General features: G+C 43.5%; 1 protein-coding gene across 3 annotated transcripts; it reads right to left on the reverse strand.

Annotated features, from left to right (window-relative positions):
• Positions 1-22,112: 22,112 nt before the first annotated feature.
• Positions 22,113-86,245, reverse strand: Npnt (nephronectin). 3 transcript variants are annotated; one of them, XM_038311418.1, is made up of 14 exons: positions 86,175-86,245; positions 84,163-84,263; positions 68,938-68,988; positions 56,545-56,637; positions 53,537-53,629; positions 49,375-49,494; positions 47,861-47,980; positions 46,310-46,444; positions 45,917-46,039; positions 44,341-44,739; positions 31,878-31,964; positions 31,274-31,372; positions 26,062-26,318; positions 22,113-24,672 (listed from the first exon to the last, which is right to left on the reverse strand). In XM_038311418.1, exons 1-14 carry the CDS (start codon positions 86,243-86,245, stop codon positions 24,589-24,591), a joined length of 1,833 nt encoding a protein of 610 aa, XP_038167346.1. In that variant the 3' UTR covers positions 22,113-24,588. The 3 variants fall into 3 exon arrangements, with proteins under 3 accessions (XP_038167346.1, XP_038167347.1, XP_038167348.1); XM_038311419.1 differs by lacking the exon at positions 68,938-68,988; XM_038311420.1 differs by lacking the exon at positions 53,537-53,629.
• Positions 86,246-106,950: the final 20,705 nt, after the last annotated feature.

Below are 106,950 nucleotides of genomic sequence, written 5' to 3' on the forward strand. Positions count from 1 at the left end.
CCTGGCCTCTGGGCCTCATTTTGCAATCAGGTGTGACAATGGTATGTCTGTGTGGGGTTGTGTGAGGACTGGGTGAGGAAACATGCCCAGAGTGGCAGGCTCTGGTGCACATGTAAGCTCATTAAATGTGGGTGGATTCCCCATGATGCTTTTGTTGCCAGCAGTGGAAAATCGTGATTCAACGCTAACGCACTTCACTGCCGCAAGTCCTCTGTGGGTCAGGGAGATGGTGCTCAGGGACTCCACAGGGAATTCAGCATTAGAGGAACTTCGGCTCCACTTTGACACCTCCCACATCCAAGATCTCCCCCACGGTCCCCCAGTAGTTTCCTCCTGACATCCTCTGAATGTTCACAGACTTTAATCCAAAATCTGATGCCACCAGAAGCCAGAAAAGATGTTTTTACCTACCCTAGCCACTGCCATTCACAGTGGAACACTCGGAGCTGATCTCAGAGTGGCTAAGGCTCCACAAGACCCTTTGAAGCCACCATTCTGCCTGTCTAGTTTCCTCCATCCAGGCACTCGGAGACAGAAACCCTCTGCTGAGCCTGCCTGCTTTTGCCTGCTCCTCAGCTCTCCTTGCTCTCAGATCTCACCTGGGACAACCTGTCCCGGCCAGCTCCGCATGTAGTCTCAACCAACTTCTGGCTCGATAACATTCTGTGGTCTTGAGGTAGGAGCCAGATAGTCTGAGCTTCTAAGCTACAGGGATGTGGGTTAACATCTTCTAAAGTAGTTTTCTCATGAAAAGTTGATAATGGTAGAAATTTTGGTCAGTGAGACAACTCAGGGAGATTAATTAGCAACATTTTACCAAAAATAACTGTTTTGGTAAAGTTTTTTTTTCTCTTGTATATCTTTGTTTTTTCTCTAAGCTCTTCAAACACAAAATCTCAAATGGGAAAAAAATGGAAGACCCCCCCCCCAAGTCTAATAAAAACAGGAAAGTAAAAAAACAGCCTTCAAGGCTGGGTGTGGTGGCGCACGCCTTTGATCCCAGCACTGGAGAGGCAGAGGCAGGAGGATCTCTGTGAGTTTGAGGTTAGCCTGGTCTACAAAGTGAGTTTCAGGACAGCCAGGACCAAATTCTGTCTTGAAAAATAATTCAAAACAAGCAAACGAAAAACCAAACCCAACCAACCAAAAACAGCTTCCATCCTAAGGAATACAACATGAATTTCTTATGTCCACAGATACATTTCCTCATAGATTCTAATCTTATAGATCATTCCATTCTGTGGCTTCCCATGATGTACTTCAGAAAGCCCCAGGCACAGGAAGCATTTAGTCACGACAAAACAGTGTCTGGCTGATGGCTATGTGTGCTCAGGTCTGTTCTTTCGTCTCACTGAGTGGATAGGGATGTGTACATTCACCTGTATGACTGAATAAAGAACATTGCTCCTAACATTGGTTTTGTGCATCTTTAAAGGAAACAGGGCACACACACACACACACACACACACACACACACACACACACACACACACCCAGTACCACAGACTTGATATCCATGAGGCAATGTGACTAACCACTAAGCATCCTAGAAATGGAGTTGGCTTATGAGGATTGCTTGTTAGAGCAGTTACCCAGAATGCAAATTAAAACAGGGATTCGTCTGTGATCTCCCACTCCCCATGTTCACAGCAGACCAAGATGGGTTGAGTCCCACTTCATCTTGGTGAGCAGGTTGCTGGGACTTCCAAGCATCTTTCTAGTTTCTGCTCTAAGAGTCCTTCCAGGGACTCAGGCTGTCTACAGCCCATGCTCATGGCTGGTGCCCTTTCCTGTAGACATTCCAACGAGCAAGCTAACTGGGTACGCTTGGATAATTTTTAACCTTGCAGTACAAGCCATAAGTTTTTGTCAGAGGCCGGACGGATTGATCTGGAATGTAAGGGTTTATTTATTTACGAGTTCCCTAATGGACAGGGTTATGTTACCAGTGGTGACGATGTCTGGCCATGCAGGAAATGCACACTTTCTTCAAGCTGAGGCTTAAGTTGGGGCTTTAAGCCTGTGATTGTATTGAGTGGTGATTTTCCATAGCAGCAAAAGGCTTTGAATATACAACGTTGGCAGGAGCCCTAATGTTCTGCCATCAGGGGAGGCAGGGCGAAGCCTCCAACGCAAGGGTTCACCTTCTCTACCCTTTCAAACAAGCTTTCCTAAAGCCACCTTTTAAAAGCTACCTCATGTCCTCCATCTTTTCAAATCTCCCTTGTCTGTGGGGAGTAGCTGAAGTACTGAGTGAATGTGCATAACATGAGGACAGTCTTGTTAAGGGCCCAATGCCTCAGACCCATGGGAATGACAAAGACTTCCTCGGGGTACAGATGCTAACACTGTGTGAGAGAGGTATCAGTCACAGCCTTCTCCCTGATGACTACAGCCTGAGACTGTCCCCTACAAAGACCTCCCACCAATTAGCTAGCCTGCCTCCTAGTTCTGTTGTCTACCATAGACCCACCCCCTCAGCCAGCTGTAGAGAATAAATGTGACAAGATTTCTGGGCTTCTGCTGTGTTGTTCATCAGAGTACACAGCCCACTTAACCCCCGATTTTCTGTACATTTGCTTGGCATTGCTTCATTTCCCTGTCGCCCCAGTCAGAGCAGTTGCAAAGGGAAATCATGGCGTTTGACCTCTTTTCCCATCTCCATGTCAGATTGTCGTAGCAGAAACGTTGACACTTAGCTGTAGCCTGCTTTGTCTGCTGCCTTCTTGTGTGCGTGTGGTTAGCAGCTCTGTAGATGTGAAGCTATCTGAGGTAAGGGCATGCACACCTCTGCCTCCAGAAAATTCAGTTCAAGTATCGATCAACTGGATCTCTGGGGAAATTCAAAACAGGACTGAAATGCCCCTTCTCATGCTCCATGCTGCAGACAAGTCACTCTCTGGGTGCAATTATGTTGGGTCACCTCTGAGGCCACTGAATGAGGAATGGTATACCACATATGCCGTGTGTTACTCTGACATCCTTGTCATCTCCCCAGGTGCTTAGTAGTGCCCTCCCACAGAATAGATGTAAAATACCACATGAAGCATAATTGATAGAAGATGGGGCTGGAGAACTCGGGCTTGAGCACTTGTGAAAGTTGCCCAGCACAGCGGGTTGTTTGTGGTGAGATAAAAAAGAAGGAAATGGTTGTTGTTATGGTACAGTTGAGTAGACATGACTCATCTAGGCCTTGATGTACATATGCTGGTCACTGTGACTGCAGGTACCAACCTGGCTGTTGGGTCTACTGTGTGGTGCCCAGGAGGAAGGGCTATTGTCTTCCCATCCAGTCTATGTCCAGCTTCCCAAACACTGTACACTATTCACCCACCAGGTAGAAAAGAAAGAAAAGAAATGGATCTTGATAGTAGTGTTAAATCTGCCCTCTGTAGTATATTTCTTGACTACACAGTCACAGATGCTGATCCCTGGATTCGTGGCAGGCGCCTCTGTGAACACTGACTGAATGGATACGCAAAGGAAGCTGCTCCGGACGACAATGAAGATGCTAACATTAGAGCTCTTGCCTTCTGTATTCTTTGAGTGCTTCTCCGTGAATGCCACAAATTACAAGTACCAAAAATTTCAGGCTAAGACTAGATTCACATCAGAATCTTCAAAATATCAATGATTATGTAGAAGACTGTTAGGGGGCTTTTGGGGGGACTAACTATCGTCTTAGAGAAGTTCTGGCCCAGAAACACTGTGTGCTGTTCAAGGTGAATGCATCCAAGTTTCAGCCCTTTATAGAGAAAGCTACAAGTATTCCTCAGTGACAGATCCCACACAAACTGCACTGTTCAGTAAAGTCAGATGTCAAGACTCATCACAGCACTAGACTGTAAGCATCTAATTCATCAAATTATATGGAAAACCTTAAGAATGTCCCAGGGGTTCTTTTTCATGAGACAACACCCAAAAAGGAAAAGAATCCACAAGCTAAAATTTTAAAACCATATAATACCTTCTTCTGAATGGTATTCTCTGAAGTGCTTTCTGGGAGAACCACAATAGTTCCTTTTGGGGACAACATGATGCAGGTAGCGAATCTCCTGTATATGGTGCAGCCTCTACCTGCTGCATTTAATGCACACCAGAAAACGGCAAGCATCCCAGCTTCAGACTGGCAGGCTACCGTCATGTGCCTAGGCACGAAAACATTTTTGTGCACCAAGGGAATTATATGAGTAATATCAACACAGGATGGTTTCACAGCTGCGCTGAGTTAATTAAATATTATTTCTTTATTTTGCAGAGTGTGTTAGGGTTATTCATTCAAAACACATTCACGGAGCCTTGGTGAGAGCAAAGCACAGGATTGGCGGATGTGGAAGCGCCCTGCAAGCTGAGGCTCTCAGTCTTGCAGGGAAGAAAAATGGGCTCAGAATTCAAACACAACTGACTGGCCGTGTGTGATATTTTGCATTCTGGTAATAAAGTTTGTTTAGAATAAAGTGGCAGAGCTAGCCACTAGCTGACCAAAATTAACCTTAGTGATTTTGGAGGACAGACAGGGAGAGATGGGAAGCAGTAAGGCGGGGCTTAGAGAGGATCTCGGCCTTTTTGGATGGAGGCACGGAAGAGGCAGATCACTGGGGCTTTTCCACAGCTTCTCTGATCATTCAGGTTCTTACCCTGATACCTGACTTCTATTTTTTATTGATAAAGAATAATTAACTAAATGCTTCAGATTGGTATAAGGAAAAGGAAAGGGAAGTCAGACTGTAAGTGAGGCTTGATCTAAAGGTCAGCCACATTACCAAATTCCCTCTCTCTCCAATAGATCCAAGCATTTTCCCTTCAGATGCTGCCACCCATGCAAGAGTCACCTTCATCCCACACAGTCCAGGAAAGGGGAGTCACTGCATTGTCTCAGTAAGTGGGAACTTTACTTGGTTGGAAGCAGCATGAGTAAATGCTCGCATCTCCACCAGAGAGCTGGGGTCCCCTAAGCCAAGTAAAATGGGGAAAGCTCCGCCCAAAGCACCAGAGAGAAAAGGGTTTCTCACGAGGTAATCCTGGCTGACATCATCTAGAGGACAGAAATGGAACATAAGGAAGCAGCCAGCAAATGTCCCTATAGCAACAAGGGCCAAAAGGGAAGCTTCTTTGAGGATGATCTTTTGACCGGACAGCCTGTAATAGCAGGTGGCACAGTGCAGGCATTGTCTTTGACAGAACCCTAGTGTCCAGTTGGAGCACTCATTCTGCAGGGGGGTGATTGTGTGACTCAGGTCATGTTTCATTCTAAGCCAATGGTTCTCAGCCTTCCTAATGTTGGGACCCTTTAATATAGTTAATATAGTTGTGGTGACCTCAACCATAAAATTACTTCATTGCTACTTCATAACTGTAATTTTGCTACTGTTACAAAGTGTAATGCAAATATCTGATATGCAGAATGTCTGATATGTGACCCCAAAGGGGTCGCGATCCATAGACTGAAAAGGGCTGCTCTAAGAAAACGGATAGAATCAAAGAACTGAGAAGCAAGCTGGCTCTGTGAAATCCAGGAAAATCAAATTTGGAAGCTGTAGCCTCACCCAGAATCCATCAATGGCATTCCTGGAGCACCTGCACTGGCTCCAGGCCCTTCTGTACACACTGTGGTGTATCTGCAGTGTTAGCACTGAGATCTATTAGGAGGTGAGGCAAGGTCTCTAGAGGGAAGGACCGCTGTAACTGCAGCATGGCTGGAGGTGGGAGTCGTATTCTAATCCTCTTAGATGTTATTGTAAGTGATGCTAACATCCAGGTGTTTCCCACATTGCTAACCCAGTGAACTTGGGTGACCTGGGCTAACACCTATGGCCTCAGTTTCTCTTCTCTGTAACACAATCATAGCACTCCTTATTGTTAATGTGTAGGGAAGAATCAGAAGCCACTCCACCCCCAACTAACTCCCTTTACACATGACCTCGTGGCTCTGTTCCCTAGAGGCTGGCTGGCCACCATCCAGGACTGGCAATAGTATGCTGATGGTATCTACTATGGTTTACTGGTTTCCTGCTTCCTGGATAGCCCCTGGTTCTAAAGTGTAAAAGGCAGAAGCCTTTGTGCAGAGCAAAAGCAGTTAGGAAATTTTCAAACAATGAGCAGGAGAAATCTCCCGGACCTCCAGGCCTGCTTCTCTCACAGGGGTCCTTGCTCCCAGATATGAGTGCACCTGCCACCGGCACACAGTCCTTTCGTGTGCCAGGGCTGTATGACCTCTGGGTTGAATTTGACCTGTTTCCAAACACACACCCCTATGCAATTTCATACCAGTTACCTTCTTTACTCATGGGAGATATGAGGGTAATGATAGGATGCCAGGTGAGCACAGGACTATGTTTAATGATAAGCATGTTATTCTTAGCGAGTCAGACTAGTGGATGATAACTTCATTTGCTGGCGCCATCTTCATTACTCTATTTTGAAGGTTTGGCCTGAAAAAATGATACTCTCTTTTAAAACATGAAATGTCAAATAAAATGAAAAATATTTATAGTGCCAATGCTTTTCAAAGTCAGCTAGTTGAGGGCTTGCTTTGAGATACGGGTGATGGGTCGCTGGTTCAATTGCAGGATTTCCTGCGGGCAAGACTTGTCAGGAGAATCTGTCCACAGGCCTCCTTGCAACCCCGCCTCTGGCTGCTAAGCTTTTGCATGGAGATGCCCACACTGCTCAGAGCCATCCAGAAGTGGGTAGGAGGAAGAAGCAGCCAGCATGTGCTGCTCTGGAAAGAGTGGACGCCGGAGCCCATCTGTGTGGTTTGGTCAGATGCTTTAGGGCTCCATTCCCTCACCCATAGAATATGGGAAACAATGGTTCATCCTAAAAATGAGACATTTGAAAGAAATAATATGGGCCAGCAGTTTGGCTCATTGTGACCTCTCAGTGAGTACTCATACTTTCTGAACCTGTGTGGCTCTTAGCAAGTGGTAGGTACATTGGCTTTGTGCCATGTCACCCTTTCTAGGATTAAGTAAAAGAAATATCTAACTCATTTTGAAAACTGGGCCTTGCCCTGTTGGTTAGCCAACCATTTACCTAGTTTAGATGCCAAAGGTTTGTGCTCTTCAGAAATCTGAGTGCCATAACCCAGATGGGCCTTGGGTCCCCCATGCCTTTTGACTAGCAGCTATTCCAAGGTCCTCTTAGTTCAAAGGTGAGGGAGCAGTTGATTTCCTTGCCACGTATCTGTTTCCTAAGTTTGCGTCTTTGCCACAGATGTGCCATACAATGCTATTTCCATTCAACATTCTGTCCCCTGCCCGGGAGACTCTCCAAAGTCCTACCGGATGAATCTATAGCCTGGTGAGGAATGGCAGAATGGTCCCATTCATCTTACTCCTCATACAGCTGTACTATGGAAGCAAATGATTTATCCACAGGCATAGGGGCCAATAGTCAATTGTATAAGGACCTTGCTGTGAAAGTGACAGGCACAGCCTAGTCATCTTGTAGGTGGGTACTCTTCGCTTCCCGGTGTCAGTCATTTAAAGATCTAGGTGTTTGGAGTCAGAAACTGAACTGTAAATGTAGAGACATATACATGTGTACTTACTACAAATACATTAACATTTGGACAATCTAAATAATATTTAATAATAATCTTTAATAATAAGAGGAATGACTTCCTAGTACTGTGCTAAGTGCCACACACACACACTAATTCTCAATATGATCTGCATGTAAACCCTGCAGAGAAGTACAGCAAGTAGGGAGCTAAGCACAGAGGGGCCAAATCAGCTGCCCAGGTCCTACGGCTGAGGATTCCTGGGCTGTAAAGACTGGTGAGAACAGACCTCCTGGGTTCCTGATCTAGTAGGACAGGTTTGACAAGAGAAATGAAGCACCAGATGTGCTTCCCAGACACTACCCCTTCAGCATACAGACGTACAAGAGAAGGGGCAGGACCCAGAGGGAGCCACAATGGAGGTTCAGCTCATTTACAGCTGTTACGGTGTTGACATTACTATGGCCACATACTCTACCATTGCTGAGAACCCGTAGAGGCTTCCCTGAAGCCTTGTTCCCCCTAGCCTGAGAGGAACAATGAACACTTGCTTTCTCCCCTTCTGAATGCCCTCAAACCTTAACTGTACTAGTCTAACCCACCACTGAATGGAACTAGAGATTAGAGGGACACTCTTCTGTTGGAGGGGGGCTGTTTGTTCATCCCAGCTGCCCAGAACCGAAATAATCACACAGAAACCATATTAATTAAATCACTGGTTGGCCCATTAGCTCTAGCTTCTTATTGGCTCTTATATATTAATTTAACCCATTTCTATTAATATGTGTACCGCCACGTGGCTGTGGCTTACTGGCTAAAGTTCCGTCTGGCTCCTGTGGGGCTACACGGCTTCTCTCTGACTCTCCCTTCTTTCTCCCACCATTCAGTCTAATTTTCCCAGCCTAGCTCTGTTCCCCTATAGCTCTGCTATAGGCCCAAAGCAGTTGCTTTATTAACCAACGATATTCACAGCATACAGAGGGGAATCCCACATCACTCTTCCGCTCATTTTGGGTGGCACATGATGCTTCAGACTCTATAGGGATGCCAGGTCTCAATATTACCCCATTACCCACATCACTCTCCTCATCAAACAGGCTACTCCTTTCCCTTTAGGAGATTATCCGAGCTCTAGTGTAGAAGAATGAGGTTACCTCAAAGGAGTCTATTGGTTAGAGTAGTGATTTTTTTTCTTTTCTTTTTCTTTTTCTTTTTTTTTTTTTTAAGACAGAGTCTCACTATGTAGCTCTGTTTCTCCTGGAACTAAACCTGTAGACCAGCCTCTCTTTGAACTCACAGAGTTCTGCCTGCTTCTGTCTCCGGAGTGCTGGGATTAAAGGTGTGCACCAATGTTCCCAGCTCAAAGTTGTGATTCTTGACTTCACTTCCAGGGACCAAGGTTCTCTCCTTGGATCCTCCACCAAGACCCTGGAGCCCACAGCACTGTGGCTGAGTCAGCTCAGCTTCTCTCGGGTTGACCTTTTCTTGTCAGCATGAGTCACTGAAAGTGTCAGCCTTAGGTCATTTTCTATGCCCTGGGCACTCACCAGCCATGGTTTTAGTCGACTTCTCAGGCTTGGCTTTATGCCCAAAGCTCCTTTGGTCTGGGTTTTATGCAATTTGGCTGGAAGCAGGAAGAACTAATCTTGGCTTGGTGGCCCACATCCCAAGTGCCCTCATTTCACAGGACATCCGGCTTTTTGTCTGTCTTCCTGACCAGGTCCTATGAAGTCACAAGTGCTGCTGCCCTGCAAAACTCCTAATCCATTTCATCAGGTCCCCGTGGAGGGAAAGAAGATGGTAGAACCGGCTACACAGCACTAATGGACATTCAGGGAACTCAGCTAATAGGTACTCTATTTCTTCTTTATAAGGAATAAACTGAAAAAGACCAAATCAGAGCCCAACTCACTAGTTACATCAGTGATTTAAGAATGCAACTTGGATCTGCAACCACAATGGCTTACTCCTCAGAGATCTTTTTGGCCAGAACAGCTAGGCAATTATAGACACCAAGACTGTCCTCTTCCCTGGGTAGTCTTCACTGGGGCCTTAAGAGTTTGGAAAAAAAAAACAAAACCAAGTGGAGACTTCAGGGAGGCACAGGGAGAAAGAAGAGGCTTCATTTGTCTCACTCAACAGGGAATGAGGGACCATGACTGTGGGCAGAGACATTAACATTCTCTAGTCTGTCCTTATAGGGGCAAAGGGAAGGAGGACGTGAATGCAGACAGATCCCTAGAAAAGACAGAACTTGCTAAATTCACAGGCTGATGGAAAGCCAGGCAAGGGGAATAACCAATCACAACCTTACTGCCATTTCTACACATGTAAAGACTCACATGAAAAGGAAGCGTCTAGCCGGGCGGTGGTGGCGCACGCCTTTAATCCCAGCACTCGGGAGGCAGAGGCAGGCGGATCTCTGTGAGTTCGAGGCCAGCCTGGTCTACAAGAGCTAGGTCCAGGACAGGCTCTCAAAAAGCTGCAGAGAAACCCTGTCTCGAAAAAAAAAAAAAAAAAAAAAAAAAAAAAGAAAAAAAAAAGAAAGAAAAAAAAGAAAAGGAAGCTTCTAGAAGCAAGTGAGAATGGGTAGGGAGAGAAGGTGGTAGTAGTGGGGTACGGGTGAAGGATAGTAGGAAACACTATGTTTCCTGCTATGGCGACATATGCTTATAATCCCAGAGGTTCTCAGGCCAGCCATCCTAGCCCACTTTGTGAGTTCTAGGTCACTGAGATAACCTGGTTCAAGGGCAAGGTGGACAGTGCCTGAGGAGGGAACGCCTGAGATTGTCTTCTGGCTTCCACACATGCGCACTCAAGGACACCGCGGCACCACAAACAGGCTTCAAGAAATACTAACAGACGGAAGGACAATTTAAGAACCAAGTGCGCACTGTCTCGTCAGGTTTTTAAATGAACAAACATAGGCACTGGAACCAAAACATACTGAGTCTGAAAGGGAAGAAGCAGGAGAAGAGTGGCTGGTATTCCTAAACAAGAAAGGGTTGCTCAAAACATCTTTCAGAAGCGCTGTTGAAATGGTAACGTTGAAAGAAATCGCTAATACTGTTTATTGAAGCAGCGAAGAGCCACATGGGCTATAAACTAAGAGCTGTGTCTGCATTATTTACTTATGTCTGAGTTTTAAATATTACTAGATTGACCCCGGTTTCAACAGGGAAACTTTTATTCTCCCTTGAGTATGCTGGAGTTCGGAATGGCATTGCTGGGTCGAAGGGAAGTCTTATACTTGGAACAAAATAGCCACTGACCTCACATCGGGAGCTGCCAACCACTCCCTTCAATGTGAGGATATCCTTCATGCCCAGGAAACCACGGGGTTTCTATACTAGGTAAACAGAAGGGTGGGATCAAGCCAGGACTCAGCACTGTGTCCTCCTCCCAAGGGGAGTTCTGATGAGGTCACCCAAACTGGGAAGCAAAAATGGAACTTGTTTAGAACAGCTGGCTAATCTTCCTGGATTAGTTGGGATGGAGTCAATGTGACAAGACACAGTCTTGTTGAGAAGAGCAGGCCACCGTGGACAGAATTCACAATTAATAGCAGTTTAAAAAAAATCCAGAGATTTAATTTTTTTTTTTGAAGAAAAATAACTTGGTACTCCTTGCATACAAGTGTGACCCATTTAAGGAGACATTTATGGAATTAAGCGCTTTCCCTTAGTGATTTCATCAAAGCATGAATGAGAGACAGTCGCCTTTGAAAGTAAGTGAAAGCTAGCCTATCAAAGTGGAGCCAGTCTCTTGCAGTTTTCCTCCCAAGACTACCAGCGCCCTTTGAAAATTCACTGCACACATGGTTTCCCCTGATCTTGAAGGGAATGGCGAAGTCACAGTGGAGGGACTGATCCCCTTGAGCTTGTTTAGGGCAGAACGGGGGGCGGTCTTTGTGTTGCAAATCAGGCCTATTTAAAGACCTATTGGATGCTTATAGATGTGCAGAGGTGCACCGAAAGATTTTAATGCCCATCTTCCTGGGTCTTTTCTTCTTTGACTAAGGAAGCAAACAGGGAACCCCGTGGCAGCAATTTGTGAGGCTTTGAGTTAAGGCAGCTTCCAACCAGAAAAAGAAATTGCAGGCAAAGCGAGAACTGAATCCTGTCAACCCTGTGAGCTTAGGAGTGATTCTTTGGCACAACTGAGTCTTCTGTGAGGCCACATCCCTGTCTGGGCCTATTGATGGCCTTGTAGGATCTTACAAAGATAACAAAATAGACCCTGAATTGGAGAAACCAACTACACCATGCTTTGGAAAACAAAGATAATAAACATATGTGTGAAGCTGACATCTGTAGAAATATTGTTCATCTTTAATCCCAGCACTCAGGAGGTGAAGGCAGGTGGATCTCTGAGTTTGAAGCTATCCTGGTCTACATAGTGAGTTTAAGGGCAAGGTTTCATAGTGAGACTGTCTCAAAAAAACAAAAACAAAATAATGCTAAAAAGTATTTACTTTATGCTGAGTATGGTGGTGTCTGCCTTTCACACTGGTACCCAGGAGGCAAAGGCAAATGGGTCTCCCTGAGTTTGAGGCCAGAGTGCTCTACATACTGAGATCCAGGTGAGCCAGGGATACAGAGTGAGACTTTGTCTCAAAACAAACAAACAATTAATCATGATGCTCGTTTCCACCGCAGCGTCGGCCTGCCTCTGCTGCCAAATTAGTCATCATCTGTTGCCAGGTGCCTTTTCAAGGTCAGCTATGCATGCCACCCCTAAAAGTGTCTGCCAGAGCACAGCTCGCTCCCCTGTCCCTTGTTTTCCTTACCTTTTACTCCTCTTTCTTTTCTCTTTTGCCTCTTCTCTCCTCTCTTGCCTCTCTCAAGTCCCCACTCCCACATGGCCTTTCCGCTCGTCCGCTCTCTCCTTCCCCCAATAAACCTCTTGTACTAACTCGGTTGTGTGTAGCGTGTTTGCTAGTGGCATACCTTGGCAGGGCCTGCCAAAATGTACCTGTTATAGTTTAAATAAAATTCTGCGGATCTCCGAGTGGCTGGAGCAAACAGTGGGTCCTGAGAGCAGCCAGTCCCAGGCAGTTCCCCAAGTGGCTGCAGTGGGCCATGAGGGGCATCGTGGCGAGTGACCTCAACAGGGCAGCCAGTTCCACGAGGAGAGACAGGTGAATGGGCATGCCATGAGACCATGCTGTAGGTCTCCGAAGGCAGCTGGTCCCAGGCAAGGAGCCACGAGGCAGGTGCGACACAGATTAGGCACACCATGCAGAGTGAGGTTGAATATTTTTTTAGTGAGTTATGGAGAAAAAGAGGAGAAGGGGGGGAAGAGCAGAGAGAGGCAGAGAGAGGGAGAAATACACACACACACACACATATGTGTGTGTGTGTGTGTATATATATATATATATATATATAGAGAGAGAGAGAGAGAGAGAGAGAGAGAGAGAAACAGAAGGGGGAAGGGGATAAGTGGGGAGAAGGGAGAGACAGAAGCTGCCTCTTCAAGAGGGAGAAGGGAAAAAAGGGACTCAGGTTGGAAGCTGAAGATCAGCTTGCCTTGGCCGACTGGGGGAGGGAGTGGGCATGGCTTGTCTCCTAAAGGGACAGAGCAGACCATTACAGTTCCACATCAACTTTTTTTTATCCTTTCATATGGGGCCTGTGAGATAGTTCAGTGGGTAGAGGCATCTGCTGACAAGCCAAAAGACCCGAGCTCAATCCCAGGAACTCACATTGCAGAAAGAGAACAAACTCCAGCAAGCTGTTCTCAGACTTTTACATGCTGGCTATGGCACATTGGCCCAAACACGTGTGCGCGTGCGCGCGCGCACACACACACACACGACCTGTGTCAAAAAATATGAAGCATAAAACGGACACAAAAGCAGTATCTATATGGTTCTCATTTCCTAAAACAGAACACATGCTTCTTTCCGCCAGTGTTCAAAAGCCATTACCTTTCTTCCTTTGCAGCAGCTTATCTGATTAATTAATTACACACGATCTGCTTTCTCTCTCCCTGGTGTGCCTTCTCTGGGGTAGATTCACCCAGTGGCAATGCTACAGAGCACAGAGCACTCTGCCTGGCCCCGAAAAGTGAAAGAGGCATGCAGAGGAATGAGATCTGTTGTCCAGAGACCCAGTGCTCTCATTCCTCTGTGGAGAAGATAGCCAAGCTATTTCCCCCAACCTCTGAGAAAGCTGATAGAGTTCACCCAACCATGTAGAGCAGTGGTTCTCAACTGTGGGTCGCGACCCCTGTAGCAACCCTCTATCTCAAAAAATACTTATGGTATGATTCAGAACAGTAGTAAAGTTAGTTATAAAGCAGCAATGAAAATAATTTATGGCTGGGGTAGTCATCACACCACGAGGAATGCATGTTTTAACACATTAAAGGATCTCAACATTCGCAAGTCTGAGACCCACTGCTTTAGAGCATTGTATAGAGGCTAAAGTACCAACTCCTGCCTTTATGGCTATGAGTGTCAATCCTGCTGGTGTGCTTCCTGCAGACTGCACAGACGCACCTTGGGAAGGGGCCCAACTGCCTCCGAGACCCTCTGACTCCCAGTGCAAACCTCTTCAGCTTGGAACCAGTCCATGTCTAGGAAAAAGACAAGGATTTGTTTGTCTTTGCTATTTTGTTTTCAGATATATCCCTGAAACTGCTGTCCATTATCCTGATGCTTTTGTTTTTAAAAGAATTCTCTCAGCATCTGACTTTTTTTTTTTTTTGTCTTTTTGATATCCAGTAACTTAAGCCCTTGTTGGAATACAATGCTATTTTCAAGCAAATTTAGTCTACTGTATTTTGGCTGTGGGAAGGTGCCAGGGCAGCTGAGACACAAGCAGGAGTCATTTTCTAAGACTGAGATGGGTCACCAACACAGCTGATTTCCTGCCTCACAGGTATCCTGCCTTCAGTCTTCCAGAACAAAGCTTTGTTAAGAGCAAGGGCATCTAAACATTGACTTTAGCTCAATGCTGGGATGTGTTAATTAGCACCAGTTTAGAGAATAGGGCAGGGAGCTTACCCTGGAGCCAGGAAACCCACTCCCTAGCTGCCCTTTACTAACTCTCCTCTATGGATCACTGAGCAGATGGGAGGCAGTGCCCCAGGGTGTGTGGGGGAGGGGCAAGGTGGGGTGGTAATGAAATGCTTTTGGATGGAAAATGGGAAATTGTCATTAGACAGCTGTCCCTTCTCAGTTCTGTTCCTAAAGGACAACAGTCTGTTCAGGTCCAGCTTCCCCGAGTCTGACCTACTGTGCTACAACCCAGGGCCTCCAGGGAATGTCTCCATGGGTCACTGGGGCCAGACTAGGAAAGAAAAGAGGCCAGCAATTACAAAGAGGCTATGAACCATGTCCCAAAGCATCATTAGGTTTCTGGAATTCAACAGGGCTTGTCTACAGAGACAGGCCAAAGTCCCCGAGAAAAGACATCATGTTATGCTGTGTCCTTTCCAAAGATTTCTATGCTTCCATTAACATGAAGTAGTAGTATACCCAGGTTTGACGTCAAGGAGATGATTCCTGTGAGTGTAGCATGTGGGCTTAGCCGGCATAGGAACTAAGAGAAGAAAAATTCTCAGATGGGTGTGCACCCAGGTGCCAGCCAACATTTCCAGGCTGGGGTATAAGTTCCCCTTCTTCCTTCTTCCTGAATTGTTCATCGTTCCATAATAAATATTTATCAATTTTGTGCATTTGCTAAGATAGATACTAAGTTTCCCGAGTATAAACATGTGGATATTCAGCCCCCCGGGCCTCTTTCTGCCTCTGCTCCACATTCCCAGGGCTCTGAGGACTTGCCTCGCTGGCCCTGAAACAGGGAAGAAACTGAAGAACCGGGTCTCGATTTAAATCATGGTTTACCAGTCCTCACTACCCACTTGACCTTTGTGGATTTGGGTAGCAACATGACACTGATTTCTCGTCTATGATGTAAGGGGCTTACGACTATCTACATCCAAGCACTGCAGTCAAACGAGGAAATATGTGTAGTTTTAATGAGGTCAGATAAGGTGTTACTGAAAAGCATTCACAAACTCTGAAATAATCTCATACTGCTAGCTCCCACTTTCCTTGTAATCCTCACAAGACAAGTCAAGGGCTGAAGCTCAGCATGGAGGAACAGCATCTGACAAGCGGGCTAGGGGCATGTGGGGCAGAATCGTTCATTCTTGACTGAGATGCTAGCTAGTGTCCAAATTGGACTTCCCGAGTGGCCTCATGAATGTTCTTTCTAGCTCTCCCCCACCACACACTGTTTAACCAAAGCATTAGCGATGAAATATGAGGAAAGTGGTATACAAGATGAAGGAACAGTTTACAAAATGCCGAGCTGTAGCCAAATGTGGTCACTGGTCACAGTGCTTGAGAATTACAGCTGAGTGCAGTCGCAAATGAAAGCCAGACTCTCTGCAAGCCCCGGGGTTGCTCTGTAAGATGGTGGTACAAGGGCTTGTTAAATAAAAACAGAAACTCACAGCTGCGCTTCTGACCACGAACTTTGTGAGGAACATTACCATAAAAGATGTCAAGGCCAAAGGGGTGCGTGCGTGTGCGTGCATGTTTGTTACATTGCAGGTGTAGGTGGTTCTTTTAAATTTGCAAATTGCTGCCTGACAGTGGTGGCACACACCTTTAATCCCAGCACTCAGGAGGCAGAGGCAGGCAGATCTCTGTGAGTTCAAAGCCAGCTTGAGCTACAAAGAGTTCCAGGACTGGTTCCAAAGCTACTGAGAGACACTGTCTTGAAAAACAAAAATTAAAAAAACAAAAAAAGTTTACAAGTTGCTACACCAAAGACTTAAAATCACACAGGAAGTACAGAAAAGGCATAGTATCTAATCTAATCTCCTTGGGGACACAGATAAATGCTGATAATTTGTTAGATTTTTGTTTTTCAAAGTAAAGTTGTTGGCATTGTGCAATGAAACTCCTAAATACTTGTGACTGTTCCCCTCGTTGGTGTTAACACGGAGGCCACAAAGTGGTGGATTATAATTTTCTTGAGTACTAATATGTCTCCAATTAATTCACCCAAAGATCTGAAAACAACCTGCTGTCAGAAACATCGGTTTATACTTACTTTTGAAACATCTAGCAGAACGTGGAATGACCGTCAGAGGTGGCCCCGACACAGTGATGAACTTCACGCCTTCAGATGATTCACACGGGCGCAGCGCTGGCTGGCGGAGGTGATCCACAAACCGAGACAGGTCATAGAGTGCACTTGCATCTCCGTTATCTAGAGCGGCCTCTTCAAAGTGCGGTTCTCAAGCTTTAGGCGATGTGGTCACCAGGCTCAGCATCACCAATGGGCTGTTCAAGCCAGAATGTTGCTCTGCCCCACGGTTTGACTCCGTAGGTTTGGGCTGAGCTTGAGGATCTTCTAACACATTCCCAGGTGCTGCTGAGGTTCCAGAAACAGCCTTCAGCTTGGAAAGCATGGCTGTGTTTGTTCCATGGGGGCCTTCCATGTGGGAGAGAAAGGGCAGAGCTCTGTCCAAAAGCCTTAAATGCTAATGAGAGTCTTTCAAAGACCTCCATGGGTATGGGCATCATCTGGGGAGGCCTCGTTATGGGAATTTCAATTAGCCCGTGGTGGGCTGCACAGCACAGGTGGGGCTTGTGCTGCTGACTGCAGTAACAGGGGAGGGAGAAGCACACCATTGTTCCTGACACCTGTGAAACCCCAAGCTTCCTAAGTCCTCACAGTCCCTTCTCCAGCTCGTTAAATGATTCAGCAACTTCAACTCCACAAGAACTAAGGTGTCTAAAACGCCCCCAAACTATCTTATTTAACAACAGGTTTGAAACCTTGTACCCAAATACACGCCTTACAGAAGATAACAGAAAAAACTCTGGTCTGTAAGAACGTGAGGGACGGCTCTTGCTCCTTTGTGTAAAATAGCTTATTAATTAAAATTAATTAAATCATGGAAGAGTTCATTTTTTTTTCAACTCCAAAAGGAAAATCATGTCAAACACAATATTATGCATTTTCATTCAGGGGGGAGGCAACACTTGCAGGAAGACTCAAGCAGATAAAAATTTAAAAAGTAGAAAATAGCCAGATTTTAAGGATCAATGAAATTAATAAAATAGCCTTTTCATCCAGAGAAGGAAGGAGTCAGGAGAAGAGAGGAGGCTTGGGAAAGACGACTAATAACTGACTGACCAATACAGCTGGAGTTACATTGACTTCACAACCAGTTACTGGGCCTGTGGAAACCTGGCTCATCGAGGCCATGGGAGAAGAGGCTTCAAGGATTATGAAGTGAGTGATCGTAACTACCAATGCCCCTGTGGTCCTACTAGGTGTGGGCGGGAGACTGTATTTACAGTCATGCTGTAGTAGGCCAGGGGTTAGGGGTAGGGGTAATGCTGCCATGGGCGTCACCTCCACGGGCGGTAGAAATAGGGATGGCAGTAAACGTAATCTCAAGCTAGCCTGTGTCAGGAGTACCTACAGAATTTAGTGCTGGGCCCACCTCAAGCTCTGCCTCCTGTAGACCTAATATGGGGCTGAGAAATGACATTTCTAACAGTTTCCTGTACTGGTGTTGGTAAGAGACTACACTATCTGTGCCAATCAGTACTTCAGACAACCAACTTAATTCACCTAAAATGTGAAAACATATCTGGGCTCAAATTTCAGGCCATGGTTCTGTCAGTGGGTTTGCCTGGAGCCTGCAAAGGGCCAGGGGGCCAGCTGTGAGGAAAGGCTAACACTTCATGACAGAGGGGATGCTGAAGGAGGGAGACAAGCAGGGCTAGGATTCCCATCATCCCCCTTGAAGACATACCCCAAATGACCTTTTTCTGGCCCTACCTCTTAGTTTCTCCAACACATACAAGCACCAAGGAGAACCAAGCCCCTAACACCCCAGTCGCTGGGTCTAAATTCAAACCCTAGTGCTTTGTAAAGCAGTGCTTTAGATTAGGTTTGCTCAACTTTCACTGTTGCTGTTCGAGGCCAGATAATCTGTTACTGTGTGGGACTGTCCTTCCCTTTGTAGGATGTTTATAACAGGCCGGATTTCTATCCACTAGACACCAGCAGTCCCCAAGGATGTGATAACCACAAATGTTCTCCAGCATCACCGAATGCCTCTTAAGGGTCAGTGTGACACACTGCTGTAGGTTAGTATAATAGACGAGGGGAAACGCTGCAAGACGCTGTAGGGGTGTGATCTGGAAATGTGGGAGAAGGTGAACTGCAGCCTACAAGGTAGGAATCTATATGCTTAAAACTCAAATGACCTATTCATGCTATGGCTTCATGTTTTTAGTGGACTGACTGTGGTGGAATAGTTAACTATATAAAGGTGTGCTACACTTGTTTATGTGGTGGGATATTACTCTAACTGTGTAAAGGTGTGTTACATTTGTTTATGCTGTGGGATATTTAACTATGTAAAGGTGTGCTACACTTGTTTATGCTGTGGGATATTACTTTAACTGTGTAAAGGTGTGTTATTTTTGTTTATGCTGTGGGATATTTAACTGTGTAAAGGTGTGTTACATTTGTTTATGCTGTGGGATATTTAACTGTGTAAAGGTGTGTTACATTTGTTTATGCTGTGGGATATTTAACTGTGTAAAGGTGTGTTACATTTGTTTATGCTGTGGGATATTTAACTGTGTAAAGGTGTGTTACATTTGTTTATGCTGTGGGATATTTAACTGTAAAGGTGTGTTACATTTGTTTATGCTGTGGGATATTTAACTGTGTAAAGGTGTGTTACATTTGTTTATGCTGTGGGATATTTAACTGTGTAAAGGTGTGTTACATTTGTTTATGCTGTGGGATATTTAACTGTGTAAAGGTGTGTTACATTTGTTTATGCTGTGGGATATTTAACTGTGTAAAGGTGTGTTACATTTGTTTATGCTGTGGGATATTTAACTGTGTAAAGGTGTGTTACATTTGTTTATGCTGTGGGATATTTAACTGTGTAAAGGTGTGTTACATTTGTTTATGCTGTGGGATATTTAACTGTGTAAAGGTGTGTTACATTTGTTTATGCTGTGGGATATTTAACTGTGTAAAGGTGTGTTACATTTGTTTATGCTGTGGGATATTTAACTGTGTAAAGGTATGTTATATTTGTTTATGCTGAATTTGTTGCTGTTTCACCTTGCCTGTCTAAGGCACCTGATTGGTCTAATAAAAAGCTGAATGGCCAATAGCTAGGCAGAGGAGGAATGAGCAGGGTTGGTGGGCAGAGAGTGTACGTAGGAGAAGAAATCCAGGCTCAAGAGGAGAGGAGAATGATGGAGAGGGGCACAGCTGGGGCTAGAAGCCAGCCAGCTGCTGCCCAGCCAGACACAGGGAGAACAGGAAAGTAGGATATATAGAAGGAAAGGAAAGAAAGCAAGCTAAAAAGCCCTCAGGCCAAAACATAAAGAGAAACATATTAAGGATAAGGTCAAGGATTCCTAACTAATAAGTCTCTATGTTATGATTTGGGAGCTGGTTGGTGGCCCAAAAGAAAAAACTTGGAATAACTGACACCAGAAAAATCAAGTCGGAACTGCAATTTCCAGTTTCTTTCAGATTTCTGCATTCTGGAATTCTGAAACACGGTTAAGGGTTCTCTCCTGCATATTTCCAGATCATCTCTCTAGAATGTACAGTTTCTGGATCACTTTGTATCTTTCTATCTCTGGGGTGTGTGTGTGTATACAGGTTGTTTTTAAGTTTTTGAGATGGGGTCTTTCATCATGTGATCAGTGGCCTTGAACTCATCCTCCTGCCTTAGCACACCCCTCTCCCCCATAATGGTCTCACAGATCTGCAACGCCAGCCTGGCTCATTTACATTTCTGTGTTTTCAATTATGATTTCCATAGTCTGAAGTCCTGCTGTCAGGGCAATGTTCTGTACCACGTAGGCACGTTTAAATATTCTATGCTCAAGAATACTTTTTCAGAAAAATAGTACTATTACTATAACTTAGTAAAGTTTTATTAATGTAGATCTTGCAACCATTTGACCTTCAGCCTGTCCAACACCAACCACTAACAATAAAGGCCCTGTCCAGTTCACTATCACAATCTAAAGCCTTAGCCTCAACAGTGAAGATATCTCTTGGAGACTGGTTAGAAATGGACACTCTTGAGACACTCCCCTCATCCTTGCCAGGTGGAACTGAGAGTTCAAACACACCTACAGGTGGTTCCCAGGTGGTGAGGCTCAGAAAGTCACATGAAGACCCCGAAGTTCCCTCAGCCTTAGAACCCCCAATATACATGCTCCTCAGAATACCAATTCTACATTTGTAATTTTGATAAATGTCCCTTCCCTCTAGACTGAGACGTCTCATGGGCAAGTCTGCTCAGGATTGGTCCCCAGAGCCACACACACATTGCTGAAAAATCTGCTACACAAATCAATAAAGCACGCCCTGGACCCCTCTCATCATATATGCTTCCCCAACCTCTGCGTGCTCAGTAGTTTCAACTGGGTTTTCTCAGATCTCCAAGGGATTAGAAAGAATCCCGAGGCAGGAAAGCATACTTGAATTATGGAGGATTTGTGTCTCCAGCAGTTGAGTTCTCTGTGTACTGGGAGGAAAGAAGGCATTCAGTTCTGTCCAAATGGAGTTGTGTGAGGAGAATCCTGAGTGCTTGTGAGAACGCTCCAAGGAAACAAGTCTTGTAACCTCAGCTTCTTCGAAGCACAGACTGTTCTTGGAATGTGCTTTTGTTCTTCTCCCAGGTGAGGCGGAAAGGAGTGAGTTTACTTCAGATTATTCATGATTGCTCGTTGTTGCTCAATTAAATGTGTATATGCCTCTATGGAAAAACCCTGTTTCTGCCATGTGTGACTTGTCCTTGTGACTGCATATATCTTGAATTCATGAGAACTTTACTCATGTGACCCTCCCTAGCCCTCAGAGGGTAAATTGTCTGGGGTTCTGAGTCAAGCTGGCTATTCCATGAGACCTTAGTTGCCTTATTTATTGGCTTAATTCTCCCAGGTCCCGTGGTCTCTGGAGCAGGAATAAGTGTGTTCTCCCTAATTCCATGCAAGGACCTTTATTCTTATAACGTTTTCAGTGTGTTCCTTCACCGTTGTTTTTCTTTCCACTAGGAAAAGTTATTGGAGTGAGAAATGTTATAAATCAACATGATTTCTAATACATATATACTTGACTATTTCCATATATACTTACAGCTTACTGTGGTACAAAGAGCAATGTTTTCCGTAAATTATAAAAGGTAGCTAATTGACTGAGGCAGGCTTGTATCCCAGTGGCTCATCCGCTCCTGTCTGTGAATGTGACGAAACGGGCTCCATGTCTATAACCCCAGAAAGTATAACAACATCTGCGTTTCCACTCTCCCAGGCAGTAAAGAAAATTTGAACATGGCTGTAATAGACCAGTGTATTGTTCTGGGATCCCAGGCACAAAAATCAGAAGCCAAAAAGCAAGCAAGAGACAATCAGCATTATTAACAGTGTTTTTTTATTTACAAAGATTGCTTTCATTTGGCCAAAAAAAAAAAAAAAACCACAAACATTTTTCACTTTAGAAAACATTAAATAATAAACAAGATGTTATACAGTACTTTGGATAACTTCTTCAGTGTAGTGCAATGTCTTATTGGCACCTCAAAGTGAAACTCTCCTTTCCCCTTTCATCTTCAGCCGTGTGTAGTTACATGGCCAAAAAGGAACTGAATCATGAAAAATGGAACTAAGAACATATTATCAGACTTTACGGACTCGGGTCAGAAGCCCCAACTCTGCCTCTGTCAGCTAAATGACAGTCATTTGGACCTGTTCAAAAACATAATACCGGCTTGTGGGATTGAAAGGCTCCTACTGCGTGTGTGAACCATGAGAGGAGGGGAGGGCAAGGGCTAACAGTGCTGTGGTTGACATGTTCAGTAGCCATGTTAACTTGTTACATCCAAAGCAGGGGCAATGCACCAGACAAAAGTCTCTTGGACCTGTGTTTGATAGGGTCTCTCTGAAAAACAAGTCTAAACAAGCAATTGCCGAACAACCAACGGGGTCATACCCTTACCCAGGGTATAAAACATTAAAATTGCCACATTAGGACATTATTAAGCTGTAGAAAAATTTGTTTGTTATAACCTCTCCAAAGATAAATAGTTTGGGGGAATTTACTGTTTAGATGCTGCTGCTGGTTGCTAAATGAGAGGCATTTTAGGGAATTCAACATCTCCTTCTGTGCTCTTTCCAACAGGTCAAGAGAAGGCTGTCTGGCTCAGAGCTTACTCCAAATCACTTATTTCCGCCGGACTCATTGGTATATACTAGTGTGCAGATCAGGGTACCTTCTAGCGTTCATAACCTGGTACTTCACCTTGAAGTAAGGGCACCTTAAATAGGTAAAAAATTTAATGTAGTATTTTTTTTAAGTGGTGGGGAGCAAAAAAGGAGATAGAGAGGAAGGGAGGAGCTGAACAGGAAAGGGGGAGAGAGGTGGAGGTAGAGGGAGAAGGAAGAAGGAGAGAGAGATTATGATTTTCGCACTTCTTTTTTTGTAAAGGATTTGGCTTAGAAACTGTCCCTGCCAGGAAGTGCCCCCTCACACTCTAGCCTAAGCCTGCTTCCTCTTGTTCTATTCTCAGTGCACATGGAGAACAGCTGGTCCCCAAGCTCTTGGTGCCAACCCTTCACATACTGGAAAACCAGCAATGGTTTGCCCCTCAGTCTTCTCTTCTCCGGGCTGAATAATCCCAGTGCCTTTACTTTTTCATCATAGATCTTTTTTTCCAACCCTTTAATCCTCTCTGTGTTTCCTGGCAAAAACAGCAGAAAATATTTTGATTACTTAGTCAGAAGTGATGGAGAGGTAAGGAGAAAGTTGACTTTTTAAAGTTATGAGTTTTTAGTTTAGACCGGATGATAGGGAGATGCTAGGGGTGGGGCTTCACGGATATGAGAATTCCAATCCCGTGCTCCTGTATTGAGCGAGTCTCATTACATTGCTTGCAGCTCCTCAGTGCACACGCCTGCTTCCCATCCCAGCCCTGGGTGACATGGAAGCCATGAGCTACACTCGTGGGCACCCCACCCTGTCAACTTAAAGCTCACCGTGAATGCCTGTCCCATGGGCCCACCCTACAGCCCCACTCCCCACACATCTTTACCAAGTTCCTCACAGGTGGAGCCACGTTACAATGGTGAAAGCTGTTGGCTGAAGGTATAACTCAAAACCTAAGGGTTTATATATTAACTGCGGGTCCTCGCTTCCCTTAATGGCTTACTTTCTTCTGTAAAGACCAAACTCAAAGACATTGAAATAAAGTCATTCCACTACCCCAGCAGGACACCTCTGCCAGCTGTCTTGCTGCCAGGATAAGGTCATGGCACGGGTGACATTTCGCCATGTATTTTTTTTTTAACTCAAGCTATCATAAGCTGCCTTTGACCTTGCAACTAGAGTCTGTGAATATTCGGGACACGTAAATTACTTATATTAATAGCACATTTACACAAACACAGTACAACTAACAAGGAATTCCATGCCCACCCTACATAACTCTCTTTAAAAGAAAAACACAGTTTACAAGAGTAAATGCATCTTAATACATTATACACCCTTCCGTTATAAAGTGTACGGCAGTAAAAGTCAGAGTGAGGTCAGGCCAGAACAAGTGAAAAGGATCAACTAGCTTCACAAGCACGCTGTACATCATACTGTAAGCAAAGTCAACACTACTCATGGCACAACACTGGACAGATCACAGAATACCTTTTGCACAGAATGGAAACTCCTCCCATAATTGGCTATTGGGCCCACTCCGTAACCAGGATGAAGGATGGCATGGGTCACATATGCCAAAGACCTTCATAAAAGAGATACAGGGTAGAAGGTGCCACCCCAGAAGGGCCTGGATATGTCTCCAGATGCTCCTGTACTTCAAGGAGGGGGTCACTCACTGTTCATTGTGATTGCACAAAAGCAGGCCACCAAGACCCGAGTCACCAACCAGCCTTCCTCCTGACCCACTCTTGCCCTAGGCCTGATAAGGGGGAGATGAGAAGGCAAGGATTGGAGAAAGAGGAAGAACGACACAGTTCACTGCTAGCTCTGGAGCTGCTAGTGTTCTTCTTAGCAGCGACCCTTTTTCAAGCTCACATCATCCAATCCAATCTCCCCTGTGTGACCACGCCTTTTTTCACCTTTGAAGATGACCTAGGGAGAGAATGCACACACTGGTCAGGCCTCCTCTGCCCCTTCCCAGCGCTCACTCATGGAGCATAAGAGGGCAACCCTTCCCCCAAACCAAACATTAGACTTCTACAGCAAATGGAAACACCAGGATGCAGGTGCCGGTGTCATTCCAGGCCCCGTGCCTTTTGGTACACATGGATCAGTAAGCTGGTCACCAGACGGCAGTACTCAGAAGCAGCAACTCTTCAAACTGGAATTCTCCCTGCACACTAGTTTCCTGCAGGCATGCTTGCAGAGTGGACACTGGTCAAAGACTAGCATGGTTTAGAAGGAAGAAGAGCGTGACGGGACATAAAGCTAAGAAAGCAGGGGCTGGAGAGCTGCAAGATTCAGGTCTTGCAGCCTGCCTTGGTTTTCCCTTGATAGCATCCCCTCACCACCCACACTGGGACAGAAGCATACACCACAGTCCAAGCACACTGTTGCTTTGGCTGTGCAATGCCCAACATCTGCTCTCTCACGTTTTACCCTCTGTAGGGTATAGCCCTTCTCCCCTAAAACAGGACAAAACTTTCAGTACTATGACTTGATGCAATGCATTTTCCTCTTTTACTTCTCTAATATAAACATTAAGAAAACAGAGGCAAAAGGTACATAAAATCTCAGAACCCCCCATAAAAAACTGTAATGGGGTCCGTGGTTCTGACATGGTTTCAAGAGACTGCAAGAAACAGAAGTAGAGTCTTCATGGCAAAGTGATGGAAGAATCTACATAACAATGAAATTTTCCAAAATTCACCCATTATTTTGGTAGGATGTGACAAATCATTTTATTACTATCCACGACTTGGTTATTTTTAAATAAAATTTAAAATCGAAATACAGTTTGCATCACCACTTAAAGCCTCCCCTTAACCCATCCTGAACAGCAGCTTTCTGAGAGCCCATCTGGAATTGCTTAACTCTGATCTCTGGGTCAAAGGGGAGAACGAATTTCAGAGGAGCACTTAAGAATAGAAAGAAGAACCACCTCTACAGAGGTTATCGTAGGAAGAGCTGGATGCTTAAGGAATTGAAGGTAAAGGAAAAGAAGGCACTATTAATCACAACACCCCAAACCCTGGATGTTTCTATCAACTTATTTTTTTTTAAAAAAAAATTCTTTTTCAACTGCCAATTTTCTCTCTTTGAAAACCATTTGTCATCACGAGGGCGTGAGGGTGTGGTGGTCAAGGTTGCAGCAAAGAAGGATGAAGAAGCAGAAAAGAATTTCAGAAAGAAGCAACGGATGGGGCTCTTGTGCCCAGGAAAAGCCACAACGCAACGGACCTGAATCAGAGCAAGGTTTCTTCGAGGCCTATTCCCGGGCTCTCCTCTGAAGGCAGAGCCTCCGTTTGGGGATCTACTTACGCTCTTGACGTCAGCCCCTCGCAAGGTGATCTGGGTTTGCCTCCAGCCATGGCCACCATTTCTTCCCCACAGGGCTGCTCCATGGGCACCGTGTTTTCTCACAAACACCTGCAGTGTGCCGGAGTGCAGCCCAGTCACCTTGTGCCTGAAGGACAGGCACAGGTCCCCTGAATGCATGAGGTGGCCGAGAGGTAGCACCAAGCGAGCAGCTTTTCCCCCTGGGGCTTTGGCTGCAGACACTGTGAGATACTGTCCACCTGCAATGGGAAAAGCAGGGCCTCTTTCCAGCACAAAACTGCACGGACAGGAGGTTCTTAACAAACTTCCGACTGTAACATTCATCAATAAAGAATCCCAGATCTTTTTGAAGAAGAAAAATATAGCTTATTTCTGCGCCTGTTACAATGCTATGCCTTAACAAATAACACCCACATATTTGCCCACAGAGAACAAAGTCAACACATTAGATTAGCCCAAACACTGACTGCCTCCTTGGATATGACCAGACATCCCTTAGGCACCTGGAAGCGCTACCTTCCGATCCCCATCAGCTCACTGCTTCCAGGCAACCTACACTGGTTGAGCAGAAATGACTCAAGATTTCCCCGGTAAAATTTATGTGTAGACAATTAATGTCTGAACGATAAAACACAAAGTAATCGAAACTGCATTATTTCTGCTTATTCTCTCCTCCCTCCACGTACAAAAATAGTCCCGAAGAGCAGAAGGATGTTTTAAAACAGTTTGTTATCTTTCTCACAAGGGCACAGCAAACCCCAGGAAGACAAACAGGTAGCCAGGACACTCTCCAGATCTTTCCAGGGTATCAATTTCATTTGGAGGTTAGTAGTTTAAAAGACTTATATACAGTAAAGCAAATCTATAACTGTGTATTTCTGTCTGTCTGTTTATGCGTCTATCTGTCTTGTTATAGCTAAACAAACACAAAGCTTAATAAAGGCCTCTGCTTTTGACACGTCACCTTGGCTGTCCTCAGACTACTGTGTCTATAGATTTCCCACCTTTTTTTGGTTAAAAAATTGCAATTAGGAAAATAAAAAGAGCAAGCCCTTGTAACGAGGGTCTGTTGCTTCTCAAGAGAAAGCTGTGAGCGGAAGGCCAGGGCGTGCACAGATGACAATCCCTGCGGGCGCTTTTGTCGCAGCCAACTGCAAACAGACTGAGGGTTTTGACACTGATCTGCCCGCAGGAAGAATGTGGTTGGAACGCTGAACATATGTATCTGTTGTGGGAGAAACCTCATTTCCCTTTCAGTTCAAAGGCAGACCATCGTCATCGTCTTACACTTTATTTATACAAGACACGGCAAGAGACTTGGGATGTTTCTTATTCAAGTGTGGTTTTCTCTACCAAGTTCAGGTTGGTATACTGCTAGGTAACAAGTGGCTTTTGAGTAACCGTGACATATCCATGATCCGGGCTAAGTGCTCCCTGCAGGCTGCCAACAACCGAAGCCAGTCCCACCTGCACCTCAAACCTCCGGGCTAAGGGCTCCCTGCAGGCTGCCAACAACCGAAGCCAGTCCCACCTGCACCTTGAACCTCCCCACTAACAAGGAAAGACAGGACACTTCGGTTATTTGTTAGATAAACGACAGATGTTCCCAAAACACTGCAAAAACCTGCCAGAAGATTGGTTGTTGACTCAATGTATCCAACTCAATAAAAACACTGACATGCTGGCTTCTTCCCTCCCTATTTTGGCTCTGTTCCTTCAGATATTGACACCCCCAAAATACTGGGCCAAAAATTTTATGTGCACATTAAATGTCTGTCTCCAAGGTAAGATTATTACAGTGAACCTGCAGGTTTTAAGACAACGAGGATTATCTTAAATCTCTGTGGAATGCATGCTAATACATTCTGCGAGACACTGCACGCAAACAGAGCGCCTAAGATTCAAACAGCCCTTTCTACACATACTCAAAACTCTAAGATTGTGATAATGATGTAAACAGTTGCTACTATTCCTCCTCCATACAGCTGCCCTGACTTGGGTTTAATTTTTTTTTAACTTTATTTATTGATTGACTAACTGTTCAAAGTGGTGGGGATGCCCACATGCCACAGCACACATGTAGAGGTCAGGCGTGTATGGTCAGAATCCTCCGCATACTCTGTGGGACGGTTCGGAACGGCATCCTGACATGCTGTGCACGCCTCCCATCCTCCAACTCTCTGCCATCCTCTTGTCTTCCCACCCTTTTCTCTAAGCTGAAAACGTGCTTGCTGGTTCTTGGGGAATTCTCCCAAGAATCTCCTGAGACATCTTCCACATGAACACAGACCCTTACAGATGGATTAAGAGGTCAACTCATGCGAAGCTTTAGCCGTTTAACAACATCTTGCCAGAGGACACCCCACCCAGTGTGTTTATTAGAAGCTCATATTCTCCACACCAGCCTGCTCTGTCCCAGAGCTTCACTGAAAGCTTTTTTTCAGAGGAAACTAAAACCCACCTAGGTTGTTTTTTTGCCATGGGTCCTGCTCCCCATCCCTTTTAAATCACAAAGACCGATTCTAACCTTAGGTCAACTGGCTCAAAGCAGTATAATTCTAACCTTGGGTCTATTGCTGCTGCAGGTTAAATATTCTGGCCTTCACCCATTCTTCACAGGTAAAGGATGATATACCTCCCCATCCCGGTCACTCTCTTCTCAGTGATGTGTAACTAAGGCTCAGATGACGAAAGCTCCTCAGAAGTGGAACAAGCACTTCACCAGATGATGTTTTTGCCTTCTAGAAAAGGACCCGATCTATACAAATAGCCTCCTTCTGAAACAAGTGTCATGCGATTCACTCGTAATGACTTTATTACACACTAACTCAGAAGTCCTTTACATTTAATTCTTGATTACGTCTTTCCATAGCTGTGATTGGTTTCTAGACCCTAAGACATACTCAGCACGAGTTCTTCCCTGCAGAATGGCCCACTAACCTAACTAGCCTCTTGGATGATGGTTTTGTGGGCCCACAATCACTTTTCTCTCCAGCTTGAAGTCACGGTTAAGCTGAGCTTTCTTCCATATCTAAATTTGATGTTCATTTAATCCAAGTGTTTGGTAAAAACTAGAAAAGCATCCTAGAGGAGCCAGGTCTAATCGCCAGGGGTTAGTGCATCCGCTAAGCTGCTGCCACATCCTCTCCATTGTTCTATTCTAACGCAGTCCAATGACCACGTAAAACACCCACCCACCCACCCCCATTCCAAATTTCATGTATCTTCTACCACAGGACAAGAAGGGTTTGTCCCAATCAAAATGTCTACAAATGAGGTAACAATGAACAGTGCTGAAGAGTACTTGGCTCTGAAAAACTGTTCTAAAAACCAATTCGACTTTTTACAGGACCTATGGCAAACAGCCTCTTTCTACAAAGCCAATGAGTTCTTTCAAACTTAGAATGAATTCTTCTTCATGGTGTGGCCATGACCACTACTGACAGGCTCATCACCATTGCCTGTAGAAGATCTTTCTGTTGCAAACAGGGCAGCAGTCTGACCCAGTCCCACTTAGAGGCCTGATGTACTAACTACATCGGGTACAGAATCACATGGGCTAAAGCTGCAGGCACTGAGCTGAGTCTACAACACACTAAGTTTCATCTCTTGAGCTTTGCAGCCTGAGCAGGCTTCCATTGCCTCTCTGGACAGCAATGATTCTCCTATGAAAGGATCGCCCGATTCGCTGGGTGGATATGAGGGTTAAATCAAATTAATGAGGCGAGGAATGTGCTGGGGTGGCAGCAGATGTTAACATCTGCTGAGTCTGTTATTTACATATATGACACTCCTGACGATATCAGTATTATGCTCAGAGTTTCCCTTACATGAGTACGAGTAACTCAAGACGGAGAGGAGCACGACCGAACTATATGAAGTATTACATGTGTTTCCTTTTTATAACAAAAACAAATTTTGTTATGTTTTGTTTTTGTTTTTTTCAAAACAGGATTTCTCTGTGTAGCCCTGGCTATTCTGGAACTCACCCTATAGACCAGGCTGGCCCTGAACTCAGAGCCGCCTGCCTCTGCCCCTGAGTGCTTGGATTAAATAAAGGCACAAGCTACTACCACCCGGCTACAAAAACAAATCCTAAAAACTCGATCTATTTACTGAATATTCATAGTTTTTAAGATTTACCTTAATATTGATTCTAAAGTATCTTTTTCAATTCAATATTCTTTCACTTGCATTTAATTCAATTTCAGAAGTTCTGATGAAAGCAGTATGGAACGATGATTTGAAGCCTTATTGCCAAGACTGCACACTGAAGAAGAACCCTGTAAGCACTGTTGGTCTCCCCAGGGGGCCACGATGCCCCACCGACCTGTGTACCACAGCTGCTATATCAGAGTGTGCACGCTCACAAGCTAGCTTCTCTGTGCTGCCTTCTAAAGACAGGAAGGCATTTGAAAACTGGGCTTCAGAAGGACAAAACACAGCATGTTTTCCCTTCATATTTTGTGTTTTATTCTTAGAAGCTAGAATCAAAACCAAAAGGAAAAAAGAAACTAGGTTTCTCACCTTTCCATTAAGCTGGCTTCATTCAAAAGCAACAACAACAAAACAAAATTTCAAAAAAAAAATCCATTTAATTACTGAGGGGAGAAAAAAACTCCAATGTGCAGCTTTACTTCTTGGAACAGAGCAAAATACAAAGCCCTGAATGTTTACATCAGTGAGCATTGTACATTTACACTTGGACTAATTTCCCAAGAACCCACGTCAAAGTCAAGCTTCTGAACAAGCTTCCCTCCAGAGCAGCGGTGGCGATGAGTCCTCTGTCCTCCAGGACCTGACTTATAGTCAGTCATTCAGAGGCACTGTGTGGTGTGATTCCAACTGTCTCGGTTCATCTACTGCTCAAATCATCACTAACCAATCAAACTGGCAAAAATACCCAGGACTGTTACCACAGGGCACAACACTGTGTCACCGTTTTTACTCACAGGAATCAGGTGCTATAAGTACCTTGAAAACTTATGCTAGGATGACTCTAAATGCTCATTTACCCAGCCTTTTCTACCTGTGTCCCATAATATGAGTCTAACAGACTGCTACCAAGTCTACTCCCCTAAAGAAGATGGAATACACACTATAGGGATGGACTGTGTTTTTGTTTTTGTTTTGTTTTGTTTGATGGTCAAAAGGATCAAACAGTGCCAGAAGGTATTAGATGACGTGCCGTTACCTGCTGGGTCCCTGATGGGCTCCCAGTGCAAGTCGCTGTCTTTTTCTCTGATCCATCCGCAGAGTCCATGGTCAAAGTTACAGCTGTGTATGAGAACACCTGAAAGGAGGTGGCCAGAAAGATAAGAACACAAACTCCACAGACAGCGGCCAGTGATTTGTAAACCAGAAGTAGCACATAGCAGGAGTTTTCTCTGATACACACTGAATGTCCCATCAGAACACCTTGCCCTGAGCTCGAAAGGAAATGGCATGCATCCTTTGGGTAGATGCTCAGCTGCAAAAACAGAACCAAGGGTGTTCCCAATTCACGGCCCCACTGGGTTGCCACTGTTAAAATATGACTTCCATCTCATGATCCAAACACCACTTTAATGTGATGTCAAAAGAAAATGGTGACTCATAATTATTTTTGCGCAAGTGATTGAACCAACTGAGTTGCATAAAAAGAACAGAAGAGAAGAAATCACCTAACTTGCCCGAATGTGGTCTACAATTTTATCTCCTCCTATTAACGAAACCCACTGTTTTGTATCCCAACTGAAAAGAAAATTCAAGATCTTTTCTTGGGATGGAGGGCAAGACTGGAATAGAAGAGCTGCTACCTGGGTCGTCCTTTGCTTCGTCGTCCGCGCTGACTCCTCTTTCGATTTCAAATATTTCAAACAGGTCGTTTGAAGGCTGCCGTGGAACTGTAAGAGAGAAGCCGATGGTTTGTTCCCCTCCTTTAAACGACACCCTGAGAAGACACCGGTCTTTAAGAAGAACAATGGAAAGCCTATGCATTTCTGTTCACCTTACATAAGGAGCGATATAATCCATTGTGCAGGGATCTGTACTCTCACATTTACCCAGATAAAAATTAAAACACAATTTTCAAAGTTTCTATAATTCTAAATAAGAATAACTTTTTAAAATTATTTATTCATATATGTTTTATTTGCATTGTCTATGTGAGGGTGTCAGATCTTGCAGTTACAGACAGTTGTGAGCTACTATGTAGCTGTTGGGAATTGAACCCGGGTCCTCTGCAAGAACAGTCAATGCTCTTAACCACTGAGCCGGGGAGATTGCTTGGGTGCTAAAGTACCTGCTGTATATGGTTAGTCCCGAGTTTTGGATCCCCAGACCCCACATGAAAAACTGGTGTAGCAGTACACATCTCTAACTCCAATTCTGTGGGGTCAGAGATAGGAGGATCCCTGAAATTATGTGGCCAGCCCACCTAGCCAAAGGGATGCTTCTGGTTTGGTGAGAGGCGCTGACCCTACCTAAAAGACAAAGCAGGAGGCCGTGGCTTGCAGATCTTCACTGCTCAGGCCACCTGGTGTGGGAGGTCTAACCCAGGGGTGTAACTCTGCCTTCCGTCTTTTTCAGATCTAACCTCCATTCCTGACTTAGAAGGCATAGCAGCTTCATCTTCTCCTCCCTGCTCCCTCCTCCCAGCAGGTGTAGAAATGTACAGCCTGCTACGAATAAAATTCTTCCTGAGCTTCAAAAATAATGAATGAATGAATCAAAACAAGGTGGAGAATAACAAAAAACATATCGGAGGTTGACCTCTGGTCTTTGACACACATACACATGTGCTCACATATATGCACACACATAAACATATACATATACCACACACATGCGGGGAGGGGGGAGGAAGAGCTCACTATGGTATAAAACAACTTCTGATTTCTAGCAAAAATATTGTCAAATTCATCTCTGTGTGAGATGCAGTCTGAACTTTAAGTGAAAATTCCTCAACAGTAGTAACGATCTGTTTCTACTCACAGCACCCCTCTCCCTCAGCAGAGCTCTGCACACTGCTGTACACTGGTACACGCCTATTAGCACAGTGTTCCCTATCTAAGCAGGTTCCTCAATCCTATAAGATCAAGTACGGGAGGCTTCCTGGTACGGCATTAGCAATTCACCCCAACAAAACACACAACACTGTCTAAGCATGCCATTTGTTTCCACATCCCTGACACTGGGGCTCTTTTTCCTACTAATTAACCTGAACAAACATCCCCTCTTCCTTTCATAACAGCATAAACATCAGAGAAAGCTCTGAAAACTTTCACACCCGTAGCAGAATTAAACTCCTCCCTGTGCGTCAATAGCCCCGTATGCCTGTTACTTTCATACGCTTTTGTACGGAACTGTAGTTATTCACACACACACACACACACACACACACACACACACACACACACACACACACACACACGTCTGTCTCTCTGCTAGTCCCTGAGGTCCTCGATGGCATCAATCACATTCTACTCATATGGCATCTCCAGGGCTTGACCTGGTGACAGGCACTTGGAGATCACTGAGCAAACGCAAAGATCCTGTCTTGAAACCATGTTCTTGTCAACACCCCGAATCAGCTGTCACAAGTGGGACAGAGCCTAAGAATACACTTCAAGAGAACTGATTCATTTAAGTCCGTATTTATGCATTCATTCCATCTATATTTGATTTCCAAACAAACGCCAAGCCTGGGGTGGGCACTGAGGAGACGGTGTGAAGAGAGGGAACAAGACCAACAAGGGCACAGATCCTACGAAGCTTGAATTCTAATGGCAGACACCAACATCAAACATGGAGATAAATGGACATCTTAAGGTTTGAAAAGGGGTAGGGAGAAAAAACACTGCCTGAAGATGAAGAATAGCTGGGTCAGAGAGTAGGGAAAATTATGGGAAAGTTGTTGATGGAATTCTTGACCAGAGGCCAGGGAATACTCCCTTCTCTTTGTCAGAAATTTAATTAATACTTTATTTTTATAAGACAGGGCATGAGAGACACAGACTACTGTAAAACTGGTGACATTCCCAAGGTTCTCTTTCTCTATGTTACTATTGTTAGCAAGGACTTTTAAATGCACAGTCTTATCCTATTTGCAGCTGGTTTCAATCTACTACTCCATCTGGATTCTTCCCCCACTTTTATTTCAAAAGTCAAAATGGGAAGCGCCTTCCTCTTTCACAGAATGTGCGCACACACACACATCCATACACACCACGTGCACACAAATATACAAACACAATACACACACACAAACATGCACACACACCATGTGCACACACATATACAAACACAATACACACACAAACATGCACACACACCATGTGTACACAAATATACAAACACAATATACTCACAAACATGCATACACACCATGTGCACACACATATACAAACACAATACACACACAAACATGCACACACATACACCATGTACATACGCACAAACACAAGATACACATACACGAGCCGGGCGGTGGTGGCGCACTCCTTTAATCCCAGCACTCGGGAGGCAGAGGCAGGCGGATCTCTGTGAGTTCGAGACCAGCCTGGTGTACAAGAGCTAGATCCAGGACAGGCTCTAGAAACTACAGGGAAACCCTGTCTCGAAAAACCAAAAAAAAAAAAAAAGATACACATACACATAAATACATACATGCACACACATGCACACACACACACACAGATGGACAGGGATGACAAAGTCTGAGCTAAGACAGATGAGCCCTGTGGGTAGGCTGCTCATTGGTCCCTGGGAGTACCGAATGACTGTCAGCAATGACATCCAATGACAGCTTTCCTCTCCTCATTTTTAGATTCTTAGAGAAAACCTTTCTTATTTATTAGGAGTACAAAGTTATAGGTAAATTGGCTTCACTTCTCATGGCACACGTTATAAAAACATTTGCACACAATTGTGCTTTTGTTCCATTCTCTAGTAGCAGAATAGAACAAAAACCTCGGAAACGGAGAAGCTTAACTCTTGCAGTGTAGAGATTACGGGTGTTATGACGAAGGATGCCCGTTGGCATTTGTCTCCTGTCGATGGGTCCGGGTACTCTGTACTTGGCTCTGTGTTATCAAGGAAGATTGGAAGGTTTCCTCTGGAAAGAACAATTTAAACTGAACGGGAAAGAGGCAGAACCTTCCACGCACAAAGCGCAAAGCTGGGGTGAGGAGGACGGTGCCCTGGGCAGCAAGTGTAAAGGCTGCACAGATCAGCCACGTGCAGAGTACACAGTGGTGGCGAGAGCCCCCACGACGTGGTAAAGAGAAAGGAAGGGACGAGTCACTGTCTTAGACTGAGAATGGCATAGTGATGAAGATGAAAAAGCATAAAGCTAGCGGACTAACACGTTCTTGTTCATTTATTTTCTTTCCTTCACCATCCTCCACTCACTACGGGATCAAAGTACAGAGCACCAGTGTGACGCCCAGCGGATGCTGGGTTTCACCCAGGGAAAGGGACACACGTCACCCTCACCTTCCTTTGACCTACATTCTTTGAGGTGGAGATGGACGTCGTGGGCGCTTTAACCGAAAAGCAGAAGATGCTGCTTAAGTGTGGCCGTGCCGGGTGGAACCCGGCAAAGCTCACCCAGGAAGGGTGATGCTGAAACTCTCTGAGAAGTGATGTTTGCGCTACTCTAATGTGAGTACTCTAATGTGAGGTGGAAAAAAAATCTAGACATTTTAAGAGACTACAGCATGGAGGATCACAATAAGTAATGAGGGCTTTGTGGGGTTGTATCATCTCTCTCCTCTCTCTCCCCCTCCCCCCTCCAAATGCAGAACACACTCAGCAGAGAGAAGAAAATAAAGCGATTGGAAATGCCGCTGCAATTTCCTTACCCCCATTCAAGAAATGTTTTAGCCAAGTGTTGGCTTCTTGAAACAAGAAAAGGGTTGCTGAGCCCCCACAGAAATATGATCTTGCTTCCAACACTGCATCCTATAGGAAGGACCAACAGAGGTCAGAGGACAGAGCCTCAGAGCAATGAACAGAGCTGGGAAGCAGTAAGTCCCTGGCGAGAAGAGAGGGCAAGTCTAGGTGCTCAGTAACAAGCCTGTGGGGGTAGCAGACCCCACCACCCTCCTCTGTATCCTCTACGTTCCTTTTATAAACTTTCAGAACACCTCAGAGGAATTACCCAGGGAGCTCCTGCGAGGACTGAGACTCCCAATCATGGTTCTTCACTAAGCATGACTGTAAGCAAGTGGATATCCCAGAGGCTTAGTTCTCCCACCCTCTTCTACGTCAAAGCAACCTGGGAGGGTGAGACTCCCGCAGGCCAGAGTGTGCACCTCCACACAGGTGTGAATCCCCCACGACGGTTACTTGAACTAGGGGCAGCACACCTGAGCACAGAGTCCACCCACTCGTCCAAATCATCTATTAAAAGCAGAAGGGAAGCTTCTGGTTTTGCTACTCACAAGATGTTCCATGAAAGCTTGCCGCCTGGACAGATTCATGGATGGGAGACAACTGTCATCAGGTTCACAGTGAAGACGCTGAGGTGACAGTGTCTCTATTTTAATATCCATTTAACTCTGTACATGCTATGAGCGCCTGGTCTAAACACAAACTCTATGGTGATAAACAAAGGCTTCCCCAAAGTAGCTCATTTCTGTCCTCGGTTTCTCTGCTCGCACTTGCAAATCAATTTGTTTTGGAAAGACAACATTAGCCAAAAACGGCATTAAAACTGTAGCCAACCATAATAAAAAAGCATCAGAAAAAAGTCATCACTAGAGTATTGGCTTCTTTTATGAATTAATTAGGAAACCCTGTTATTACTTTAAGAACCAATTCAGCATCCGTGGGTGTAGAAACAGCTGATGTTCTTACGTGGCAATCGTGGTGGTAAGTGCTCTACACGGACTGTCCCAACGAACTGACCCAGCCGCCCAGTGAGGGATAAACTGAAACTACCTCAACGTTCAGATGAGGAACCAGAGACACAAGAATCTGGTAATGTGCCCCAAACACAGTCTTTTTCATTATAACTCCATAGGCAAATGTGCACAGAGCTTTAAAAAAAATTCTGATCTCTAACCCAGGCCATGTTCACTCGGAACTCAATTTATACTTTCTGAAAAGAGCCATATTTTTTTCTTTCCAGTCACCACAGAATCCCATTAAAATACAAATAAAAAATAATCTTAAAAACTGTCAGAATTCACAGCACCAGGCCCTGACCTATGAACAGCAGCTACTTGCCTCTCCAACAGTATTGGCAGAGACTTAATCTCTGGGCAGATGACAACATCACTTGGGGGCTCTGCAGGCCTTACTGATTACTCGAGAACACACCGGTTGGAAGACCTTTTCACCCCTCAGTTGAAACAATCTGTTTACTCATCACCACACGGAATTAGAAAAGAGACTATGTCTGTGACTGAAAATGCTGGCATCTACAGACTATGAAAACCCGCGAAGAGAAATAAAAACCACCCCAAGGACAGTATTGCTGCAGAGCCACAGTCCTGAAAGGAACCAACTACCTTCTCACTATTCGATGCGGGGACTTTCAGCTCATTCTCATGTTCTCCAACAACAGCAACAGCAAGGCCGGTCCTCAGCCACTTGTAAATAATGTGACAGAGATTAATTACATTATATTCTATAATCCTGAGTCTATAACACCTTCACCTTTGTTTTACATGGTGCAGGCGGTAAATTTCCATTATGCAATTATTGTATTTTGAATTGGCCTACATCTGGCCAAATCTCTTTCTATGCAAGACACGGTTTTCCTGGATGGAGGCTGCCGCTGAGGCCGAGAGAACCCTGCCACACAATCTGGCCTGCACAGCAACGGCATACTTGTGAGTGTGCTGAAAATGCAATCTGAGATCCATTCCCGGCCCCACGGAAGCAGAGTGCTCACTTTAATAAGACCTGCTTGTAATTTGTACACATACTGATTCATTGAGGCAGTCTGCATGAATGAGTATGATCCAGAAAAGAGGAACCTTAGATAAACACCCTGAATTATTCTAGTTGAATGTGGATTCTGAAAACAGGAAAAACATTGTGTGGGGAGGGGGTGGGGGGGTGAGGATATGTCCATTGCTTCAAGCGATACTATATTCCTTGTAATAATTGGGGTCCTTTGGCTGAAATTGTCCATTTACGGCACATTCTATTCTGGAGAAATTTCTGAACAGTTAGAAGTTGATGAAACATTCTAAATGCTAAAAGCTAGAAATGCTTCAAATGAAACTGGCATGATTCAGAACCAGAACTCCCTGGGTCCTTTCTCAGAACGTACGCTGCCACCCTTCACTCTTCCAGGGGGAGACTGAGAGTCCATTCCCACTGCCCACTCCTAGAGAGTCATCGTCACAATAAATCGTGGTTATCCTTGGCGATGACAATCAAGAACTGAAAAACCACTGCATAAGGATAACAAGCAAGCAATGGAAATCGCTGAAAGCACCATGCATGGCATATGCCCATGGTCATTTCTGACTTTTTTTTTCTTCCAGGCTTTCATATACATCTGAACATATGGATTCATATATTTTACATCTAATTGGGATAGGATGGTATATATTGTTTTATATTAAAATTTTCAGTTAACACATAGAAAATATAGCTATTTTTTCCAAGCAACTTTTAAAATTGTGGAGAGTCACTTTTTTTTCCCATTTATCATACTGCTATATCGGGATGCATTCTCCCCCAATTTCCTCCTCTGAGACCTTTATTTCCTTTGCTCTTATATAGATCTTACCTATTACCTTTACCTCTGTGGACAGCAGAGTCTTGTTTTTTTTTGTGTGTAGTCCCCCGATTTCCAGTGATCCCTTGTATTCAGATAGACATGCCACCATTTAAATCTGATTTTTCCGCTTGTCTGCCCGGCACCTTTCTTCCCTACCTGAACCACAATGATGTCCACCCAACCATATCAGAACAGTCTCATTCATCTCTGCATGGCATAGGATGCCAGCTGTAATCAGGACCCTTGGTGATTGTGGTGAGAAGTCTCCATACTTCCTAGTTCAGCCAAGAACTGACCAGACACCAGTTGCGGAGACTTCTAATCCAGTGAATTAAACAATCCCATGGTTAAATCTATCTGTAGATACACACACTGTACTATGCTTCTAGAGACTGACAGTGACCATTAGCACATTATACTTTTGAGAAGCCTTAGAGCTATCACACCTAGTTAACCTGGCTAAACCTTGGACTTCTTAATGTATTTGACCCCAGAACTTACGTAACATTTCTGGGAGCTAACGGCCTATGAAACACACTTGAAGAAATACTACTTTGTCCCAGTAATGAAAGAACAATGCCATACTTTGTCAGGGGAATTAGTACAGTTCAAACTAGCCTATTGAGCTGGTTTACAGTTGGCTCTGAAAAACGCATCTGGTTAGTTTCTAGTCCCATTCACAAAAAATCCTTAGAGCCCTTAGAGCAGTGGTTTCAGCCTGTGGGTTGTGACCCCTTTCACCAACCTCTATTCCCTCCCCCCAAAAAGATTTAAATCTTTTTTTGCAAAAATATAGCTATGAGCCGGGCGGTGGTGGCGCACGCCTTTAATCCCAGCACTCGGGAGGCAGAGGCAGGCGGATCTCTGTGAGTTCGAGGCCAACCTGGTCTACAAGAGCTAGTTCCAGGACAGGCTCTAAAAAAGCTGCAGAGAAACCGTGTCTCGAAAAACAAACAAACAAAACAAAAAAATATATAGCTATGAAATGGCAATTAAAGTGATTTTATGGCTGGGGTCAGCACAACATAAGGAACTGTGTGAACAGTTGCAGCATGAGGAGGGTTGAGGACCACTACATCAGAGTATTCTTATTTTGAAAAAGATGTTGAATATTTCATATCCTACATGGAAGGTGACTTTTTAATATATTTATTCTTCCCAGTATGGCTACAGTGAATTAATATAGTAAGTAATCTTTCCCATTTCATAGCAGCTCATTATTCATATAATTTTTACTTGAATTCTCTCTGACCTTGAACCCACTCAGTGGAAAGGAAGGCCTGGGTAATTGAGCAAAGTTGCAAACTCCTAAATATTAGAGGGATGAAGCAAACCCAGGCTTCCTGACTCAGTGCATTGTAAGAAGAGTCCTGGAGGGAATCCATGTCATATGCTTCACCTATTTCCATACCCCCTTCCCACGGTTTATACTAGCTCTCAACATCAGGCTTAAATTTTAAAAGTATACTGGACATAAAATCTTCTAGAGAATGTTTACCGTTGGCGGCTATGTTATCCTTGGTCAGGGCAAGAGTAAAACTGTAATCTGAAATAGCTGATCATTTATTTGAAAAGCCATCGGAATCAAGAAGGGGAATTTAGCTTCAATAAGAAATGCAATTCAAACTACTTAACTAAGGAAGAGTAGATTCATTTTCTGAAATACTTCTGAAGTTCATGGGAAGTGAACCTGAACACAATGACCAAGAGTCATTGCCGTGGAGTAGGATAACATTATGGCTTCTTAAATTTAGGTTAAACAAGGATGTCTCCGCTGTGATCTGGGCTATGGGGAAGGGTGCTGACCTAAGAGTGACCTAAGAGTCCTCATAAAGTCATGGGATATAAGAATAAGACTCTAGGATACTTAAGTAATGCTGCTTTAGTAATGCCCCTAGACCCCAAATTAATATGCCCAGAGACTATGGCAATTATCACAGGGACCACTTATTTGCTGTTTAAAATGGAAGTTTGCAATTCTGCATCCTTTTCTTTTGTAGCAGTATCAAAGGAACAAAACGCTGCAGTCAACAGCACTCTTTGCAAACCTATATTGTGTTGCAGGATTGTTTCATAAATCTTTATGGTATTAAAATATTTGTGAGTCTTTAAACAAACTTTTTCATAATAGAATCATAAAGTAAACTGTATTTTAACTATCTTGAGGAGCTCGGAAGCAGACACGCTGAGATGACCATTCTCCATGGTTGACGGGCCTCTTTTTGTTAATCAATACATCTCACCATGCAGAGTCCTTCAGCGTGTCTCATACAGCACTGGCACCTGATTATATTTCTAAAAATCTGACAAAAATACTGTATTTCACAATCATTTAGATTATGGACATATGGTAAATTTTGAAGCTATAAACTGAGAGAGAGAGAGAGAGAGAGAAGACTTGGTCGAAAGGCACACAAGTTCTTGGCAAGAAATGGTGACACTTTAGGTATAATCTTTTTTAGAATAAAAAAATTAGGTGAACTAAAAATATGTTAAGGTTCCTTACTATTTTCACAGAAAATAAATAATGTTTTCTTTTTCTGAATAAAAACCTTGGTAACCTTTCGTTTTTCAGAATATATGCTATAACCACAAGAAACCAAGTTTAGAAGTCTCCACAATATTCTCCTACACGCTAAACTTAGGAGTAGCTATTGCTGAAGATGAAGGGAGAGTGGAGTTTTAATTCCTGGCAGCGTGCCTGAGTGGCAAGGTTATCTGTGGCATGTGATAGTCCTGGCACACGATCAAAGTGATCGCCAAGAGAATGTCCCAGGAATCACAATCTCCTACAGATTTTGGAGAATCTCTGCAGCTGGGCACCTCCCCAGTCTTACACTGCAGCTGGGACCTCCCCAGTCTTTCACTGCAGCTAGGAACTAGCTCTTGTAGACCAGGCTGGTCTCGAACTCACAGAGATCCGCCTGCCTCTGCCTCCAGAGTGCTGGGATTAAAGGCGTGCGCCACCGCCGCCCGGCTCCCCAGTCTGTCTTACACTGCAGCTAGGCACCTCCCCAGTCTGTCTTACACTGCAGCTAGGACCTCCCCAGTCTTACACTGCAGCTGGGACCTCCCCAGTCTGTCTTACACTGCAGCTAGGACCTCCCCAGTCTTACACTGCAGCTGGGACCTCCCCAGTCTTACACTGTAGCTAGGGCCTCCCCAGTCTGTCTTACACTGCAGCTGGGACCTCCCCAGTCTGTCTTACACTGTAGCTGGGCACCTCCCCAGTCTTACACTACTAGGTTCACCTGGTAAACTTCCACACTATTTTTAATTCCTTGATATGTATCCATGTGTGAAGAGGAGAACATTCATGGGAGCTCTTTAACAAGAGAAACTATAACAAGGAATGCCTAGAAAGATGTTCTCTCTATCAGTGTGTGTGTTTATGTTATGCTGCCAACTTTTCATGATCAGTAAAGGCAGAAAAATAACATACATAGTATACTTGGCTGAGATATGAGCAAAAATCACATTATGTGGTGATCACAAAAAGATAAGAAAATACAAAGGAGAGACAACACACACAGCAATCAATCTCAAAACCAAACAGATATGCACAGATGAGATGGATATTTTGGGATCTACCATCGAATTCTCCTAGAACTTATGCAGAATGCCTAAACCATGCGCAACCACAATAGAACGAATCTCAGTCTCCCTTCAAATAAACAGTAGCACCAAAGGAAAAGGAAACTGATAATCTCATGTGTTTTCTCTTGTGAAGAACTACAGTCATTGTGGGGGCTGGGGAGATGGTTCTGTTAGTACAGAGCTTGTGTTCGACCCCCGGAAACCAGGTTAAAAGTGTAGATCTGGGCCTGGTGCACTTCTAACCAGCATGCTGGAGATCCCAGAGTGATGGATCCCTGTGCCTCACCAGCTAGCCAGACTAGCCTGGGGGCAATTCCAGATCAATGAGAGACCCTGTCCCAAAAGAAAAAAACATTGACTCCACCTGAGAAACAACACCCAGAGTTGTTCTGTGGTCTCCACATGTGCACACACACAAGCATATACATACCCGCACACATGTGTGCACACATGCAAGTATATACATACCCGCACACATGTATGCACATACGTGCACACAAATAAATATATACACATCCACACATGTGTATACACACACCCGCACACATACAAGCATATACATACCCACACACGTGTATATACACACTCACACACATGTGTATGCACACACATACAAATAAATACACACCCATATACTGTATACACACACATACACAAGAATTACAAGCATCAGTATTCTATTTAGCTCATAAAACATTAGTGACACTTAATTTAAATGGCACACGTTGGCTCCATCATGGAAAAAAAGCATGGATTGGTAATGACATAAAGGCACAGGATTGGTAGACATTATGAATGTACAAGAAGCTAAACATATGTGAAACAGGCAAGTGAGAATACACAAATGAAGAGCGCCAATACGCCAAGTTTAGTCTGGGAACAAGAGAGCAGCCTTTTCCCCTCACCCTTCCTTTTCTTCCCATAGTCTGTCTCCACTGGTGGCTTTCCCCTCTGCTCAATACCTGCGAAGGGCTAGGACTCTTACCTGGGGCCTATCTCCAAGCTACACCAGCTAACAGCCAGCATGAGGGGCAAACGCTCAGCCTCATCTCTCTCCCTGATGGAACCCTCCAGCCGGCAGGCTATACTGCTTCCCGCTCCTGTGCCCCCCCCGTTGTTTTGCCTCCTCTTTATCTGTGAGGTCTCTCTTCCCTCATTCCCTCTGTCCAGCTCCACTCAGCAATCTGTAAATGTCCCATATAAAAAAATCTGACCCCTTTCCTCCATTCCCAGAACAGTCTCCACAAATCCCATTCTGTTCACTGACATGGTACAGCAAACTACGAGGTCTCTCCTTCCCACCAGACTGTACCCTTTCCTGTCTTATCGTTGTGAGTCCAATATCACCCCAAAGGATGCTCAAACTTACTCACTGAATGAAGGCTAAAAGTTAAATAGCATTAGGCACATTAAGTTTCCCACTTTTGAACATCACCAAGTAAAGCCGACTATGTTAAGAGAATTCCCACGGTGGATAAGATCTGTGATTTGCTGCCTGGCTTTTATGGGAGACAGGAGGCTGTCTCCACACATTCCTTCCTACTTGCCCAATCACAGTGACTCTTCACATGGCTTTCTATACTGTGCGGCAATCACCATGGATGGACCTGAATCAGCTAACTCTTTTTATCAGTTGGATTTCCTAAAAAGATGGCCCAGGGTGGTTGAATGTCATCTTGAAAGATAACAATTGAAGCTGGAAAGATGGCTCAGGGCTGGTACCAATTGCTATTGCGGAGGACCCAGGCTTGAGTCCCAGTACAGACACGGTGACTCCCAACCAACTGCAATACCAGTTCTAGGGACTCCAGTGCTCTTTTCTGACCCAAGTGAGCAGGGACACAGAATATATTACACTCAAATGCAAAACATGCATGCACACAAAATAAATAAATAAATAAATAAATCTTTAAAGAGATATAATAATTCATGTGACTTACTGAACACATCTCCCCTGGGTTTCTGAGGATCTGTCTGTATCCCACTGTCAGCCGTAGTCACTTGAGGAGTTGTCCTGGGGTCAGGAGCGACAGTTGTCAGTGTGGTGGATGGCCTTTCTGGGGTTGGTGGTGGCGGAGGAGTGGTTCTGAGCTCTGTTGGCAGTGGGGGTGGGGGTGGTGGAGTAGGCTGTGGTGTTGGGTTTGGTGTAGGTCTTGTTGTTGGCTTATGAGTGGGCCAACTGGTGATGACAGGAGGAATATATGGTGTCCTCAGGGGCCACCTAGTACTCCCAGCATCAGGAATCCTATTAGCATGTCCGCCGTCACCCTTTAAGATTGTACCGTTTCTCTCCGGCCCGTGAACTGGACCTGAAGGCTCAATCATGACTTTGGGGATATCTGAAAAAAAAAAATCCAAAGATTAAATCAGTATGAAAATATTTCTCTCTTAAAAAAAGTGCAACAGGAAACTGCAAACAAAACACATGCACAGAAACACCTCATGCTAACGAGTCCTATTTTTCCATTCACGTTATTCTTGGCTATAAGAAGCCACAGGATTTTCTGATAACAAATGTGTGTGCCTTAGGACACACGAAAAAATATATTGGTGTTTCTGTAATGAATATGCATTACTGAAGCACAAAAATGTTTCCAACATTTATAAAGCAGTAGCAACAGAATGTTTCTCCCCAAATGTGGAAAGATTACATTTTTGTGAGAAACACCGTCTGTGCTGTGTTCCCCTCCTGCATGTGTGTTATGCAACTGTGTTTCAAACTACAAACTAGGCAGATACTGCCTCACTTACGCCTTAGATGTATTCAGCTTGCGCAAAAAAAATTAGTTTTATAACTGGCTTTTCCTCACATTTGCTAATTTATATTTGTTTTCTAAAAATAGATTTTCAAAATTAAAAAATCATCTGTATATTTCCCGTTGATAATCTTCACCAAAAAGGATCAATATTTAATCTGCCTGGAATGATAATATTCCAGAGTAGGAATGACTTCACAACACTTCAAAAGCCCTTTAATCCACAGAATTTTATGCCCTGTGGTTTTTCAGTAAATGTTCTACTCGGGAAATTTTTTAAAAGTTATCTAGTGTTACATGAAAAGTGCTGTAAATTGCGGCCTCCGGTTTTAGGACTTTCATCTTCGGGAGCTTGCATTTCTCTGTTTGTCTAGTAACCTACGGCTCCAGAGACAACTTAAGAGCCCGGCGGTTTTAAATGTAGGGAAAATAAATACTGGAATTATTTCCAGGAGAAAACAAACACGCAGACTACATCCCAATTATTATAATGCAATGCAAACAGTGGATGTTTATTGCAGATTCAACAAACTCCAGTGCCTAGGGAGGAGCCCATCCTTTCTTTCTATAGCTGAAAGGAAGCAACTCCCAGACGGTACTCGGGACATTCTGAGGCTTTGAATGCTAGTTATAGGATAGGTTGCTATTACTAGGTATGAAACCATGTCTTCAATGACTATTATCTCCCTCTTCTTCTTTAGCAGTAGCCTTCACCAACCCCATACTTCCTGAAGACGTGGGCAGGGCGGGATTTACTCACACACACAGTGCCGACCGTCACCTTCGTAGCCATCTTTGCATTTACACTTGTAGGACCCGTGGACGTTGTAACACCGGGCAGAGCTGCTGCACTGGTGCTGCCCCAGGGCACACTCGTCGATGTCTGCATGGGGCCAGAAAAGCAAGTGGAGGGACACGTGACAACACGGAATGCACACCACGTGGGACAGAGGTCCACGTAAAACAGCAATGATGAACAGAAGAGACACAGTACGCATGGCTCCAGAATGGCGGGTGGGTGAGGCAGACACTGCTCACTTAATGCTGTAACCCCGACCCCCTCCCCCATCCCAGCAGTCCAGTTATCACCACAGCCGGGGGCTTCTCCAGCTACCAGCAGAAAGCTTACGCAGGAACGGGACAGTTCCATTACCGTGACACTGGTATTTGCCTCCAATGTACATGAGGTCGAAACCAGCATGGCACTTGCAGATGTAACTCCCAAATGTGTTGGCGCACTGCCTAAATCGAGGGCAGGAGACTCTTCCAGTAGCGCATTCATCAATATCTAGAAACGTAAGTCAGTTGCATCTTAGGAAGGGCAAAGACAGGCGTGTCATCTTAACGGTATCCCCCAGCTACCGCAGGAACAGACAGGAATGCCGCATCTCCAGCTTTCAGCTCATCCCCCCACACCAATCTCTTCTTCACTCACACAGCATTGGCAGATACTCTGCTGCGTCTACTTAGTTGCTTGAACTAAAAGCATGCATGCTAAATCTTTGGCCAACAACTCTTAAACTATTAAGTCCGGTAAAGAGTCCTGTTCTATCTACAGAAACGACTGGAATTGGTCTCGGTCCCTCCGTCAGACCATTCCTGCCCACCACCTCCTGCTCTAGAATGAGATAGGAAGTCATGAAACTGGACTTCTTGTGGTCACTCTTACCTTTTCCAAACCACTTCACCTCTTGGCAGGTTCTTTAATTTTTTTAAATTATTTTCTATTATGACTGTTCTTACTGCGTATAGATATGGGTACCACATGTATACCTGGTTCCTGAGGAGGCTAGGGAGAGTTAGATCCCCCAGAACTGGAGTTACAGATGGTTGTGAGCTGTACTGTGAATGCCGGGAATTCTGAAGAGTAGCGAGAGCTATCCACCTCTCCAGCCCCTTGGCACATTCTTTATATGGCCCAGGGCTAACTTTAGAACTTCCCTACTGATTATTAATAATTATTCCCTAATTATTATTCCATAATGATTATTTTCTAAGATGGACCCTTTCTGGCTTTGTTTCTCTTACTACCTTATGTTGGTACTCAGCATGGTCAGTGATTTTATTAAAGTACTTATTTATCATCTGTCTTTCCCGCTAGACGATCAACTTCTCGAGGACCCAAACCTCATGTGCTTTGTCCATTGCCATAAACCCGGCACTTAGGACAGTGTTCGAGTACAGCAACTACTTAGTAAACAGGTCTTAGTGAATAGCTCCGTGCAGGGCTCTGTGCTGAGGTCTCTTTGACTATGTAGTATTATTTCCATTTTAAGGAAAGGGAGACCTAGGATCAAAGACAGGAAGTTCTTTTCCTCACTAACATAGCTAGATCTGTCTGCCATCTCCATATTCCAGGAAAACGCTAAGCCCTGTAGTCCACCACACGTACTGGTGTAGATTTAGGGAGCCGTTCAGCTCCACCGCTCCCTTCCATCTGGATTACAAACACTGAGGTCCACTCGTCCTGAGCACAGTGCTCTGCTGGACTTCACCGTTTGCGCACACTTGGTTTCCCCTGTGTGATGCTTCCTCCTGTCCTTCAGGTTTCAAAAACAAGAAACCTGACCGGTTTCTTGTGTTGACCGGTTCACAGAAATCCTCTTCTAGCAGGTAGCTCCATACCTGACTAAGTTACTGCTTTTTTTCTCCTATGTATTCAACCCTAACCATCGACTAGCAGATGCTTGATGACTGAACTCACCCACACAGGTCCTCCCATCGGGAGCTAGCTGCAGGCCAGGGGAAGGACACTGGCACCGGATTTGTCCTTTGACCACATCACAGCCGTACTGACAGTTTGCCATGGAACATGAATGGGCACCTGGAAAGAGAGTGACTGGCTGTCTCCGAGAGGCAGAAAGCACCTGTAACATAAGCACTTGTTCTCACGCGTCCTGCAATTGGGGACACTGATTCAACACTGGGGAGTCAATTAACCATCATTCTAAGAAGGATGTAACAGGGTTGAAGGATGACCTCCAAAGCGGGATGATTGACAAGTGGCCCTGCCCATCATCACCTGGAGAAGCCCTTTCATGTTTTAAAAGGATTGGCAGGCAGGGAGAGAGCTTTCTTTGACCTGTATCATTAAGGTAGAACTAAGGTCTTTCTCCAGATTACTTGACGTAAATGCAAATCGTAACCAAAATGAATAATTAACAGTCTCAATTACACATTAAAATTCTTTGTAGGATAAAAGAAAGTTTCCTAGTGAGCCCCACAACGTTAAGGGACTCTGGAATCATTGATATACTTTCATCAAACAAAAGTTCCAGTGATGTCTGTATAGCACTAACTAACATCAGCTACTATTGTTTTTATGTAAAATTCACCTTAGTTCATTGGTAATTAGGCAAAAATAAAAATCAGGTCACTGCTTGTTGATTAGCATAGAAATTCAAGTTATTCGATTTTCAGCAGAGAGAGAATTTTAGGGAAATATCCATTTTAAAAACACAATCAAGTGATAACAGGACACATCACACAATTCTCTTATAAAGATACAACCATGTAAGATCGACCCTCTGAGGCCTGGGGATGCACTCAGTTGCTAGAATGCCTGTCTGGCATGCATGAAGAGTCTAACTCTAAACCTCATAAAGTCAATCGCAGCAGTGCTTGCCTGATCTCAGCACTCAGGAGGTGGAGGAAGGAAAATTAGCCATTCAAGGTCACTATCAGCTGTATAGCAAGTTGGAGGCTACCCTAGCATATGTGAGACCCTATTAAAAAAAAACAAACCTCAATTTTTCTGATGTTATATTCATTTTCACTTAAAGCGATTTTTCTTCTTGCATATTTCTTAAATTATCCTATGATTTATTATCAAGAATTATAAAAACAAACTTGGAGGTATTTATGAACAGAGATGGTGGATTCTCTATAAGCAATGTCTTAGTCATCATTAATAGTCTTTGACCTGAAATGGTTCTTCTATACCCAGGGAGAACACCAAGAAAAGCATTAGAAAATGTGGTTCTTGCTCTAGATCCACTAATCTAAGCCCACCAATGCTGGCCTGCGCAGTAAGAGAATGTCATGTCTATAAACTTGCACCTCTCATTTTGATCCTCCGTTCCTCAGGCATGCATACAAACACATGCACACATCCTGTCCAGTGGAGATGAAGAGGCGGCTTTCCCAAAGGCAGGCTACCAAAACATGTCAGAAATCAAGCCTAGGGCACTTAGAAAACAGTTAGGATTCTTGACATACTTGAGCAGGACCCATCTGGCATAAGCATGTATCCGTTGAGACAATAGCACTTGTAGCTGCCGAACGTGTTCATGCACCTGTGTTTGCAGGGCCTCGGCTTCAGGCCGCACTCGTTTAAATCTGCAAAGAATGGGGATCAAAACAGGAAAGTCACAAAACTCAGCAATAATGGGAAATCAATGTGGAAGATGAGGACAAAAAAGGAGGGGTGGTCATGACAGTGAAATCATCACTTCCATGACAGATAAAGCCTGTGTGTACCATCTTAACATGAGTATCACACTAGGAGCAGCCAGATGTTGCTGGGACCATTATGGATCTCTGATTCTCTGTGCTTGTCTGTAACCTCCACAAAGAGCAGCACCCTCGACCCAAAGGTAGCGGTGCTCTATTCTCTGGCTGCCATTAAGCTTAAATTACCTGTGGTTCTGCTATTAGACCCTTGTGATAATGGATTCTACTCAAGAGGATACCACATGACACTTTACACTCCATAGACAGTGTGCAAATATTCAAACAACAGAATGATTCAAACTTCTCAAGGACAACTATGTTTTCAGAGGGGAAAAACACTGCATGGATCCGACAGGTCATTACTGTGACTTTTCTTGTTCAGTTTGATAGGTTCTATACTGACCTTGGATTAGAGAAAATTCAGCTTCCTATTTTACTAATCCATTCAAATCACAAAACAAGTTTTAAAGCATCCCAATAAATTTTCATCCATTTGGCAGTTAAGCGGAGCCCGTGGAAACACTAAGGGACAAAACATCATTATGTATTTTATGCTTACTGCTTTAAATATCAATGTGAAATTAATGAATTCCATGATATAAAAGTTTTCCAGCACAAATTGAAAACTGCCTCAAGTCAACATAAAATTCAAAATGACTGAAATAGTAATACCCATAACATAGACCTCATTAAAAAGAAATGTGACCATAGATTTATTTTGTCTGGAAACAACAGCAGAAATGCCTTATTAGCATAATTTAATTATCAATTTATCTATATTATTGAATAAAAATATAGATGATATGTCTAGCTTTAAAGTTGTTTCCCAATATAATCAAAATTACATCTGACCTGCTCATTTACTGGAGGTATGTAGTATTTCACTGAAGCATCCAGTTGCATTACACTTTAAAGTGACCAAATAAATAAAACATCTAAGAATATTTTCACATCTTACTGATTTTCCAACTTGGTCTTTTTTCTCCCCTTACCACAAGGTAAGCACATCGCCAGCTGGGCAAAGTCTGGAGAGGTCAGATAAACATAGCAAATACCTTTGTCATTTCCTGTGTTTTCTGCAAATCTTTGCTTTATTGTCTTTTGCCCAAAGGTTTTCAAAACAGAATCACATTAAGCATTTTTTTAAAAAAATAATCTCTCTGTGCTCATAGAAGATAGATACTTCGTAGATTATTCTATCAAAAACATTGACCCCCCTCTCTGTTGAGTGAAGCAAGAATGCGTAGGATGGCCTGAGGCCAAATTCTAACCCCTGTTGATACTCTTCTAGTTTGTATTTGAAATTTTAATACACATTTGAGTCAGGGAAATCTTTCTTATCTTCCAGAAGTTTGCCAGCATCCTTAACATCACTCCCGTGGAGTCACACGGGCCTTGATGAATCCCGGGAGGAAGGTACTTAAATCTGAGTATTCTGTAAGAGAGAATCTTTTCTTTTCCTGTGCTGAAAGCAGGTAACAAATCAGTGCCTCAAACTAAATGTCGAATTTGGTTCTGCATTTCAAGAGAGGGCTTCTTAAAGTATCAATTAAGACTCCCTAGTTTATTTTTAGAGAGCAACAGAAACTTCTGGAGGTTCCTTACCGGAACCAGCAGCTGTTCATAACCCCCAGCAGCTCACAAGCAAGGAGTGTTGGATGCCAGTGGGAACCTCTCCAGATATGGTGTCCCTGGTTAAAGCTTATGCCCGGTGGAGGCAGCGCTTCCACAACCTGGCCCCAAGGCTGGTCCATGAGGCTCCTTAGGATGCCTTTGGGGACCCAGGCTGGATTGCCATGGGTTGCCAGGGATCTTAAAGACCTACTTTATCCTGATTTATCTTTTCCTTGTCATGGGGAAAGTGCTTTGTGGTTAGGGATCCTAAAACTGAAAAGATATAAAAACTAACAAACTGTCATAGTTGTTAAAAATCTGAAAATTACTCTATGAAAAAAATAGGGGGGAAAAAAAACCAGAGCAGAGCATCCACCAGGTAAAAAGTGAAGGGACCCTGGTTACATTGCCGGCTATTAGGTACTATGTAACAATCTAAGCATGTGGAAAGCAACTTGAGAAGCTGCCCTAGCAGCTGCTGCTAATGGGCTGGAAGAGGCTGTCTTGACAGGTGGCTGCTGTTATGTCAAGCGTCCCTGACGATTGCCTGGCCCCATCTCCAACAAGCTTCACAGTAGCCCTTCCCGGAGCCACTGCAGGCATAACAGAGCAGGGTTCCAGCCACCGTTCATCCACACTGACCCCATAACAGACCCCGATGAGTAGGGAATACCAAAGTTCCCGGCATCATGTTGAAGAACCGCTTCCCTTCCATTTTCTTGAAGCTGTCTAGTTTATAGTTATCCCATCTTATTTTTCTTTGTTGACCCAAAGCCTTATGCAACTGAGTTATTCTGTGCTGCTTCTGATAAACGCAGCATTCACATTTGTATTTTATCAAATTAAGCCAGAAATTTTAAAACGACACTTTCAAACTGTGGTAAATGTCCTTATAAAAAGCATGAAAGACTCCTCCTGACTCTCACTGTCTCAAAGAAATTTAGAAGTTGACAGGTGAGTCTAGTAAATAAATTCTAGTGTCTTTTTAAGTTCACTTTAATCTTGCCCTGGAAGCACAATAGAGATCTGCAATAAAATTATAATGAACTTAATCATGCACACAACTTCCTCTAAAGGATGCACTTGTATCCCTTACATTCAAACACTTTAAATATTATGTATATAAAAAGCATTGTCATCAGGGGCACATTTAAGCAGGTTGGTGGATATGGGAGCTTGGGGAGGGGAAGGTAGAGACAAGGAGGGGAGCTGGCCCAGAACACAAACGCAAGCTGCATAGCGTCGTTATTAGACTTCAGGGAAAGGGAGTGAGAACCTGCATTAGCATGCAGACACAGAAAGACAGTCATAGTAAGACAGCCATCACAGTTTTACAGGAAAGCATCGTCCGTTCACTTCCGTGTATTCGGACCGCTTTCTTTCTGATGCTTAAATCAGATGAAGTTTCAGAAACCTAACTTTTAAAACTTTATCTCACTAAATTAAGTGAATGTAGGACAAACTAGCAATGGCCACAACTCTCTCCTAATGATGAGCAACCCCCAAAGCGAACACACTGTCCTGTTCCCTAGTGCAGAACACACACAGGTTTAACACACTCCCCATCAGCAGAGCCAATAAGTACCCCCAGACTATTTCAGTTGTCCTAAGTCCTCACGCCTGTGCATGGGAGAAATAAAAATCTAGAACTAGAAAGTCTACCACCTGACTTACCTATTGCTTTTCCCATCACCATGAAGATAACAAGAGTTTTGGTGAGCGAGTCTCACACAAGCCCCACAGACAAGCAGGGCAGGAACTCCTTTGCTTTCCCCGACTACTGAGTGGTGCCAAGGCCAGGATACTTCAAATGGGCTTCCAATAAACAACTAATTAGAACCAGAACTCAACCCTTTTGACATCAAGCAGTGTGTGCACTGAATGAAAGGAGCCAATGTGTGGTGCGGTTTCTAAACAAGCCTAAAATCCCATATCCCTGACAGTGAGAGAAGAAGGGCACTAAATTACATTCAAAATCTACCCGGAAAATGTCATCCACACCTATAGCTTAGCAGAGGCGTTTCTGATATTGCCTACATACGAAAACACAAACTATCTTTCTATCTGATTTTCGGGAAAGGTTTCCAAACTCAGAGAAGAGGAGAAAGAGCAATGATACGTAATACAGTAAGAGGAGAGAGGGCGCCACACTTTCCAAGGTACAGAGACTCAGCAACAGGTGACAATTCCCACGGCTTGCTCCACAGGCTCAGGCTGAAGGCTCGGCGCTTCTGCACTGGCATTTGCAAGAGTAAGTGCAGGAAGCCTTGCGGGCGGGCGGGCAGAGCGACCACCTGAGACAATGTGCGCTCACCCCTTGAAGGTACACTTGTGGCTTGATGATCCGGGGGTTGGAAAAGAGGCTGTTCACTGCCTTGGTCAAGAGGAGTTGGGTAGGAGGGCTCATCTTCACAGCAGGGAGAAGGTAATAAGAGTCAGCTTTGAACTGATGTCATTGTTAGCCCTAAAAATCTTCACAAGTATATATTAAACAATTACCAAATGTTGATGGACTTAAAAGGACTCTTTGGCTAGTTCACAAATAATTTCTAACTCTGTTTTTCCCTCTTTTTAAAAAAATTCTCTTTCTGAAAACTTATGATAGTCATCTTTCTTTTTAAAGAAAAATTACAAATTAATTATCCATCATTTTCATACCATTAAAAACCAAAATAAGACTAATGTGTGACTTAAATAAACAACAGAAGATAACAAAACCAAATAACCAACTAACCCTGTTTAGGATATTAAAGTTTAAACGACCAATTTTAGACTTACCTTACATTGTTACATTGCTAATAATAGTTTAAAATACACCCAATTAATGCACACATGCTTATTTGCATACGGATTTGATCTCCATCTTAGCATGGCAGATCATCATGCTTTCATTCAGAAGTAGAAACTTATGTCATGGTTGGCTCTCATCTAATTAGAGCACGCACTAGAAGCTTTATGAAAAGCCATAAAGATGAAGATAATCCACGAATAACTGTGGTCATTGCTATTTAACGAAACGTCATGAGACGACTGGGCTCAAAGGGGAATGTCAAAAGGGCAGCCTCTCTGCTTTCTGTTTTGCAACACATTCTGTTTATCAGCCACTTAACTTTCTAAATCAAAGGCACATTTGTTTCTGGGGTTGGAACTTTTAAAAAGCGAAGTTGTTGATAACACCACAGTTAGGGGGAAAGCTCTTACAATTGTGCTCAGCCAGGCAACTGGCATTCTGCCGTAAGTAGTAGGCCCAGATGGAATGTCTGGCTCTGTATCCTTCTATACTGTTCTTTCCCTGGGCTCAGGAACTCAATATATAGAACAAAAACCAACCCAAAACACTAGTCATCGATATTTATAAATTGTTTCTTCTGAAATTAGTGTGAAACATGCATTCAAATGTGTATCAATTTCTACAAAGTATATGATGGCATAATACCTTTACATGCTAAAAGGAATTCCCCAGTAGGACAGCTGTACAAAGATTATATATAATAGTATTCTCTCTTGGATGGGGGTGGATTTGTTTGAGTAGAGATACTTAAGGAGAAGGAAATGGGAATGGATAACCTTACTGGAGAATAACAAGGGAGAGCAAATGATTAAATACAATCTAGCCAAAATTTGAGGTAGAATTCCATCTGCTGTGAAAGGCAGCATCTTAGAGAGAAAGCTAGAGATTTCAAAATTGTAACTCTGTACCTGATCTTAGAGCAACAAATCCGAAAAGGACTCAGAAGGAGGAGCAAGCCGCCAAGGGCAACCCGAGTGTGCAGGGGTCACTGAATCCAGCCAGTTGGAGGCACAGCTTGCCCTGCATTCAGGTTATCCCCGGCATCGCTCAAGCCCTGGGTCAATGTCTGTTACTCATTCAAGCTGTTATTCCATCGAGCAGCTTCCCAGGGCTGCTTCTGAAGCAGATGAGACTTGTAGCAAAATTGTCTTACTTCAATGCCCAACTTTAATCACGTGCTAATTTCCAGTTATGTGGAACGATTTCAAATTTACTACTTCTTGACATTTTTTTCCTTGAGAAAAAAAAAATTTTGATTTCCTGTGTCTCTGAGGCACGATTACTATTTCTGAAAATGTGTGGGCCTCAATGAAAGCAGTCAGTTAGTTTATTGTATGGTAATTCTGCACCATCTGTTCTAGGAAGGACTATAGGGACTCCAGGCTGAGCTCACACTTACCCAGGCCATTCCTCCCAGATTATAAGGGGCAGGGCTCAGTGTATGGAATGACTGTGTGAGGTGAGATCTTAATGGAACTCTCTTATGACCAAGAGTCACTGTATGAGTCGGTCATTCAGTTAACGAGCTGTAACGCGCACTTAGCAAATGTGAGGCCTGTGCTAACAGGAATCCAGAAGTCAGTGAGACTGTAAGAGGCCCTGGCTACACAAGAGTGAGGCTTTCCCGTTGGGGGAGCCATGACGGCTGGTTCTGCAGGGACAGTGAAGTCTTGAAGACACAGGAGCTCAGTTTTTTATTTTCAAGAAAATGTGACTCTGATCTTTTTTTTAAATAAAAATTAACATTAACTTTTTATTTCTAGCTTTTTAACTATAGTAGTTGAAATCTGTAGGCACAATTAATTAAGGAGATGAACTTGTGTCGCTTGTGCAGAGTAAAATAATGTCGCCATTACTATTTTTCATTGAAAACTGGCATATCAAAGTGAGTATGGATTACATAAGCCATAGCTCTCAGTCTTTTCTCTACGAGTTCTGTGAGCTCAGGCAAGACAACTAATACCTCTGACCTTTAATCTCTCCGAATGAAAGCTGAACAGTTTCATTATTACCTATGTACCTATAACACATGGCACTCCACTTCATACAAGGCTTACCAACTCAACATCAGGAAAACAAGAAATTCTAGAATTTAAGACTTTTCAAACTTTACTTACATACTTATTGTGTGTGAGGAGTGTTACAGCACATGTGTGGAGGTCAGAGGACAACTTCATAAATTTAGTTCTTTCCTTCCTCCTGTATGTGGGTTCTAGAGACCGAACTTGGGTTACCTGGCTTGTCCGGGAAGTGCTGTTATCTGCTGATCTCTCTCAGGGCCCCAGAATATAACTTCTATTATAGATATAACAGTTTTCTTCATCACAAACACATTTTAATGAGTATCCATGAATGCAAGTAAGGGAACATCCTTTAAGAAAAAAAAATTTCTAAGATTTACCATTCCTATTTTTAATTCTTTCATAATTGGGAGAAACAGCTATGAAAATGGTTGGAAAATGGTTGGGGTGAGAATCTGGCTTTTTATTTGTCATGACAGAGATGCCATTTCTTCCACACTGTATTCCTACCTTGGTTGCAGGTTTTCCCAGCAAATCCAGGATGACACTTGCACTTGTTTGGCCCGATGCACTCTCCATGTTTGCACTGTGGCTGACACACAGCTGCGGAAAGAGGACAGTGGGTGTCAACCTCAGGTCAGCACTGCATCCCCCGTAAGGCACCAAAGTCACGGACCACTGTGATGACATGAAAACTAAGAACTGACAATAAAGTAGCAATATTTATAAAAGCCCTGTTCCCTTCCACCGTCTACACTACAAACAAGCATGCCATGATGGTCTGACTAAGAATGGTCCCCATAGACTCAAGTGTGTGAATACCTGACCCAGAGGGAGTGACACTGTTAGGAGGTGTGGCCTTGTTGAAGGAGGTGTGACCTTGTTAGAAGTGTGTCACTGTGGAGGCAGGATTTTAGGTCTTAAATGCTCAAGATATGCCCACTGTGGAACATAGTGTCCTTCTGCTGCTTACAGACCAAGATGTAGAACTCTCAGCTACTTCTTCACCACCATGTCTGCCATGTTTCCCACCATGATGATAATGGACTAAACCTCCAAACTGTAAGCCAGCCCCATGAGATGTTTTCCTTTATGAAAGTTGCATGGTCATGGTGTCTCTTCACAGCAATGAAACCCAAACTAAGACAGAAGTTGGTACCAGGGACTGAGGTATGACTGTGATAGACCTGGGCATTATTTTGTTTGAAGGAATGCAGACTTTGGGGCTTTGGATTAGAAAAGCAATTAAATGTTGGAAGTGAGGCTTAATGGAACATGGGAAACAGTGGTGTTGCTGGTGATTTGAAACGTGAGGGCACAGCTCAAGAGGTTTCAGAGGAAAAGAATGTTAGCTTGTGGCCTAGAGACTGTTCTTGTGATATTTTGGTGAAATATGCGGCTGCTATTTGCCCTTGTTTGAATACTCTGCCTGGGACTAACTTGAAGAGTTTTGGATTAAATTGCTTTGGCAGAGGAGATGTTAAAGCAGCCTAGTATGACACTGTCTTGTGGCTATTAATGTTCACACTTTGGAAGGTCTATAATGCAAGGAAGCAAGTTGAGTAAGGAAAGTCACAAAATGTACAATTTGAGGAGAAACGTGACACCAGGAAGTGGAATGGAGCTAAGTATTACATTCAAGGAGATAAACAGACTTAAGAAAATGTTGATATTAAGTGGAATAAAGGGAGTGGAGACCTCGGGGCAAGATCCTACCCAGCTAAGCTCCCAACTTGTGAAAAGGAATTAAAGAAAAGTTTAGGGCTAGGAGTGGTAGTGCACACCTTTAGTTCAAGTTCTCCAGAGGCAGAGGCTAATAGATCTCCTAGTTTAAAGTCAGACTAATCTATAGACTGAATTTCAGGTCATCCAAGCTTAAGCAATGAAGGAAACCATTAAAAACAGAAAGCTAATAAAGATCTAAATGAACAAGGGGGCCGTGTTCCTGCACTAGCAAGCAGCAGAACTTGGCAGCTTTGGCCACGTGGTTCTAGCTTTAGAGTCAGGGACACAAGTAAGAGGTTGTGGATTCTTCCTACAAGACGAAGGAGAGTCACTGAGGTGAGGTGTGTGGCAGGGGTGTCCTGTGTGAAGGCCTAGAGAGACCATGGTAGGAAGCTATGGAGGTGAAGCCTAGATTTCCTTGGAGACCTCAAAATGTTGAAGATGTCAGAACCGTGGGATACCTGCCCAGGAGCTCTGCTAACAGGGAGTGGAACCAACTCAAGAGAAAGAAATGGGTTGCAATCGACAAAGACAAAGGAGCTGAAGATCTGAAGAGGATTATGACATCAGAAATAGAGATGCCATGTTTGGAGTTTGCCCAGCCAGATTTTGGTCTTGAATTGGTCCAGTATTTCCTCACCATGTTCCCATGCCTCCCTTTCAGAACAGTGATGTATACTTGTACCATTATATGTTGGAAGTATATGATCTGCTCTTTGGTTTTATAGGAGACTACAGTTAAGAGACTGCATGAATCTCAGAAGAGACTTTGAACTTTAGGCTTTTAAACAAGTTTGAGAGTGTTATAGACCAGGGAATTTTGAAATTGGAATGAATGCATTTCTGCATTATGTTATGGTTACAATCTTATGGGATCCAGGGACTGGAATGTGGTTATCCCCCCTCCTTTCCCAAATAGACTCACGTTTCAGTGCTTGACCCATAGGGATTGGCATTATTAGGGGGTATGGCCTTGTTTTATTAAGTTTGACCTTGTTGGTCTTATATGCTCAAGCCACACTCAGTGTGGCACACAGTGTCCTTCTGCTGCCTGCAGATCAATAATGTAGAACTCTCGGTTACTTTTCCATTATCATGTCTGTTTGCATGCTGCCATGTTTCCCATCATGGTAATGGACTAAATGGACTAAACTTCTGAACTGTAAGCTAGTTCCGAATATATGTTTTTCTCTATGAGATTTCCTGTGGTCACGGTGTCTCTTCACAGCAATAGAAACCCAAACTAAGACATGCACATTTATCATATATGTACATATGTTTATATGCATCACTTGGGATTGCAGAACGAATTGAAAATGATTCAGAGGCAAAGGGAGCAATTGTATCAGAGAAACTAAAGATGAGTTAGACCCAGTCCACCATGACTTGTGCTCATGACAGGTGAACTTGGGTAACCATCAAGTGAAAAGCAAAGAGGCCTTGATCTAGGGCAACACAGTCAGGCATGCCTCTGCCTTCTGAAGCCTTGGATACCTGTTCCTTCCCACACCAGCCCATCTTTGCTCCATTCTGGAATGTGCTTCTGGTTTCCTCTGGCAATTTGCCAACATTCCCTTTGAGACTCCTGCAAACTGGCGTACACTCATTGTTGCTTCCTACATCCCCTCACTCAGCCCCCCTGCTATTCCACCTGGTGCTGCCAATGTTACTGTCAGCACACTGTTACGGCAATTAGGTCTGTTGAGTACTAATACTTAGTGTGCATTCAAAGCCTACAGACAGAGGATGGGCAAACACAGAGAAAATACTTGGAGACTTCTGAAACTCTAATTTCAGACACCACATGTATTCCAAGGGAGAGAACTGTGTTCACTTCTCTGAGAAGTAATGAACTTTCTAGAAAGCCTTCCAACATCACTCAGTGAATGGTAAATAGTTTATACTGAATGCAGTTTTAAAAAGGAAGTCCTCCAAACAAGGTTCCCTGTCATATCCAGGCCTCATCATCAAGAAAAAGTTTTGGGGGAAAAAAAGTATTTTAAAAAGGAACTACTTCAGGGCTGGTAAGATGGCTCAGCTGGTCAAGGTGCCTGCTGCCAAATCTGATGACCTGAGCTTGACCTCAAGGATCATAGTAGAAGGAGAGAACCAACCACTTCCACAAGCTGACTGACCTCTCATCTCCACACACACCATGGCACATGTGCATGCACATACGTTTATGAATAAATACTTTCAAAGTTATTCCATTGGTTGTAACATTTTTAAATGTGGATGTAACCTAAAGAAGTCTCCTGAGGTACCCAGAATGTTAATATTTTCTTTACGAAGAAACATTACATATCTGTTACACGTATGTCAAAGTGACAACTGGAATTTGAAAATATCTTTGAAAATATGAAACAGTGGCAGCTGCAAATACGAGGTTCATTCAGAGGACACTTCCTGCTACAAACTTGACCTCCAAGCTGTCCTGACCTTGGCCTCTGACCAGCTGATGGCCATCCATTCTTGGTCTTCAGGACTTTCTGCTCACAAAGGATTTTTTTGTCCTCTCTCTTTTTTATTTGTTCTCAGCAGGATGCCCTAATCTTTGGTGCATCTAATGTACACATCCCCAGAGGTCAGAACTGTTCATGGTTCTGCTAAGGTTGGGGACCCAGTATTTTAAAGAAAACTGCTGATTGCATTTCTACCTGAAGTAACCAGTAATTACAGATTACCCAGCAGCTATTTAAAAGTGTATTTTTTTAAAAAGCTATTAAAGAGTATTTAAAGATGCACATAGAGTTGATATAATCACTTTCTTCACAGAAAATTAAAAATCTTTACACAATGTTTCATAAAAGGACATTCCCCTCATGATCTTGGTTTTAGATCTGGGATAGAGGTCAGTAAAAACATATCAAATAATATTTATTACACTCAATGTATTCTACTACACAGTATGAATGGATGGGGGAGTGATAGAAGATTAACCGTATGACTAAGTTTTCTAAGCCATGATGGGGGCTAGGATTAGAAAACTGAAAAGGGGATGTGGTGTGGGACAATGGTCTCTATTCTGACAATAATATATATATATATATATATATATATATATATATATATATATATATATCTTAAATAAACACTGATCAGTCAGTAGCCAGACAGGAAGTATAGGCGGGACAACCAGGCAGGAAGTAGAGGCAGGGCGACAAGAACAGAAGAATTCTGGGAAGAGGAAGCTTGGTCTGCAGTCCTGTCCAAGCCACAGAAGATGTGACTGCCTTGCTGAAGAAGGTACGGAGCCACGTAGCTAGCGTAGACAAGAATAATGGGCTAATATAAGTTATAAGAATTAATAAGAAGTCTGAGCTACTAGGCCAATCAGTTTATAACTAATGTAGACCTCTGTGTGATTTCTTTGGGACTTAACGATTGCAGGAAACGAGCAGGACAGAAACCCCTACAACAGGAATGGAGTGTGGATAACAATGATAGCTACAGAGCCTCAAGGCTGAACTCCAATCATGGAGGGCAGCTGTTAAAGGCGCAGTGGAGGCTGCAGGCAAAGACTTTGGAATATGAACAGGTGGGTGGGGTAAGGCAGTGGAGGGGGATCTCAGTGAGGGAAGAGGTTCTTGTAGGCCATCCTGTGACAGCAGATGAGTTCAAAGGAAGCCCAAGGTAGATCAGAAAAGGCCGGTGGGACTCTTTGAATTCCTATCTCCATTTCCTTTTTGCCTTAACACAGAAATGTCCTTTTGGTTTTTGTTTCACAGTGTAGGGGGAGTTTACAATGCCATTTCTTATCCTCCTTGGCAGACAGGAGTAACCAAAGAACCAAATTCTGGCTAGTTTATATAGAAATGGAAGTAACTGAGTGGAGCCATTTAGGGTGCTACTTAGGAGAGCCTGTGAAGTGGGCCCATGTCTGTATTGTCGCTGGGAATGGAATCACAGCTCTTTTGGGACCAGCGGTCTTCAGAATGGAAAGAAAGGTAGAGCAAGAAGTCCTAGTGCCAGCCCCATTCCTTGTGTTGCTGTTGCACCCAGCCAAACACAACTCCTAAATACAACTGACTGATCTTGAATGCTAGGCTATAGAATATGGACCAAAAATGTTCTTATTAAGTCAGTCAAGGGTATTTTGCAATGCTTTTTGGATATATAGTTAGAAGTCCTATTAGTATCGTATATTACAGAAATAGAATGTGTCACTTTTTTTTATTTCTACAATATCAAATATTCATGCAGGCATGCAATAGGATCATTTGTAAGTAACCAGAAATCACATGTCAATTTTTAAAAGCTATATGAAATTGGTTCCCCACATTAGTGTAAACTGGCCTGCCTAGTAATAACTAATTCCACTGTAATGTGGCTTTCAGGAGTCAGTAAAAATGACATACATAATCTGCATTATTCTGTGAACTGTATCATCTACTTGAATGAAAGAGAAAGGACAGACAGCCTGCTTTCACTTAGTGGCAATCTTCTAAGCCACCGAAAGGAAATGATGCACTGAGCCTGTGTCTGTAGCTACGACAGATAATCAGAGAGAACAAGATGGAGTCTCTGATCTGACAAGAGACAAGAGAAACGGAGCACATGGGATGCTGTACTCTCACTGCTACTCTCAAGGCTTCAGCTCAGGAAGGAAAAGTCGCATAAGGATCACGGACCTGATAGCTGTTTCTCCCTTCAAAATCAGCCTCAAGGGTGAAGCCCACATAGGTAAACCACACTCAAAACTTACTCCAACATTCCTGTCACGTATCACGGGGCTTGGAATAACTGCTAAGTCACTGTTTTGACTAGAAAACGAAACAAGTCTCCACAGTCAAAGCAAACACAGCTCTCTGATGACCCACCAGGTCCTGTTTTCTGTTTAGCTGCATGCTAGAGTTTCTCTCAGAACCATTCCAACTTTTGCAACTGGCATGCTGAGAGTTCAAGGGTGCTAATCTAATTCTGACAAAAAAAAATTGTTATTCAAAGCTAGGGGGACAATTAATGTCACACATCAGTTTTATAATGTTTCATACGTGAGTGAATCACACTGGCAGTCAAGACCAACGTCTGGGAAATAAGGACATGTTGGAGGCCACGAGGATAACTCTTCTGGAAGGTGATGAGGACAAAGCCAACCTAAGCTCTATCCCTGACAGGGATTTTCTTAACGTCAGAAGGCCTTTGAGTCTTAAGTGTCATGGGCTACCTTTGCCATCATGTTGTGCCTTCTCCTCCAGGGCATCTTACTTAGAACCACGGTAACAGAAGGCATTCAAGAGCTGAGCAGAAGAAGGGACAGCTGTAAAACCAAGAGGCTTTTCAAGAGCTCCACAACTAACTCCCAGCCACTTCATGGAGCTGATTTGGGTAGATCTGGGGAGGCAGGGGAATGCAAATATGAAGAGAATATTCTTTTCAGAGCCCAGTTGACCTTGAAAGAGAAAACACTGCTAAAAGCAACACGAAATACCTCGCTGCTTATTAATAGAAGCAATGGAGGCAGAGTTTTATAAAGAACTATCGGAAAGGGCCCTGAGCCATCAAACGTGCAAAACAAAACCTACCAGGCAAGCAGGATCTCCAGAGAAAACAACTCTCAGCTTGCCGCAAACACTATATTGTTGTGTCAATTACTTGACGAGTTCAAAAACATTCAATTCCTGCTGTAATTAAAAACAGTGTAAAGTACCTCTGATTCTCATTTAAAAGGTTATCTAGTAAATGTTCTCTTGCACACCAAACTAAAAACACCACATTTCATGTAGCTTGTTTTCTTGCTGTATTATCCATATAAGGCAGGAAAGCAGTGGACATTGACATTGTATCAGCACAGGTTAAGTGAGTTGACCTACTTCAGCCAAAAGCTTCTTAGTGCAGTAAATGTTCAGTCTACTGCTCCTATACTCACTCCTTGGCTTGCTTTCATTTGTTTGAGCACTTAGGACAGCATTCAAACCCTATCTTATGACCGAGTTCTTCCCAGACCAAACCAGCTTCATCTCCAACCACAAGCAGTTAACTGCAGCTTCCAGGAAGCAACACTCTAAAATCTCCATGTTGTCATACAGATGCCACTCTCCCCTTGTCTGTTAGATTTACATCTAGATGGGCTTCACTGCTCAATTTACCTTCACTATCACCAGAATTAGTTCTTGTACTAAGTACAGCCTTCCTCGGGGCTTCTAAGCCTCTGTGTATATATGTATATTATAAATCGCAAATACGTATATTTACATATACATAGTTCACAGTACATCTTAAGAGTTTTACAAATCTGGCTCCCAGACCTTGAGTTCTTTAAATATACAAAAGTTCCTTTGAAATGCAACAGTCTTCTGACGAAGACAGCCATGACAGGTATACAAGGTGTTAAAAGAACACTGGAGAATTTCTCTGCTTGGATGTGGGAGTCAGAAAGGTGCCAGGGACTGCTTTCAGGACGGTGCACTGCATATGAATCTCACATAGAAATTTATCATGTGGACAGGGGCAGGGACTCAGAATGAGCAGCATCAGAAGGGCCAGAAAGGCACAGGAAGCAGAAAAGGGTCTGAACCCGAAGAGGCCGTGCTACAGAGGAAAAAAATCCTTAAAACAGAAGGCAACCTGAAGATTCCCATCAGGATCCCATCTAGAGCAGTGGCTCATCACTGGACTATACCCGGTAGATCAAAAGCATGGAGACTGACCTCCTTTGTGAACCTTGAGTGTTAATGAAAAATAAAGTCACAAGAGAGGCAGAGTGAAGAAATTCATTTCATAGTCAATTGTCTTTCCTAAAAGTAATAACCTGTTTATTAAGATCAAATCTTCATATTTTGTTTATTTTATTAAGATAAAGTCTCCTCAAAGCCCTGCCTGGCCTGGAACTCTCTACATAGACCCGCTTCTGCCTCCCAAGCATTGCGATTAAATGCACGTGCCACCAGGCCTGGCTCCTTCATAATTTTTGATTCCTATAACACAGAAGTTCCTATCTATTACATATTTGGAACTGACCAGATGGCACACTGCAGGAACTGTTACTCTTGGCAGAAAGGTGTCTAAGACGCAGGTTTACCTTCACGGGCAAACACTCCAGCAGTACAAATGTTGGTTCACAAACCACCACAGTAGCGTGGGGTAGCTTGAACCAGGCTCCATGCAAATGCAATAACAAAACACAGAGAAGGGACAGAGGTCACTTGCGTAAGTAAGTAAGTAAGTAAGTAAGTAAGTAAGTAAGTAAGGGCAGCATACAGAGGAGAATGGCATTTGAACTGGGGCTGTGACTCCGGAGGCCATACAAACTCGAAAAGCAACCCTGCTCATCCTTCCCAAGAACCATTCACTTCCAGCCAAACATCTGTCTATATTTAGAAGGGGTAGTGACATAAAATAGAAAGGGTTAACCAGAGAGAATGACAATCTGCTTATAGAGGATGACCTTTTTTCAGCCTTTTGATAGAAAGAAATGCTAAATCATTAGATCCATTCAAGTGTGAGCTGAAAGGTGAACTGAAAAAGCATTTCTACACAAACAGAAAACTTTTGGAAAACATTTCAGCAAATGTGACATGGTGGCGCTATGACACATTCTTCTACTTAAAGCTGATCCTCTATCAGGTACCTGTGACAATTACCAAGTTTGCTGGAAAGGCCCAAGAGCAGGAAGGAAGACATGCGTAGTCAATGGTGGAGGATCAGAATCAGCCTGGGCGGCCAGACCCCACGCTGGAATACATTGTATCAAAGCTTCTCAAGTGGTCCACACTTAACACATTCCAAACTGGAGTCAACATACCCACGTTCTCCCATGTTCTCTAGTTCACCAAATAACACACAGGCAACTTCTGAGTCCTCCTTGATTCCATCTTCTTCACTCTCCCCCAGAACCGCTACTTTCTTGAGAGGGCGTAGCCGCCAGTGCCTGAGCTAAGTGCTCTGTAAATATGTTCACATTTGATTCTTACTTAAAATTCCTATGAGCTAGGACTCCTGTCTGCCTCTCGCCAAAATGAAGTTGTATCAGAAAAGATCTTCATGGAGCACTGTCCCACAACAGCCTTCGTGCTGTGACTTCCCATCCACTCTGGCTTACTGTCTTTTAGGACCTTACTATCCTCTTTGTTGCTACCACTAATTAAAACCAAGTCTAACTTCACCGTGTGGACTGTAAAAACTCCAGCTATGAACCTCAAATAGTTATTCCTTACATCGCCAAAGAGGAAGTTCCTAAATTAGCCCCCAAACCTCAAACGCCTGCATGTGCCAGGCATTTGCCCTGAAGGAAGTGGACTTGGATAAAATGGAACACATGCTTCTTCTGTCCGGGTTGCTTCTTAACAAACTATAGCCCGCAAGTTTCCAGAAGCAAGGCCAAGGAACTAATTTTCAACACTGCCTGCGACATCCATGTTTCCCGTGAAACACCGACAATTTCAAAAACAAGCTCAAACACCCTGACCAGAAAGAAATCCACCTATGTGTCGACTCATCAGCACCAGCTGATACGCTCTAAAATAACATGCAATTTTCCTTGTTCAAAATCTCTACCATGGTCCTTTACTACCTTGTGGTCAAGGCTAACCTATTTAATGACATCAAAGGCTCCCGGAGACATCCCTACTTTCTTCTCTTATCAGACATCCTTCAACACGTATCCCACGGCTGAACTGGAATTCATCCGGCTCCTGGACCGTGCTCTTGTTGGCTCCTGAGATCTCCGTGCAGTTTTCTGTCTTCCAGTAGTGCCCTTCGCTCGCCTTATGCATCACAATTTAGCTGTGGCATCACCGCACACCATTCCTGGCTGATGGCACCGTTCACTTACGGTTTCCATCATCAAGATACATCACACTACAGTGCATCTCTCCCATCCTGTGCTAGGTGGACCTTAACCACCCATGCTGAGGAGTGAAGGCCTGGCTCTTCACTGTACTGGGAAGATGTCTGCATTGGCACTCAAGACCATGCGTGTAGTTCTACTCAATACAAATCTGTTGAACAGATGAATTAGCCAAACACCATGAAGCCTAGGAATTTGCCATTGCTCTTACTCAGCAAAAAGATTTTTTCCCCGAACTTCAACTCTTCTTAAGATTTTTATTTATTATTATTAGGGGAGGGGAGCTATCCATGAGGGTAGGAGTGCCATGGTATGCATATGGAGCCAGTTCTTTCCTGTCTATCTTTATAAAGGTTCTGGGAGTTGAATTCAGGTCAACTGATCATATAGCATTTGCCCACTGAGCCATCTTGTCTGCCCAGCCTCTACACATTATCTCTAGCTTTTTCCTACGCTAGGATTATAGAAGGAAGAAAGAGCAACCATCTTATCTAGACGAGTTCCTTGACAGCCAAGGTCCACGCTGTGCTCATCTTGTGCGTGCATTCCTGGCTCCTAACTTTATCTCCTAGTAAATCACAGTAACTGTGAATGCTAAGGCTCATAGTTCAATGCTATTTTCTTCTAGTTATTTTCCTACGTGCAGGCACAGTGAGCTAACCAAAACTGTTCCACTGAGGGCTTTATGGAAAGACATTATTCACAACGCGGGAAAGAAGTGGTGCCAGCTAAAGACAGCATCCCCACAATAGGTTCTATTTCAGCAACAAACAACCAGAAGAACTTCCTACTTCCAAGTCACTCTGAGTTGCAAAAGATGGGCATGGGAAATGAAAGGCAATTGAAACATGGTAGGTACGCTCCTCATCCTACAATGCAGGGAAACCCAGCTCCGAGCTCCGTTTGTGATCTTCACGTGGACCAACACATCCATCAAGAACTGTTTAAACATCAGCTGACATAACAATATGGACGGAGGAAATATCACAGGCACCACCCCTAGATGAAAAGCTGCAGGCACTTGAGGACTACTGAGAGAATTAGCCTTCCTCAGGAAGGAGTCCCCTATATGACCATCCAATATAACCAATCTCTAAGTGGTCAGTCTTAAAAACATATACCTACAAGCAACGCTATATGGACTCAGTAGGTTGCATTTATATACTTATTTGTATATACATGTACTAAAATTAATGGAAAAATACCATCCATGTTAGAGCAGTGATGACAGAGGTTGGAAGAAGGAGAGAATAATCTAATTATATCTCAATTAAGAATTTTTAAGGGGAATTATTTTAGAAAGTTGGATCTGGTCATCTACACCTATAACCTCAGGACTTGGAAGGTCAAGGCAGGAAGATTCAGAATTTGATGTCAGCCTGGACTACATAGTGAGTTTATTGAAGCTGTCCTGGGGTACATAGATAGGAGAGAGAGAAAGAGAGAGAGAGAGAGAGAGAGAGGGGGGGGGGGGTGGGAGGGGTGTCTTGATGGTTCGGTTGTTTCGGGTGCGGTTGTTTGGGTCTTGGGTCTCTCTCTCTCTGTCTCTCTTCCTCTCTCTCTCTTCTCTCCTCTCTCTCTCTCTCTCTCTCTCCATCTCTCTCTTCCGTCGTCTTTGTCCTCTCATGCTCCTTCTAACTTAGGGCCAGAAATATACCCCCCCCCAAAAGTCTGACTATTTCAATTGACTTTCATCAAATGTTCTTGAAATCCTACCTGTAAAGATTCTCCAGTGACATGGGATGTTGTCTTACAGCAACCACCTGTGTGACCTCCTTAGAGGCAACTGCACGCTATCATTTGGCATAATCTTACCTGAATTGCTCATTATAATGGTGAAAGTGTTGCAAATGGCCTTACTCGCTGCACAAACATTTTAACTAAGAAATATTTTTGTACCAAAGCATCAGGTGGAAGGTATGGTCAATGTACAGATTGTTATTGGATAAAAGAAAAAGTATTTCTTACCTGAGTTACTCCATGGAGAACTAATGAACATGGAACACAATTCCCACAGGTTAGTGAGGGGCTGGCGTTAGTAATTTCATTTGGTGGACTTTGTTGTTCTACATTTGTGTCTTTCAGCGTAAATTTAAACTGTACTTTAGGTTAGAATGGAAGTCAGTTTATTAGATTTATAAAAGAAGAGGGAGAAAGAAAAACTGGGAGGGAAGATTTAACCTAAGGACTTAGTTAAAGTTAGCTTAGAATAACTAAAAGCAGAAGAAAATAAAAATCTTTGTGGACTAGTTCCCCCCACCCCCAGATACAGTCACTCAAAACCAAGTAATGTCAAGCTTCGCTTAGAGCTTCACAGAGGATCATTTAGATGTTATGGCTTTCAAGACATCTATTAGCCAAAATTATGTCAAGAAATATGTTCATCTAACCTTTGAGCTGGCACCTTATCCTTGCTAGTCTCTGCCTTAAGACGTAGAAAGCTGCAAAACAAATGGCCAAAAATAGAAATTCCAGATCTTTTCTCTGTAAGGAGGCAGGTCTTGGGTATGACCAAGTTGTTACATTCCCGGAGACTTACACACATTCAACTTTCAGGGCTTTTTCTGAAACAAACAAACAAAAATCTAGGACATGTTTAAAATAGTAGTATTTTAGTCATCGTCTTGTTATTAGAAAACATTTTGTAACAAAAATATTAAGCAATAATTGAAATTATGCTATTTGTCTACAGTCCAAATTCTTTTTTAAAACATTTTTAGTGTGTGTCTGTGGATGTGTGCGCGCGCATGTGTGGGTGTGTATAGGTGCACAGGTACCACAACGTATATATGGAGACCAGAAGACAGCTTAGCAGAGTTTGTTCTCTCCTTCAACCATATTGGTCCTGGGGATCCCACTCAGGTTCTCAGGGCGGGCAGCAAGCATCTTTACCCACTGGGCCACCTTCACATCCATCTTGTCGGCTACCCATAGTTCAAATTCTAATGAAATATTTCAGAGCTTTTTCTGATACTGTATCTTTCGATATTTCATTTTCAAAACATTAACTGTTGCTTCCTAGAGTCAGTATCCTTTTATTTAAATAAAAGTTGGACAAAGCGTCTGAAAAATTTTTTTAGACCTTGGCTCAATCAATACCCAGGGCTGGTAGCGCTTACATTGGTAGCTGTTCACTTACCTTTTTTCTCTCCAGCTTTGGGAAGAACACATGAAAGTTTGTTTTCTTCCCTTGCACAGCACCGTCTTCTTGCATGGATGCTTTAGTTGTCAATAGCAACAAGAATTAACTGTAAGACCTCAGCCATGTCTTTTGGAGATGCATAAACATCCCCGTTACATGAAAGAAAAGGGAAGAAACTCAAAGCACTACAAACAGTGGTCAGTGTTGGACAAGCTTAGAGTCCTAGGGGTGAGAGAAGAGATGGTTTATTACTTCTCTGTAGGATGAATGTCTTCCCTCTTTAAACTAGAAAACATCCACTTTAAGTATGACTATTTTGTGTATTTGTGTAATTTAATGGGGTCTTTTAATGGAGTAACAGAATAAATTTTTTAGGACTGATTTGACTCAATCAAAGCAATAATTGTAACTATTCATCCAGAATGATTCCATGGTATTATTAGAAGCAAGCATTACATTTGCTTGCCACACTTTTTGTTTGTTTATATGTGATGTGATTTGTGTGCAAGCATGTATGCATGAGTGTGTGTGTGTGTGTGTGTGTGTATGTTGCATGCATGTGAGTGTGGGGATATGTATGCCAGCGTGAGCACATGCATAGGCTGGAAGAGGGCACAGGGTGTCTTCCTCTATTGCTCTCTGCCTTACTGCCTGGAGCCAGGGTCTGTTTCTTACTGAACTAGAGGCTGGTCCATTAGGCTAGGCTGGCTGTGAGCAAGCTCCCTCCTGGGAACTGCTTGCTTCCCCCTCCTAATGCTGGAGTTAGAACAAAGTGCATAACACATGGTTTTTAATATGGGTGCTGGGGATTCAAACTCAGGTCCTCATGGCCCACTGATCTATCTCCTTGGCCTTTGTTTGTTAGATATTTTTTATTAGAGATAACTCATGTTGGTTATGTTTATAGTTTGCACATTGTTTTATTGCCTTTAGTTTAAAATAATTCATCATATCTTGATAGTGACCCATTTATTTAAATAAAATAACGAAATGCATTATAAGTACCACCTAAAAAAACACTGAAAATAAATCAAAGCATAAAGAACATTCTAGATGGCATATTTACAAGATGTGAGTATGGCCGTGATTATGCATAAGAAATAAAATGTAAGAGAATACTATTTCTTTAATACATTCCATAACCAGTTTTGAATAATTTATCAGGAAAAATACTTTAAATGATGTTAAACAAAGAAAAAAGGAGTCATTGCAGGATTAAAAAACATCATTATTTCCAATCTAGCTCTATTAGTACCATAGAGTCCAACAGTTCTGTATAGTCTGCCTCCTTAGAATATCTCAAAGCTAGGTCACATTTTAGAAATTAACATGAGCTGCCAAACATCCCAGATTTAGTAAATGTATTGGTGCAAGTATGCTCACCTCTCAGGGCTTCTAGCTTAAGTCTCAATCGATGTTAGCCCCATATTCTAACATTTATATTTTAAAACCATGCAAAACTTCTTTGTAAAGAAATATTAAACATGGAATATGGCCTGGTAGTAGGGGCACACACCTTTAATCCCAGTGCTAGGGAGGCAGAGGCAGGCAGATCTCTGTGAGTTTGAGGCCAGCCTGGTCTATAGACTGAGTTCTAGGACAGCCAACGCTACACAGAGAAATCCTGTCTTAAAAAAAACAAAAACCAAAAACAACCAACCAAACAAACAAAAAACTCAAAACAAAACAAAACAAAACAAAAAACAAGGGTTAGATGACTTCCAAGAAGTTTCTGGGGTCCATTCTCTGTTGATGGATAAGGACATTTTCATAGGCAACCTACAGCCCAATTTTTGAAAAGTTGCCAACAATACATTGCCTGAATGTGTCTTGCATCTTAGCATAGTGCAAGAAGCCCAGGATGAAGTTCATTAGGAGCATACAACACAGGAAAACTCTGTCCCACTTTCTCCTGACAATCTATAAATGGTCATGGGAGTTAAGTCCCCTCAACTCTGCCAGCAAAGGCACTGGCTCCTAGTTCAGGACTCTAGAGGAGCCACTTGCAACCGGCCCCAAAAGACTGCTTCAGTTCATCTAAGACTTCTCACTGGTAATGCACCAAGTTCTGCTACATATCCTTACAATCAATAAGTACATTGATAAGTTTATGAAACTGTGACATACCAAATAAAGTAAACCATTCAGTGACTAAATTTTCCTGCCTACTGAGCCCAGCTCTGTGGGTTAGGAGACAACCCTGAGCTTCAGACAATGCTAAAGATACACCTCTGTGGTACAGGGTGTATCTAGCATGTGTGTGAGTCCCGGGCTTGCTCTCAAGCAATGGAAGACAATCCTTATAGCTACCCGTGGTGGCATGCAGTTACAATACCAGCATTCAAGAGGCAGAGGCAGAAGGATCACAAGTCCAAGGGCAGCCTGGACTGTACGGTGGGAATTATAACGGGAAGGAGGAAAAGAACCAAGAGGAGGGAAGTCAGACAAGGGGTGAGAATACAATACCATACGTCAGGAACCATCAGTATCCACGGTGCCTGACTTTTTGTTGACAGTTTAATTTACTGCAGCTTAAGTTTGCACTGAAAGGTTGTGAGACGTCCATCTGTTAGGCCATTTAACACCTCTGGACAGGAAACAATGAAGTCCTACAGAGCTGATGGCTAGTGCAATGACCCCATGAGGGAGACTGAGGCACAGAGCGTCTTAAACATGTGGCCCAGCAGGCCAGGTGCCAATCCCTCACTGGGACAGGTATGAGAGGGAAAGGAGCAATGTTCTATCTGCCAGATCCTAACCATCGGCTACCAAAACTAGCAAGTCTAGAAAGTTCTCCATATCCCAATCTTAAATTTAATAGTTTTCATTGCCAAAAACTTGGCATCCATCTGGGAAAATCTCTTCACAGTCAATTACCCAGCTTGGCACTGTTACACACAAACATCCGAGAAGACAGACAGCAGAACATAGGCATTTAAGAACCGCAAAGAGCTGAGTTTTCAGGCTGTTACTTCATGACTATTAAAGGCAGAGAACTCACGGGCTCAGAGAACAGGGCATTTAGCAAACCTATACATTACTTCTCAGCAATTTGACATTCTCTTTGCTAATACATTGTTTCAAACCCCAATTTTATTTATTATTATTATTATTACTATTATTATTTACTTATTTATTTGGGGTTTTTGAGTCAGAGTTCCTCTGCTGTAATGGCCATAGCTGGCTTTGTAGAACAGGCTGTCCTCAAACTTAACAGAGACCTACTTGCCTCTGCCTCCTGAGTTCTGGGATTAAAGGTGTGTGCCACCATGCTGGCTTCAAAACACAATTTTAAATAAAAAAAAAGAAAAGAAACTATATATCAGAATTTTTAATCCCTAGCCATATGTAGATAGATCCCAAGATACAGTGAGTAGTTTAATGCATTAACTAATTTTAAACATATTATGAAAGAAAACTCCCAAAATACCATAGATCATGGAAAATGCAATTATCCAGTAAAAATATTAACTAACGTAAGTATATATCTAAATAGGAGATACTAAAGACTCTTGGGTTGTGGGAAGCTTATGTTTAGAAAGTCTAGGGGCTGGAGGAATGGCTTAGTGACTAAGAGCACAAACTGCTTTTGCAGAGGACATGGTTGGCTCCCAACATTCACACGGAGTTACTTACAACCACCTGCAACCGTAGCTCCAGGGAATCCAATGCCTTCTTCTAACCGGTGCAGGAGCTGCGCTCATGTGTATGGACCTACGCCCCTGCCCCTGCTCCCCACACATACAATTTTAAAAATTAAAAAAGGAGGCTAGAGAGATGGCTCAGCAATTAAGAGCAGTGGCGCTCTTCTAGAGGACCTAGGCTTAATTCTCAGCACTCATGTGGCTGCTCGCAATCATTTGTAACCCCAGTTCCAGGAGATCTGCACTCTCTTCCAGCTTGCACTGACACCAGGCATGGACATGATACCCAGACATACATGGAGGCAAAAATATATAATAAAAACAAGTCTTATTCTAAAAAAGAAAGAAAAAAGAAAATTTATAAAAGAACATAAAGTTCGGTGGATTGAGAGGTAGGAAAAATCAGAGAGGAATAGAGGAGGAAAACATTTGATTGAAATATATTGTATGAAAAAAATTTCAGTTAAATAGAAAGTAAAACAGAAAAAGAAAATCTATGCACAGAGTGGCTGCTGTCAGCTTCGCAATGCACATCTCCAACTAGCACTTAGAGAAGGCTAACATGTATAAAATAAGAATTTAACATTTATAAAATAAGACTAAAGGTTGCTGGTCTTGTGGTTTGCTTTGTTTTTGTTTTGACAGGGGTCTCACTGTGTAGCCCTGGCAGTCCTGGATCTCACTCCGTAGACCAGGATGGCCTTGAACTCATGGAAATCTGCCTGCCTCTGCCTCGAGAAGACTGGGAGCAAAGACAGGCACCACCACGGCTGGAACAAACGACACCGATTTCACAAAGGATGTCTTCGTCTAAGCAGTGTGAGTGGTTTTCTCCTCCCCTTTGTGGACTAGCCCCATTTTAAACGCCATGAAAAGCTGCTAACGTCTCAGAGTCCATGGACAACACCTGTGGAAGGCAACCCTGACCAACCACAGGGTCTGGTCATGTTCCTACAGAAAACAGCCAGTTCTGGAGAATTGACACCATGAATCCATAGAATGGTTAGAAAGACACTGACCAAATTAACTATCTAACTTTAAGCTCTAACAACAAAAATCATCTACGTAAAATCCGTAGTCAAAAGTATAGTACCTACCAATGCTAGTCCTGACTTTTAGTATAACAAACTACACTGGAAAGCAAGGGATTCTGATAAAACAGAAATATCTACTTGTTCCCCAAAATCATCTACCATATTCCAAAGCTAAAAATAAGTCTGATCATATTTGTATCTATCTTCCTCTCCTGGAATTGCAATGATTTAGTAATTTTATCAGGCTAAATTAAAACTGAAATCCTTTATAAAGACTATGAAATGATATAGAAATGAACAAACAGATGATTTTTATGAACTTTTTTCCACACCCCACAATAACTCATCTGGGCCTATGTTGGCTTCAATGGGAACTTTATAATGACCATAATTGTCTCTTTAATTATGTATTAGTAACAGTAAGTATAGAAATAAAAAAATCTATAATGATACTGTAATACATTAAAGTAGAAAATTATATTTGGTATTACTTAACCAAAATGCTATACCTTATAACATGCAACTTTTTAGGGAGTACAATTATTTTGCTTCTCGTCCCAACATGTCCCTAGAGAAGCACGAACAACCACTGTAGACCAATGCAACTGACTTTCTCCCCAAGCTAAACTGTCTTGGCTATCTACTATTGTTTGAAGAAGATCCTTCATTTGTTTTGATTAAGTAGAAAATGCTAAACCCTCAGTTCTCCTCCAGGGCTGTTCAAGGTGAGAATCCCAGCACATTAGACTGCTGCTTTGTGTAGGTGTCTGGGGAATAGGTATCTCTGCTTCTCCTAAGGAGACAGGGTCTTTACTGGATTGGAGCCCTTTCAGAACACACACCATCCTTTTGTTACTATTTGGGACTTTTGTGATGATTTGTTTTCGGGGGGGGGGGGGGCAAAGAGGGGAGGGATGGAGAAACAGAGGGAGGGACTAAGAGAAATCTTACAGGCTATCCATGCATCAGGATTCCAGGTCCCATTGCTAAAGGAGCTTGGCGAGGAGTCCATGAGATGCAGCCCTTCCTCACACTGTGGTGGAGAGTACAGACTGAAGTTTGGGTTCCAGACCATCCTATGCACAGTACTTTCTTCAGGCTCTTCCAGTCTACCCAGGCCCAAGTGGCTTACACAGAAAAGTTCTCCGTGAAGTCCAGATAGACCAGGAGAAAATCAAGTACTCTATCCACAATGCTCGCCTCCTGCTTTGTCTCTTATTGTTTACTTAAACATTCATTTCTTACTTCTTAAAAAGTAAGTGAAGTCAGGCAATGGTGGCGCACACCTTTAATCCCAGCACTCGGGAGGCAGAGGCAGGCGGATCTCTGTAAGTTCCAGGCCAGCCTGGTCTATAAGAGCTAGTTCCAGGACAGGCTCCAAAGCTACACACAAACCCTGCCTCAAACAAACAAGCAAACTAACTAACATACAGTGAAAATGATTTTGGAAAAACACCAGTTTCCAAACAAGATAGAACATAAACAAATAGGATTAAGGAGATGGAGTCTGCATATCGTTTAAGACATCTTCAAAAGGGACCAAAAGTAGAAAGTGACCGAGCAGAAAATGTCACTTTATAAAATCAATCAAAACTTATTCTCCTTTTAGTTACATTTTTATAAGGAAAATGTACAGTAAAATTAGATCTCTCTGTCTCTCTCTGTCTCTCTGTCTGTCTTTGTCTCTGTCTCTCTCTGTCTCTCTCTCTCTGTCTCTCTCTCTCTCTCTCTCTCTGTCTCGCTCTCTCTCTCAGAACAGGATGTCACTGTAGAGTTCCTCCATACTTTGCTGTATGGAACAGTAACAGATGACACATGCTCAGACAGTTACTGTAGCTGATATATCTTGTAAGAACACAACATTGAAAACTACCTTGCTACATATGAGTAGGGGATTCTTATTGAACATCTGCGTGACAGCAAACTGCAAAGCCATTTTAAAGGACTGAGTCACATTCACGCGAACCTGTAAGGACTGGTCTTCAAACACTTTTGTTAAGGTGCAGAAGAGTTTTAATTTTTGTTGGTCTCACATGAGAAGTGAAAAATCTTAAAAATATTTAGGCATTTCTGCAAAGATTAGAAAGGAACAATGAATGTCTACCGGAAACGAGAACTTAGGGTCAAGAAAACAAGAAGGAAACAAATACTTACCATGACTGCAGGTCCAATGGGCTCTCTCTCCCTCCCTCCTGCCCTCCACCCCCCCCCCATTTTCATTTTTTCACTTAAATGTGCATTTCTTACCTTATTTTTTTTTTTTTACAAAAGATGAGTTATGTAAATAACTGAAATAGACAATAGAAAACGTAAATCCACATCCCTGCAGTGTTAAAAGTGTTTTCATTTTCATTAAGTGCCTTTGGTCTTTTTGTTACAATGTGTCCCTAGATAGCACACCACTCTCAATTTCTACTCCTCCTTCAGAGATCATGGATCCGGGAACACAGCACACACCACTGAATTAGAGCTGAACTTGAAAGATAATAGATGCAAGTCCTTAAAGAGTGTGCCTTTAACAAGTAAAACAGACGCTACCTTAATGAAAAGTAGACAACCCAATGGCTACAAGCCAGGGGGAGATATTGGCAAATGAACAAATTTCAGCTCATTATACCAACATCAGTCAAATATGACCAGTCTAAGGAGAAACAGGAAACTAGGATCAGACTAACCAGAGGTGGATGGAGAGCATCCTAAAATCAAGCAATGAGCAATGGACCAGTCTCTTGATTCAGCATCACCAAGTGAGAAACCACTCTCCCAACTGACCAGAGCTAAGAATATGTATGCCATCCAGACATACACAAGCATTTGTCTCTCCTACATATTAGAACACTGTAACTCAGCAGGTTTCAACATTCTGTTCAAGGTTAGTTTAGAAGCAGTGCACAGACCCAGCAGTTTACTTTAGGACTGGTTAATTAATTACAGGGCAGCTACACAATGAATCCATACAAAGGGACTTTTCACATACAGATAATAAGGAAATGACTTTAAGATGTTCTGCAGTGAAGGCACAGAGCCGGTTATCCACTATTTTCTATTTGTAGAGAGGAGGTAGGTGGCAAGAGAGACAGAGAAAAGACCCAGAGTATGAAAAATATCTCCGAAAGGCATACGGGACCACTGATGGCGATTATTTCTGAGGAGTGGTTATCACAGAAAATGAATACATTTTCCTTTCTAAATAAATCAAGATTCTAAAAAAAGTTTTGGGAAAATTTAAAAACCTACAAACAACGGAAAGAAAAAGATCCTGCTGTCTCCAGGAACACCAGTAACACTGAGATCAACATGGCCCATGGGCAAGGATGGATTGTTAAGTTGGGAGCGCAGCCCCCAGGCCCTCGCATCTATCCCAGTCCCTAGGCCTGGGAGTTGTATTGGTCTAGACTCCAAATCCCAGCATGCCATGGTGGGGGTCAGGACCACTCCCACAGGGTATTTAAGTGAGCTCCCAGAGGAGAAACACGTGGTTTTCAGGTCTGCGCGGTGCTACCTGCTGTCCTGTCTCCCCGCCATGCGCTCAGCCATGAGCTCAGCCACCCGAGAGCGTCATTCTTAACAAAACGATGGGCATTTTGATTTGGTTTGATTTGACCTAATTGGATTTCTTGCGCCGGTGGAGCTGCCCTTTTCTTATTAATTTTCACTTATCATGGATGACTTGCAAACTGTCAAGTGCTCTGTGGTTTTTGCATCAATTTCTGTATTTGCATGAATTTGTAAACTTACAGTAAGTTTTGAATGAGGAAAAAAAGAAGAAGAGAGGAAAAGACAAAGCTACCTCTGCGTTGTGGAGGACATAGTAAGGTTCAATCTCTGCACTGAATACCATCCTCATTCGCTGTGGGAGCCCCACGGAGTAGGTCAACATCACTAACCCTCATCTCAAAAGCAGTTGGTCTGACTTGAACTGCACAGAGCACGAACCCTGCAGACAGAGTACCAAGAAGAAACGTGCGGGACAGCACAAGAAGCACACCTGCTGTGTGCTGCAGGATCTGGTTTCTGAGTAGCAGTATTCTGCTCCCAGGTAGCTGTGTGCAGGGCTTGTGTTTTCCTGTGCCAGGGGTGTGAGGAGAGACCTGGCCACTACCTCTCAAGAGTCTACCATGCTTCCTCTTCACTTGGCCAGCCCTTCACTTGCCCTAAAACTTCTACTCCGTAAAGGTTAAGAGCCCAAATTAACTGGAGGAAAGAGCTTGGGAAATCAGGGGCTCTGAATAGCATTGTTGCAAAGATCAGTTCTAACCATGGAAAGAAAGGAAAGAGGAAAGTCGTTTCTTTACAACTTCGCTTTGAAGACCACACACACTCAAAAACTACCTGCTTCAAAAGGTCAAGATTCTTCAGCACTGCTTTGTGCTTGGTATCTGCATTCCTAGACCACTCGAGGTCACTCAAGGAACTCAGTGTTCTTAAACAATCTTTCCAGGGCAGGGGTGGCTGAATACCCTTTGTTAGAAAACAACAACAACAAACCCAACCTCACTTCCTAAGGATTTGGGGATTCAGGTTTGGTGACAAAATTAATTCTAAAATTATCCACTCTTGCTTTTATTCCTACCTTAAAAACAAACAAAAGAGATTCTCTGTTCTAATCCCATAATGAGGAGAGGAAGTTGATGAACTCAGGACAATGGGGTATGTTCAGCTCCTTTAAGCTGTCTCCAATATGGCTCCAGATAGAACAACTACCCCAGATTCCCAGTTATTCTTGGGACACGCACAATTGTATAGTTATAAATAAGCTGTTAATATAAGACAGCCTCTATGCGTAACAAAAGTGGTTTAATTGAAGGCTATGAACGGAAAGATGTTTGCTAGAGGAGACCTCTGTGAGGGGCATAACACGTGAGACTTCCAAGTTGGCTTCACCTGAGGGCTAGGTGGAGCTGCTCTCTGGCAGAGCGCTTGCCCAGCAGGTGCAAGCCCCAGGGTTTGATCCTCAGGGCCAAAAAGAAGAATTTCTAATTTACTCGTAATCATTTAAAGAGGGTATTTAAAACCTAACTTACCAAGGACACACTTCATGAAATAGTATGAATGAGGACAAAACTCAATGACCCGTGCAAGGATCAAAAAAGAAATCATTTCTTTCTACAAGACTCAGTTTCTGAGCGAAGACACAAGAGAGCAACCATAAAATTTAAGCGTCTTGTTTGCTGCAGTGAAGCTCTGGGCCTCTTACTTGAAATACAGAAACAATTCAATAATGTGCTGATCAAACCTCGCTATGTCCACACCCACCAGCAAGCAGCACACAGTCTGACGCCAACAATCAGGTGACTGCAAAAACGGTTTCTGGATGATTTGCTATTCTCAGTCCCTTCTTTATTAACCTTAAGTTTAGAATTGATAACTCCGAAATCTTCAGGTGGGCTTTGTCTGGCTGCAGCCTCTACTAACTTAAGAGACGTGACAGGAAGAACGAGCCCAGAACTAACAGATCAGTCTGTCTGTGTTTGTAAGGGTTCAGTCTTTCCCCACCCTCCAGCCAAAACAACACAAATATCTACAATTTCCCTGCCCATAAGGATAAAGGCTACAAAACCGTCTTAATCCATATCATCTCCTTCAGTTCTCTGACAGTCAGAGAACTAACTCTAAGCTCCGGAAAGTGCTCTCAACAAAAATACTATTGTCATTGAGCCGTATGTCCAGCCTGGTCTCCACAGCAAAGGGAGAAATCATAGTGCTTGGTGCCAGACACTCTGTGTTCCTCTCATCACGGAAGTTTTTCATGACCTTTGCGGGCAGCCAGGTGGCTAAGCAGCTACAAAGGTGGGGCCTCATCCCAAGACCCCCAAGTTATCCACTCCTTTTATTTGTTTGTGAAATGAAACCCAGAAACCTAAGAAATCTCAACTACAAAAGTCTCTACTTGGCAGCGGGAGAGAGGAAATTAACATAATTCATATGAAATGTGCCGTTCAGATGAGGGGAAACTTAAATAAAAGAAAATTACATGCAAGAAGCAAACATGTTGTGACAATATTTGAGAGACCGAGGAACTGTGTGCTGTAAATACATAGCCACCAATACGTGAACATAAGAGATTTTCATCTGATAATAAAGAACCCCATTAATATCCAATAACTTGAAAGCCCAAGAAAATTAGAAAATCAAATGTGGAACTTTCAATGTGCAAGAGATGTATTTAGGAGCCAAGAACACAAAGCAAAGAGTCAAAGAATAGAAAGACACCAAGGGTCTGACCCAAAAAAGAACTATGAAAACACAGCCTGCCTATTTCTGGAAACTGTCACGCCTTTCCAGCATAGCAGGAATGCAGGGATTGGCTCTGGGTGACAGGCAGGAAATATGAGGACAGACCCTATGCCCACTGGGCTGTTCTACTCTAGCCTTTGGCAGTCTTGGAGAAAAAGATGAACGTTCCCGAGTTAAATTCGGCTTTGTAGTTAATGATGGCAAGCCAGAGGGGAGGTCAGACAATTCCATGACTCTGCAATGCTAGTCTCTCTAAACAAGTCCAGGAAAAGGAGAACAAGCAGGGGTGAGATGGAGAGGGTTTGGTGTAGATATCTGACTCGGGTGACTGTTGGGTCAAAACATGTCATGAATGTTGAACCCAATGGAGCAGCCAGTCACTGAAGGGTCTCTACCCAAAGGTCATAAGATCCAGTAGACAACATAATGTGGGTATCACTTTCCCCCACCAACACCTATGTTTAGAGATAAACTGTAACTACGCTGTATAACAGGTGGTTACAGGTACCATTTGTTTTGCTGTGCTGTTTTGAAGGAAAATTCCAAAGTGAGTCAATCAGAGAACCATGGCACCTTTGATAAGGAAGCAAGCGGCATGGAAAAGAACACTCAGATTATTTTAAGGGTCAAAGAGCCAAAGATACTTTTCACATTATATTTTTTAGGACCAGGCTGGAGATCACATAGACTTAATTCGAGATGTTTTCCTTGAATTGAATGCAAAACTTCCAGTTTCAAGAAAGCATAACCGTTAGGAGTGTTTAGAGAGACTTCATTAATCCCGCAAGCCACCTTTTGGTGCTGGTGCATCCCTTTGAGCTGACCTCTTGCCCTCACATTCCTCCACCTTAGATCAAAACAAAGGAAGGCAGACTGAGCTGATAGGAGACGTTTGGACCATGTAAGATTCTGCAAAAGGAAAACAGATAAAAGACTAGTTCCACCCCTTAATTCATCCTTATGGTCTCGCCATCTTCGGTGTTAAAGGCCAAGGCCCCTTTTCAATGTGAAGAAACTTCATTTCCTTGAGACAGGGAACCTCGGAACTATTTCTAATTTGGCCAGCAGTAACACAAAGCGTGCGTTTTTCATGATGGAATAACAGAGAATTTGATAGCACATATTTACTCTTCCTGCACTCAGCACGGACACTGAACATGACCAAGGACAGCTGTAGCGTTTGCGCAGGCCAGGAGGAATTTCAGTGCTCATTTCAGGGTTCTGCGCCGTTAAGGTGTGTACTATTTCAGATTGATTTTAGAGATGAAGATAACAGAGGAAGCGCAGGAATGATGAATTATTCAACCAAAGTCACACAGCCAAGAAGGTCAAACCGGAATTTAAAACCGGGCTGTCTAGACCCGATGTCCACGCCGCCCTCGGTTATGCTGGCTCCTGAACTTTCGCACATCGCAGATGAACAGCCATGTGGCAAAGACAATCTTACACCTCTGTAATGTGACCACTTTAATCTCCGGTTCCTACACAGCACTTCCCTCGCAGGTTCAGGACTAACAAGGGGGAAAGGAGAAATGCCCAATGCCCCCACTTGGCATTCTTTTAGTAACAAAAGGAAGCTTTGAAAATGACAGCGTCTCCAATCTGGTAAGAAATGCATGGGAGAAAGAAAAGGTCTCAGAAATCTCTGGGATGATGTTTCATAATGCCACTGTAACTTTAAAAGGCCTCAGTACTTATTCAGATTCAAATTTGCCAAGCTAGTGCATACTTGAGAAATCTTAATTACTTGGTACAGGAAAACAGGACTGGCTCCTAGTGTGGCTTGGGGAATTCCACAGCAGGACCTCTCCAGAGACCTCGGGAGTTTTCACCCTAGAATTCTTTCAACACACCTGGCATCGAACCTACATTCTCCTAATCCCTGCCTCTGGGGCAGGTGTGAAGGTGTGCCCACCACCGCACAGGTCGTTCTGCCAGGGCATGGCTCCTTGACCTGGGAGGGGCCAGGCGACTGCATGAACCTCCAGGCCCTTCACCGTTCAGTTTGCCAGTTTCTTGAGAGTTCCAGCGGGGAAGAAGGCAAGTGAGCTCCTCCCTGCAAAGAGTCTGACACTGTTACCATCGAGGATGGGTTTGTTTCACGACTGGGTCTCTTTACTCTTTGGTAATCTAGACAGGTAGCTCATCAACCTTAATACTGCCTCTGACTTCCAGGAGTTCTAACACCGTATTTGGCAGAAGGCTACATCCTCCCAGGGATGTTTTGGATCATTTCCTCTTGAAACAAATTAATCGATTAATCTGAATAGGTTAGCTAATGAAAGCAGGACAGTGTCCTCTCATGGACCAGAAACCAGAAACTCCATCTCTCTTTTGCAGGAGGCAATGCCCCGAGTGAGCAAGGGGCCAGTGCTTCTAAGTCACACAAAGCCAAACATTAGTCCTCTTCACCTGCCTGTCGTCCCCAACTGGAGACGACAGCCTGAATGTCCCCTGATTAACCTGTGACAATCGTCCTCCTTCCTCAACAAAGTTGAACACCAGAGTATTATTGATAATAGCTGACGGAACTCTTCATCTTCCCGAGTCCCCACACTGCCACTGCCCTCAAGCCTCCTCCATTGTCCTTCTCTACGATACCTCACGCCCGACAAGATGTCCCAATGTGGAGTCCAGCTCAGTTCCCTTCATCTTACAAGATGCTGTGCTCAAAAGATGCCCCAGAAAACGTCTTGATCATTTGGGGTGTCTCTTTGTGGAGGGGGAGGAGAAAAACAGGAAGACCAGGGTAAAAGTTTGAGATCCAGAACTAAGTAAAATCTGGAAAATGTGCTAAATGACTCACATTTTTTGTTTAGGACGAAGAGGAACTTAATCATTCATGTGTCTATTTTGATCACGAGTAAAACAGAAATCAGTGTTCTGATTTGGCACTGACTCTAAGGCTTTGATTTATTATGGAATTTACAAATGATGTTTTCCGTGACCCTATTGGTTGGCCCGTGTAGATATCAGCACAACTTCTCTCGCTAAAAAAACACTTGCCAATGGCAAGTGTGTCATTTTACACACTAGCTCCAATGAAGATTTTATAGGTACTCTGAAGTTCCAGGCTTATTTAGTGTAAATATCGTCTAGACACATTATCTCATTTTCATCTCAAAGCTTGGAGCAAAGGAAGAAAGAAGCCCGATAAGAACCCTGTGGAAGCTGAGGACAAAAGCTTAAATGGGCAGCACAGGGCTGGAGAGATGGCTCTGTAGTTAAGAGCACTGGCTGCTCTTCTCAAAGACCTAGGTTCAATCCCCAACACCCGCATGGTGCATAGACATATATGCAAGCAAAACACCCATACACATAAAATAATAAAATAAACAGACAGCATAGAAGGTGGCTGGCTCTCTGTGAATGGTAAAGCTGGCACCCATGACACAGGTGCTTTGGGTTGGAAAAGGGCAGAATAAGGATTTGGGGCAGATCTGCACAGCCAAGACTTGCTTGGTAATAGCAAACCCTCCAAAGTGCAGAGTAAAGTCTAGAGCCATGGTGGAAAGATATATATCCCAGGGAACTGGAGCTTCCAGACCTGATACTCACGTTGACACTGTCCCCAGGACTGGCGAGCCCAGCCCCAGCAGCAGTCAATCCTGCCGCCATAACGACACAGGCCAATCGAAGAGACTATTTGCCTGGGCCACCTACCAAACAAACAAAAAAAAATGTGAAATAAATAAAGACACGTGAGATTTAAAATCGCTCTCTCTTTGTTTTAAGCAACAAAATCTACTTAAACCACACCCAGCACTTTGCTACAAACACCTTACTGTCTGTAGGAATTTGAGGAGGACTGGACACCTTCTCAGTAATAGTTCTCCAACGATCTAATTTCGAACTGTAAAGTTAAACATATACACACCGGGCACACAGCAGTAGGGAGAGAAGCAGTGCCAGCTGAAACCAAGACATCCCAGGTCACCACCATTCACGGGGTGGTTTCTGAAAGCTTGAAATAAAACAGATTTCCCAGACCCACAGCTGTTGGGGGGAGGCAGTTTCGACTAATACACCATACACTGATACACCCACTGTACACCGAAAAGCGTTGAATAACAGATCTGGCAAAGCAGAAAGAATTTCTGCTGAGTATAAAGGGCAGATAAGGAAATGGGCAAGAAGAGGCTATTCAAAAATCAAACGCAACAAAACTCATTTCGATCCAACTATCCCCTCCCATCACTGCCATGCCATAAGAGAGGTCTAAAACCAAGGAATTTAAACTGTGGGGAACGCATAAAGTTTCCTCGTGTTTTGCAAGCTGTCTGCATCAGCAATTCAGGGACTGCAAGTTTAAGGTGCAGATCCCATGTATCAGAGAACGCTTAGTGTGCCATCCTTAGCAGTTTAGATTCACACCTATCAGTCTGTCTTACTCCCGTACATCTAAATAGGCTGTTTTGGACGCCTTTTAAAAGCAATAATACATTTACAAGTGTGTGTGCCTCTTGTGAATGTGTGCCCCAAAGCAATGCACCTCGAGTTCACGTGTGGGCAAAGAATTGATTTTAATAATAAAAGCCTTAGCCCCTGACTGCTTTCCACTTCTCCTTAAACTCTTTATCTTTTCAATCCATCTTCTCTTTACCCTCAGGCCCAAGGAACAAAATAACCCCTAACTTTCTATTTCCTCCGACCAGGTGCTGAACAAGGAGCGCTGCTTTCACTCTTCCGCGCTCCGTGGCTTCCCCTCCGGGAAAGCCAATCAATCCTGGAATTGATTGGTTCCAAGATTGCAGGTAAAAAGGTGCGGCATCTTCAAGGCAGTTGAGGGACAGGCTCTAGGGGTGGGGGCGGGGTAGGTGGCGGGGTGAACCAGCGGGAAACCTGTCCAGCTGAGGCCCTCAGCAGGGACTGAGGGGAGCGACCCTCGCGGAGGGCGAGGGATCTCAGGGCAGAGAGCGCGCCGCGCAGTCTTGGGAGGACACGCTAAGTGACAGCGGAGACCCAGCTCGAGATTGTTGGGACCTGTCAGAGCACGCATCAGTCAGGCCCGCCAGGTCTGAGTGGTGCCGCGTGGACGGACACACACACACACACACACACACACACACACACAGAGAGAGAGAGAGAGAGAGAGAGAGAGAGAGAGAGAGAGAGAGAGAGAGAGAGAGAGAGAGAGAGAGAGAGAGAGAGAGAGAGAGAGAGAGAGAGAGAGAGAGCGTCCCCTCTCAATCCTCATATTGAGCTTCTGTCCCTTCTAGAGGACACACACACACACACACACACACGGAGGGTCCCCTCAGTCCTCATGTTGAGCTCCCGTCCCCTCCAGAAATTAAGAGGGGAGCTCGCGGGTGCCCCCGTTTCCGAGTCGCGTCCTCGCCGCCACTCTTTGTCGAGCCGCCCAGTCACCTGCAAGTTTCCCCTCGGAACGCAGTCCACCCTGCGCACTGGCCGCGGGCTGCAGGGACGCCCCACTCGCCACCTGTGTCCCTGCGTCGGCTTGCGCTCACCGCAAGCCGGGCACCAGCCTCTTGGCTCCCCAGTCCCGAACGGGGCTGCACAATCGGAGTTCCCTGCGGGAAGGAGAGGGCGCTGGGGACCCATCTCACCTCCCATCGAAGTCGGCGGCCGCCTGCAGGTAGAGCGAGGACGCGAGCACCGCCGCCAGGAGCACAGCCATGCCGGCGGGCCAGGACGTGGGGCGCTGAGGCTTACGGGGAGCTGTGCGTCCCGGGATCTCCGGGTCTCCTTCGGCGCGACACCAGCAGCTGCTGGGACGCACAGGGCGCGGCGCGCTGCCGGGCAGGTCTGCGGCGAGCTGGCAGAGCCCCTCCGGCTCCCTCCTGGCGAGGGGAGGTGCTGCGGCTGGAGCCGCGCCGCCCGCCCGCCCGCGGGGAGGGGCGAGGCGGGAGGGACGAGCCGCGCAGCCCGCCGCCCTCGTGCCCTGGGCGCGCGCCGGGGCTCGCCCCTCCCCGGGCCCCCGCGGTTGGGGCAGCTCTGGGGGCGGGGACGCCGTGCGCCACCAGCGTTTGCCACGAGTGGCGCTTGCCCCGGGCTGCAAGAAAAGTTGCGAGCACAGCCTGGAAGAGAGAGAGCTGGGGGACCTGCCTGAAAGGGTGAGCCTGAGGAAAACTGCGGGAGGTTGGGGCGAGGGGGCGGGGTACGCGCTCTGCGGGGTCCCTCAGACAGGTGGGGGCTCCCCAGACGGGCGGGCTGCTGGGTAAGAACACAAGCTTTAGGCACCAACACCAAAGAGGTTCTTGAACTGATTAAGGCAGAGATTGCTTCTAGTGTAGGACCGGCATAGCCCTGTACCTTTTTCCTGAAAAAGGTGTTTGCATCTCAGGTCACGTTTGAAGAAGAAACGTGCAAACTGTTCTTGTCTCCCGCAGCTCTACTCCACCAAGTTGTCCCCCACCCCGACCCTCGCCGTGGAAGGGCTGTTACCACCTAGGCAGCTTGTGGTGGTCATGACGGGACCTCTGTGGAACCGTTTGAAGTAGTTACTATATTGCTGCAGAGTAAAAAGCATTAAACCGAAGGACTGCTCATGTGAAAATACACACTTTTCCTAAAGTATCCGTTGAAACTTACTTAAATCAGTCCTCTCCTCAAACCATGTCCCAGTGACTATTCTGTCCCCTCTCTTCTCAGTTCATGGTCTCGTGGCCTTCTGGTACCCTCTAGGCATGCCCTTGCATTAAGGACATTGACTGTACAGCTGTCTCACTTCTTTAGTTTGTTCAAAAATCACCCGAGGAGCCAAATATGAATACTATTTAAAATTCTTATCTTACCCCTCGGGCGTCACCTCCCGCTATACCGGGCCGTTCCCCATCCCACTGGTCTTCCGTCTTACTGTATAATTTGTTTATACATGGTCTTTCTCCTGTAGGGTAAACCCTAGAAGAATAGCTATCTTTGTTTAGTGCCTGCAACACTATCTGGCACATAGTAGGTGCTTACAAATGTTGAAAGTGTTTGCTCCATTACAAATGTCACGCCAAACTCATCTGTTTGAGGTCTCTGCTACTTGAATTGTTGGCGAAAAGTTCTGTGGCAGGGTGGCTGCCCTATCCTGATTTATCAGTGTGTGTAAAACTAGGAATTTTCTGCGAGAAAAGGAAAAATGTTTCCAGCTTGAACATCTCTTTGATTTCCAAGTTGTTTTCTGTTAGCAAAACACGTTTCTATTTTAATCTCAGAACACATCCATGCCAGTTCAGGCTTGGGACATTGTTTTAGGCAAACAGCTTGGTGTCATCCATTTCAGATGCTTCTAACGGATTCCCAAAAATGTAAGTCAAAATATTTTTTTTTCCTGCAGAAAATCAAGCTTTTGTAAATGTTATGTAGGCTTAGTTCCAGGCCCCATTGGCCACTCCTCAGTTGCTTTAATTGCTCATTGACTCTGTGCTGGGTTCCTGAATAAGCTTCATCACCATAGTGGGTATTTGAGTTAGCCTATAGGCCAGAAAATAAATCCAGAGGGGAAAGAAAAGAATAATGGGTGGAAATAGGATGGCTAGTTGCACACCCTCTGACAGATCTTTTTGGCCAAGAAAACACTCCATCTTCACTTGAATGGTCTCCAGATACACTTTTGAGTCCATGCTTCACTGATAACCAAGCACGTATTCCTGATTTTTTTTTTTTTTTTTTTGCTTGTCTGCTATGGTATGGACCTCTGTAATATTACATGTCTCCAAGAATAGCTCTTGGTGAATTGTGTTGTAATTACCTCTCTGCCACATTCGTTCCCTCTAGCCAATAGGAAGCCACAGGTAATAGTAATCATGCCACTACATCCTGGCATGAGTCTTAAATCGGTTGGGTTGGATTGACAGATATCCTGCCTGGCGAACTTTAGCTTCTGCCTTGAGTAAGTGGTAATTGCATCAGTCGTTGAATTTTGGCTTTAGGAGACTATGAAGGATGTCCAAGGTGTATCAGGTCATTGCGTTAAAATTAATGAACACCAGTGATTAAAAAAAATGGAACTCTTCCAACTTGTCATTATCTCAATCACTTTTCTCTTCCCAATGTTGAAGATTGTGTCCCAGATTTCGTCCCTGCTAGGCAAGCAACTCCCATTGAGCTGCATCTTCTGCTCCTCTGTTTGAGCCTTAAAACACACAGCAAGAATAAGAGCAAATGTCTTGCTTTTAGCAATAACTGCACTTGACCAGTAGGACAAACTGTAGGCTAGCTTTCCTAACACATAATGATACCTTACAAGGCGTTATCCCGATTTTCTCACACACGAGTCAATACCTGCCATTGGTGACGTGGTGATAGAAATAACTAACTAGAATCAGGTATCTAACTTGCAACATTCAGAAATTACAAGCACCTAATTATTACTTTCATCTCAACAAATAATCACCAAGAGGCTACAGTCAGTTTTAGGTGCCGAGATTTCAGCTGGAGACGGGATCAAGCCCTGCCCTGAGGGAGTATAATTCTAGTGAAGGGGCAGAGCAGGGGTGAGGTGTGGAGGAGAATGGAAGGCTTGCAGGGATCTGGGAACCACTAGAGAGGTGGGGTTTGAACTGAGACTCAGGGAGAGGGTAAGGGTGGGTGTCCAAGGGCAGAGCAAGATGACGCCTCTTTTCTCCAATAAGGTGTGAAGTGACTTCGGATAGCCAGTCTCATGGAAACCACTGAACAGGCGACTGCGTCCCAACCCCAGCTGCAGTGTGGTGCCACATGTGAAAAGGTCTATAACGAGGATACACACGGCCGCTGCTTCACAGCCATCTTCACTCCTCATCAGTGAGAACTGAGTGTCCGTGCAATGGGAGGACAGTCTGGTCGGGCAGTCTGGCCAGCTTGCTCCCCTTGGAGAATCCACTTTTCCCATAATCACTGCCGGCCACATCGGAGATTACTGTTGGTGTGTATTTCCCCGCTAGTGTACCCATCACTCACAACTCTTTCAACTGGGATGGGTTTGAAGGCTTGAGCCTATGTTGCTTTAAGGAATTCAAAGAGACAGGCATTTCCAGGCCAGACTCATGGTTTCTGTGGCAACCAGGCTTCTTTAAACCCCATAAGCTTGTGGCCTAGTTGCTCCCAGTTTATTTCTTGTGTAGATAACCACGGCTAACATCTGTTCTAGGCCTAGCCCCTAAGCTTTAGTTCTTTGCTTCTTTCTATCTGTACCTTCTTCTCTCATCTTTACAAAGATCACCTTAAGGCCAGCAGAAATACAAAAGCTGTTTGCGAGGACAATACCCTTACATTGACCGTTCCTTTATCTCTATGAACATTTGGGGCAGCAAAGTAACTCTTCAATATCACAGACCCTGAACATCTAGGTAGTTCCATTTCCTCCTGTTTCTGCATATAAACTAAGCAGTTCTTAGAACTTTTTTTTGAAACTTTACTAAAAGCAATAAGGAACAGAAAAATACACTAACAACCTCATTTTTTTTTTTTTTACATCTGCGTTTGATACATCTGTACATTGATCTGGTGGAAGAGAGAATCTGCTCCACATAGTTGCCATTTGGCCTCCATACATGTGCAGTGGCATGCATACATACACATAAAATAGCGAAGTAGCTTAAAGACATCGATATCCAAACATGGCAGGAAAACTTTCTCCCATGTGCATCTAATCTCAGATATGAATATCAAAGCTAACACTCTGAATAGTGATGATTAGCAAGTATAATACAGGATATAGCTAAAGACTCCATTGTAAGCAAGTTAATATCAGTCTCCTGTAGGTCCCAGTTAGCAAACTTCTTTCTCCTTATGCATGAGAATTTGACCTGTGTTTTCCCTATCAGCCAGAAAAGGTAGCATGGGACCTATATTGTTGGCAAAAATGGCTGCCACATAAATAAACTGACATGACGTCTCTGTGTCGCATCCCTTGGAGGGACCCTGGACACCTTGCCCATAATGTATCAGAGATGCTCTAGACAGTATAAGGTGGTTATGTCCAGGCAGTTAAAGTGAGCTCTGCTGCTGTGTAAGCTGTTTGCCGAAGAAGAGCGCTATGTGCCCCTCAGTGGGCAAAGTGTGGTCCCCACCCTTTATCCTTCAGAGGAGGCAGGTGCCAGTTGTGGTCATGAGGGTACCGTGGCTCAGTTGTTTACCTGCACCTAAGGAGGACTCATGAGCACACGATACAGCCTCTGTCAGCACCATGAAGACCTCATGAAAAATAGTTTATTTGCAGAATAGATGTGGATTTGACCATGATGGAATCATATCTCATACCAAAAGCAAAAATACTATATAATGGTGAAGTACTGGGAAAATTCCTGTCAATGTTAAGAAAAAGATCTGTTTTAATTCTGGAGATATTTGATATGATTAGATATAAAAAAAACCGATGTGTTTGAAGGCATGAAGCCATTTTCTTTTATTTAGAAACATGACACGATTATGTAACTGGACAAAATGAGTTAGTTTCAAATCTAGTGTAGGGACTGCAGAGAAGGCTCAGCAGTTAAGAAGACTTAATTTTCTTCCAGAGAACTAAGTTGCTGTGGGATAATGCTCTTGAACACTGTAAAGATTTGTCACTAGTATTGTTTTAATAAAATGCTGATTGGCCAGTAGCTAGGCAGGAAATGTAGGTGGGGCAACCAGACTAGGAGAATTCTGGGAAGAAAAAGGGCCCAGTCTGCAGTCATAGACCTGCACATGCAGAAAACCACTCATAGAAAAAGCAAGATGAAAATGCTGCGCTGAGAAAAGGTACCAAGCCATGAGGCTAAACGTAGATAAAAAATTATGGGTGAATTTAAGTTTTAAGAGCTAGTTAATAATAATCCTGAGCTGTTGGTCAAAGAGTGTTGTAATTTTTTTAAAAAAGAGACAGACTTCCATCTACAAATGGCGCCCAAACGTTTGGCAAGAATTTCTACATAAAGCAACTGTTGGAACTTCCATCTACGAGTTCTATTCCCAGCACCCGTATCTGGTAGCTCACAACCACTGACACTAACACCAGAGCCAGGACTCCAGTGCCCTCTTCTGACTTCTGCAGGCACCTGTGCACACACAGCACACACACACACACACACACACACACACACACACACACACAGAATCTTAAATAAAATAAAATAAATCAATTGTAGCTTGATGTCAGGGCACATACCTGTACTCCCTGTGACTGAAGAGACTGAGGCAGGAGAATTGCTTGCATCAGTAGGGCAGCATAATGAGACCATGTCTCTAAACAAAAAGCTATGGGAAAACAGCAGTATTCTATAAGCTCCTTAGTTATAAAAATTGGTAATTTTAATATATATGAACATTAAAATGTAATGAAACCATTAACATTTAATAATTCAAATTTTTATGTTAGTGTTCTCCTTATAAACAAAAGTATTACTCTTTTAGCTAATAGAACACACGAGGAAAGAAAAGCTTCAGGCACATTTATTTAAATTCTGAGCATTTCTCATCCTTTTTCAAATAATTTTGCAAAGGAAAATGAAAGGCTTGATGTGATGGCCTTTGGATTCTATTTGAATTTAGCTGGAAGAATTGAAATGACTAGGAACACCAGACAACACATTATAAAGCAGTTTCCAGAGTTCTAAAATAGAGTTAGTTTCCTACTCTTCAGCCTCTTTTGTGCTACAGATACTTTTTACTCACACCTTTTAAAGAAATTTTGATTCATCTTTTCTTAAAGATAAAAATGGAAAGATTGTTTCATGTTTATGAGAAGTGTTTAATATCACAAAACTAGGAATGGCGACGCCAGTTACCTTCTGTAACACGCTATCTTTAGATCCATGGGAAAAATCCTTTTCACTAAGGTAAATTTCAGTGCAGGCTGGACAGTTCTCCTTAATGATGCCCTGCAAACTACTATGCAGGAATCTGTTTTTTAAGGTCTCCTACCTTTGAAATAAACTCTTTTTATACCCTCTGTCTGTGATAGTTGTATTAAATGTCAGCATAGCAAAATTTAGATCATCTGAGAGATGGGCCTCTGGGTTTGACCATGGGAGATTTTCTCCATCTTGTTAGTGAAGGGAGGAAGATTTACAAGGTGGGTACCATTTTCAGGCTGGGACTGTATATGAGCTGTATAAGTGGAGAACGGCAGCTGAGTAGAAATGTGCATTCGTGGTCTTTGCTCTCTGTGGTTGTGAATGTCACAGGACAAGTGCTTTGAGCCCCTTACAGGCCTGACTTTGCCCGTGATGGACTATCCCTTTGAACTCTGAGTCGGAATAAACCCTTTCTCCCTATGTCCTTCTTGTCAAGGTGTTTTATACAGCATCAGCAAAAGAAAGTATGACATCCTCCTCAACGCATCTTATTTTACCTTGCCCCATAGATGGAAAGACAAATGGACCAGTGATGTATCAGAAATCAGAAATAGTTTAATGTTGGGTCACAAACTAGCTGAGACTTGACAGAATTGCTAGAGGCGTCAGAGCTTGCTGAGCAGTGTTTGTCAAAGACCAGCATGGAAAAAATTTAAAAAGACAGTAAATGTTAATAGATGCCAAGGAGAAGGCAGAGCGTGCAGCATCTGCCGTTCTTCTTCATCAAGGAAAGTGGAGCATCTTCTCACCGGAGAGCAGGGAAAGCGTAAAGTGACTCATAAATTTTACAACTCATTTTCTGCAAAGGAATTGAATTACAGAATGTGATGGCCTGACTTTCTCTGGGGCAGTATATATCTAAGTTGATAGTGTAATTAACATCAAACTTAAATGTCGGTAGTCTCTGAAGAACGAACACAAATCTTGGATGGAAGTATTTCAAGGAAGGTGTTGTCATCAAATGTTCCGTTGCTATGGCTGCCATTACATGCGGAGAATTTTTAAGACGCCACGGCTTCGTTCAGAAGTATATATGATCAAAGCAAACTCATTCTGGCCCCTTAGAGGTAACTTTCTTATTCAGCTGCTCCCTTTAGAATACACGAGGAGGAGGGCAGTCAGCACTCATGAGGAATTAGAGTTGGCAACTGAAGCATCTCCAAGAACTGGCATTTTCCCCCCTCTGTGGCTCCACATTCTTTCACCAGTGTTATTTTATTTTTTTTACTATTTTCTCTACTTTTTCCAGATCCAATTTGCAAACTAGCTGTCTGCATGCCCTTCTAGGCACGGCCCAATCACTCCCAATCCTCTGGACCTTGGATGCATGTCTAGTCATATTATTACCAAAAAAAGAGGCTCCAGCTTGCAAGAGAAAAGTATTCAGCCTTGCCTGGTTCAGGCCCATCTTTTGCCTGATGAGAGAGGACTGGAATTATTTGGTATTACCATGGAAAGGCCTCAACTCCGAGGCTCTTTTTGGAGGAAGAAGGTCTTGAAAGAGAACCGAGGAGAAACCACAACATCTGTCTACAGTGCGGTCATCTTGACACTGTGTTTCAGTGTCTGAGGGGTCTCAGAAAACCTCACATAGCTACAGCAGACAAGTTCACATGCTGTGGCATCGCTGAAAATTGGACATATTAAAAGGGACATTTGCTGTATTTGTAAACTATTCATTACCCGAGTTATTAAAATCTTTATTTTATGTTAATGTGTGTGCCTGAATTTATCTGTGTCTGTGAACCACATGGGTGTCTTGTGCCTAAGCAGGCAAGAAGAGGGCATAAGATCCCGAGTTACAAGTAGTTGTGAGCCGCTGTGTGGGTCCTGGGGCCTGAACCCAGGTCCTCTGCAAGAGTAGCAAGCACGCTTAACTGCAGAGCCATCTCCAGTCCCACTGAGTTTTAAGTTCATAAATGTCTTTTCACCAATTACGTAAAATTCTAACATTGAAATAACAGTTTTAATACGTTTGAATGTTAAGCAAAAGTTTTCAGGTCAAATAATGATTAAATTTGTATTTAAAAACCACAGGATGTGACACATTTGGTAGAGAATACTTAGTTCATAATCATGCTGGGAATAATTATCAAACACTGGTTTTAATAATTTTTATTTTAATTAATTTACTTAGTGTCACTGCTGACAGATCTGTGGAGGTCAGAGGAGAATTTATAGGCATCTGTTCTCTCAGGGATCAAACTCATGTTACCAAATTTTGGAATAGGTGCCTTTCCCCATGTTGTCAGCCCTCAGCCCATGACCTGAAAGCCAAACTCCTCTATATTGCGACAAAGCTTAAGGGAGGCAAAGTGAGAAGTCTCAGAGACCAGTTTACATTTTCCCTAACATACCTTTACTTCTGAGTTTGGGGTAAACTAGAAAGGGCCTAGCTCAGGAAGCTTCTCGAAGCCAGGCCGGGAATCACTCGTTAGGTTCGGTTATTCGGGAGGTTGGGACCGAATGACTGCTTGAGGTCGGAAGTTCCAGGCCAACCCGGGCAATGTGGCAAAACAAAGAGTAAAATAAGACCAACCAACCAAGCAAGGGAAAAACAAGCCTGTCAGGGGTGGGGGGCACAGCCGCCAGCCTGCAGTCTCAGCCCTTGGGGGCTGAGACAGAGTCAAGGCCAGCTGGGCTTTGTAGCTAGACCAAAAGTAACAAAAGTTCCTGGGAGGCAGCTCCCACTGCCACCATCATCCTGAAAGAGCGAGAGCTCAGAGCTCAGAGCTTGGGCCTGTCCTGCCCCGGTTTGGAGGCCTCAGCTGAGTGAGGCACAGAGGCAGCAGGCTTGACAAGCACTTAGGGCCACCTCTCCAGGATCAGCAAGTCCTCTCTGGGACAAAGACTTTCCTTGAAATAACATTTTCTAACTTGAATAAAGAAAACTTGAATAATAAAGCTTAATTTTTTAAAAATGAAAGTTGCATCATTTCACCTTTTCCAATAAATCATATAATGTGAAATCTTTAAAAATTAAAATGTTTGTATCAATTTTTTTTTGAGTCAGGGTTTCTCTGTAGCTTTGGAGCCTGTCCTGGAACTAGCTCTTGTAGACCAGGCTGGCCTCGAACTCAGAGATCCACCTGCCTCTGCCTCCCGAGTGCTGGGATGAAAGGCGTGCGCCACCACCGCCCGGCTTCAGTTTTTCAAATAAGCGGTTGCTTATATAATATGATAATATTATAGTGGAGAAATAAGTTGTGGAACCGTATAGTTGGAAACATTTTCTGAAAGTTTTAAAGCCTGAGTTTTATAGAAAGCATCTCAGATACGGTTTAAAATTAATCTTACTTGCCATTTGCCTTTGCACTCTGTCTTTGAAGCCTGTGCCACTGCTCCGTCTGAAGTCCAGTTTCAGTGATCTCGCATCACCACAGAAGTGATTTGTGTTTGCATCCTTTACGTCAAATGTCCGTGAATCACATAGTAGCTGCCATTTTCAGCCAAAGCCAAAGAAAATTCTTTCTTATGTTGTTCTCACACGTGAGGATATCTGTTCTATATTCAACTGTGTTTTTTTTTTTTTTTTTATGAAAGACAAGATTTTTCCAGAGAAGGCTGAATAAGGATCTGACTGAACAGTAACGCTAGGCATAAACTCCTCTGACCTTTGCTTGTGGAGAGGAAAAGGGAATTGGGAACCTGGGCAGAACCTGCAGTTCGTTTTCAGGGAAACACTCTTGCTGGTAGCTCAGCATCATCCTTGAGTTTCAGAGGAGGGACTGAGACCCAGTGAGGTCTAGTGACTAACCCACGTCTCCAGCCAAGAAGAAGCAGAGTCTCTGGGGCGCTCTGTCCACGGCACCCTGTGCTGTGGTGTTTCCACAGACTGTAGGTTCATATGGGAAAGGAAATGTCTGTCGAAGTTAGTTGCAACACAGATCTATGGAAATACTTCGTTCTGAGGTAGGTAGACATGCTAGCATGGTGGAGTGACAGAAATGTTCCTTATTCTATGATTACAAAGTGGAACTCTCTGAAATACTGTGACAAGTCACCTTCTTCTTTAAAAGAGGAGAAAATAGCTAGGACTAAATTGGCTAGAACACCTTATGCAGTAAACACCAGTAAGGTCTGAGTTATTAATGCCAACATGGACTCATGGTCATTACAGTGTGATCATATGCAACTGTCACAAAGGCCTCTGCACATTCTGCTATGGGCGACGGTGCTGTGAATGTCCGTTAAAAGGAACATTGTCTTACTACTCTTCAGGGTTCTGCAGGGTTCTTACTGAAGAAAGCAGACTTGAAAGTCCCTTGCAGTCACCTCACTGGGTGAAAAGGGGGAGCTGGTTCTGTGGAGATTGCCCAGTGCTTAGAAGTGTTTACAGCACAAGAGGAGCCCCACTGGATCAACTGCTTAGCGGAGCCACCTTATTTATGAGCTCTGAGTTCACCTGAGAGACCCTGCCCCAGTCAATAAGGTAGAGAGTGAGGGAGGATGACTCCCACCATTGGCTGGGCTCCACACTTAGTGCGTACCCCTATACACACATGTTCACATACATGTGAACACATACAGACGTGAGCACACACACCATACATGCATGCACATAAGAAAAATAGTGGTAGGAATAGACCCGAGAGGATCTGTGCCTCTGATCATCTCTGAACTACTGAAGGTCAAGACATGTGATAAATCTATCAAGACCAGGGAGCCAGAAAGGGTCATGCTCAAAAGATAACAGCCTGAGCCGTAGGCTGGTACTGTCCTGGGCCTTCTCTGAACCTAGCTCCATGATCTCCTAGTTACCTTATTTTTAAGGGAATTTCCTTACAGACAAGGACTAGTCACCTTTAATTAATTGACCCAAACTGGCCCTAGAGATGAGAAAATGACACAGAAGACATATGAGTATTTGCACAAATGTTTCCCTTAAATACTAACTAAAAAATATTTCTAAGACTAATCTTTGATTTTCACATTTGTGATTAAAAGTAAAGCCGGGCGGTGGTGGCACACGCCTTTAATCCCAGCACTCGGGAGGCAGAGGCAGGCGGATCTCTGTGAGTTCGAGACCAGCCTGGTCTACAAGAGCTAGCTCCAGGACAGGCTCTAAAGCTGCAGAGAAACCCTGTCTCAAAAAACAAAAAAAAAGTAAAGAGGCTATTTATTTAGTTAAGTACTCTCAGTAAGCTTATTATGGTTATTTAATGTATATCCTAAATGTTTATATGTGTAAATGGGACCAAAAAAACATAGGCAAAGGAACATATTGAAAAAACAGGCATTTCTTTATCTGTCCTCAGACTAAGACATTTTTTAGTTAGTTAGGGCTTCACATAACTTAGTGTTGGTCTACGTCAGGCTTGCTTGCTTGCTGCATTGGATTGAGGACGACCTTGAACTTCTGATTAGCCCACCTCTGCCTCCAGAGTGCTGGAAGTATGAGCAGGTGCCACATACCTGGAGTAGGCAGTCCTGAAAATTTAACGTAAGGAATTATGAATGCTCAAGCACTCTGCCAACTAACTAGAGTCCTAGACCAGATGATTGATTTAAAATATTTTCATAACTACTGGGTATGTCTACATGAAGAATGTGTGTGTTCTAGCGCAGAAGCCATAGCTTTATGTGTGTAAAGGTCAGAGGAGAACTTTGGTAGTTGGTTCCAGCTTCCCACCTTTACATGGGTTCCAGAGGTTGAACTCGGGTCACTGGGCCTACATAGCCGGCACCAGTGACCCAGTTTCCGAAGCTCAGATCATTGGTTTTTTGAAACTTTCTATTTTGTTCAACTGTTTGTTTCAACAAATCTTGGGTAGGGAATAATGACAAAGTACCTTTAAAGAAGACATCTGTAATGGTGTATGCAAAGGAATTGGGAGAGTGAAGACCCGGAGAGAGTGTCATAGTAATAAAAAGAGCACAGAACTCTGAGAAAAACAGTTTGTAGTGATGGGTGGCAGGGTGGCCTCATAAGGAAGTATGGTTCTCAGGGTAGCACTCTTCTTTGGACATGTGCCCAGTGGAGGCTGTGTTAACACTGCCCTTCAGATGATCCTGCTGATCTCAGGGCTTCTCCTTGTCACTGCCGGTCAGAACCAGGGCATCTGAGTTTTGAGGGTGCCGTATTTCCAAGCTGTAGCCACAGATGCCAACTTTGGTTCAGTTCTAAAACCCATTTAGGAGACTCAAGATGCCCCAGATAGGAGATTTCTCAGGGTAAATGAGAAGAAAACAATGGATCAGTAAACAAATAGTGAGCAACCCAGTCCTTAAAACAAACAAACTGCTCGAGTAGTCTACATGTCAGAACACATGGATACTGACATAAAATTATCTGCAAACCATGGCTGTGTGGTTAGGAAGTTATTTGAATATTATGTCCCCTGGCTTTTCTCAGTTAATGTGCCAGTTATTCAGAAATTCAATTTGTAATTATTTGCGGTGTCATTTTCCTTTGTTTTATTATTTTACGTGTGTGCATGCTTTGCCTGCATGTATGTCTGGGCACCACATGCACTCACGGTGCCGTCGAGGCCAGATTTGGGCCTTGGAGCCCTGAGAACTTGAGTTGTAAATGGTTGTAAGATTCCCTGTGGGTGCTGGAAATTGAGCCTCAGTCCTCTGGAAGAGCAGCCAGTGCCCTCAAGCCCTGAGCTATCACTCCAGCCCTGCTTTGTTAAAGTGTTATTGTATGCAGTATTAAAAAGTTAAAACAGGGACTGGAGCAATACTCAAGTGGCTAAGAGCACTTACTGCTCCAGCAGAGAGCTGGAGTTCCATTCCTGGCACCCATGTTGAGCAACTCACATTATCTGTAACTCTAGTTCTAGGGAGATCCGATGCCTCTGGCCTCATTAGCACACTTGCGTGTGTGCGCACACACACTCACACCACACACACACACTCACACACCACACATGCCCACACAATTAAAAATAAAACATGAAAGTGGCACAAAGGGAAGCAAACTATATTCTTCCCTGTGCACCCTGGGTCCCATCCCCTAGCAGTAAATATACCAATTGTGTGCATGTTAGTGTACATAAAACCCAGGTTTGGTGACAAACAAGGGCCCAGCCTCCATTCAAAGTGTGTCCACGAGTCCATGTTTCTCTGTCATAGAGTGACAATTGTTTCGCTTTAGACAGGTCATTTTCTAAGCAGGAAGGAAAGGGAATGGGACACAATCAACACAGACATCTCCTTCTTCTTCCCAGAGGCCCTAGCGGATTCCTATCTCCCCTCCCAGCGAGCGAAGTGAATGGTCCTTGGTTAGCCTCAGAGCAACTGTTGCTTCAATATTAACCATACCTTACTATCTGCTCAGAAACTAACAGGGCACATACTTACAGATGTATATATGTGCTCTGAATATTCAAGCATACTTGCCTAACACGCATATTGTTATATATTATATGTATACTGTTATGTACAAATGTGGTATTCCGTATATAATAATTGCCATACAGTAAGTTCTTCACCATGGCTAATTATTGTTTATAGTATTTGATATAGCATACTTTTTAAAATATGAGTATTATTTCCTAAGAGACACTAACTTTTGCTTTACCAATGCCTTTAAAACTGAGACCATCGGACTCTTGAAGAGATTACTGGAGTTGCTTTGGAAAGATGTAGAATTATTGTGGGTTGAAGCAAATTCCATTGAAACATAGCAAAATGATTCTGGAAATAACAGCTAGGTGAATGAATGTTTACTTTCTGATGAATATCTAGCCACAAATATTTTCTAATCATGTTACTATGCAGGCAGAAGTAAGAGGCTTGGATATGAAACATTTTTGATGTGTTTGTGCAAAATATCATGTTAGCAAGTGAATTTCAAATTGTTGACAGATTTCTGGAGGAAAAAATAGCTTCACTGACTTTTGCCCGGCGTATGCTGCTCTGTCAGAGGAGAAGGGATGTGGGCAATGGAGATACCCAGTAAGAGAAAACCCCATTTCTTCTTCGGCACAACTGGATGGGAGCCACTAGATGAGAAGAGCACAGAAGATGAAGTCCCGTTAGTCCCGTGATAGGACCTGAAGTGAGCGGGCACTGCTATGAATCCAGCTCCGGTTGTCCTTTCTCTGCACTGGGCTGGCCTTTCTCAGTCCCTAAGCCCAAATAGTAACATAGTTTGCCTTTTTTGGTAAAAGAAAAAAAAAAACTATCTTTTAGTCTCATTTTCTCATTGTCATCATTAATTCCAAAGTGTGTTGCTAAGTATGAAAATATGATTGCATGCGACAAGTTATTTAATTTCCCGGACTTCATGTCCGTTGGCTGCCAGGCCAAGTACAGCGAATGAGATGGTAGCGGAAAACTCTCCCGGAGTTAAAGTGTTAAGGCCAGCCTAGGTCTCTGGAATTAGCTGGTCACCAGCAGCATCTGGAAGACTTCTGAAAACAAAGTTCATGTGCTGATTCCTTCATTCAGCTGTTGATCATTGAGGACCTTAGGTTAAAGGCTGGGTACACAAGGATGGGAGAACCAGACAGTCGGATCCTGCCCCACTATTTACAGAAGAGACAGATGAGCCTTGGGATCTGTGTTTAAAAACACAGCTTTGAAAGCTACAGTTGTGAGCTGTGAAGTGCCAGGCAAATCCACACAAAAGGATTTCTAAGAGCCCATTTTCATTTCCTTAGGCATTTACAACAGAGCTTTATTATCTGAGAAGTGCTTCTGCTTTTTACTGTAACTTCGAAATAGTTTCTCTACAGTGTATGTGTGTGTGTGTGTGTGTGTGTGAGAGAGAGAGAGAGAGAGAGAGAGAGAGAGAGAGAGAGAGAGAGAGAGAGAGAGAGAAACAAACATTAACAGGAAGAAAGCATGTGATAGATATAGATACATATTAGACAGCAGCATAAGTTGAAAGAAAATTATATTTGAGTTGAAATGAAAATGGTATTATAGATTGTTTGTATAAATAAATGAGATGTCTAATTTGAGTGTATAATTCTATTTACTCATTAGTGAATTTTAGAAGTTTACCTATCCCATGTGTCTTAGTGTTCTATTGCTGTGAAGAGACACCACGACCATGGCAATTCTTATAAAAGAAAGCATTTAATTGGGGCTGGCTTACCGTTTCAGAGATTTAATCCCTTGTCATCAGGAAGCATGGCAGCACACAGACAGACATGGTGCTAGAGAGTAGTGGAGAGTTCTACGTCCAGATCTACAGGCAACAGGGAGAGAGAAAACTCGGCCTGGTGTGGGGTTTTGAAACCTCAAAGCCCATGACCAGTGACACACTTTTTCCAACAAGGTCACACCTTCTAACATCTCAAGTAATACCGCTTCTTGATGACCAAACATTCAAATGTATGAGCCTAGGCAGGCCATTCCTATCTGAACCACCACACGGGTATAATACTTTGAATCACGTTGAAGTATTTCACTTTGTGGCCTATGTTTCATGCTTGCTGAGTTATTTGACTTTATTTCTTTTTAAATAATATTAGGAACATAAAATAAGTGAAGACTATTTTTAAGCCTCCCAAGTTACAACTTGAATAGGAAAAACAACTTGACCTAGTTCAGGAAGTGTAACTACAGGAGTAAAGATAAACATTAACCAAGGGACTGTGCATACTTAAGCCTCAATTGCTTACCTTGCAAATTAAAATCTTTATTACAGTTTTCCCCATCAATACCCATATTCCAGTATATTCAGATTTTTTTTTTTTTTTTTACAAGCTAACTTTCAAACAGTCCATATCTATTCAGATCAAGGTTCCAGTCAGGTGGTTTGCCTCGCCTCATTATTACAGCCAAACAGAGCCCGGATGATTCGCGAAGACATTTATTTCCTCACAGTTTTGGAAGGTAAGAAGTGCAAGATCAAGCGACAGAGTACTGGGTGTTTGGTGAGGTTTCCTGTGCTCCCAGGATGTTGTCTCTTGCTGCATCTTCACATGGAAGGGGGTGGAAGGGGAGGAATGAGGATGGCAAGATGCTAAGAGGACAGCAAAAGCAGGAGGCAGGTGAGCACCCGTGAATGTCAACAGTTGAGTAGGGGAACAGTAGTTGCTGGAGACTTGGGGGAAGGATCCCACAAAGAGCCACAGCTAGTCATGCAGAGCCTCAAAGACACTTTTGTAGTGATGTTTTATTTGTATTTTAATAAGTAAAGCTTGCCTGAAGATCAGAGTGCAAAGCTAAGCCACTAGAGATCAGGGAGTGGTGACACACACCTTTAATCCCAGGACTCAGGAGACAGAGGCAGAGATTATCTCTGAGATCAAGGCTACCCCGGGCTACATAGGATTGATCCAGAAACAGATCCAGGTGGTGGTGGCTCACACCTTTAATCCCAGTGTTTGGGAGTCATGCACCTTTAATCCCAGCACTAGGAGGTAGAGACAGGAGGGATACAGCTGGATGGAGAGGAATATAAAGGGGAAGAGACAGAAACTCATGGGATTTAGAGTCTAAAGGATTCCTGGAGACAAGATCTTGCCCATTCAGTCTGAAGATTTGGTAGAGGTAAAAGGTCTCTCTAGTAGTTGACTGCTTTGTTTTTCTGATCTTAAAGCAAGCTTTATCTATTAAAATACAAATAACTTGGGGATTAAAGAGAGGCTGCTGAAATGTGTACGGCGCGTGCTTCTCCATCACATCACTAACTGCTTGTCCTCCACCCTTCCCAGGGCATGAGAAAATCACCAACAGCTCCAAGTCCGGGGATTTTTTTTTTTTTTTTTTTTTTGAGATATTTTGTACCTCAGGCTGGCCTGGTCTTTAACCCACTTCCATTTCTATTGTACTATCTGTCCTCATTTGGCAAGACCACTGGAAATACTATCGTATGTCCCTCATGACGCAATTCACATTTGTTGTGAGACCTCCAACTTGATGCTAATGTGCTATAAACACAAGGTTTTTCCATCCTCCTCCCCTTCTTCTCTTTCTCCTCATGTCCCTTTTCCTAATCCCCCTCATTTGTAAAACCGGTCTGACCATGTTGCCAAGCATGGCCTGGGGTTGCTGAGGTCACATGATCCTCATGTGCTAGCCTCGGTAGCTGGGGCTACAGGCCTGCAACACCCATCACATGCAGCATGGCTACCCCATTTCAGAGAACAATGCTTTCATCCGTCACTCCCCTCCTCCAAGATCTGAATGGCTTCTCACATCAGGACTGTTAAAGGATAATATTTGAATTTGGGAATTGATTTATGGTTTAGTTTTTATTCTAATTTTGCTGGGCCTGCCTACACCAATTAACAATTGAGAACATGCCTCACAGATGTGGCCACAGAGCAGTCTGATCTAGATAATTCTTCAGCTGAGGGGACTGGGCTTGTGTCACGTTGACAGCTCAAGCAAATTATGATGATTTTCTTTACTCATTTTGCATTTATTGTGTGTGTGTATATGCAAGTGTTTGCACTGTATTGTTTCAATTGTCTGTTCAGGGTAATAACAGAATCAACTTTAAAATAATTCCTTTTTCTATCTTTACAAAAGTCTGACCCTACTGCTAAACCAAATTTGAGTATCAAGGACAATGTGTGTGGGATAGACATGGGCAAAGGAGGGTCTCTGAAAAAGGCTATAGATAAAAGCAAACTCTCCCCAGATTTAGGAAGATGGGTGAGTTCTTGAGGATCAGAGCCATGTCCTCTGCCCTATGGGAAGGATGAGGGTCCAGAGAAGAGAGCTGCACCATATCCTGGGGTAGCATATTGCAAACTTGAGGGTCCCAGTTGTAGAATATTAGTTAAAGATGCGTTACATTTGTTTATGCTGTGGAATATTTGCTTAATGATGCAAAGATGTGTTACATTTTTTTATGCTACTTTTGTTTAATTTTGTGAACTTGTGTTGCTTTGCCTGTCTAAAATACCTGATTGGTCTAATAAAGAGCTGCACACTCAATAGCAAAGCAAGAGAAAAGATAGGCATGGCTGGAAGGCAGAGAAAATAAATAGGAAAAATCTGGGAAGAAGAGATCAGGGATTGAGAAAAGGAGGAAAGGAGGACATCAGGGGTCAGCTAAGAGCTACACTGCAAGCCACAAAATAAGAAGTAAATAAAGGTATACAGAAATAGAATAAGATAAAGGCCCAGCATGGTGGCTGGCTTTGGCCTTGGGGCTGTAATTTGGGCATCTATTGTCAGGGCACTTTTGGGGGCCTTAGATTCAGGCTCATAAAATCTGCCTATTCAGATAAAGGGATAAGATAAAGCACTTATCAGCAAAGGGAAATGAAAACCCCCTCAAATTCTTTCCTACTGCCAGTATTCTTCAGATATCTTCTTGTCATATACTCTTGTTGTGGTACTTTAGGCTACACCTCCTAAAACATTATTTTAACTATGTAAAGATGTGTTACATTTGTTTATGCTGCAGAATATTACTTTAGCTGTGTAAACATGTTTTGCTTGTTCATGTTGTTTTTGTTAATGATGTAAAGATGTGTTGCATTTGTTTTTCCTGCATTTGTTTAATTATGAACAAATGTGTTGCTGTTTCACCTTGCCTGCCTAAGGCACCTGACTGGTCTAATGAAAACTTGAATGTCCAGTAGCTAGGCAGGAGAGGGACAGGCAAGGCTGGCGGTCAGAGAAAAATAAATAGGAGAAATCTAGGCTAGAAGAGAGAGGAGGAGGAGGAAAGAATAAGGGAGAGAGGCACTGTCTAGGCCCAGAAACTAGGCAGCTATCAGCCAGACACAAGAAGCAGTGAAAGTAAGGTACACAGAAAGGAAAAAAAAAGGTAAAAAGCCCCGAGGAAAAATATAGATGAAGAGAAGCAGGTTAAGTTGTAAGAGCTAGCAAGAAGTAAAAGTTAAGATATGGTCAAGCATTCATAACTTTTAATATGAAAGTCTCCAATATGGAATGGTCTTAACACACACACACACACACACACACACACACACACACACACACACACAGAGAGAGAGAGAGAGAGAGAGAGAGAGAGACAGAGACAGAGACAGAGACAGAGACAGAGACAGAGACAGGGAGAGAATGTCATGAAAACCATTTTGAAAGAGCAGCAATTGCCAGATCTCCTGGATGCCTGTGGGAACAGAAACCCCCTGAGATGCTCCTCCCCTTCCATCACAATTGACAATATACTTTCAATACATATTTAATGATAACCAACAGACTCTCTGTTTTCCTGGTTCATCATTAGAGAGATCCATGGATGATTCCCACCAGTAACACACATTACAGCTAGGACTGGGAAATTGGAAAACAGAGGATTGAGTGTAAATTTCTGCGCACCCAAACTCTCCAGTTTCACTCTACTGTATCCTTTCTTTGAGAGAAAGTCTCGCTATGTTGTGCTGATATTTTGTTTGTTTCTGACAAATAAAGCTTGCCTGTAGATCAGAGCGTGGAGCTAGCCATTAGTTAACTATAGAGGCCATACAGTGGTGGCACATGCCTTTAATCCCAGCACTAGGGAGGTGGAGGCAGGAATATAAGGCAGGAAGAGACAGGATCTCAGGAATTCAGTCTGAGGATTCGTAGAGACAGAGTTGCCCTTATGGTCTGAGGTAGAGGTAAGAAACTAGTGGCTGGCTGTTCTGCTTCTCTGAACTTCCGCTTTTACCCCATATCTTGACTCTGGGTTTTGTTAAGACCCAATTAGAATCCACGCTTGCATTATGTAGCTACTGGTTGGCCTGGACGACCTCAGTAGTGTAGCGAGGGTTGCCTCAAACTCACAGGAATTCCATTGATCTTCCTCCACAGTGCCGGAATAAAGGTTTGTTCTACCATGCCTGATGCATTAGTTACTTTTCTATTGCTTGGATAAACTACCATGACAAAGGCAACTTATAAAAGAAAGCATTAATCTGGTTTATGATTCCAGACAGGATCCATGATGGCTGAGTGAAGGAATAGCTGAGAACTCACATCCTGAGACACAACCCTGGATGCAGAGAGAAAGAAGGTATTGGGAAATCTTTTGAAACCTCAAAGCCTGCCCCACAGCGACACATCTTCTCACAACATCTTCTCCCAATCCTTCGCAAACAGTTCCACCAACTAAGGACTGAGTATACAAATATATGAGCCTCTGGGGGCCATGTTCAGTCAAATCACCACACCCTGATATTTTACTGTATCTTATTCAGTATATTTCTAAAACTGATTGTTGAAAGGGCTCCTTTTGATACATACAGCAAAAAAGCCTCCAATATCTACAACTACGTGTAACAAAAATTCTACACAGTAACATGTTTGTACATTTAAAAAGTTTATTGAAAGAAAAAAGCTTGCAGTACCCTTGCTGATGACTGTCAGCAAAGTCTTCATAAAGAATAAACACTGTCCGTTTAACTTGATCTATTGGGGGGTGTAAGTCCCAGGTTAGATAAACTGAAAAAGAGAGATTTAAATTTATCTTGGCTCTAGGTTCAGGTGATTCATTGTATTAGGCAGTAAATTTAGAAAAATATGATTCTGATGGTGTAGCTATTAGAGAACACAAATTCCTAGAGGGTAAAAAAAATACAAGAATTTTTCCAAAGTCCGCTAGCTGCCTAGCTTTTAAAATTTATAACTAATCTAAATAAAGGAATGAAGAAATCAACCAGAGAATGTTCACAAAAAATGCAGCTTTAAAAAGATTCTAGAAGAA

This window comes from Arvicola amphibius, chromosome 14, assembly GCF_903992535.2.
Source record: "Arvicola amphibius chromosome 14, mArvAmp1.2, whole genome shotgun sequence".
NCBI classification, from domain to species: domain Eukaryota; kingdom Metazoa; phylum Chordata; class Mammalia; order Rodentia; family Cricetidae; genus Arvicola; species Arvicola amphibius.

Excerpts from the sequence above, each read along its gene's own strand:
- Npnt (XM_038311418.1), bottom strand. The coding sequence starts at position 86,245 with ATGGCTGTGCTCCTGGCGGCGGTGCTCGCGTCCTCGCTCTACCTGCAG. Across the intron at positions 46,040-46,309 it reads AGGCAAATACCAGTGTCACG|ACATCGACGAGTGTGCCCTG; the intron begins GTAATGGAACTG and ends GGCCCCATGCAG. Across the intron at positions 26,319-31,273 it reads GCCCATCAGGGACCCAGCAG|GTGGACAGTATCTCACAGTG; the intron begins GTAACGGCACGT and ends TTCCCATTGCAG.